The sequence below is a fragment of the Paramormyrops kingsleyae genome, chromosome 4 (genome assembly GCF_048594095.1).
Source record: "Paramormyrops kingsleyae isolate MSU_618 chromosome 4, PKINGS_0.4, whole genome shotgun sequence".
NCBI lineage: Eukaryota > Metazoa > Chordata > Actinopteri > Osteoglossiformes > Mormyridae > Paramormyrops > Paramormyrops kingsleyae.
The window spans coordinates 28,566,802-28,683,078 of record NC_132800.1 but is presented as its reverse complement, the minus strand read 5'-3'; the positions used below and the strand labels follow the sequence as shown (position 1 = coordinate 28,683,078).

The 116,277-nt window shown below is 48.7% G+C and overlaps 2 protein-coding genes and 1 long non-coding RNA gene across 3 annotated transcripts; 1 reads left to right on the top strand and 2 right to left on the bottom strand.

Annotated features, from left to right (window-relative positions):
- Positions 1–43,026: 43,026 nt before the first annotated feature.
- LOC111851387 (TGF-beta receptor type-1-like) lies at positions 43,027–75,402 on the bottom strand. The gene is made up of 9 exons (XM_072711033.1): positions 75,258–75,402; positions 56,845–57,090; positions 54,419–54,655; positions 53,925–54,155; positions 53,650–53,817; positions 53,114–53,270; positions 50,522–50,646; positions 50,303–50,433; positions 43,027–47,798 (listed from the first exon to the last, which is right to left on the bottom strand). The coding sequence occupies exons 1-9, from the start codon at positions 75,325–75,327 to the stop codon at positions 47,673–47,675; spliced, it is 1,491 nt and encodes a 496-aa protein (XP_072567134.1). The 5' UTR covers positions 75,328–75,402; the 3' UTR covers positions 43,027–47,672.
- Positions 75,403–75,485: 83 nt separating this feature from the next.
- Positions 75,486–78,600, top strand: LOC140588803 (uncharacterized). Its single transcript, XR_011990000.1, has 2 exons — positions 75,486–75,616; positions 77,662–78,600. It is a non-coding gene; the product is annotated as an uncharacterized lncRNA (long non-coding RNA).
- A 3,640-nt stretch (positions 78,601–82,240) lies between these two features.
- Positions 82,241–115,820, bottom strand: LOC111851388 (reversion-inducing cysteine-rich protein with Kazal motifs-like). Its single transcript, XM_072711034.1, has 21 exons — positions 115,359–115,820; positions 106,840–106,898; positions 103,193–103,267; positions 102,142–102,178; positions 101,695–101,780; positions 100,596–100,643; positions 100,290–100,323; positions 99,398–99,595; positions 98,892–99,156; positions 98,501–98,674; positions 96,583–96,795; positions 95,700–95,836; positions 94,574–94,714; positions 93,780–93,968; positions 92,456–92,578; positions 91,430–91,601; positions 90,219–90,414; positions 88,619–88,829; positions 86,312–86,385; positions 84,042–84,197; positions 82,241–82,721 (listed from the first exon to the last, which is right to left on the bottom strand). The coding sequence occupies exons 1-21, from the start codon at positions 115,426–115,428 to the stop codon at positions 82,506–82,508; spliced, it is 2,874 nt and encodes a 957-aa protein (XP_072567135.1). The 5' UTR covers positions 115,429–115,820; the 3' UTR covers positions 82,241–82,505.
- Positions 115,821–116,277: the final 457 nt, after the last annotated feature.

Here is a 116,277-nt window from a genome sequence, read left to right as displayed (position 1 = left end):
GGATCCCCAATCAGCTGTTGTCTTGCTGAGTGAATTTATAGCGACCATGAAGGCTTTATATACCTCAAAATGAGTGTCACACTAATACTGTTTAGACAACATAAAGCCATCATTCCCATAATGTAGCTGTTGTGAGATGCTGATTTCCAGCAACAGTATCTGGATACCATCTTACATTCCATAAGCCATGAAGATAACCCTGGGGTGTATGTCATCTCCCCTGTGGGGGGGGTGTAAGCCCTGCATGTCATCTCCCCTGTGGGGGGGTGTAAGCCCAGCATGTCATCTCCCCGGTGGGGGGGTGTAAGCCCTGCATGTCATCTCCCCCGTGGGGGGGTGTAAGCCCAGCGCGTCATCTCCCCTGTGGGGGGGTGTAAGCCCTGCATGTCATCTCCCCTGTGGGGGGGGGGGGGGTGTAAGCCCAGCGTGTCATCTCCCCTGTGGGGGGGTGTAAGCCCAGCATGTCATCTCCCCTGTGGGGGGGTGTAAGCCCTGCATGTCATCTCCCCGGTGGGGGGGTGTAAGCCCTGCATGTCATCTCCCCCGTGGGGGGGGTGTAAGCCCTGCATGTCATCTCCCCGGTGGGGGGGTGTAAGCCCAGCATGTCATCTCCCCCGTGGGGGGGTGTAAGCCCTGCATGTCATCTCCCCCGTGGGGGGGTGTAAGCCCTGCATGTCATCTCCCCCGTGGGGGGGGTGTAAGCCCAGCATGTCATCTCCCCCGTGGGGGGGGTGTAAGCCCTGCATGTCATCTCCCCTGTGGGGGGGTGTAAGCCCAGCATGTCATCTCCCCGGTGGGGGGGTGTAAGCCCTGCATGTCATCTCCCCCGTGGGGGGGTGTAAGCCCAGCGTGTCATCTCCCCTGTGGGGGGGTGTAAGCCCAGCATGTCATCTCCCCTGTGGGGGGGGGGGGGTGTAAGCCCTGCATGTCATCTCCCCTGTGGGGGGGGGGGGTGTAAGCCCTGCATGTCATCTCCCCCGTGGGGGGTGTAAGCCCTGCATGTCATCTCCCCTGTGGGGGGGGTTGTAAGCCCAGCATGTCATCTCCCCTGTGGGGGGGTGTAAGCCCAGCATGTCATCTCCCCCGTGGGGGGGTGTAAGCCCAGCATGTCATCTCCCCGGTGGGGGGGTGTAAGCCCTGCATGTCATCTCCCCCGTGGGGGGGTGTAAGCCCAGCGTGTCATCTCCCCCGTGGGGGGGTGTAAGCCCAGCATGTCATCTCCCCTGTGGGGGGGTGTAAGCCCAGCGTGTCATCTCCCCCGTGGGGGGGTGTAAGCCCAGCATGTCATCTCCCCCGTGGGGGGGTGTAAGCCCAGCGTGTCATCTCCCCCGTGGGGGGGTGTAAGCCCTGCATGTCATCTCCCCCGTGGGGGGGTGTAAGCCCAGCGTGTCATCTCCCCCGTGGGGGGGTGTAAGCCCAGCATGTCATCTCCCCTGTGGGGGGGTGTAAGCCCTGCATGTCATCTCCCCCGTGGGGGGGTGTAAGCCCAGCATGTCATCTCCCCGGTGGGGGGGTGTAAGCCCTGCATGTCATCTCCCCTGTGGGGGGGTGTAAGCCCAGCATGTCATCTCCCCGGTGGGGGGGTGTAAGCCCTGCATGTCATCTCCCCTGTGGGGGGGTGTAAGCCCAGCATGTCATCTCCCCGGTGGGGGGGTGTAAGCCCTGCATGTCATCTCCCCTATGGGGGGGGGGGGGGGGTGTAAGCCCAGCATGTCATCTCCCCTAGGGGGGGGGGGTGTAAGCCCTGCATGTCATCTCCCCCGTGGGGGGGTGTAAGCCCTGCATGTCATCTCCCCTATGGGGGGGTGTAAGCCCAGCATGTCATCTCCCCGGTGGGGGGGTGTAAGCCCTGCATGTCATCTCCCCTATGGGGGGGTGTAAGCCCAGCATGTCATCTCCTTGGTGGGGGGGTGTAAGCCCTGCATGTCATCTCCCCCGTGGGGGGGTGTAAGCCCAGCATGTCATCTCCCCTGTGGGGGGGGGGGGGGGTGTAAGCCCTGCATGTCATCTCCCCTGTGGGGGGGGGGGTGTAAGCCCAGCATGTCATCTCCCCCGTGGGGGGGTGTAAGCCCAGCATGTCATCTCCCCCGTGGGGGGGTGTAAGCCCAGCATGTCATCTCCCCTGTGGGGGGGGGGGGGGGTGTAAGCCCTGCATGTCATCTCCCCTGTGGGGGGGGGGGGTGTAAGCCCAGCATGTCATCTCCCCCGTGGGGGGGGTGTAAGCCCAGCATGTCATCTCCCCTGTGGGGGGGTGTAAGCCCAGCATTTCATCTCCCCTGTGGGGGGGTGTAAGCCCAGCATGTCATCTCCCCGGTGGGGGGGTGTAAGCCCTGCATGTCATCTCCCCTGTGGGGGGGGGGGGTGTAAGCCCCTTCTTCAGAGGGGTTTGGCAGTGGCTCTTTGTCCAGGACACTCATCCATTCCTATAAAAACATCCTTTTGAGTTTTCTTTTTTGGCTGCTAATACAGTCGACATTCCTGCACTTTGAAATATCGATTTCTTCCCTGAGCTCTGTGGGGCCAGGCAGCCAGAAGTAAGAGTGCAGTTAATCTGCTGGCTGCTATCTGGTAGGTCTCCCATGGTCAGCCCCGGCGTGCAGCTAATGGACGCCCCCTCCAGCTGCTCCAGCTGCTCCAGCTGCCCAGTTCCTCATATCGATTTCACCACTTGCTACATCTGTGATGCCTGCTGCAGCATTTTCGCTAGTGAAAATACCAGCTTTTTGGCGTGATGCACTTATGTATGTAGCAAGTAAATATGATTTGTGCTGCTCTGCTGGTGATAACCTAGTGATTGTATGAATCCATCTGTGCATCTTCCACAACCACTTATTCAGTACAGGGTTACAGCATAAACATCTGTCATTATACAGATAGTGCTTTTTATTGTATCTTCACAAGCAGTGTGGGGCTTTTTCCCAGTATTGTAAGGTTATTTTAGGTCCTAATTTCCAAACTCTATGTGCTGTTTTATGGATTGGACCATAAGCGACCAGGACAAAGCAGGACATGTAAGATCATTCTCCCACCTGTGGTTAGAAGCGGCGGGGGGGGGGGGCAGTTACAGGCTGTTCACCTCCACGTCGCGGTCTTTGCTATGCAGACTTGATCTTCATTGGGCCCTTGCTGCAGGGTTTGGGGCTTGTCAATGTTACCCCCCCCCCTCTCCGCTGCACAGGGAGCTCGTCGCGTTACCCCCCCCCCCCCCCTTCTGCTGCACGGGGAGCTCATCGCGTTACCCCCCCCCCCCCCTTCCGCTGCACGGGGAGCTCGTCGCGTTACCCCCCCCCCCCTTCCGCTGCACGGGGAGCTCGTCGCGTTACCCCTCCCTCTCCGCTCTCAGCCTGCACATGCATTCAGGCTGACTGACATAAGTTGCCCATACTTTATACGGGCGTGTGCGCCCTCTGCTGGTCATGCTGTAAACATGCCTTGTGCCCTGTGCTGTCTGGGTCAGGCTCCCGCCCCCCAGCCCCCCAGCCCCCCAGCCTGACAAGGATAGGAAACTGGAAGGATTGGTGATTTGCAGAAAACATTCTTTTCATATGATTTTTTTTTTTTTCTGTAAACAAGCCAATTTAAGTGAAGGGCTCCCCATCTCTGAAAGAGCATCATGATGCAAGTGATCAAAAACATCTCAAACAGAAAAATGCTGGGATGGGAAGAGGCTGAGGTAAACTATATTAAATAAGTAAATGCAGTTGTGTGAGAATAATGATGATCATATATGATAATGATTTATCATATATAAATATGAGATAAAATGGTCGAATTTCTGTTTGTATGCTCTCTGTGTAAAGCTGCAGTACTTTGACAGCTTGACAGTGAAGATGTTTGCCCCATCAGATGGTATTCCAAGTTAGAATTGAGCATTTATGACCAAAAGGCATCTGCAGGGATCTAGAGCTGTTTTTTGTTATTAACTCAGCATCGACGGTTATCTCACCGGTGAACTTTAATCACTGGGTTGTGAAAACACACTGTTGTCATGTGTCATTCCTCCTGGTGTTTTCTGCCTCTCATGGAGTCACTATGATCGACTTTGCTGACTAAGCAGCTGGAGGTAAACTGAACAAGTGGCCTGTGGTGATGGCAGTGCCGTTTTACCAAACCCGGCAGTCTGTGGTGAAGACAATGCCGTTTTACCAAACCCGGCGGTCTGTGGTGAAGACAATGCCGTTTTACCAAACCCGGCGGTCTGTGGAGATGGCAGTGCCGTTTTACCAAACCTGGCGGTCTGTGGAGATGGCAGTGCCTTTTTACCAAACCCGGCGGTCTGTGGTGAAGACAATGTCGTTTTACCAAACCCGGCGGTCTGTGGTGATGGCAGCGCCGTTTAACCAAACCCGGCGGTCTGTGGTGAAGGCAGCGCCGTTTAACCAAACCCAGGAGTAAACATCCAGCAGCTATTACCGTGCGCTGTGTCTCCAGATGCTCTTCATCGCTGAGCTGTCTTGTCAAAGGATGAGTCCAGCACTCTCACTCTTAAGCTGCTCGTTAAATATGAATCGTCTTCTGCTGGCTGAGAGCTTTGATGGCCTCTGATTTCTCAAGCTCTGCCACTTTCCCAGGAAATATTTGTTTGCTCCAGATGGGTTTGTTTCCCCCGTCAGGCCTCTGTATACCTGTCTATCCCTGGAAGTTGAATCTTCACCATCACTCTGGTGTGTTGGTGGCTCCTACGGTCGAGGCAGATGTTCTGTGTCTAACTGTAGATCTCCAGCCTCATCCTTATAGGATCACACAAATGAATTTGGAATTATTATTACAAAGAATGCAGCAAAAGACATTTTAATTAAAAATAACATCCATCCATCCATCTTCTGTACCCTCTGTTACTGAGCATGATCGCAGGGGTCCGGAGCTCATCCCAGAAGCTATGAATGCAAGGCGGCCAATAACCCAGGATACCCCAAGCCAGCGCTGTCCGAATAAACAGTTACAGGAAATTACCGATGCTGTTAAATAAATGCAGCAGATACGGCAAAATGCAAGGCAGTGAGCCGTGGAATCTGTCCTGGGGGGTTTGTGCCTGGAGGCTTTTTACAAAGCACAGGCAGCAGGGATTAACTAAAGCCGAAACAAAATGGGAAAGTGGCCCCCTTAAGAAAGACAAACCAAAGACAGTGCAGATGGGGGAACTGGACATGAAGATCCCCCCCCCAACAGAAAGAAAACACAGCAAACAATAGTATCGAGCGCTGAGGAGCAGCACAGCCCTTCTCCTCCAGATCCACTCGGCTGACTTTATAAAGCTGGTAACGAGGCAGTGAGACTGCGCCAAGTGAGCCGGCATGCACCTCCGCAGTCGCCGTGGTAACACAGCTCAAGCCTGGCCATTACGCTGTCAGGATAATGCAGGGTTAACGGCCAAGTCCTCTCAGAATGTGCTGAGACTGTGTATTAATGTCTGTGCGGGACACAATCATCTAATGGCACAAAACGACTGCCACTGTCATCATGATACCATTCAAATATGTGCCAGAATATGTGTTCTTACTGTGCAAGAATAAATGCAGGGCGATAACAGCCTCACCTTATTGCAAATTTTCTTTTAATCTTTCTGTTTGAATTAAGAACATTAAAGTGCTATTGCGGCGTGCCGCAATCAGCCTGCTCTGTAGCAATGCACTTCCTGAGGAAGGAAAGGACCTGCTGAGAGAGAAGCAAGAGAGGAACAGTTACAGGTCATCTCTCACTCTATAAATACGCAGAAAATCAGGCAGTTAAAATAAGTTCATGGGAAAGAGCTGATTGGTTGAGTTCACTAATCGACAGTAGCTGAGTGAGTCCACAGAAGCCTGAAAAAGCCATTGTTCAAAGTACAGATTTCACAGGTGGGATATAGATTTTAAAATAACAGATGTTTACAAATGGCTTGCTTTATTCCTGTCACAAAATGAAGTGGTTTTGATATTTTCATTATGTCCACACAGTGGTGTAGTCTACATTTTTGTAGTGGGTATACTGTGCTTAGAAAAAAAAAGTACACTGGTTCATGCAATGCAGTCAAGAATTTTATTTTATTTTTTGCATATTTAACTTTGCAAAAATTCTCAGATGCTTGTATTTGAACTGGATAAATGTACAACAACCATAACAGAGCTGCAGGAATTGTATTGAAAACATGGATACAGCATATATTCAAAACATGTTCAAATACTAAGACGTAAAGAAGTATATTAATTGTTCAAATACAGATTGAACCAAATGAGCCGGTTTATAAAAACAATCAAAAAGTGTCGCTTGTTTTCTCTTCATCTTCATCCGCTAGTTTCTGCGACGCCTCTCCGTGCTCTCTTCCTGAGTGAATTTCATATGTTCCCGCCCACACCGTTCCAGCCAATTACAAATGAGCCGCTGAATACCAGACCAATCGCAGAGCAGTGCGCTGTAGTGTAAGCTCATTGGCTCAGTCTTGGCAACAGGAGGAGAGGTGACGCAGCAGCAGAGAGCAGCGGAGAGAAGCAAAGGGGAGTTTCGCTTGTCCATGAATGCGAATGTAATGAACACACGCATGGATTGCCACGTAACATCGGCCACTTTTTAGTGGTTATACGGAAATTCTTAAGCCTTTCTAGTGGCCATACGGCGTATACCAGCGTATCACGTAGACTACACCACTGTGTCCACCCATCTTTGAACTGCGGCACAGGACAAACACAATCATACAGCCTCCCATTCACACATACTGGCAACAAAGTGAGCTCTGATTCTGCTTGTAAGTCATTAGTAATCCTTCACGAAAATGAAAACGCTCACGTTGCAGACTCCTCCAATATCGTTTCAGACAGTGGTCCTATGAAGATTGCTGTGGGATGTGCTGCAGTGTGCGAGCCCTCTCTATCCAGGCACCATCACAGGATGCCACCTTTCCACTGGCACTTTCCACTGGCACCATCACAGGACGCCACCTTTCCACTGGCACTTTCCACTGGTACCATCACAGGACACAGCCTTTCCACTGGCACCATCACGGGACGCCACCTTTCCACTGGCACCATCACAGGACGCCACCTTTCCACTGGCACCATCACAGGACGCCGCCTTTCCACTGGCACCATCACGGGACGCCACCTTTCCACTGGCACCATCACGGGACGCCACCTTTCCACTGGCACCATCATGGGACGCCACCTTTCCACTGGCACCATCATGGGACACAGCCTTTCCACTGGCACCATCACGGGACGCCACCTTTCCACTGGCACCATCACGGGACGCCACCTTTCCACTGGCACTTTCCACTGGTACCATCACGGGACACAGCCTTTCCACTGGCACCATCACGGGACGCCACCTTTCCACTGGCACTTTCCACTGGCACCATCACGGGACGCCACCTTTCCACTGGCACTTTCCACTGGTACCATCACGGGACACAGCCTTTCCACTGGCACCATCATAGGATGCCACCTTTCCACTGGCACCATCATGGGACGCCACCTTTCCACTGGCACTTTCCACTGGTACCATCACGGGACACAGCCTTTCCACTGGCACCATCACGGGACGCCACCTTTCCACTGGCACTTTCCACTGGTACCATCACGGGACACAGCCTTTCCACTGGCACCATCATGGGACGCCACCTTTCCACTGGCACTTTCCACTGGCACTTTTCCACTTTTGTCAGGATAGCAGAGGCTATTACAGCACCATCTTCATATGAACATCTCTGGGTTTGGAATGAGATGCTTTGTCCAGGCAGTGTACTCTCTTGGTATCCAAGTAGGACCCTTTTTGTCTATGGAACCACTTCATGGCTTGGCTACTTGTGCATTCAGAGACGCCTTTCTGCACAGTGCTGTCGTTCTGAACTGTTATTTGTGCACCTTTGGCCTTTCCATTAGCTGAAACAAGTCTGGCCGTTTCCCTGTGACCATCCTCATTAACAAGGTGTTCTGGCAACAGAACAGCCGCTGACTGCCTGCTTTTTGTTTATCACACTAAACTCTAGACTCTCTAGTACAGGACAGTCCCAGGAGGGCGTTTGTTTCTGAGGTGCTGCAGCTACTACAGCTGGCATCAGTATCTGCTACATTTAAAGCCGCTTAGATGAGGCGTCGCGTCAGCAGCACGGTAACTGAAACCCTACATCTACACAATTCAGTCTCTGTGTCAATGAGCACCAGCTTCAAAATGTGCAAACTCCACACCCGAAGCAGAAGTGAGGTGTGAACCTCCACCTCTGGGCGTCTCAGGGAGCAGAGCTGGCCGTCGAGCATCACAACGACCTTCTATGGCGGGGTCTCACGTCAAAACAAAGGCAGGCGAAGGCCTGGTGTGGAATGTAATGCCCTGGACGGGGTGACATATTACGGGGATCACCACTGACCATCCTGTCCGTGTAGCTGAGCAGATCAAGGCTGCCCGGGTTATGCTGTGACAGTAATCCATATCATTTCCGAAATATTCACCCACATCTGAAGAATTGAGCTTTAGGGCATCATGTTGTGAAATGACTGTTGTGTAATTCAATGATACTTGGTGAAATTTGTAATTATGGACAGTCCACATGGTTACCTACCAGCTAAGCCCAGTAACCTGGGGAACTAGGCGGCGACAGAAACCTGCACTGACAAGAGGAGCTCAGGTAGGAATCCAGTGCTGCTGACGCAACACCAGTGACCGCCGTCCACCTGCCCGAAAGAAGCGCGCAGGCAGAGCTCTGCCACCAGGGGGCGCTCTCTCTTCATGTCGAGTCACTAATAGCTCCATTTATTCACAAACCTAATAGGATATAATGGTCATAAAAAAATGGCTTGTTACATACAGCCTGCTCCAGTTTGGATTCTGTGGGACTGTTACTTGTGTGAAACATTATTACAAAAACAGATCTGTAGAAGCCAGCCCTAATCAGTTTCTTTAAAGATAGATATGGGTTTGTTCAGTAAATCTGCATTATGGAAAAACTCCTTAAATATGAGCACAGATTATCACTATTATCAGTACTGCATGTTTCACATAGATTATTATTAGTAGTGCATTCGCACAGATTATCACTATTATCAGTACTGCATGTTTCACATAGATTATTATTAGTAGTGCATTCGCACAGATTTGCCATTATCAGTGCTGCATTCTTCGTACAGATTATCATTATCAGTAGTGCATTCCTCACACATATAACTATTATCAGTAGTGCATTCCTCACACATATAACTATTATCAGTAGTGCATTCCTCACACATATAACTATTATCAGTAGTGCATTCTCGCACAGATTATTATCAGTGGTGCATTCTTCACAGATTATTAACAGTGGTGCATTCTTCACAGATTATTATCAGTGGTGCATTCTTCACAGATTATTAACAGTGGTGCATTCTTCACAGATTATTATCAGTGGTGCATTCTTCACAGATTATTAACAGTGGTGCATTCTTCACAGATTATTATCAGTGGTGCATTCTTCACAGATTATTAACAGTGGTGCATTCTTCACAGATTATTATCAGTGGTGCATTCTTCACAGATTATTAACAGTGGTGCATTCTTCACAGATTATTATCAGTGGTGCATTCTCGCACAGATTATTATCAGTGGTGCATTCTTCACAGATTATTAACAGTGGTGCATTCTTCACAGATTATTATCAGTGGTGCATTCTCGCACAGATTATTATCAGTGGTGCATTCTTCACAGATTATTAACAGTGGTGCATTCTTTGTACAGATTATCATTATCAGTAGTGCATTCCTCACACATATTATAATTATTATCAGTGGTGCATTCTTTGCACAGATTATCATCAGTAGTGCATTCTTTGCACAGATTATTATCAGTGGTGCATTCTTTGCACAGATTATTATCAGTGGTGCATTCTTTGCACAGATTATTATCAGTGGTGCATTCTTTGCACAGATTATAATTATTATCAGTGGTGGATTGTTTACACAGATTATCATTATTATCAGTGGTGCATTTGTCGCACAGTTATCATTATTGTCAGTATTGCATTCTTTGCACAGATTATCGATTGTGCATTCTTCACACAAATCAAAATTATTATCAGTAGTGCATTCTTCGCACAGATCATCATTATTACCAGTAGTGTTACATCTGTATATATGTATATCTCTCCATTTCCTGTATGAATTCCACCATCCAGCCAATCCAGTTCCAGGCTTTCCATCTCTCCCTCCAAATGTGCCAAAAGTGTACAAAGTGGTTTCATTGCCTTGTTTCCGTTTCCTGCCCGTCACCCACTAGGACTATGAAAGTCGTCTCGCAACCCTGTTTAACAGCTTTTGCAGTCTTTGTGTTTTTGTTCCTTTGCGATTCTTGTATGTGATTTTCTGTGTGTTACATTCTTGTTTTAGCTCTTAGTACAGATTATCCGTGGTGCATTCGTCACACAGATTATCATTATTATCAGTACTGCATTCTTCGCACACATTATTTTCAATAGTGCATTCTTCACACAGATTATCAGTTGTGCATTATCAGTTATTTCCATGGCCTGTCAATCACTATAATTCCCATCGCCATCGCCTTGTTTCTGCAGTATTGACTAGTTTGTATGTGTGTCGGTGTAGAAGACTGGGACGGCAGCAGGCCGCTCTGAACAGGCACGTGTTCCATGCTGCTGTCAGTGTGTGATCGATACCAGGCAGGCTGGAGCAGAAACCCATCTTGCCCTTGCAGCGGGATCAGCACATTTCTGCCGGCACGCTTGCCAGCCCTAATTGCTCCCCCCCCCCTCCGCCGCCACTACCCCCGGGGCCGAGGGGAAGCTGCCTTGACTGTGAACCCGAGCCAAAGTGCCAAACTAGGCTTGAGTTATAATCACACTTTGTCAGTCACATTTATCCCCAATTGCTTTAACTGCTATTTGTACAAATCTGTATAATTATATGGAAATGGGCACAATCCAGCTAAATCTCTGTGTTCCTGTTTCATTCATCTTTGTAGATGAAAGTGAATGGTGAGATTATTCAGGGGAGCAGAAACCTTATGGGGTACATGAGGATAATGTGAATGTTCCGGAATTTATGATTATTTGGACATTTTCTTTTACACACATTTGATTCCATAAAAGAAAGTATCGTAGTTTCTATGAGGATATACTCCGTATATGTACCGGTATGAGGGTGAGACAGAATGGTGGTCTAATGGCTAGGGAAGTGTGCTCCTCCTCAAAGGGTTGCTGGTTCAAATCCCTGACCAACAAAGTACCACTAAAATACCCTGACCAAGGTACTGCCCCTGGGTGCTGAAGTAGCTGCCCCCTGTTATGTGACATATGGGTTAAATGCAGAGGACATGTTTCACTGTGGTGTGTCAACAATGACAAGTAATCACTTTCAAATTAGTAACCTTAATGTAACTGTTCCCCATGATTCTGTGTTTAGTTTTTCTGCTCCTCATTCCACATGATGTCCTCGGGCTCGCTGCTGGTGATGTATCGGGGTGATGGTGTTTCAGGATGAGTGTGTGGCGAGGTGGCAGCTGACCACTGCTATCCTGTTCCAGGACTCCAGTTCCTGTTCCAGGACTCCAGTTCCTGTCCCAGGTCTCCCGTGCTACTCACAGGCAGCTGTGCTGAGGAACACGTTTTCCAGTGCGAATGCGTGCACCCCTCCCTGCTCAGTGAGGAGGCCGCCTTCAAGGTCTTATTTACTCAGCAGCTCACCGGCGTGTCTACTGAGTCTCTCACAACCAACCGCTTCTACTGAGTCTCTCACAACCAACCGCTCCCAGCACTCCTCACTTTATGACCAGTGGCACCCCTCAAGCGCACACTCCTGTTCTTGTGGCACACCCGGGCCGACAGTCCTGTTCCTGTGCGCACCCACCCCTGGTCTAGTGGCAAGCACAAGTGCGCATTCGTGTTCCTGTAGGTGCACACTCCTGTTCCTGTGGCACACCCGGGCCGACAGTCCTGTTCCTGTGGGCACCCACCCCTGGTCTAGTGGCAAGCACAAGTGCACATTCGTGTTCCTGTAGGTGCACACTCCTGTTCCTGTGGCTCTTTTTGGCTTCACACAATCTTGAAGAATCTTGCTATGAAGAAACATCTGCTAATAAGGGCCAGGCATGGGTGGGTGTGTTTCATCCGTAGCCGTCGTCCCATTGGTTGCCTTAACTGTAGCATCCAGTCATCAGTCCCTCAATGGTGGGAAAAGGACTGGATGACTGCAGAAGCAGAGGCACAGCGTCCCAGGAAAGACAAGCAGGTGAACAGTGAGGTATTGTGGCCCTGTCATGGCACGATGCCATCAGCTCTTATGGAAACAAGCAGATAACGTGTGAAGTGGTCATGGGACACTGATACCCCGTTTCCACCAGTGTGGTGTCAGAAGCGGGTCCACAGCCCTTAAGCTGCTATCTGAACATTTGGCCCTGATAGCAGGTCCCATGAATTAACAGGATGTCCGCATGCAAGCTGGCAGGAGAATCTGCAGCTCCGGCTGGGGGGGCAGTTGCCATAGCATCGCCAATTTAAGGACAAACGCTCGCAGTGCGTCCCCCTCCATTCCCATTTCCTGACCTTGTCACTCTGGGTCCACATCTGACATTGTTCGCCTCGGCAATCAGCTGGAAATAAGGCATAAATATTTAATGCAGTCCAGCAGTACAGCTGCATTTACACGATGGAGAGCTGCTGGAAATTGCTGTGTTCTTGCTGTGGACACTGCAGAGTCAACAAAGTGAACAAAGGCAGCAATGACAGCGGCGTATCTGAATGCGAGATTCACCACTGGACAGCAAATTCTCCTGTTTATGTGAAGCAGTGATGGACACATGCAGTGATGGTGACTAGAGCTGCACGTGAGCTGGAAGGATCATGGATGATGGACAGGGAGTGCGTCAGAGGTTCAGGACATAGCACATTCCTCCAGCTTCAGCGTCAGCAGGGATTCAAACGTGAGATCCTGTGTACATAACATGCACACGTTCGTTTCAGCATGCAGCTCATGGCGTTCAGTACAGAGCAGGTTTGCTGCATCGCAGGGTGTCTGGTTCCTCTTCAGAAGGTAGCATTTCCGTATGTCGGTCCTCTCCATCTATAATAGCCTCTTTAATGGCGCATGCAAGCTTTGTCATTCATACTATGAAATGATTTAGGGTTCTGACTTGCGCTCCAGTCCAAAAGCTCTGTGATGATTGGGAACATTGCCGTCTCTCTCTTTCACTTGACCCCCGACCTCAGACCTGCGACACTCCCACTATCGCCAGGACGAATGCTAAGCCGCGTGGCCACGCGACGATGTCACGCAGCGTGCTTTTCCCTGACAGTTCCAGATGTTTTCTCATTATGCTGCAGCCTTCGCCAAAGTGGATTTAACGAGGACAACATCAGGTTGATGTAACAACAGGTAACATTACGCAGTCAGGGAAGTCTCCGTGGAAAAAGCCGGAAGGATGGGAAACGAGGCCTCCTGTGGGGATGCGGGAGGACAAACTCCAAGGTGAATCCAAGGAAAAGGGGCTGCCAGCTAACTGGCACGCCGACCTTTGACAGCAGAAACAGCCTTCAAAAGTTTGGGTGCTGGAAACTAGGTCTTTTACATTCACTTTTCTCTGTAACTACTTGAAAGTGAAAAGAGCAGGATATTATAGAAAATAAAACAAATATAATAACGGAACTATTATCAAACTGAAATTGGTCTCTAAACCATAAATTCTTCAAAGCAGACATCCTAGTTAACTTCACGCTTGTGAAGTTGTTTCAGTTATCAACTTTAAGCAAAACAAAACAATTTCTCGTCTCCACAGCAGTCAGCCAGGGGGCTTCTGAACCACTTCATCCTTGACGAGGTCTATGGGTCTGAGATAGCTAAGGCAGTCTACAAAGCAGTCACACAGCCCATTACATGTCAGATTTCTAAGGCAGTCTACAAAGCAGTCACACAGCCCATTACGTCAGATTTCTAAGGCAGTCTACAAAGCAGTCACACAGCCCATTACATGTCAGATTTCTAAGGCAGTCTACAAAGCAGTCACACAGCCCATTACATGTCAGATTTCTAAGGCAGTCTACAAAGCAGTCACACAGCCCATTACATGTCAGATTTCTAAGGCAGTCTACAAAGCAGTCACACAGCCCATTACATGTCAGATTTCTAAGGCAGTCTACAAAGCAGTCACACAGCCCATTACATGTCAGATTTCTAAGGCAGTCTACAAAGCAGTCACACAGCCCATTACATGTCAGATTTCTAAGGCAGTCTACAAAGCAGTCACACAGCCCATTACATCAGATTTCTAAGGCAGTCTACAAAGCAGTCACACAGCCCATTACATGTCAGATTTCTAAGGCAGTCTACAAAGCAGTTACACAGCCCATTACGTCAGATTTCTAAGGCAGTCTACAAAGCAGTCACACAGCCCATTACATGTCAGATTTCTAAGGCAGTCTACAAAGCAGTCACACAGCCCATTACATGTCAGATTTCTAAGGCAGTCTACAAAGCAGTCACACAGCCCATTACATGTCAGATTTCTAAGGCAGTCTACAAAGCAGTCACACAGCCCATTACGTCAGATTTCTAAGGCAGTCTACAAAGCAGTCACACAGCCCATTACATGTCAGATTTCTAAGGCAGTCTACAAAGCAGTCACACAGCCCATTACATGTCAGATTTCTAAGGCAGTCTACAAAGCAGTCACACACACATTATGTCAGATTTCTCTGAAGTCTGATTTGATTTGCATTACTGGGTTATTAAATGTGGAGATAAATGCAGTGTGGCAGAAATGACTGCGAGGCCGGTCTGGCCTGGGCTGCTCCCGGCAAGGGCTCCGGAAATCACTACATGTGAATATGATGTCTTGAACATTGAAGGCAAATAACTGCAAATGACACAAGACGCTTCCCCACAAAGGCCCAGATTCTGCTCTTCACATCGACCAGAGACGGTTTCGAATGGCTAGAATGGAGAATCGCAAGCAGGGACCTGCCTCCGCTTTAAGAGCCGCTATCAGCGAGAGACAGCGGACGTGATGAAGCGATGCCTTTTCGCGGCTCCGTGCTCCAAGGCCAGGAGGACGACGACGAGACAGAGCAGGAGGACAAGTGAAGGCAGCGACTTTGATTACAGAGCGGACCTGTAGCGTCCAGGAGGGCATCTTCTCCTCCGGAGCTGTGCGGCTTGGTAGGAAACTCACTGTTGGGATTTTCCCCAACCAGAAAGGTGTTTTAACCCCACGTCTGAATTTGACAGATCCCAGGAAACTTTTAGAATACAAGAACCTCATTAGATAATCCACAAATGTAACCTGACACCAGTCATGCCCTGAAAGAACTCCCAGTAAGGCTAAGCTGGATAACGTGTTGAATTTAAGGTACCATAGTTTAAATGGACTTTGCTCACTTTCATTTAGCCCAGACCTTTTCCGTTAGCTGTGCCCACCGCTGATGGCTGTTTCACTAGCTGTTATTTTATCGCCTTTTGATGCTCTCATAGAGATAACGCCTTCATATGGTGATTAGCATTCATAACAAAGTTTCTGCATAATTCATAATGCAATAAGGAGTATCTTAAGGTCTTTAATACAAGCGCCAGCTCTGGACACCTGCAGGAACTGTAGAGTACAGGCAGTTCCCTTTTAGTTACGTCCTCTACATGTTTTTGCCCTTGTAGACTACATTTTGGTTATTAACATAAATGATGGTTTTGTCCTTAGACTTTTTTTGACTAAGCGTTTCATGACTTAAGTCCTCTACCTGGGACAGTGTAACAGAAGGTGACTTATGTCCAGAAAGTAGCAGGAAACCCTGGATTTGACAGGGCAGGTCATCTCCTAGTCTGGGCCATTTAATAGCCCCTGCTTAAAGCAAATTGTGAGCCTCTCCCATAACTCATGCACCCAGACTCGAATGCCCCCCTGAGGACATGCCGATATGTCTAAGGGTGCGAGCCCAACACAGGCTTTCTAATTAAGTTAAATGCCTATTAAAGTCAAAGCACTGATTTTCACAGGCATCTTTTTGGCAGTGATTTCACTCACGGTTCTGCTAATGATATCTCCCTCCCCCCCAGTGGTGCATGAGCTTCTCATCCACAACCTTCAGGCACCCTGCTCTGCCAAAAAGGTGGCCCCCTCTCTCCTGCCACCTCCAACACCCAGTCAACTTCCACGGACCAGACAAATGGAGTGAGCTCCCTCCCGTCTCTCTCGCTCCCCGCGCGCTCCCTCCCGTCTCTCTCGCTCCCCGCGCGCTCCCTCCCGTCTCTCTCGCTCCCCGCGCGCTCCCTCCTGTCTCTCTCACTCCCTCCCGTCTCTCTCGCTCCCCACGCGCTCCCTCCCGTCTCCCGCTCCCTCCCGTCTCTTGCGGCCCGCTCCCCGTGCGCTCCATCTTGTTTTTATTGGGTCAGTGGAGGTCCAAGAATGCCACACACACACACACACACACACACACACACACACACGCACACACAGGTTTGTAAGCATGACGACCGTAACCCCTACCCAGCAGTAACCTTAACCATAAGTAACCAAACAAAATATGAGACTTGATTTCATCGGTCCCCACAATGTAATATAAACACAATCCACACCCACGCACATATTTTTGTACTTGAAAAACGTTGCAAGTTTGTGAGCAAGACAATCAGTAATATAACTGTGGCTGATTTGCAAGGCCTTGGGCCGTCATGCACACTGGTGTCTGCATGTCAGTCAGCTCAGACGGAAATTACTTGCTTGTGAGCCCCGCTTTCTAAAGCACAATTGAAATTTTTTATCCTCAGTATGTTTCTAATTCTAAAAGGTAATAATGTAAAGGTGAAAGCAGGCATTTCAGCAAATGCAAATGTAATCAATGCGATAAATAGTAAATTGTACAGTTTTGTGAAAACAAGGACACTAGCAAGAGGCAAAATGTGAAAATACCTTGTGGATCATTTATGAAACAGGCAGGTCAGTCCATTAGCTTCTGTGTCTCTTAGAAGCAGCTTGTTCCAGCTTCCTCAAACAATGATGTGAGCAACCGGCAAGTTGGACTGGAAAATATTCTGTGGGAAGACAGAGATGCATCACAGAGGAGCAAGTCATTAAAATGGCCTTAAGTCATCAGGATTCACAGGCAACAGCAGGGCGAAGTTTTGAAAGAACAGAATTCTCTGGGAAAACGAGTCTATGGGGACAGGAAGCATATTTGAACCGGCAGTCTGATGCCATAACACACTGAGAGGAGCAAGAGCTGCCGGGTTCACAGAAAGCTAGAAGACTGCTGTCTTAGCTCATAACATTTAGAAATTATTTTGCTTTGTAAGGCTAGGAAGCTTGATCATAACTCTTTTGCAAATAATATACATCATTCTCATATTCATTATATTATTATATATATTATTCATTACATTATATTATTACGGTTTTGAGAAACCCAACAATGAATAGTCCCTTCCATACGCCCTCTGATTTAGAGGGGGAAAAATAGTATTTGTTCAAGAAATTGCATCATATTGATTGCAATACGACAAAGCGAAAGACTGTTCACCTGTCAAACTGTGTATTTGACTGAGACGAGTCCCATGTGGTCTGAAGCAGGGCTCATGTGTGACAATAAGGGCAATTCCAAGGAACAGCCAGCACAGCTGGTTCTGCTGGTCTCTGTATCCCTCTGATATCCATCTACAGCCAGAGAAAGCTCAGATCACCCTGGACCACCAGGAACTGCCCTGATCATCACAAGAAAACTGGCAATCCAAGCACTTTCTTGAAAAATCACCATTTATTCAAGAAAACTGTTAATTGTTTAATAGTATCCACATTCTGGATTTGGCATGAAACAAATAACAAAAAAAGAGAATTTACTTATTTTTATCTCATTCCCCAAGAAATCCTAAAATGCCCGGGGCAGTACGTCTAGCACAATCTAGAACCGCTTCAAGCAGATGATTCTACTCTTTGAAGACAGAACCCGTCTGTCATGAGTTGGAAGTGCCTGCAGTATAAATGTAACGCATTTAAACAGTCAGAAAGGGGTAAAATGACTCATTCACCTGTAACCACTGTGCTGCAATCAGCAAAGAAAGAAAATCAAAGAATTCTATGTGGAGGAGAGGGATCAGACTGTAGCCGGTCACAGGGCTACAGGTACATGCTCAGAGGCTGTGATGTTCCTGTAGAGGTGAGGGATCAGACTGTAGCCGGTCACAGGGCTACAGGTACATGCTCAGAGGCTGTGGTGTTCCTGTGGAGGTGAGGGATCAGACTGTAGCCGGTCACAGGGCTACAGGTACATGCTCAGAGGCTGTGATGTTCCTGTAGAGGTGAGGGATCAGACTGTAGCCGGTCACAGGGCTACAGGTACATGCTCAGAGGCTGTGATGTTCCTGTAGAGGTGAGGGATCAGACTGTAGCCGGTCACAGGGCTACAGGTACATGCTCAGAGGCTGTGATGTTCCTGTAGAGGTGAGGGATCAGACTGTAGCCGGTCACAGGGCTACAGGTACATGCTCAGAGGCTGTGATGTTCCTGTAGAGGTGAGGGATCAGACTGTAGCCGGTCACAGGGCTACAGGTACATGCTCAGAGGCTGTGATGTTCCTGTAGAGGTGAGGGATCAGACTGTAGCCGGTCACAGGGCTACAGGTACATGCTCAGAGGCTGTGGTGTTCCTGTGGAGGTGAGGGATCAGACTGTAGCCGGTCACAGGGCTACAGGTACATGCTCAGAGGCTGTGATGTTCCTGTAGAGGTGAGGGATCAGACTGTAGCCGGTCACAGGGCTACAGGTACATGCTCAGAGGCTGTGATGTTCCTGTAGAGGTGAGGGATCAGACTGTAGCCGGTCACAGGGCTACAGGTACATGCTCAGAGGCTGTGGTGTTCCTGTGGAGATGAGGGATCAGACTGTAGCCGGTCACAGGGCTACAGGTACATGCTCAGAGGCTGTGATGTTCCTGTAGAGGTGAGGGATCAGACTGTAGCCGGTCACAGGGCTACAGGTACATGCTCAGAGGCTGTGATGTTCCTGTAGAGGTGAGGGATCAGACTGTAGCCGGTCACAGGGCTACAGGTACATGCTCAGAGGCTGTGATGTTCCTGTAGAGGTGAGGGATCAGACTGTAGCCGGTCACAGGGCTACAGGTACATGCTCAGAGGCTGTGGTGTTCCTGTGGAGGTGAGGGATCAGACTGTAGCCGGTCACAGGGCTACAGGTACATGCTCAGAGGCTGTGGTGTTCCTGTAGAGGTGAGGGATCAGACTGTAGCCGGTCACAGGGCTACAGGTACATGCTCAGAGGCTGTGGTGTTCCTGTGGAGGTGAGGGATCAGACTGTAGCCGGTCACAGGGCTACAGGTACATGCTCAGAGGCTGTGATGTTCCTGTAGAGGTGAGGGATCAGACTGTAGCCGGTCACGGGGCTACAGGTACATGCTCAGAGGCTGTGGTGTTCCTGTGGAGATGAGGGATCAGACTGTAGCCGGTCACAGGGCTACAGGTACATGCTCAGAGGCTGTGGTGTTCCTGTGGAGATGAGGGATCAGACTGTAGCCGGTCACAGGGCTACAGGTACATGCTCAGAGGCTGTGGTGTTCCTGTGGAGGTGAGGGATCAGACTGTAGCCGGTCACGGGGCTACAGGTACATGCTCAGAGGCTGTGGTGTTCCTGTGGCCCTGTAGCCAGCCTCCCTAAGGATAGTCACTAGAAAAGCTGATCAAGGATTGCAGTGAAGCACTGTTAAAATGGTGGGGAACTGAGATTAAAGCTGACCCTCAGACACAAGGTGTTATCGTTACAACTTACGCCATCAGTCACAAACGCAGTGGTTTCCACAATTTGTTTCTGGTAACACTGCATTTGTAAATTTACATTCCATTTAAAGATTTTTAAACATCTCTTCCCAATTATGGAAAGCTGTTCTAAAGTATTTCATATCTCATTCCTATGGGACTGATATCGGATTGGAATTGAATCAGTTCGTTAGCTTGAGATTCAGAATGGAATCTCTGTCAACACCCTGCCCTGCTTTACGCCATGTGAGCATAAAATGGCACCATGTTCCTGGGCTACATTTTACACATTTTGAGACATTGGGCCAAGCAAATGAAACCACTAATCTGAGAATGTGCAATATGCCCTGCAAGGTCTGACTGATTTGACAGTGTTCACGGTGTGAATCAGCCTGATAGAGCTCTCACCCTGCTAGTTTGTCTTTTATTGTCAGCAGGGCTTTAACTCTGGGCCCATGACAGTTTAATGCCGGAATAGAACATGTCCAAAATCATACATGTTCCTCTATGTCAGAAGTATTTAGGCAAAGTTGCCATCAAGGCGGGAAGTGGACTGGTCACACAGTGTAACATAGGGCTGGGTAATGGGACAGATTCCCGGATTCGATTCCGATTCACAAGCTAATGATCGGATTCGATATCAGTCCGACCGGCAGGATGTTCCTGAAGCAGAGGAAGCAGAGGAGCTCTTTGCACACACCTCTCAGTCCCTTTCCATCATTACTCATTTCACATCTTTGTTTTAAACTGTGCGTTTTGTGGACTGGCCAGTATTACTTTACAGTGCCGGTCCTGATATCAGCTGCACCTTCCAAATTTATACCTGGACTATATACAATTTTACTTTATAAACTGTAACTTTGCTATTTTGGACTTCCTTTGCTGGCCCTAGGAGGATGAGTCCCCCCTTTCAATCTGGTTCCGCCCAAGGTTACATCCTACTAATGAGTTTCTCTTGCTACTGTCGCCTCTGGCTTGCTCACTGGGGGCTTTGGGCGGGGATAATGTAAAGCACTTTGAGACAATGTAATGTAAAAATATGCTATATAATTGAATTGAGTTTAATTGAATTGAAACGGAATTGAAACTGAACTGAGGGCCATTTACATTAGACATAGTAGATGACTTTTAATTGTTTGCTCCTCTATGATGCATCTCTACACAGAGTCCATAATTCGAGCCACATACAGATTCACAGGATCTTCAATGTTCCATTTTCTGCCATGTATAAGGTACCTTTTCCTAATATTTGAATCTATCTAGCTATCCTATCCTGCCAGTAGAAAAATTAATAAATAAATTCTGAAAACGACAACTGAAAATATAGATACGTGGCAGAATCCAGCAGCGAACAAGCTTTACTCCTGTGACAAGCCCGGACGCCATCCGCACGACACAGGATTCGGCGGCAGTGTGGTTAACGTCAAGCGGAAGACTTCAGAGGGGCATAATGACAGTGCTGGGAATGGAAGATGACAGATGTAGGTGAGAAGGCCAACTGGTGTGTAGGAAAGAAGGTAGAGTAGCGGTGATGCAGACGAGACACGTCCCAGAATCTAACAGCACACAGAGACAACAGCAAAGCTTTCACTGTCCCGAATCTGCCCCCCCCCCCCCCCGCTGAGATGAATAGTAGTTTATAAAAAGTATGGGGTGATGGTGACAGTACAATATGGAAAGCAAATGCCCTGCCACCAGTGAAATTATAAATTATATTATCATCCTGTCCAATTAAAAATCTCTCTCCCTGAAAAGGTTCCGAGCAGCAGCCTAAATGCCTCATATAATTTATACTTCTGGACTCGGCAAGACCTGCTTTAAGTAAGTATTCAATCTTTTAGGCGACGTTCTAGCAGAGTGTATAATGCTCTCCGCGGGCACTGTGACACACAGCTGCAAACAAAGAGGGCCCCCACTCTGCGGGCCACCCAGCCCAGGCATGGCGGGGGCCTCTGCGGCACACTGCAGAGCCAGGGCCTGCTTCCCTGATGACAGCCTCGACCCCCAATGACCGCCTCGGCCCCAATGACAGCCTCGCCCCCAATGACCGCCTCGCCCCCCAATGACCGCCTCGCCCCCAATGACCGCCTCGCCCCCCAGTGACCGCCTCGCCCCCCAATGACCGCCTCGCCCCCCAATGACCGCCTCGCCCCCCAGTGACCGCCTCGCCCCCCAGTGACCGCCTCGCCTCCAATGACCGCCTCGCCTCCAATGACCGCCTCGCCCCCAATGACCGCCTCGCCCCCAATGACCGCCTCGACCCCCAATGACCACCTCGCCCCCAATGACCGCCTCGCCCCCAATGACCAGCCCACATCACGGAGCCCCTGGTCACATTCAAAAACACATGTAGCCTGTTATGCCGATTCTAATGCAACAAGGTTACAGGCATCAGTCCTGAGATCCTAATAATCATGTGCTGTAAGTGACGTCCAGACAACACGGAGCTTCAAAGACTATAATTGGAACCACTGTTAATTGTTTTAGCCCATTCAGAACAGTCCTTTGCTGTGGACAGGGCAGGACTGGCATATAGCATACCAGACGTTTTTCCAGCAGGCTGATAGCTATGTGGGCTGCCACTAATAATCATGGAGGACCTCTTTGCCCCCTCCCTCTCCCCCAGTCCAGCCCCAGATGTGGACCTAGACCACGAGGTGGGTAAAAATGGAACCTGCCGTGAACTGGAGGGACAGTCCCCTTTCCAGGGAGAACGGTACCCGACTCGCAAAATACACCCAGCCAACACTACACAGCACCAACCTCAAACGCAGGTGTGATAGACCCATGCAGAAGGTAAGTATGAGCAATGGGACCACAAGTGCCAGGGACAGACGTCTGCGCAAGGCAGTAAACAGCCGACCACAAGTGCCAGGGACAGACGTCTGCGCAAGGCAGTAAACAGAGCCACCAATGGATGTGGAGAAGTTATGCGTTTTACCCAAATCAGATAAGCTCCTTATACGGCACTCAAAATGAATTCATATCAACATAATGTGACACACATATTTCTCTCTTATTGATAGATATGTCCATAAAATATGAAATGAATGTACTGTCAAACATACAAGTCCTACGTTCATGTACAATCCACATTAAATGTGCGTCATTAGTCATATACATCTTTTATTTATGTGAAAGATCTATTGAATTAATAGTTTGTCAAACGTAAAATGTATTTTTTATGAATGTTTTGTCAGTATACGTTTTTATGCATGATTCTTTGACTGACCTGAATTGAATCGTGGACAGGGGGTTCCAAACAACTAGACTGAGAATTTTGAAGAGGAAACATCCTTTTTCAGTTAATACATTTACTTTGTGGTTTGAGAACATAAACATGAGAAAATTCATGAGTCTGGTGTCCAGTGGTGTTTGGTGTCCAGTGGAGTCTGGTGTCCAGTGGTGTTTGGTGTCCAGTGGAGTCTGGTGTCCAGTGGAGTCTGGTGTCCAGACGCCCTGTACTCCAGTCTGCTGGTATTACTGCTCCTGAACTCATTTAAAGTGTGAACATCTTGCAGAGGATCTGGGCAAAGGCACCCTGGCACACAGATAGTAACAAGCCTTGCCCTGATGCCGGAGGCACCGCTCACATGATTTATCTTTGCTGGCAACAAATCAATGGCAGCGATTTATTTTACATTGTTATTGAGGAAGGAAAGTGTGCCAGTTATCCTGCAGCCCCCGCAGAGGCCACCAGGGGTCACTGTCGCTTGGACATTCTCGCCAGATGCCGGGTGGCCGCTGCTCCAAACAGCCACTTTCCCCACTGGAATGAAGCCCCTTTTCTTTTGTTTCCTGCAAGCAATCGATTTAATGATCTTCCTATGGGTATTTTAAGTCAGAATAGGGGAGCTAAATGTGTATAAAGAAGAACTGGGGCAAGATTATTTTTCATCCCTTTCGGTCCCTGCAGCAGTACGGCTTCCGGGGCTTGAAGGCGTGTACCTTGGCGGAGAGGAAGCATGCAGTGGCAGCAGCGATACCGCAGCTTCGACAGTGTGGTCGCTCTCCTCCAGTGAAGCTGTTCGCCACAGCTCTAGGTTACCAATGACACAAATCGCTGAGACCACCTCCCTTCCCCTCCCCAGGGACACCAGCTCATCTCCACGCCGTGGGATTCTGGCCATAAGCTAAAAATAATCCTTTTCAAAGCAACCTATTGTGTGTCTTTGGCTGAATCACGGCCCAGGATGCCATTATTCCAATACAGGAAATTAGCATCAAATCACATCTCTAGAGGTATGAGCCTACGCGCTCTCTCACGCCCGGCTCGTCACAGAGCAGCTGTTGCTCTTTTATTCAGTACAAATGGTTCCGGCAAGAAGCCGTTTGTGGTGAGTGACAGGGGGTAACTGTGCAGCAGAAGCCGTTTGTGGTGAGTGACAGGGGGTAACTGTGCAGCAGAAGCCGTTTGTGGTGAGTGACAGGGGGTAACTGTGCAGCAGAAGCCGTTTGTGGTGAGTGATAGGGGGTAACTGTGCAGCAGAAGCCGTTTGTGGTGAGTGACAGGGGGTAACTGTGCAGCAGAAGCCGTTTGTGGTGAGTGACAGGGGGTAACTGTGCAGCAGAAGCCGTTTGTGGTGAGTGACTGAGGGGTAACTGTGCAGCAGAAGCCGTTTGTGGTGAGTGACAGGAGGTAACTGTGCAGCAGAAGCCATTTGTGGTGAGTGACAGGAGGTAACTGTGCAGCAGAAGCCATTTGTGGTGAGGGACAGGAGGTAACTGTGCAGCAGAAGCCGTTTGTGGTGAGTGACAGGAGGTAACTGTGCAGCAGAAGCCGTTTGTGGTGAGTGACAGGAGGTAACTGTGCAGCAGAAGCCATTTGTGGTGAGGGACAGGAGGTAACTGTGCAGCAGAAGCCATTTGTGGTGAGGGACAGGAGGTAACTGTGCAGCAGAAGCCGTTTGTGGTGAGTGACAGGAGGTAACTGTGCAGCAGAAGCCATTTGTGGTGAGGGACAGGAGGTAACTGTGCAGCAGAAGCCATTTGTGGTGAGGGACAGGAGGTAACTGTGCAGCAGAAGCCATTTGTGGTGAGGGACAGGAGGTAACTGTGCAGCAGAAGCCGTTTGTGGTGAGTGACAGGAGGTAACTGTGCAGCAGAAGCCGTTTGTGGTGAGGGACAGGAGGTAACTGTGCAGCAGAAGCCGTTTGTGGTGAGTGACAGGAGGTAACTGTGCAGCAGAAGCCATTTGTGGTGAGTGACAGGAGGTAACTGTGCAGCAGAAGCCATTTGTGGTGAGGGACAGGAGGTAACTGTGCAGCCGAAGCCGTTTGTGGCAAGCAGTTAGTGGCCTCTGCGTCATGTTGTGTTTACATGGCTGTCATGTCTCATGGATCCAACACATTCATCCAGCTTCCCTCTTGTGAATCAGTGCTGCATTTGTGGTGTGGTTGTTTGTAAGGGAGAGCACAGGCATCATTTTATCAGATCGACATTGGAGTTATTTTATTAGGTTACTCGACTTAAGGTCAAAAGAGTCTTTGTTGCTGTCTTCAGCTATGTGATGCATGGGTCACACTCTGAGATGGGCTTTCAATCCCTTTGGTTATAGTTTAAAAAAAGTGATAGATAAATAAATATAAATACATAAGACACTTAAACACAACAAAAACATTGTTAGGCAAATGGGCAACGGTATTGAATGAAGGTGCAATGAGTAGATTTTGTTTTCTGTGTTATACTTAGTGAAGATTAGGTTCAGAATTTGGCACCAACACTAGCTGACCTCGCCAGTCTGTGCTGGAGAGGGAGACCACAGCTCCCTGGATGGCCATAGCAGACATGGGCTCCACCATCTCGTCCACTTTGGTCCTCAGCTGTAGACAGATGGGTGCAGCAATGCAGTGAGGTTCACTGGAAAGTTAGACTCCAGCACGACAATCACTGACATGCTGCTCACAAGCTACCTAAATCTGATTCATTCTTTCATTTTATCCAACCACTCACAAGCTAATCACTCGGGTGGCTCAGTCACACTTAATCACGCCCATAGACCAATTATGTTTGCCCGTTCAAAACCGGCTAATTGCTCAAAAGCTAAACACACCACGCTTAGCAATTAACAAGCCATTGACATTCTCCGTACTCATTGGCACAGTGTCGTTCCTTGGGGTCCACTGAGTCTAATTTGCTGAACGAACAGATTATTGAAAATGTCAAGTGAAGCAGAGGCTCCTTCAGCATCATCAGGAAAGGATATTGTCACAGCTGAGTGTAGATCTTCCCTTGCTGGCCTTGCGTATCATTGAAATATCATCGATAACAAAGCAACGTGAATCAGGGGCTACATCCTTCCCTCGAACATACTGAAGCGCGGAGGCACTGGCGGGCACTGCAGCAGGTTGGACTGATGCCAGCCTTGTAAATAGTCCTCCTTAGTCGCTTGTGTGCAGTGTAAATGTGCTGTGTTGCTATGTAACATACAGTGTTGAATAGTTATCATTGTACATAGTGGGTCGGTGTGTGTGCCCACCACATGTATTAGGAGTAAGCGGGCGACGGGCACAGTGGGCAGTGCAAGGGCACTGTCAGTGATAGTAGTACGGGTGCAATAAACACCACCAAGTGGTTAAGACCTGGAACTGTCTCTACCTGATCACTACAAGCTCGGCAACCTACCTTTACAATACATATGACTGCACACATCCTCTCGTGACCCTTCAGTGTGACTACTGGCCTCGTATTCCAGTGGGTTTCACTGTCACACTCAGTGAAACAAAGAGCCTTAAGAGCCTCAGATCATTTTCACTTACTGACCCCAGCACTTAGCGGCTGACCTGCATTCTTCTGAGACTTGCATCCCATAATACTCTAAAACATAATCATTAAATCATTAAGTCTCCTATTATACTTCGGTTTGTGTTTGGGCACTTGACTGCAAAGAACTGTGAGATGTGTCAAAAATTATGACTTACATGAGCTCACTGCTTTCAAACACCAGTATAGCTGTGGGTACCTGTACCCATCGAGCAACTGGGGGCATAACTGCCCAGTCAGGTTAAGGAGAGAGTCTCAGACCCTGAAGCTAAATGTAAGTACAGCGTGGCAGAGATTACAGCCCTGAACAAGGCTCCGCCTACCTGGCTCTAGTCATGACATCATTCTGTGATGTGTCACTTATTTAACGATGTCATTCGGTTCAAATTAAAAATATTTACTCCGTATCTCAATTGTCTTCAATTAAACTAAAAATCAGTCACCACTTAGGTAAAAAGGTATCACTGATCAAAACATGTTAGTACATCTAAAAATAACTGAAATGGAAGATGCAAAAAGCCTGATTAAAATACCTACCTTTTGAATTAAAATATCAAACAACATAAAATATGTAAAAGACCACATCACTGCTCATCCTGCCTGACTGTTCTGAACATTTTGTAATCACTCCATCATGGTGAAAACACTGATGAATGATGCACCGAAAAAGAAATCTAACGATGAACTCTCACACTGCCAGTGTAGGCAAACACACGGCCCAAAGCCAAGTCAGGTGCTGTACCTTCACGATGAACTCTCACACTGCCAGTGTAGGCAAACACACGGCCCAAAGCCAAGTCAGGTGCTGTACCTTCACGATGAACTCTCACACTGCCAGTGTAGGCAAACACACGGCCCAAAGCCAAGTCAGGTGCTGTACCTTCACGATGATCTCTCACACTGCCAGTGTAGGCAAACACACGGGCCAAAGCCAAGTCAGGTGCTGTACCTTCACGATGAACTCTCACACTGCCAGTGTAGGCAAACACACGGGCCAAAGCCAAGTCAGGTGCTGTACCTTCACGATGAACTCTCACACTGCCAGTGTAGGCAAACACACGGCCCAAAGCCAAGTCAGGTGCTGTACCTTCACGATGAACTCTCACACTGCCAGTGTAGGCAAACACACGGCCCAAAGCCAAGTCAGGTGCTGTACCTTCACGATGAACTCTCACACTGCCAGTGTAGGCAAACACACGGGCCAAAGCCGAGTCAGGTGCTGTACCTTCACGATGAACTCTCACACTGCCAGTGTAGGCAAACACACGGCCCAAAGCCGAGTCAGGTGCTGTACCTTCACGATGAACTCTCACACTGCCAGTGTAGGCAAACACACGGCCCAAAGCCGAGTCAGGTGCTGTACCTTCACGATGAACTCTCACACTGCCAGTGTAGGCAAACACACGGCCCAAAGCCGAGTCAGGTGCTGTACCTTCACGATGAACTCTCACACTGCCAGTGTAGGCAAACACACGGGCCAAAGCCGAGTCAGGTGCTGTACCTTCACGATGAACTCTCACACTGCCAGTGTAGGCAAACACACGGGCCAAAGCCGAGTCAGGTGCTGTACCTTCACGATGAACTCTCACACTGCCAGTGTAGGCAAACACACGGCCCAAAGCCGAGTCAGGTGCTGTACCTTCACATTGCATGTCAGCAAACAGTCAGGTCCACATTTTAATTGATTTAGCAGATGCACCATTGAGAAGATGGGGCCAGAAGGCGGGTCCAGAAGGTGAGTTCAGTAGGCAGGTCCAGTAGGCGGGACCAGAAGGTGAGTTCTGTAGGCGGGTCCAGTAGGCGGCACCAGAAGGTGAGTTCAGTAGGCGGGACCAGAAGGCGGGATCAGAAGGCGAGTTCAGTAGGCAGGTCCAGTAGGTGGGACCAGAAGGTGAGTTCAGTAGGCAGGTCCAGTAGGCGGGACCAGAAGGCGAGTTCAGTAGGCGGGTCCAGTAGGCAGGACCAGAAGGCGGGTCCAGTAGGCAGGTCCAGTAGGCGGGACCAGAAGGTGAGTTCACCCTAAGATAATAAAAATCACAAACAGGCGTAGAGACAGCCACTCTGCATGTTGTCAGAAATATGCCCAGGGAGCAAAGAACTCTTACAGCACTGGAAGAGTCTCGGAATGCGACAGAGACACTCTTACAGCACTGGAAGTGTCTCGGAATGCGACAGAGACACTCTTACAGCACTGGAAGAGTCTCGGAATGCGACAGACACACACGTGCACCTCCCACGGCTCACACAGACTGCGTGTGGCGCTCGCCTGTGAACACCACCCCCAGGCCTGGCCCTAGGGGGGGGGGTGGTAGCTTCCCTATTCTAGGCTGGATGCTCTGCTTTTCTTTGCTATTTCTCATAAGCGTCTTTGTTGGATCATGGTCTGTCTAACTTCTCCCCACAGAGCTACTCGCAGAGGGAGGTGGACACGAGGTGTCAAAGCCGCCACAGTCCTTCAGAAGGTTCCCAGTGGATGGGGGCTTTGTGTTGTTAGATTCTTTATACAAAACTTACTATAGAGATGTGAATATTAATAAAGTATGTTAAATAATACTTCTGAACAGATGACCTAAATAGAGCTGGGAGGAATGAAACCAACGCTTGTCTGCATCATCTCCCTGAAGGTGTTCACTACTGGCCCCGCTGCATTCTGGGACTGAGCACAAGCATAACAGCTGTCCATCATCTCCCTGAAGGTGCTCACCACTGGCCCCGCTGCATTCTGGGACTGAGCACAAGCATAACAGCTGTCCCCGCAAAGCTACATGGGAATTTTTGTAGCATTAGTTTTGCTGGAAGCATTGTGATACTGATAGCTTTGGTAGCACACTTATAAGCCAAATCCTGTTTAAGGGGATGTTCTCTGCCCCTCTGACACAGTCAGCATTGTAGTGTAGTGCACAGTAGTGCATTGTATTGTAGTGTAGTGTAGTGCACTTTAGTGCATTATACTGTAGTGTAGTGCAATGTATTGCAGTGTAGTGCTCTGTATTGTAGTGCATTGTATTGCAGTGCACTGCAGTACAGTTGTGTCTTCCATCCAGTACTTTAAGAAATGAGCTAGAGCTGATGTTATTTTGACTCAGGAGTTTCTTGGTAGTGGACGGCTAATCTGAGGCACAAGGCACGACGTTCAGTCTGCTCATTACCTGGGGTTTTAAAAGAGGAAATGCAGAGTACGTCCCACATGTCCGGATGGTACCCGGGGTGGGCACCATCTGAGCTGGAGTCCTGCTTCAATTCCATGGAGAGGTGACATCGGGGATGTGACTTACGAAGCGTAACATCGTGGGTGCAGCCTTCAATCTGCCACCTTATACAGGCCGGTGTGGAGAACTGACTGCTGATGGACTTTGACCTTGACAGTTTACTCCTGCTTTCAGCCAGCAAGCCCACTCTTTCTGTTTCAATAATGTCAGCATTAACATGAGGGGAGTTGGGCAGCCAGTTGACCTTGGACCCCCAGAGCGCCTTAGGATCCCTCGCTTGTGAAAGGCACTATGTAGAATTAAACTGAATTGAACGAGAGTGATGAGGGTAGCCATGATGAGGGTAGCCATGATGAGGGTAGCCATGATGAGGGTAGCCATGGTGAGGGTAGCCATGGTGAGGGTAGCCATGATGAGGGTAGCCATGGTGAGGGTAGCCATGGAGCGCCATAAATGTAAGATGGAGAGTTTTAAATTGAATGTGATGAAGTATAGAAAGCCAGGGTCATTTGGTCATATGCAGCTTACATTTGTTTAGCGAACCTTTAACTCTAATTGAATGTCTGCCCAGAGCTGTACACAGTCACAGGCACGACTGCAACCCAAACCTCAGAGCCGCCACTGGACATAAAGCTCTCCTGGTGCACAGCCCCGCCCGTTACTCAGATCACACTATTTTATTCTTGAATGCCTGCTGTATGTATGAAATGTGCTATACAACATGCTGTCTGATCTTCCCCTGCTTAGCCCGCTAGTCCTGCCAGTGCCACACTGATGTCAGCATACCGAGTCAAATAAGATCATTGGAATTACGTACAAACTTACTTTAGTCCTGTCATGTTATCGTTCCTCAATCCTGATTCTTGTTTTGCACACCAATAGACTGATTGCTGCCCGCGTGCCGCAGTGCGCCGGCTACGACGTGTACACTGCCGTGCACGGACAGTGATGTGCGTGCCGCAGTGTATCAGCTACAACGTGTACACTGCCATGCACAGACAGTGATGTGCACGCCGCGGTGTACCAGCTACGACGTGTGCAGTGCTGTGCACAGACAGTGATGTGCGTGCCGCAGTGTACCAGCTACGACGTGTACACTGCCATGCACGGACAGTAATGGGTGCATAATGGTGTACGAACACGGACCACATGGTGTGTGTCTTGCCTTGTAATCTGGGTTAAACTGCATTTCTTTGACATTGCAGATTAGAAGGAAATCAGTTCTTTGCCTGTTATTATCAATATAAATGAACACATTGCCAAATATCGGAGCTTGTTAAACTGGAATGTAAGATTTTACTGGGGCACAGCAGACCATTATTGTGGCACGTGTCCCAGTTAAATGGGGTCTAGCAGCGCCCACGCTAAACCTGCCCCTCCTTGGAATAACCTGGTCTGTTTTTGACGTGTTCCTCCCAGTTGAGATTCTACATTCTCTGTGCTCTGCTGCTCTCTTTGTGTCCTCTCCTGCTTCCCTTACGTGCCGCTCGCTTGTCGCCTGGGACCTGTCCCATCTGCGGTGTGCTGTAGACCACATCAGAAAGGCCCCGCGGCACCTGAACAGCCACAAGGTGACCTTCCCACATGGAGACGCCGACCCACTTCTGTAGGGGCCCCAGTGCCCCACAGCCTCAGGAACTCGGTGAAGTCTCCAGAGGGTCTCCCCAGAGGGATCTCCCCCTAAAGGGGTCTCCCCAGAGGGATCTCCCCCTAAAGGGGTTTCCTCAGAGGGATTTCCCCAGAGGGATCTCCCCCTAAAGGGGTCTCCCCATGGCTGCCATCATCACTTATTGCCACTGCCATCTCTGTCTGCAGTCCTGCTGAAGATCTCAACGGTTCTACTGCTGAACACTCCTTCTGCAACCCAACTGTTGATCACTCCATTTTCCTGTCCTGTGTAAACATTTGTTAAATGGAAGTCATACCCCACGTTAGATCTGGGATTTCACTTTGATTTGTGCTGGGTGGGCTTCCACGAATAACCACGTTAGGCCTGCAGTTGCCTGGTTAGTAAGCAGTTTAATGTTAACAGTATTCGGGGCAATTTCCTAAATCTGGTCGATAGTAGGGACTCCATCCCCCTTCTGCCAGGAAGGAGATGGATGAAGCTCTGCAGACAGCACCCCCTGCTGTTCGTCTGAGTGACAGGTCGAGCACAGATGGGGAGTTTTTCTGTGCTGGGCCACCTTTCAGTAAACAAACAAGTCATTGAGTTATATAACTTCTGTGGAGTTATATATAACATGATTAGTATGACTGTATATGTTTCCACAGGGATACGAGCAGTTTTCGCCAAATGGGAAATGTTGATATTTCTTATGCAATAAGTATGGGACCCTGGGCTTTGTTAAGCTGCCAGTTCAGGCGGTCCGGACGTCTGCAGGTTTGCAGTGCTGAGTTTGAGTTGAGTTTCTATTCCATGTTTTTTTTTAACAAGCCACTGGAGATGATGCAGGGCAGGCCTGAGGAATTACCCTTCCCTCCTGCACATGCTCACTGTGGCCTCAGGCTTACTCACTAGGGCTTTGGGCTGGGAGGCAACGTAATGCGTGATACAAATAAAACTGGAGTGAATCAAATCACCCCACCGCCTTTATCTGACTTACTGACCAGTATCGATTAGCTATGGCTTCCTTGACAGGGTGTCACAGCGACTGTGCTTCTGCCAGGGGAAGGGGGGGGGGTGCAGGATTGCAGGATTCATTTTTAAAGGGGGGTTGGAGATGGTGGACAAGGCAACACCTGGTAGTGGCCTTGGTCTGGGGCATATTGGGAAGTCCCACCCAGCTGCAGACACGCCCCCCTATGCTGCAGTCTGCACACCTGGATATACAGACTGCTGTGTTCAGAGCACAGGGCATAACTGTGAAGGTCACTGATTCATAAGGTCCCCCTGAGAAATGTACTGAGCCTGAACTGTAGCTGGACGATTCCTAGCTGTGTATCACCTAGACAAACACAGACGGAGCTGCAAATTCACAGCAAGGCAGGTTTTGTCCGTGCACCTGCCTCTCAGTCTCTGGCACTCATTTGCTTTCCTGTCCAAGGGCCAAGGGTAAGGAAAAAATAGCTTTTTTTAAGGAACGGTAAGGTTTGCTATTTTAGATAGTGTTTATACTTTGACATTTTGGCATTATATATATCATACAAAATGCACTTTGGGCATATTCCTGTAAGCATTAATGAAAAGTGTTCCTCTTCAAAGACGGTCATGTCCTGTTGGATGATGATTAGATCTGTATGCGGTGTTTCGGTTCCGTGCCGTTATCGCAGTGCGGCCAGCTTCCTGGGGAGGGTTCTCCGCATCACATGGCGTACAGGCTCCTGTCGAAATTCCAGGCGCAGCCGCTGCCGTCACTGGAGATGAATGAGCTGGAATCATGACTAAATGACCAAATCCTTCTCCTCCATTACTCAGCTGGGGTGATTTAGATGTGTTTCCATCGACACTGACAGGAGAGTGACAGAGTTTGCCAGCGCAGCCGCTTTCCTCTTCCTTCATGCTGCCGCTAAGATGACTTTAGGGGGGCTTGTCAAATAATTTAGGATGCAAATACATACATTGTCTATTTACTGCCTATACCTGTGGATACCAGTTGGACAGACTGCAAAAAAAAGCACCCAGTAGCCAGAAATCAGGCAGCCTGCATTGGTGGTTCAATGTACCGTCGATATGCGCAGCCAGAAATCAGGCTGCCTGCATTGGTGGTTCAATGTACCGTCGATATGCGCAGCCAGAAATCAGGCTGCCTGCATTGGTGGTTTGATGTGCTGCTGATATGCGCAGCCAGAAATCAGGCTGCCTGCATTGGTGGTTTGATGTGCTGCTGATATGCGCAGCCAGAAATCAGGCTGCCTGCATTGGTGGTCTGATGTGCTGCTGGTATGCGCAGGTAACGGTGACTCAGGCTGCCTGCATTGGTGGTCTGATGTGCTGCTGGTATGCGCAGGTAACGGTGACTCAGGCTGCCTGCATTAAGTACAGGAGACAGCTGAAGAAGCTGCCACCTGCTGACAAGCATGGAGGCTATTTACCATCATTGGAGTCCCACTCCTGCTGGCCCGGCCCCTCCCCGTCTGCGGCAGGGACTGGTGCCAGGTGTGCGCATCTGCTCACCACTGGAACGCACTGCCAGAGTGCGCCCTTCATAAATCTGCCCAGCTTCTATGACAGCATGGAGCTCTGCGTGGGTGAGCTGCTGTGTGTTTGATGGTTCTTGTGAGAGCAGAGAGGTCACTTTGATTGCTGGGCTCCTTATCTGATAGATCTGAGTCATGCTGTGTTTTGGTTCGGATGTCCACACTGACCTCCACATGCTCTCCCACATTCTTTCTAGATTGGATCATTTGTTGTTTTTCAGTGTCGGTACCAGATATGCTTGTTCTGTGCTTCATTCCAGCTCCCTGCATCTTCGTTATTTGTGATACAGACTTGAATGCTACCAGCTGCGGTTCATGATTCTTTTTCTCCAGACTTTCTGGAAATTAGGAATGATATGGACTCTTTTTCTGGCAGAATGGAGATTTCCGGCAGGAACGCTAAGTCTTTCATCCCCTTGAAGCTCCTCACCACACATTGTTCGCATTAAAGCACAATCACAAAGCAGATTCTGCTCCTGTTGTGCTCCTTTCTTGTATTTTCCTGATCTGATACATGCATAACTGACAGATGAGAATTGGATCAGATCTATTATAACTTTTATTCCAGTGTAATTTTTGAGGCTGTACTTTTAATTTCAGATGCTATTTTTGTCATCTGACGGCCCACTGGTTGGCGTGACGGGAACCGGCAACCTGGGATGTTCAGACCGATGATGGCGTCCCCAGTGAGGTGGGGGGGGGGGGGGCTGTCAGCCGGGCCCTGGGAGGTGAACGCGGACCTGACACGCACCAAGGGGGGGTTCAGGAAGCAGGCTCACACTGATCCGCTTCCCAGACTGAGGTGAAGCTGACTCAGGAAGCCAGCAGAAGGCTTGGGGCTGACCCCCGCCCCCCTCGAGTGTCACCCTGCCAGAGGACCTGCCTCCCCCCGGAATTCACAGCTCATAGTGACACCCCTCCCCCACCAACAGCCTGCCCCAGCACTTCCCCACACCTTGTAATTAAAGCACACAAGCACCCCCCAGGGGGGGGGACTAATGCCTGTGTGTGGTGAGCTCAGGCCCCCCCATCCTGCCACGGCCTCTTCACTTACGTGCTTCTTAATATCTGCCTCAGTAACCATCTTCCCTTCAGTAAAGGAAAGCAGTGCAGGAATGTTACATTTTGTTTGGTTTGTAGAACAAACACCACTTAAGATCAGAACAGACTTTGTGCAGCTTCAGTGCATAAGGGATTCAGTGTATAAGGGATTCAGTGTTAGTCCACACTGTATTACAGCAGACTACAGTTTGGGCTTGGAATAAATCAAAGGAATTACTTACCTATACTTATGTCTCAGTATCTTATGCCTAACAGAAAGCTGGCAATGACTTCAGAGCACTAAATAATTCACTATATTTGTAACCCTATCAGCCATCTTAATAGCAGGGCGGTGTTGCTGCGGTTGTCATATTTCAGCTGAATGCAGGAATCTCAGAAGTTGGGTTACATACTTACTATTTGAAATGTTGCTTCTTAATGTTGCATACTCAACCAACTATAACACATCATAATTTATTCTTTTTATTGGTCCATACGACTCCTATATTTTACAGAGGAGTTTGCAGAATAGCTGACTAACCTGGTTATTTGTGGAGATAAAGCTGGGCTGAGGAACTGACCACATCTGGAGGTTCTGCTGGGCTGGGGTAGCAACACCATGAGGACATCTTCAGTGTTGCCAGGCTCCCCTCTTACCCCGAGGCAGTGGTGGAAGCTTCTGGAGCATCAGAGCACTGGCTCACTGCGGCGGCTGGAAAGGCCAAAGGGCTATCTGAAAACTGTCCTGAGATGGGATTCAAACCAGCACCTTTCTGAACACCAGTATAGATTCCTAACCTGCAGGGTCACACATTGCAGCCGCAGGTTTGTGGTATGTTCAGATTAGAAACCGCAATCTTGAGGCTATGAGTCTGTCAGCAGTACAGATATGGGGGGGGGGGGGATAATGTGCTTAACGGCAAAAGTACTAATATCACACTTATTTCATAGTTTAAAAATAGAATCACAGAAACAAACAGGAAGCCTGTACAAAATTATCATGTCAGTGTTTGAAATACCTGTTAGTGAATTCCTTTACATAAAGTTCTTTTTACCCATGGTTGAGATCCATAAATCTGCAAAACACATATAGATATTTTCAGTTAATTTCCAACAGGATCTGAGTTTGAGAAGAAAAAAGTAGCACTTAACTTACCTGTGGAAGGAGGGTACGCTTGATGGGGTTAGTGTCTGTCGGCAGATACGGGGGGGGGACTGTCTGTCGGCAGATACGCGGAGGGGGTGGGGGCTCACTTCAATAGCCATTGCCTCTTCTGACCGCACTTCACAGCCATCAGGCGGCTGTTAAAGCTTCATTTACCCTGGTCTGTTCAGAGCTTTCAGTACAACAGTGCTGGTCACCTAAATACTGCAGAAAGGCTGCTAATATACAGCAAAATGTGGAGCCACAGAGGGTTTATAGGATCGGCATGAATTTGAAGTCAGACCTCAGAGCTGAATTATTTAATGGTGATGCTGTTATTAAACCCACTTAAAGTAACTCATTCTAGTAACACTGTACTTGAGGGGACACAAATGATACAGCATCATACTATTACTTATTAATTAACCACAAATTAAGTATTAGTTACAAACTGTCATGTTTGTTCATCATTAATGAATCTCGAGCAATTACAATATGTTACTATACCTGTTAATTCTGTAAACCTTTGTGAACTACTAAAAGAACAAGTATCGAATAACAAGTGAAATACTGGTCTGATGTTTGTTCATTATTAATGAATCGTGACGCATCTTTCACCCGACTATATTTGTTCATGATTTGTACTTTGATCAGTAGTACCTGAGTTTTTACTATTTGTGTCCACTCAAACAAAATGTTACCGTAATTTTTAAAAGAATGCGAAACCATAACTACTAATAGTACTATAATGCCGATATACTTATGTCACTTTCGTGTTATGAAACCTACAACGCAATTGTTAAATATGATGCTGCCCATGTGCAGAAATATTATTCACTACACGAACTGTCAAACTGAATCGCCATTTTCCAAACTGGCGTAGGCCTATATTGTGAAGTAGAACTGCAGGTGGCACAGAAAGTGGGCTTTTGTGTGGCTTTTGTTTGCTGTTTCGTTCGACTGGACAGGATTCATTTTAGGCTTAACTTTGCAGCGCCTCATCAGAACCACAGACAGCGCCTGTACAAAACTAGTCAATACCAACCGTACAGACACCGAGAAATTAAAATAGAAATGGCAATGTTTTAAAGTGACTATCATTCTGCCATCGCGTCTCCCAACTGAGAAATTTAAGCAAGAGTTAATATCATATTTGTTAAATTGTTTGTTAGTTAAATTGGTAAACATGCCTGTATTTTGGGCATTTTCACAGTAATCTCTCCACAGCGGCTATAACTAACTGTCTGCCCCTTCCGCAGCGGGTTTTAAGACGCACAGAAGCCGAAACCGTCAGCAAAGCCTTTATAGCTGAGATGCTGCAGCGTCTAACGTAAGTCAGCGGCTGTGACCCCAAGCAGAAAGCACGTGTGTTACGGTGCGAAGAGTTTCAACAGACTGTATACTAAAACACCAGCTATTAAACTATTCAGGCTAATGGTGACGTTTTCTCGCTTTATTTAAAGGCTAATGCTCATACCCCTGCATTTGCGTGAAGCAGTTACGCTACAATCTGCGTTCAGACTATCATCCATTAGAAGATTCGATCGTTTTTCTTCTTTTTAACATATAGTCTCATTGAGCTGCGACTACTATTCTCAGGAGATATTTCGCTACCACTTTACAATGAGGCTCCCTTTCGTCACTTGTAAATGGCAGTAACTCATTAATAAAAAGAAAACTGTGGTATAACTGTAAATTATTATTAGACAATTTTTTAACAAAAGTGTTACAACCTAATTACTAACCAGATTATAAACCATTCATAAACTCTTTATCTGGGTAGCCTTATTGTGAAGTGGCACCGATATTTCATCTTCCAGTTCACCCCCTGGATAGCATGAGATCTGAACGGTAGCCTAAGAGCTGGGGGATTGTGAAATAATGACGTGTGAGACCCTCTCATATTATCAGCTGTGACAAAGTCGAAATAAACAGTTTTACGGGGAGTAAATAAGACTGCGTAAAACTAACATTGTGACATAAAATCGAGATAACCGTATAGGAAAAATGCATCTACTGCTGGGCTGTCACGCATAAACAACATCTAATAAATCATCTTATTCAAAACTGCCAAGCTGTCAGTTCATTCAGACGTGAGTCGATTTCATCTTCAAAATGTACTGCAGAGTAGTTGTCATGACCTGCTCGTACGATCCTTCCGTGTGCCACGCCTCCCTCGTTACCTCGTGTCAATTCCTGATTGTATTCAGCTGTTTCGTGTTATTTCTGAGTAGTCCTGTTATTTAAGTCCGCGTTCAAGTCTGTTTCCCCAGTTCCGTCATTGAAGTCCTTTCCGTGGTTTACCTTGTCTGCCTGTTTGTCCTGAATAAGCCCCGTTTCCTGCGTCTTGGCTGCCTCATCCTGACTCCTTGCTGGCTCGCCCAACACTCGGATGTGACAGTAGTAGTCCTATTTAGCGGCCTAAAGAAAACATAATTTCTAAAATATAAAACAAGTTACATTAAAGGAGTGCTTTAATCCGAAAGGACTGTCCGCAATTCTACTATGAACGATAAAATACTGATACGATGAACATTTCCACACACTGTGCAGAGCTTTAGTTTTTGACAACGCGGATGTTGTTGCATCATGCAAACTTTCCATCAGGTAGCTTCAGAGGCACGTGGCCCCTCCCTCCCCCAGATCACGGCCCCCTCACCCCTGGCTCATCTCATCATCTGCAGGTACAGCACGAAGCAGGTGTTTCAGAGCAGGTGTTTCCTGGCAGCAGATGGGCGTCAGCGGAGGAGCTCTGTCGGGAAACGGGAGCGAGCGCTGAGTCACCTCCTCCTCACCTTGAGCGTGAATGAGCCTCTGGTCAGGGGCAGGGCTGCAGAACAGCAGGACATGAGGGCCAGCGGCAGCCGTACAGCCCAGTGGCTAACGCTAAACAATCCATCCAAAATATATTACAATAAATGCTGTGGTATTGCAAAAATGCAATTCTAACAAAGGCATCATTCTTGATCAATATTTCAGCTTTGTTATTGCCATCAGTTAGATGTGTACAGCTGGTGAGCTTTTGCTTTCGACACCCAAATAACGAAGACGGCAAAAGAATGCACTGCATGCTGAGCCTCGTTGCTAACTCACCCGCAGTGGAGAAGCGGGAAACGCAGCCAGGAGCAAAACCTGCAGACAGGCAACAGGGAGCAGCTGGCGCAGGACCAGGACACGGCCCATGCTCCGGAGAGCCACTCGGGACGCGTGAACTCGCCCTGGTACCATTACCCTTCCGTAATGAAACACATTTTTCACCTGTCAAGGATTAAAGCACCCATTATAACAGAAAAATCAGCGGAAGCCTTGAGATCATCTTCGGGCAAATTCAATGTGTGTATTGCCCTACTGCCCCCCTCCGCGGGACCCATCCCTGGGGTCTCTTCAGCGTAATGCCCAAGTGCACTGATACATGCGGAATTTGAGGGGCAGGTGCTGGAAAAGAATTTAATTTTTCATGATTTGGGGGGGGGGGGGGATTTTGCATGATTGTGAAGGGCACTTGGAACATCAAGGAGGGGAAGCTCTTTTTTTCAAGTAAAGAATCATTCAGGCAACAGGGGCTTTGCAAAGGATTTGGGTGGCGGAGACCAGCGTGGACATTAGAGGAGCTGTGAAATTACAGCTTCTTGCCCGAAAACCCAAACAACCCTATTCTATCTGCTTTTGGCTCCCCCCTAATCAGCATTGGCCTCGGCCAAAGCCGCTGCTGAGTTAACAACTCCCCCAGAAGAACAAGGCAGTGAGACTCTCTTGCATTCCTCTCCCCCAATCCCAAGGACACCTGGACACACACACACACACACACACACACATACGTACAGATATGCACTCACCACACCCTCCCCCCATCCCATGCATTCACCGCTTCATAGCCTCAGCGTGAACAGGCGGGTCTGTGACCAGCCGCTATGCCTGCAGGAACGGACGGCTGTTTGTCTATGCTGGCCTACCTCCACCTCCCCATTCCCCTCCCCTGTTGCAAGTCACAACTTTTTATGTTGTAAGGTGTAGTGCCCATGTGCTTATGTTGCTGAGGTGATTTTTCTGTTCCTACATTGTCCTCCCTACTGGAGTAAAGTCTGGGGGCTGTTTTTATTCTCCTCCTCTCTCCTCATGTAATTCTGTTTTCTCTGTTCTTCCTATATCCCCCGTCTTCCTGACCTGTCTACGCCTTATAATGTGACGATTGATGGCCAGTTTTTCTCTGGTACTAGTGACTAGTGACATGATGTATTGCAACAGCAATAAAGGGTTTCATCATCATCATCATGATGGATATCCAAAAAATGTTGCTTAGGGTTAAATTAAATGTATAAATAAATTAATATTCATTTAGCTGTGCCATGGGGTTAGAAAGCCACCAGCACGGCCGTCAACTGTAGAGATTCCCGCTGCGGCTCTGAGAACAGAGCCAGAGGCGACAGCATGACCGGGAGGATCTCTCAGGGAAGAGCGATAACGCTGATCTACAGCAGGTCCCGCCCGCTTAGTCTGCCCGAGCGAAGCTCATTTCTAAGAGGCAGCATGAAGATTGAGCGACGGCTAGGAAAGGTGATGTTTTATTTACCGCCGGTGAGCAGAATCGCGGCGCACTTTCCTCTCAGGGCTGCCGCCTGGCGTGACCCTGGCAAAGCGTGTTAATTACCCTCCTGGGATACCCTCGCAAAACAAACAAGTGTCAGGTGCAGATTTCATTTCTGGATCGCGGCCCTGCAGAACAGACGCGTCCTACGGCGCCTCCAAGAGGCCAGCGACGCGGGAAGCCACTCGCGTGATGTAACAGGGCTGCAAGTCCCCAAGCGGGGAAGGAACAATGAACTATAAATAGGTATGACTGGAGAAGGCAGCGGCCGATCAGCACCAGCAGGGTCGGCACCAGCGGCTCCAGATACGCAGGCCTCCGTCACACGGCCACACGCTCTCTAGGGCTTCTAGCCGAACTGCATTCGCACTGAGGTCTTACCACTCCAGTCCACATGCGGCCATACTGGTCTTCTCTCTCGAATGTCATTGGTGGAGAAAAGCCTCAGTTTCACAGCCACAGTACAGCGTAGGAGCAGATATTTGCATGAAGAGCTGACTGCTGTTTGTTCTCTTGTTCTTTGATGATAGAATTAGTGTGAACAGTTTTGTTTATGCTAGAGCAGCAGGGAACAGGGATGGTATGGAAGCAGGCATACTGACAGCACATCAGAGACTCCGAAGGGCGGTAACGGCAGAGGGGTCAGCAGGGACTCTCCCAAGGGCGGTAACGGCAGAGGGGTCGGCAGGGACTCTATGAAGGGCGGTAACGGCAGAGGGGTCGGCAGGGACTCTATGAAGGGCGGTAACGGCAGAGGGGTCGGCAGGGACTCTCCGAAGGGCGATAACGGCAGAGGGGTCGGCAGGGACTCTATGAAGGGCGGTAACGGCAGAGGGGTCGGCAGGGACTCTATGAAGGGCGGTAACGGCAGAGGGGTCGGCAGGGACTGGAGATGTGTGCATGTTTATACACAACGAGGAACAAATACCAAGTAGCAGAGGAAATTACATGAAGAATCACACAACACTCTCTCTTAGTGCAGGGGAAACAGCCGAGAAGCCAAAGCCACCTTTCAGGGTGCTGCTTAGGCACTGGACTATGCAGTGCTGTGGATTAACACAAATGAGCAACTGCGCAGTGCATCTCAATCTGAGCCTTTACCTTGCGAAATGCTAGAAAAAAAAAAAGTAAATGTAAAATGACATACCTGTAACACCAAGGCAGAGTACGGACCACTGCACTGCATATTCAACCACTGGTTTGTCCTCTAAAGATCTATGAGCTATCAGCACACTGTACACTGTCTGAGTAACCTGCATACTTAAATAATATATTAAAAATGGCGGGACACGGCGTCAAAATCTGTTGTCAAGGTCTTCCTATTGAAGGCTAACTTACAGTGTCGTATGTTGAAAATGCTATTTGTATGTTGCACCTGATCTGGAATAAACAAAGGATGTGTAGAAGGCCATATTGTCATGGAAATCTCTAAATTAGAGGAAGGGAATAATAATTGTTTACCGTTTATTTAAAAGATAAAAACACTTTCAGCATGGATAATGCAAAGCATTTTGAGAAAATGTAATGTGAAAATGCGCTAAAATGAAGATAAAGAAGATAGACTTCTTTGATACTACAATTCGGCCTGCCACTTGGCTTTAAGCTAATCACAATTTGACGACAGGAAGATTTAGCTTGATTATATACATATAAACTGTCATTTGTTCGCGGCAAGATCTATAGATGAGTCACTGCCAAATCGCGCACAACAGCACCCTCTCTCGGCAAACAATACCACACATCCTTACACAATCCCCCGCCTTATTACGAACATCTGGAGTATGACTCCAGCAGATATACACACAAAGAGCAATAACAGATAGCGAGAAGTCAGGGTACAATTCTGAGTGGGGGTTTAAAAGCAAAGCTCAGATACGAATGTGCAATGAGCCTTTTACAAAACGAATGAAAAATCCCGGATGATCCTTATATTGTACGTGGCAATTAGAAAGAATCTGAAATCTCGCCACATAGCAGCAAGTGTTTTATTTGAGTCTGTTGGTCGCACTGATAATACGCACCTTGTTTGCAAGTGTATCCCGACTGTGGGAACACAGCCGTAGCAGCGATACACGCTGTCTCTCTCTCTCTCTCTGTCTGTCACTCACTCACTCACTCACTCAACAGAAACCTATATTGATTCTCCATCAACCAAAGCCCCAGCACCGATTCCGGCGGAGTCAGGATGCGCGATACCACAACGCCGCGGCATCGGGAACCGGGAACACGATCGGTACCGAAACGGAAATGCGCTTCTGGCTCACAGCTGGACGCCTGATGCACATGCAGGCAGCCGTGGGAAACGCGCCGGGCAAAGAGCCCCAAAGAAAGAAACGCTCACAGCGATCACAGACGCCCAAATCCAGCGTCTTCATCTTAATTTACGGCGAACGGACAGACATGCCCAGGTTAGTCTGCGACGGCTAACCTGACAAAGACACAAACTGCAAAATAAGGAAACATCCTTTTATTCACGTAACTGGACTATGTTAGAACTTAACATAAGCGTCAACTTTCCTATGTTGATTGTTCAACCTTTTTGTACATCCTACAAAAAGTTAAAAGGTAAAACGTTTAGAAATGGAGACCGATCAGGTCTGTAGCAGGGATCAGTTCGGTGCGCCGCCCACCTGATCATCAAATCCAAAATAAAATATAGACACTGTACAAGGCATTTTTAATGCACTGTTCTGGGGAAGAAAAAAATAGAACAGCTTTCGCCATTCTTTACACATCACAATTATGAAGAGAAAAAAACAAAAACAAATATAGACGGATGAAAAGAGTAATGTAATTACTTGCTACAATATGGGCACAATACAAACACAATACATTGTGAGTACCACTGACAGAATATGCATCTTCAACCGAATATTTCATAGAAACAAAATAGCAAACTGGGAGGTAAAATAAAGACATTCTGTACACAGAGGTAAGAACACATTGGTCTTTAAGAGAGGAGGTATGTTTCTCATTTTTCTTCAAACTATGCATCTCTCTCCTTTAACAATTTCAGTTTTTAAGTACATTTTCATTTCATAAAATATTTAGAAAAAAAAAAGTTAATGCAAACGTTGGAAATCAATCACATGCAGTGTTATCATTCCTGGTGAAAAAAGATCCATTAAAATAATTAAAATAGTTAAACTCAGGCACTAAAAATGTAATAAAGCTTTTCCTCTATCGGTGCACAATGGTCTCACTGCTGCAGCCACACAGAGTTAGCAAATAAGCACCATAGCTGGCGTAAAGCAAACTGTGCCCTAGTGAGCCTGGGCACATGGAGAGTGGGGATACACAGGCTGCTGACTGGAGGCTCCGCAGGCCTAACCTCACAACCCCAGGACACGGGGAAGGTGGGGATACACAGGCCTCTCGCACTGGCCGCTGACTGGAGGCTCCGCAGGCCTAACCGCACAACCCCAGGACACGGGGAAGGTGGGGATACACAGGCTGCTGACTGGAGGCTCCGCAGGCCTAACCGCACAACCCCAGGACACGGGGAAGGTGGGGATACACAGGCTGCTGACTGGAGGCTCCGCAGGCCTAACCTCACAACCCCAGGACACGGGGAAGGTGGGGATACACAGGCTGCTGACTGGAGGCTCCGCAGGCCTAACCTCACAACCCCAGGACACGGGGAAGGTGGGGATACACAGGCTGCTGACTGGAGGCTCCGCAGGCCTAACCGCACAACCCCAGGACACAGGGAAGGTGGGGATACACAGGCCTCTCGCACTGGCCGCTGACTGGAGGCTCCGCAGGCCTAACCGCACAACCCCAGGACACGGGGAAGGTGGGGATACACAGGCCTCTCGCACTGGCCTCTCGCACAGGCTGCTGACTGGAGGCTCCGCAGGCCTAACCTCACAACCCCAGGACACGGGGAAGGTGGGGATACACAGGCTGCTGACTGGAGGCTCCGCAGGCCTAACCGCACAACCCCAGAACATGGGGAAGGTGGTGATACAGAGGCCTTCACACACCTGGCCGTCATGGCAATCTTGATTGAATTAACTGAATTGTTTTAAGGGACAAGTTTAATGAAATTATGCCATAAATGAAATTTCTCTTTCTGCTGTCATTCAGCTAAGAATAAAAGATCTTCATGCCACGTACAATAAAATGGAAAGGCTGCTTGACTTCAGACTATATTAGCACTTACAGCCTTGCATGTTGCCAGGGCTATAACCATGGGAGATCTTCAGCTAATTTCTTCATATAGTTCATTTCAAAGCATCAGTGTTAATCGATATTATGCAATTACGTCACAATTTAGAGGTAAGTGCAGGATAACATCATCTGAGAAGGACGCGGGTCCTCGTCAGGTATGAGTGTGGAGCCAGATGACGAGGCTGCCCGATTACCCACGGGGGAGAGCACAGAATGAGCCGGCTTCACAAGCCATCAATCTGATTCTTTAACACAGATAAGGGAAAAAGGGGGGGGGGGGGGGGGGGGCTGAACATGCCCTTGAGCAGGAAGCGGAGGAGCAACAGTGCAGATTGCGAAGTCTTGGATGCTGTGGCCGTGGATACCTGGGAGTGAGCGAGGGGCACCGGGCCACGTGTACCCCAAACCGGGGGGGCGCCTACCCCAAACCGGGGGGCATCTACCCTTCAGCTCACTTTCCATTGATTTGGAAAAGAAAAGGCTGCTGGTGATTTTACACTAATGCATTGTACAACAAAATGACCAGGTCACGATGACCGTGTCACCATAACACCATCAAAATGACCAGGTCACGATGACCGTGTCACCATAACACCAACAAAATGACCAGGTCACGATGACCGTGTCACCATAACACCAACAAAATGACCAGGTCACGATGACCGTGTCACCATAACACCAACAAAATGACCAGGTCACGATGACCGTGTCACCATAACACCAACAAAATGACCAGGTCACGATGACCGTGTCACCATAACACCAACAAAATGCTTTGTCCCAGAGAATGTGTCCTACTTTGCTACTGGCTTTCTCTCTGCAATCCTGCCATTTTTATTCCCATTGTTCATGGTGTATTTTTATAGCAGCAATGCCTAATTCCATTTCCTTTGCGTACTTCCTACAGATTCCCGTTGAAATGCCAAATGCTGTCAAGATGTGCAGTTTGAACTGCTCTGATACACACAAGTTCCTATGCACAACTTCTCTTTAAATGTACATGAACAATTTACAGTATTAACATTTAATAGGATACAATCACATACTGTTTGCATGGCACATTATATTCCTAGGGCAAGTTGTTTTTGGTCAAAACAGGACAAACCGGCGCCCATTTTGGGTCAGAGTTATGGGCTGGTGAGAGGTACTGGCATGTGTTGTGCTTTACACCCAGAGGTGAACCTGCATCTCACAGTTTTGTGCCCCTCCTATCCAATCTCAGAGGGCGCCGCCCCCTCCCATTTCGAGAATGACCCGCCACAGGGCTGTAGGGAAGACTGCTGCAGCACTGGGTCAGACCGCTGGGCGGAAAGCGCCTCACACCTCAGTCTGCACCACACCACATTACCACACACGCCAGCTGCAACGGGCTCGCGGAAAACTGCACTTATTGCTATGGAGACCAGGAGCAGAACAGAGTCATGATTAAAAGAAATTAGCATTGTCCAAGTCACATACATGACACAAACACGTAGTCTGAGTAAATACATATATATGTTTGAATACAACATTATATAGAAATAAATTATTTTGCAAAACAATCAAAATGACAAATCTTCCACTGCACCTATCAGCATACAAGTTGTGTGGTAATATGGAGATGTATTGAACAGGATTCACTGCATCTGGCCAAAACCTGCTCTTTACCTTTCGATAATGATTAACTAGATCAAACCAATATTGGTCCCGTAAGACATGCTCAGATTCACTGTGAAGCAGTCCCTTTGTAACAGCAATTTTGAAATGTACATTCTTATAGAAAAATTGCCACAAAATGCTGACAAACCTATGGCTTAGTAAAATGTCCACTTGCTATATTTGAATAAAACCTGCCAGGCCATGGATACACACGTGTGCGGAGACAGACGGTGTGAAAGAGAGGAAGGAGAGAGCGCAGAGTGTGTGAGGAGGGAGAAGGAGTTAATGCTTCCCTGTGTGTGTGCGCAGGCACTGTGTGTGTGTGTGTATGAACGTGTACGAACAGAAGAGATCAGGACCCTGAAGTGTCCCGGGCAGCTGTCTGGGGCTGCGGTTTGTGGCCCCGTCCTGCTCCCAGCCACCCGACCCCCGGGGTCTCCCGTGACCGACACGAGCGTGTGTGCAGGCCCCTCGCACTGATAGGCTACAGCCGGACGGGACCCATTCACAGCGGTGGCACTTTCTGGTAACACCTGGTTTGGAAGGCATGGTCGTACTGAGACTGCAGTAACTATATATATATAAATATACCGGCGTATATGCGTGCATATGTACGTGTACGTGTGTGAGTGTGTGTCCACATGGATGTGTACATGCGTGACAGACAGGCATGTATACATGACATGCACGCACACACACACACACACACATACTGTATAATATTGCATATGTCATAGCATGTTTGCCAAGACTGAATGAGGTCATGTCCAGTTTTGTATGAAAAAACAATTGTAAGAAATAGTCATCTGTTAAATTAACAAGAAAGAGGGGGAGTGACTAAATATGGACCCCCCCTCTCTCCCAGGCAGAGACAGGAAGGAGAAATGCTTATTCAGGGTACCTGATAATAAAGAGATTTAAAACAACATCATCTGGTTCATTTCATTCGTAGGTAATACAGCTCTGAGCTTCTGTCTGAGCTTCCCCCCCCCCCCAAATCCCTCCGATGTTACGAGCAGGCCTTTCCTGCTTCTCCATCTCCCAGTTTGACTGGGCTGCCCTGTGTATGTTCATCGGGGGGGTGGGGGGCCGGGTGGCGTCTCAGCGCGGAGTTCAACAGGGCACTATGGTCCTATGCAGACCCAGCAGGGGGCGCTGTGGGATGCGACCTGCTGTCACCTCGGCGAGGTAGAACTAGCATCCTCTCAGGCGTGAAATGACAGGGAGAAGGGGGCGGCGCTGGGACTGAAGGAAGGGAAAGACAGCAGGCTGTGGGGGGGGGCGGCTCTACATCTTGATGCCCTCCTGCTGGCTGAGCTGGGACAGCGACTTCTTGATGCGCAGGGCGGTGAGGCGGGCAGCTCCGCTGGCATACCAGCACTCCCTCATGATCTTGGCCATAACGCGCAGGGCCTGGGGGGCACAGGACACGCAATCACACTCACACATACACCAACCTGCGGCGCCGTGCACAGGGCCTGGGGGGCACAGGACACGCAATCACACTCACACATACACCAACCTGCGGCGCCGTGCACAGGGCCTGGGGGGCACAGGACACGCAATCACACTCACACATACACCAACCAGCGGCGCCGTGCACAGGGCCTGGGGGGCACAGGACACGCAATCACACTCACACATACACCAACCAGCGGCGCCGTGCACAGGGCCTGGGGGGCACAGGACACGCAATCACACTCACACATAGACCAACCAGCGGAGCCGTGCACAGGGCCTGGGGGGCACAGGACACGCAATCACACTCACACATACACCAACCAGCGGCGCCGTGCACAGGGCCTGGGGGGCACAGGACACGCAATCACACTCACACATACACCAACCAGCGGCGCCGTGCACAGGGCCTGGGGGGCACAGGACACGCAATCACACTCACACATACACCAACCAGCGGCGCCGTGCACAGGGCCTGGGGGGCACAGGACACGCAATCACACTCACACATAGACCAACCAGCGGAGCCGTGCACAGGGCCTGGGGGGCACAGGACACGCAATCACACTCACACATACACCAACCAGCGGCGCCGTGCACAGGGCCTGGGGGGCACAGGACACGCAATCACACTCACACATACACCAACCTGCGGCGCCGTGCACAGGGCCTGGGGGGCACAGGACACGCAATCACACTCACACATACACCAACCAGCGGCGCCGTGCACAGGGCCTGGGGGGCACAGGACACGCAATCACACTCACACATAGACCAACCAGCGGCGCCACACCTTAAGACAATGTACAATACACTCTACATCAGCATTTTCCAAGCTGGTCCTTGGGGACCCACAGACATTTTTGCTCCCTCGCAGCTCCAGTAGGGTAGACCACCTGACAGGGGGAGGGAGCAAAAATGTCTGTGGGTCCCCCAGAGAACAGAGTTGGGAAATGCTGCCCTACATAGCAAACGGAGGCTAAAACATCTTAAATGTTATCATCTTAATTCAAATTATTACTAAAATAAAAATTCAAGCATCGATAAGTGAAAAAAGCAAATGTAGCAACCGTCACTAAACAAAAGGCGGCTGATCAAAGCCGGAATGCGAGTGCAGCAGCCGGCCTTAGAGAGCGGGAGAGCGGTTCGGACGTGTAGCTGGTGTTTCATCCCGCTAGTGACAGAGCAGCAGCCGGCCTAAGAGAGCGGGAGAGCGGTTCGGACGTGTAGCTGGTGTTTTATCCCGCTAGTGACAGAGCAGCAGCCGGCCTAAGAGAGCGGGAGAGCGGTTCGGACGTGTAGCTGGTGTTTTATCCCGCTAGTGACAGAGCAGCAGCCGGCCTAAGAGAGCGGGAGAGCGGTTCGGACGTGTAGCTGGTGTTTTATCCCGCTAGTGACAGAGCAGCAGCCGGCCTAAGAGAGCGGGAGAGCGGTTCGGACGTGTAGCTGGTGTTTTATCTCGCTAGTGACAGAGCAGCAGCATCAGAGCGACAAGACGAGACACGCAAAAATCCTGAACGGCCCAGCGGCGGCACGCGGTAAGCAGAAGCGGCTCTCGGATCCAGGCAGAGCCGCTCCCTGCTCCGCTCTCCGGCTGGGGGGCGTCTGGCCCAGATGGGCGGTCGGGGGGAGCCAGCGAGTGACTGATTCGTCCAGGGGATCCGGACGGATGGGCCAGCACTCAGGCGGCCAGCCTGACTCTCAGCTCTGTGTCTGTGCATCTTAAAGCATGACGGGATTTGCACAGACTGATACATTTCAATGTCCCCGTCCCTCAATGAAACACCAAAGTCAGCAGCTCTGACAAAATCTCCGTGAGCAGCGACGCCCCCGCAGGCCTGGCATAGCAACTGCAGTGCAAGTTACTCTCTCTGATTGTTCCCCCGTATCGAATTAAGCGTTGAGTCCATTCGATTCGGTGATTTTCCACAGCAGTTTCCACAAGAGATACACAGAGAGGGGTGAAACGGGGGGGACAGACCGCATCCTCTTAACACTCAGGTCTTCAGAGTCATCAAACAGTGCTTGTGCTTAAGCAGACAGGCTGCTATTGTAATCTCACAGTGGAAGATTAGATTATGGAGTTTTATGTCCGCAAATTAGCTCTAATGTCGTCGCTGATTCCACAGGATAATGGGCTGTCGATAAGAGGAGGTGGGTGAGCCTGGGGCACGTGTTCCGGGGCCCGGCCGGCTCGGCTCCTGGGGCCCGCGGCCGTGGCACTGCTCTTTAGGAGGCGGCGGGGCGCTGCTCATTAGGGGGCGCCGGGGCGTTGCTCTTTCAGGGACGCCGGGGCGCTGCTCTCCAGGGGGCGCTGCTCTTTAGGGGGCGGCGGGGCGCTGCTCTTTAGGGGGCGGCGGGGCGCTGCTCTTTAGGGGGCGCCGGGGCGCTGCTCTCCAGGGGGCGGCGGGGCACTGCTCTTTAGGGGGCGCCGGGGCGCTGACGGGCAGGACACTCACCTCACAGCTCTGCCACCTGTTGGGGATGTTGGGCCGCAGCTTCTGGTCACAGACCACCTTCCTCATTTCCTCCACCGAGGGGTCCGACTGCACCAGGTCGTAGTAGGGCAGCTGGTAGTCTTCGTGAATGCCTGAGAATCGGGCGGAAGACGTTCGTGAAAAAGCAGAGAGGCCGACGCAGCGATAACGAAGAGCGGAGGGCGAGGAGGAGGCGGGCACCTCCGATGGAGCAGCGGCGGGCGATCTCCCAGAACACCAGGCCCATGGCGTAGATGTCGGCTCTCTTGAACGACTCGAAGTGCTTCATGTTGATAGAGTCATCCAGGACCTCGGGGGCCATGTACCTGTGAACACACGGCAGCGCTCTCGGGATTCATCTTCTTTCCAGTCTAATATCATCAACCTCATCATCATCATCATCGATAGCAACATCATCATCATCGACAGTCACTTGTATCGTTTACCACGTGAAAGGCGTGTTTTTCCAAAGCAAGCCTGGAGTTCTGAACCAATTAAGTAACTGCAGCAAAGAGCAAAACCACGGTAACCAGCTGTGTTTGGCCTTTCCCACCTTTTCGCTGTCATCTGCTTCATTATTTTCCCATAATGAGCATCTCTGACTAAGTAAAAATGTGTCTTATGCCTCCTGTATGGGGGCTGAGAGCGTGAGCCATAACCCCTTAATATCTAAAGGCTGACTAAAGCCGACCCCGTGGGCCCATGCAGGTGGCCGATTGTCGCCAGCGTTTATACTCGTCAGCTGCCGTCTGAGCCGCTCCACAATCACAGCCCCAGAGCGACAGGCCACACACAGGTTTGGATGTTGCATGTACTGACTTCCCAACCCGCAACATTCAATTGTTCAATCACTTAAGTGAAACAGCAAAAAAACAAAAGCATCCATTTGTCGAGTCCTGCTTATATTTGTGCTGCTCTAAACTCCCGAATTTAAAACAAAATACTTTGTGTGACATTACATTAGACAGCCAATCACCATCGACTTCAGATGATTATTTGCTTGCAGATGCTGTGATTTACTGTTTCGGTATCAGAATTTGACACTGAAAGAATATCAATTTTTCGATCCTCGATCGGATTGGAGCATTTCAGTCGGTACCACAAAAGTAGGGAAGTTGGGTACCCAGCCCTGTCCGTAAGTCAGGTGATCTCAACCCGGGGACTGTCTGTATAGCGACACAAGGAGCAGCTAGTTAGGCCAAGACACTCAAGAGCAGCCAACAGCAGACAGTGAGCTGGTGGGGCGCTGAGGCGGGTTACGTGGGAGCCTAATAAATGCTTAAAACCTACTGAGAAAACGACTTTCAGCACTTCTGGGCTGAGGCAATATTTGTCAACACAGCTGAGTTGGAAAGTAAAAAGGAAACGGTTACTGCAGACCAACAGGCAGCAGAAACAAGGGATCTCAGAAGGAAGCTGAAGTCTCAGACAGCAGGTGTAGATCTTATTCTAAAGATAAGCAAGCAGCAACACTGCTTATTTCACTGACTGTCAGTCAAACCGGCTGCTGCACCACAACCCTCTGTGTAGGGCGCCTACCATCCATTTCATACATCTCAATATCATACAAAACTCTGCTAAAATTCCATGGAGCTCGTGTGCTCAAGGTTGTACCGGGATTTGGTCCAGTTGAACTTACTTGGACAACATTAAATTTAAATTAAGTTGTGGGTCTCCACTGCTTAATATTGTATTATGATCAGAAAAAGATTCAAAATGTACAATGGTTCACTGTGAAACAAAAACATACAAGGGCTCACAAGTCTAGGTTAATAATGAACATACTAAAGAGTTACAAGCACTGCAGAAAGCTAAATATTCATGTGATGGGATTACATCATACTGTCTTAAGACAGACAGGGTTCTAAATAGAAAAAGTGAGTCAAAGGTTTAGTGCATTTCGCATCATACAATTAATCAACTGATCGATCACGGCAGTGGGGGGGAGGTGCTTAATTACAATCACAGGGATGAATTGGTCCATCCTGTTCTACGGGACCCCATGGGAGTGATTATTTGGGCTGTTCATCCTCGAGCTCTCAGCTTGAGGCAAATTTCACAGGAGCAAAATCAAAGTCGCAAAGTGAACAACTCGCATATCTCTTGTGCAGTTCTTTAGCACCATCTTTAAAGCACGCACACACGCACGCACGGTGCTAAAAGGACATGGACAGTATCATCCATCTGCCACAGAGGCCAATGGATCCTTTGTTGTGTACAGAGAGCAAAAGTTCGACCAAATCAATGCTGCATATCAGACTGGGACAAGCAGCCGGAGACGAGTCAGCAGCCTGGGATTAAGCAACTACCTTATCTGTGTGAACATCAAGGTCACATGACACAGCGGAGCTGCGGAAGCAGGAGGCGCGGGGCGGGGCGACGGCCGGTTTCACCCGCTCCCCTTACCGCGCGGGGCGGGACGACGGCCGGTTCCACCCGCTCCCCTTACCGCGCGGGGCGGGGCGACGGCCGGTTTCACCCGCTCCCCTTACCGCGCGGGGCGGGACGACGGCCGGTTCCACCCGCTCCCCTTACCGCGCGGGGCGGGACGACGGCCGGTTCCACCCGCTCCCCTTACCGCGCGGGGCGGGACGACGGCCGGTTCCACCCGCTCCCCTTACCGCGCGGGGCGGGACGACGGCCGGCTTCACCCGCTCCCCTTACCGCGCGGGGCGGGACGACGGCCGGTTCCACCCGCTCCCCTTACCGCGCGGGGCGGGACGACGGCCGGCTTCACCCGCTCCCCTTACCGCGCGGGGCGGGACGACGGCCGGTTCCACCCGCTCCCCTCACCTCTTGGTGCCCACCCGGTGGTTGGGCGCGATGTCGATGGTGTCTGTGGCAGAGTCGTGCCGCACGGCCAGGCCCAGGTCCGCGATGCAGCAGGTGCCGTTTTTCTTCACCAGGATGTTCTTGGATTTCAGATCACGGTGGGCGATGGCGGGTTTGCCTGCGGGGAGAGGACGCAGTGCACGGGCAGGGTGTGAATCGGTAAGCCAGAAAAATAAATAAATCATGCTGCATCAAACTTGCAAGCTTTCTGTGTTGGAGGCCAGGCAACTGGAACGCAGCAGTAATACTTAAAGACTCAAAATGCCCATGATAAAGAGCGGGTTAGAGGCACTGAACACTGGCCGGAGCACCGGGACTGAACACAGGCCTCAATCTCAGACCTGAGCACGCAGGGTCAGTGCAGCCTGGGAGGAAGCCTTCAGTTAATTAATGAGGCACCTCTGCACGTGTGTGTGTGTGTGTGTGTGTGTGTGTGTGTGTGCGTGTGTGCGTCAGCTAGCCTGTGCGTGGCGGTGGGGTCTCTCTGGCCCCCTCACCTTGCGTCCCCACAATCTCCATGTGCAGGTGTGCCAGACCGCTGGCGGTGGACAGGGACAGCTTGATCATGCCCTCCACGGTGACTGTGTACCGGTTCAGGTAGTCAAACAGGGAGCCGTGCTCATGGTAGTCAGAGACCAGCCACAGCTGGGTCCACGTGCCGTTATCTGGGGGGTTCAAGCACAGGGGGGGGGGTTGAGGCTCTGCTAGATCCGTGAGCATCAGAGCGTGGATGACGTCATCACGCCGGCCAGGCCACACGCAGGGCTCTCACCTTTGTTGTCGGCGGCGATGAAGCCCAGGATGTTCTCGTGTCGCAGCATGACGGTCTGGTAGATCTCGGCCTCCCGGAACCAGGAGCGCTCCTCTCGCGAGGAGAAGATCTTAACGGCCACCTCCTCCCCCCTCCAGCGGCCGCGCCACACCTCCCCAAACCTGCCCTTGCCGATACTCTCCTGCAGGATGATGGTTCTTGCGATGGTTCTCTGCACCAGGAGGGGTAAGCCTGTAGGAAGACAATCATATGTGATACTCCCATGTCATGTGGCACGAGGTCACGTGATCCCCATGTGACCAAGGCTCAAACGACTCATTGATAGGCCCACAACACAAAAGCTGACTGCAAACTTGCAGGAGAGGTGTAAGCCTACAGTTCTCTAACGTACAGATGAAGGAGGGGGACGGGGGGGCAAACATGCCGAAAGCCACCATAAGCCATGACAGGGAACATCTGTAATGCGGACACTGCCGAGCCCAGGAGAGACGCACCAGAGCCAGAGCCGGACGTGGTCATGTCGTAGATGAGGTCTTTGAGGGTGGTGCCATCGGCCAGGAAGGGGTGGTCCATGGACGGGTCCTCCTCACTGGGCACGCGCTGGTGGATGCCGGAGCGGCTGTGGCAGATGTAGAAGACCAGGACCAGCACGAAGCAGAGCACACAGACCGGTCCCGCAATGACCGCCGCCAGTCCCACGGGACCCAGGGGGGAGGCTCGAGGGGGGGGATCTGGCCATGCAAAGACAGGGAAGCGCAGCAGTGAGTGAAACAATTTACCCCATTATATTTGCTAAAAAACATAAATACCATACACTGAATTTTCTCTCTCTCTCTCTTTTACCTAGTATACCTGGAAAGGAATTATTCTTAACCTAAATTTACTTACTTATTTTTTACCTTTTCGTCTATTTATTTTTCTTCTAAAGCCAATATATAGAAAGGGACGCTAAGGACCCTAAAAGAGGCATTTAGACGGCTGCTGAATCTGACAGTGCGTAAGCAAATGAACCAGATACAGACACACCCAGACGGCTGCTGTACAAATCTCCGCCCATCCATCCTTTTTCCCAAACTGCTTGTTCCATTCAGGGTTTTGCTGGTTGTTGTTCCTCCTGTGAAATTTGCCTCAAGCTGAAAGTTCGAGGATGAACGGCCCAAATTGTAATTATGGGGCACCAGCCCAACGCAATGACACACCAGTCACTCACACACACACACCTACGGGCAATTTGGCAACTCCAGTTAACACCTCAGCATGTTTCTGGACTGTGGGGGGGGGGGCACCCGAGTACCAGGAAGAAACCCCACAAGAATATGGGGAGGACATGCAAACTGCACACACATGGAACCCGGGCAGAGACTTGAACCCAGGTCCCAGGGGTAGGAGGTGACTGCTAACCACTGCCCATGATGACATCTCCACATTTTACACGACAGGGACAGCAGAGGCCTGTCACAGACTGGTAAGGCTGAGGAACACACATCAGCCAGGATCAGCTGGAGCAGCGCCCGTCCCAACAGGCAGCCGGAGCAGCGCCCGTCCCAACAGGCAGCCGGAGCAGCGCCCGTCCCAACAGGCAGCCGGAGCAGCGCCCGTCCCAACAGGCAGCCGGAGCAGCGCCCGTCCCAACAAGGAGGCAGACGGGTGAAAATGGCCGCTACCCTCCTGACGGGCGGCATATTAGTGTATGCTGTACAAGAACACGCCGCGGCGGCAGTGGGCGTCCCGCTGTGCCGAGCGAAGCCGCCTGTCACTGACAACACATGTACACTACCTCTGGCACAGACTGTCCATTCGGAGACGCTCCAGTCAGAGATTTGCCCGCAGGAAGGTTCCCCTCACCACGCTGCACTGGACGCCCGCGGGGGCCTGCCACCTTCATATGTTGGCAGGCCTGCTTATAGAGTCAGGTTCCCCTCACTACGCTGCACTGGACGCCCATGGGGGCCTGCCACCTTCATATGCTGGCAGGCCTGCTTATAGAGTCAGGTTCCCCTCACCACGCTGCACTGGATGCCCGCGGGGGCCTGCCACCTTCATATGCTGGCAGGCCTGCTTATAGAGTCAGGTTCCCCTCACTACGCTGCACTGGACGCCAACTGGGGCCCGCCCCAATCATGGGCTGGCAGGCCTGCTTATAGAGTCAGGTTCCCCTCACTACGCTGCACTGGACGCCCACGGGGGCCCGCCACCATAATGGGCTGGCAGGCCTGCTTATAGAGTCAGGTTCCCCTCACTACGCTGCACTGGACGCCCGCGGGGGCCCGCCACCATCATATGCTGGCAGGCCTGCTTATAGAGTCTGATCGCAGGGCTCGGAAAAGTCCCCAACTGGACATAAAGCAGATTTTGAGCTGGTCATGTCATTATAATGTATTTCAAAAGTGGGCATGTTTAATAATATATAACAATAATAATTTCACTAAAAAGAATGACCTGCAAACTCCAGTAACTACCCCTGCCAGTGACCAAGGCCAATCCTGCATATGTAGCTATAATGCTAAGCAGTCACATCCCTTGGCATGCCAACTATGTGAAAAGCAGAGGAATTCGCTTAACAAGCAGTGCAAATGGCTAATTAACCTAGTAACCTAAGCACCTGTGCCCAGAGCTCAGTACAGCCAAAACTCAGTCTTCAGTGGGATTTTCCACTTAGTACGGGACGGGACGGGACGGCACTCGGGCACAGAATACAGCAGTTAAAGAAGCCAGATTTGCGTGAAGAAGCAGGTCTTCAGTCTGCTCCAGCACAGAGATTGAAAACACAAATATTACCCATAAGGCTGTGCCCCAGGGCAGGCTGAATCCAGCCCTCATCAGGCAAGGCCGTGCTCTCAGGGACTGGCGCTTGGTCTTGCCTAAAGACGCCCGGCCCTCCCATCCAACCGCGGCCCGATGGAGGGGCTTGGGGACTCACCTGTCACATTTAAATCGTAGTCCTTGTTGCACATGTGGGTGTAGCAGCACTTGGGGTGGACGCTAGTGTCCCCTTTGATGGAGTCGGCACAGACGAACGGCCGCTCCTGAGGAATCAGGTCTTTCTTAGCGACGCAAAGCTTCTCCTCCACTTTAATCTTGTTCCCAGACTTCAAGACAGTGACGAGGCAGACGCCGTCCGTAGAGCATGTGAAGTTACTGCAGTGCTGGCAATAACACTCTAAGGCTAAAAAAAAGAGGGGGGGGGGGGGTTGAGAAGGCAAGTTAGCTGTGATTACAGTGTTGTTTATTCCATTTAAGGTCTTACAAAACAAGCTTTCTGTCGGGACTCGGGGACTCAATGTCAGAAAGGCACCAGAAACAGCTTTTGCAATCATGGCGGCTGAGGCACCACTATCCTTTTGCTCAGGGAACGGGGCAGCGAGGCAGGGAAACCGAAGAGGGAGCTCAGAGGGCCCGGCGGCCTGGGCCAGCCTGCATGCGCGGCCTATTCAGCGGCATGACGGTCTCCCCACGGCTGAGTGGCATGACGGCAGCGTGACGCCCCAGTCACACGCGCCAAACCACAGGCAGCCAGTGAGTCAACTAGGTCTAGACACAATCTTATGTTTTTAATTCGGACGCAGGAAAACGTCCGCATTTTTTATTTTCGGAACAGCCTTTACATCGCAGGAGTTCTGGAAAGCATGGAAATCGCCCTTTGGTCACCGTGGGAACGGGAGCCCAGCTCAAAGTAAATCTTTCATGTGTCTGTATGAGGGATCTTCACATCTTTCGATTGGCTGATAAATTCCTGCACCTTAATGCTGTTTTAGGCAGAAAACCCACCCATAAACTGCCTGTATGTCTTTAAACATTTACAATTTGGAAAAAAAAGCCCTCTAACAGGAGAAAAAGCTGGGAAGTGATGCTTCCTACATTAAAACTTACTAACAGTCCCAAGCTAGCAGTGGTAGGTTTTGCAAATCAGCCTACGGCCGTATGTAGCCATATACAGTAAAGAGAAATTCATTTTGCTTTGAGATTAATGTGCAGTGGTTACACGTGTGAGGTGAAACCGCAAGAACCAACATCGGATATAGATTCTGCCCAGAACAACCAACAAAACTCCACATCTACTTGATCTTAAAGTCCCTGCCTTTCTTAAATTAAACATAAAAATCTGTTATTGCTTAACAGCTGGTGATTTGCAGTTATTTCCTTATTAAGTTATAAGACTAAGTTATTAGGTAGCTCGATCAGATCATACAAAGGCACTGTTTAAGTACCATTTAAAACTGCTGTCTATTAAATTTTTGACCACGTAATAAATTCTTAGCTCCGTAATATCGGTACTGGTACCAAACATGAATTATTGATAAAAAGATAAGGCTTGATATCCAAGGCAGGAGACATGAGTGACACCATTTGAAGTGCATAAAGCATAAGAATAGGAAGCAGGCAAACAGGGACGGCCGGCTGTAGCGGTGCACTGGGTAGCTGTGCAAGGCTGCGGGGCCAAAGCCTAACCTAGGGGGGGGCAATGCTGCCTCCCCCCCAGCCTGTTTAATACCTTGAAAAAATTAGTAATTTCCACTGCATAAGAAGTTTTTCCCCCAGAGCCAGCCGGCGAGGTCCCTACTCCGCACAGCAGACAGACGGCCAAGCTCAGCCCATGTTGACCAGCTACGGATGATTACTACTTCTGCTCAGCTAAAGATGGAGCTACGCTACGTGAATCTGCCACGGTCACACTCACAGAGAGGACGCGCTCACAGAGAGGACGCGCTCACAGAGCGCTGTGAGAAGCGGAACCGGCAAGGAGACAGCGGCTCTGCGGCTGGAGGTTCAGGCCTGCGGCCTCTCGGCCATCGGAAGGGGAAGAGAACAGCGATTCCCCGTGGGAAATCCCAGTGGAGAAGTTTCATCTTCGCCTACCCAATTTTGCTCTCCATGAGACACAGGGACACATATACAATTGAGAGCAAAGCTTGGGGATGACAGCAGAGGGTTATCCAGCGTGCGGCACCCCAGCAGCAGGGGCTTAAGGGCCTCACTCAAGGGCCCGCGGACATGCAGCTGAAAGGTCGCCGATTCCAGCCTGGATTGCAGGCACCACAGCTCAGCCCACTGAGCCACACGGCGCCCCCGGCTTAACGCCTCCAGCTGGCAGGGGGGGGGAAGACATAGCTACCTCCTCCATCACCGATCAGCCCTGACCTCAGGACGAGACCCCCCCCCCGATCCTCAGTGATAACTCGTTTCCCTCCATCTGATCGAAAAAACAGACCCGCCATGAATTCAGCAGAGTGCCTTCAGGCTAAACGCATTACAAACCTCTGGAATGACAGCTTCTGGGGGGGGGGGGGCACGTTACAGTAACAAAAACAATCGAAAATCATCCCCCCCCCCCCCAACACTGACGTCTCAAAGGCATTTTCAGGGTTTTTGTGATAGAGCAGTGGAATATCAATAAGAAAAATACAGGCCAGCAGGAACAAAAGTAATTAATAATTTTCATTCCCCCCAGGGCACTATGGGGTAGAATAACATTAACAATAGACTCTGACTTTACTTTCATTGTTATAATTTAAACATGAAGTATCAGTTTAACTTAAAGTACACATCCCAAAATCTCCAAATCTAATTCTGTGTAATGTATCCCATTATGTAATACAGGGAGCCCAGGCAGCCGGTTCATTCAAAGTGAGTTTATAAGCTACTATGAGTGGCTATTCATCCTTATTGCCTCTATATCCTAAAGAGACAAAAAGAGATCATTCAAAAGAAACACCAAACAGATGTAGTATTAAATGCAACATTCGCCTCATGTGCAGTTATGAGCATTTAAGATCAAGATGTCAAAGGCTGAGAGGCTGGGGGACACCATGGATGTCAGATTTTAACGCCTAATGGCGATTCTAAAACTGCTTTTCAGGGGATGAAAAATAAATCATAGTATGTCATGAGCACCAGAGACGGGCCGATCCACATTCTATCCGATTCCGATACACATCTGCCGATACACATCTGCCGATACTGATACAGATTCCGATACGAGTTTTTTAACTTTAATATTTTCATATAAAAACGTTAATATTTTAAAGAAAACTAGTAAATACAAATGTAAAAATATCTATATTTTACAAACATAATGTACTGTACCACCTCATTTGTACATCTTGTTTTAAGTGTTTGTGAGGCATTTGCAGTTCGATCTGAATACCTTCCAAGCGAGGACACGCAAGTGGCAAATGCTTAAAATGCCCCACAATGTTTCTCTCACTGGCAACAGCATCACTTGCACTTCACTGCGATCGCAGCCCCTCGTGTATCACAAACTGTAGTGAGTGCGCAGAACAGCCCGAGCTTGCGACTCCCAAGTCATCCATTGCCTTTTTTCCATATTATTCGTGTTGCGTGCAGCCTGTTTAGAGGGAATTTCCACTAAACGTCGCTTCCACCTCTCAAAACTCTGCAGCTCGCTGTGCTACTAGTCATTGTTAAAAGCATAAAATACTTCCAGACAGTCACCATCTGATGTTCTTACGCTCCTCATACTGCACAGGGTATGCGCATGACCTCACTGCAGGCAGTGTTAGCGTTCAGCTTGAATTCTGCAAAACACATATCAAAATGGGACATAGCTGTCCTGCGATTGACTGTACAAATCGATTTCACAAGAAATAGGAACTCTCTTTTTACCAACTGCCGAAGACTAAATAAGGAAGTATCGGATGTGCATCGGTCACATATGTCCGATTCCTGATCTGTCCAACAGGTCTGGACCGTTGCAGATACCGATCTAAATATTAGATTATAATGTAGTTATAATGTAGAATCTCATATATTGGGAAGGAAAGGGACCCGAGCACGGGGAGTGAGGGCTTAAACGCACAGTGGGACGACTCCACTGTTTACAGGGCCAAAGGATGGAGGTGAAACAGGGCATTGACCCCTTTATCCGAAAGGGAAGATAAGAGTTTAAAGTGGCCAAAACCAGAACAAAATAGCACAACTGCCCACAGTGAAACAGAGGGCCTGTTCATATGCTCTTTCCCTGCTCCATCTCCTGCTCGGCGACCCAGATCTGACCAGCCGAGCCTGGAAACACGCTGGCGTGTGGAGCCCATGAGAGTGGGCAGCTCAGGAAACGTGCGCTATGCAGCGCAGGGAGGCCAGCCCAGCTGCTGGTTAACACGCGTGGCCTCGGTTTAATGGATCCCTCTTACAAGGGCACCCACAAAAACACTGAGTGCCACTACAGCAGCAGGGGGGGGGGGGGGGGGGGGGGAGGAGCTAAAGGGGGCCGGTCCTGCTAGGATTCACGCATAATAATCCACGTCCTCTCCCAGTGGCAGGGGGAGGAGCTAAAGGGGGCCGGTCCTGCTAGGATTCACGCATAATAATCCACGTCCTCTCCCAGTGGCAGGGGGAGGAGCTAAAGGGGGCCGGTCCTGCTAGGATTCACGCATAATAATCCACGTCCTCTCCCAGTGGCAGGGGGAGGAGCTAAAGGGGGCCGGTCCTGCTAGGATTCACGCATAATAATCCACGTCCTCTCCCAGTGGCAGGGGGAGGAGCTAAAGGGGGCCGGTCCTGCTAGGATTCACGCATAATAATCCACGTCCTCTCCCAGTGGCAGGGGGAGGAGCTAAAGGGGGCCGGTCCTGCTAGGATTCACGCATAATAATCCACGTCCTCTCCCAGTGGCAGGGGGAGGAGCTAAAGGGGGCCGGTCCTGCTAGGATTCACGCATAATAATCCACGTCCTCTCCCAGTGGCAGGGGGAGGAGCTAAAGGGGGCCGGTCCTGCTAGGATTCACGCATAATAATCCACGTCCTCTCCCAGTGGCAGGCATGCCAGCGCTGGGGCCAACATGTGCCATCAAGGCAGCAGCAAATGGCAAAACAGAAAGTCCCCGAAGTTCAGAGTTCAGAACTTAACCAAAGTAAATTAAGACACCTGCTGGCTGCTATAGCATTTAATTTTTATTTATTTTAATCATAGCCTTTACGTCCTATGTTGTTTAATGTCTTTTTAGGGAAGTGGTCCTTCTACCACTAAATACAAAATGATGAGAGTGTGTGTGTGTTTTAGTTAAATGCAATAAACAAATATCAAAATACAAGCCATCTTTTGGAAGAGGTGTAAACAATGGACAGGAAAAGCTAACACCTGTAAGGGCTGGAACATAATCAGGGCGGAAGTATGCAGGCACTGCACATCGTACATCTCAGCAGGTCCTTGACAACCACACTACACTCATTAATGAATCTGCTGAACACACCAGCCAATTTCATTTTATACACTGGAAATCAACCTCATACTGATGCTTATGCTGTTTGAATGCAGCTGTCTGGTTTTACTTAATAGGATCTAAACTTTTCACTAGGACTGTTAAAGAAGAGGAATCTGAATAAGTGAACCAGTACAAAGTGCATATGACTCACTTATTCAGACTCACCTCGTCATTCATACCCTGTTTTCTTCCCTACAAAGACATTAAACAACATTGACTGAACGAAAGTAAAGGGTATTTGCAATAGATGGCATCTAATGTATTCAATATTACCGTTTACACCGTTTCATTGCTGGTATTCTGTGATCACGTATTACATCCTTCAACGGCCTGCTCAGCTGATTACAGCAAGGCCTATCCAATGGCTCGAAATGTCCTTCAGGATCAACAAAATAACTCTTTGAAATAACTTGCCATCATTCAAAGAAGCCATGTTCTCAAATCACAACTGCGTTACTGCAACCAACACATTCAGTCAATAAAAACAATGCAGTTTTTAAAAGTGTAAATGATAAAATTCAGCACACAAACACCCCAGACCAGGCCAGTTAAATTTTTAGCTCAAAGAAAAACATAAAAGCATGAAGAAAACAAAACATACAAATAATTCACTTTTTGAAAAGCAGAACATTACATCTTTGGAGAACAACTGATCGGGGAGTTGGATTTAATTATGAGTTAAAAATGTATTGCAGGCCATTTATAACAGTCTAAGGCACATAAAATTCAACCTGCTTTTTTTTTTTTTTAATGTAGAATATAAGGCTGAACTGACGGGTACATCATAAATCTTTGTTTCTTTGCTTTGTAAGTGACCTAAGCCTCCTTCTCCAACAAGAGCAATAATCGCCTGTCAGACACCTTCACTGAGTTACTTGTCAATATCAGTAATTGACAATGACCATCCTCAACTCACAAAAACCTATTACACAGATAATGCCATTAAAAAGACAATTATCTGCCAATAAAACAATTCACTGCAAAACAGTCCCCTCGTCCTCCAGTGCTTAGGGAGAACTTTTCGTCCCACTCCAGGATGTTGTGAAAACCCACAAAAAAACGACACACATTTACCAAACACTTTCCTGGAAACTTCTCCAAAGGGGAAAGGAAAAAAAAGTAGAATTTAGGAGATGCACTGATGAATCGGTAAGGGACAGGAGTAGACTGATTTCCAACGTGCTTGGCCTGGACCCCCTTTAACCCCCTGTGCTATAAAGTCCGTACAGTATGAAGGTAGATTAAGATCAGGCTTTTTCATAACTTACTAGCGATGCAAGTATTGTATGTGCATAACATGCAATGTTGGCATTAATATTAACCTGCACCTATTATTTGGGAGAGTATAGTACACTTCAGTCTTATTTGGAGGTTTGTAAACTGAACTTTATTTTAAAGATGAGTTTAAAAAAAAAAAATCAAAAAGAGAAAAAGGTCAATGTTCTGTTCTCGTTAACTGAGGAAAAAAAAATGAAAAAATGATATATGTAACGGGCATTTGTTTTGTTATTTAAATATTTAAACCTGCTCTTGTTTGGTAAAGTAAAATATGTCATAAAGTAAGGTGTACAACAGCTCATTTTGGGTTACCCTTTTCCAGTCACAGAGAATTTGAGACTTAAGCGAGAGAAAATCCTGAAACTTAGTGCAGTTTGGGGAAAAATGTAAAGTTTTGCAATATCTTTTATTATGAAAATAAAATTTTGCATTGAAGGGAAAACTGATATTTGTTTCTATATGCTGTTCTTAGAAGGAAAATTGGAATTGGCCAGTCACACACACACACACACATACACGCACACACACACACACACACGAAATAAAGACAGACATTTGCAATCGGTGCATCTCTACTGGGATTCTTGGGGCTGTTACTGAAGCAAACCACAATTCAGATTTCAGATGTTCGATAGTAACAGGATTTCAAATGGCCCTGCTTGCGACCTCCAGAGAGGTAACTGAATTACCAGGCATTCAACAGTGCGCGTGGCTCTGCAGCTAGATGGCAGAGAAGGAAGGTCCTGTCCTGCAGGTACTGCACGGGGGCTAAGCGAGACAGCCCCTCCGCACCCATCAGCGCTTCCCAAGAGACACCACACACCCTTCTGTGGTATTTCAGTATTCTGCACGTGCTCAAAGACAAATGCGCAGTTTGAGACGTACGGTGATGCCAGAATGTGGACCTGCAAACTGTCAAAATGCCAGCTGTTGCAAAGACAGAAAGAAAACAAGACAAAAGATAAAATTCTCCTTTGGCAAAACCATGATCATAACAGACAGATAAGCATGAAGAAATCATCAAAAACGCTAGACTGCATAGGATTGAGAGACCATTCACACTACAGACAAAGGTGAGTCATCGTTAGGGGAGGAGTGACAGAGGACAAAGGCTGCAGGTTCGACACCGGACGTGCCAGATCTAGGCACAGGAGACATATATAATGCCAGTTAAGAAATGACTAAAGCCCAGACTGCTAAACAACACATGCCTGCAGTGCAACGTTAACACCTGTGAATTAGCTACTGACCACGGGTGCAAATGGCAAGGCAGGGGACATAAAAGGTGCATTAAAAGGGAATGTGGAAAAGCCTCTGCGGTGAAAAGGTAACGCTGGCAGCGCCGCAGACGGTGGCTGCACGGTGCATCTCCGTGCCGCAGACTAGTTCCCAATGGTGGTAACGGAGGAGAGCGACGAGTCTCCGTGAATGGGCTGAAATGGGCCCATCCGAGCAATCAATTTGCCGGAGCCCCTCGGTGGCTCGTGCAGCTCCCTGTAGTACACTTACCGATCATCTCGGCGAGTGCACCGAGTGCAGAGGCGGCGAGCATTTGCATAACCATGAGTAGTGAGGGAGAGACGCAGAGAAGACGTGCCAGAAACCCCCAGAAACCAAGGGCTCAAATCAAAGTAATTACTTAAGTAAGTAGGCGGCAGCCTGAAATCTATTCCCCTAAATTTTGCCGCTCTAGAGTGAGCCATGTGTCAATGGAGCGCGGTAAGTGTGGGGAATGCAGCACGTCTTCCTGAAATGGGGCCTGCGATTGCACTCTCTGCACATCTTCTGCTGCGTTTTTATTCCCCGAATTCCGGGCCACAGCTACAAGCCAAGGTCCTTCATCTGCCCTGGTGTCTGCGCAGCGCAGCTGCAAGCGAGACATAACCTAATCTGACACGACAGCCGCGTTTCAGTGGACACAGCAAAAACCTAATGTCTGGGCCCATCAGCCCCTGAACGCGCATCCAGAACAGCCTTCCGCTGGGCAAATCGTCAGGCCTTTTCCGTAAGAAAAGCCAGAATTACAGATAAAGAGCCAAGAAAGAGGATCAGCGTTTCCATACAGGAGCTGTAATGGTATATCATGGCATCATGTTATATAACGCTATAGAAAGCATCGCTGTTACACCACATTTAAGGGGAGGAAGACTAATCTCAAGTTAGACTAAGACTGCACCATTTTTAATATCAGAGATGTGAGAGGCTTGGACAATGAGTAAATTAATAAATTCAGTTCCAGAATCCGCTGGTAGGTGTCCATTAAGAGACGAAATTAACAGCCAATACAATGAGGCGTTTAAACTTTAAGCCGATGCATGTTCACATCTCCATCTGCAGTCGGAATTCTGCATATGAATGCCAGCGTCGATTGGGTCATTTCCTGGATATAGAGACAGACAGTGGGTGACGGGCTTCCAGGTAAACAGACACAGCACAGAGGAGCAACGCCACAGAGAAAAGCTGCCCGGGCCGCGTCGGGCCGCGGTGCCGCTGGAGCGAGCGAGAGAGAGAGAGAGAGCGAGAGAGAGAGCTGCTCTGCCGCAGGAGCTGCCGTACGATGATGGGAGGCCGGCTGATCGATCTGGGCGCCTGTTCCGCCCATCGAGGGCAGCTGCCCACCTGGTCTCCGTCCAAGGGGAGCATTTACACCTGCAGAAAACAGGTCCCGTGTTCGGAAACATTTAAACCTGGGATGGGGCGTTTGCCATGTCATGCTCAGCTTACTTGTATGTTCTGTGAAAAATGAATGCATTGTGTAACTGAAATTACTGAACATCGAAAGAGCAACATCGTTAGCCGGATGAGGCCAGAGGTTCACGCTGCATCAGCTGTCGCTCGTAGCTCTAACACACCCCTTCCCCACACACACACACACACACACACACACACACACACACACACACAGGAGGCAGATTAGCTGAAGGGCCACAGACCCTAAAGCACATCCATCCTGACTGATTGCAGGATCGCGTGTGTGCCTCACTCTGTGTGGGGGAGGGGTCTGCTTGTGAGCCCCTAGCCAACGTGCAGCCCTTAACTCCTTATTTGCCACAAGGCTGTACGGCTGAATTAATTATTGCCGTCTCCTGGCAACCACAATCCCTGCACCCCTGCGGGCTGCCTGCGTCGATACCTTATTGCAGCATATGGGGGGGGGGGGTGTACCCAGGTGTCACGACACGCAGCACGCCCTGCACGCTGACATGTGCCACCTTCATGTGGACACTGACGCATTTGCACACAAAAGCATCCGCCTGTCCTTGCCGTTCCTGAAGCAGGTCTGGCAGTAGATGAGGCTCTTTGCCATCAGATGTCCACAGGAACTGCTCTGGTGGTGACCTTCCTCCCTGCCGGCCAGATGCCCGAATATGCCTCTTAATCAGGCTGATGGCACAGACACAAAAAGCAATAGCGTAACCGAAGCCCCTTTTAAAAACCTGCTTTACAAAATAAGTGAATACACAGAAAATGAGTTTCTAGGTAGAAAGCCCATTCATCCGCGCTCACTTCTTCGCTCAGCGCATTTCATTTAAATATGGTTGGGACAGGCAGCTGAAATCTCAACATACAGACATGTTTTCAGTTCCTCAAAATTCAACCAGTGGACACTCCAAAGAGACCACACATGCACACACCCTCACACACACATAATCCCAAAGACGAGGCCTGGCTATGAAGCAGCGCCACAGACACGCCTTACATAAGACACACCCTTCTTTCATTTGAGCCGACCACAGCTTCGGGGAAGGGGGGGGATTCCCAGTTTCCCAGACAGCTCATGGTACACAACATAGATTCCTGCTATCTGGTCGGCGACTTCCTCATCAAGCCTCCCTGTGACTCACGTTTCCCGTCTCCATCTGCAAGCGATTACATCGCCGGGGCGCAACATCAACATAACGTCCCCAAAGAGCCAAGAGTGCAGGACACACCCAAAAATAAGACTAATCCTGACTGGTCAGCCCGGCGTGGCCCTCCCTGCACATCTGAAACCTGACTGGTCAGTCCGGTGTGGCCCTCCCTGCACATCTGAAACCTGACTGGTCAGTCCGGCGTGGCCCTCCCTGCACATCTGAAACCTGACTGGTCAGCCCGGCGTGGCCCTCCCTGCACATCTGAAACCTGACTGGTCAGCCCGACGTGGCCCTCCCTGCACATCTGAAACCTGACTGGTCAGCCCGACGTGGCCCTCCCTGCACATCAGCAGCGGGGTCAGATCTGAAAGACCACGGCCGCATCCACGAAAGCCCTGCCAAACAGGGTGACATTTCCAAAGCGACACACCACAGCAGATATGTACAAAAGAAAGGTAACCTGCTAAACACAGAATGCCGATTGCCAAGCCGCGGCCTCGGTGCTATGGTCTGCAGCCTTGAGACATTACAGAGCGGGCCACCAGCCCGCTCCAGAGAGGGTGCAGCCGCTGCTTACCACTGGCATGGCTCCTCTCACACTGCCAACAGCAGCAAACATACCAGCACAAAAACACTCACTGCAGGGCAGATTGTCTACCCGAGGAGCCGCCCACCTTGCAGGCGAACGGAGTATGTGTGCGTATGGCACCATTTCACAGAGAACTGGGAGCACAAATGCTGCCCCTCTGGCCCAAGAGCTCAGACCACCTGACCAAGCTACAAAAAAATAAATAAATGGAGGGGTCCAGAAAGAGCATTCTGCATCTGGGGCCTATATGACACTACAGTGTGACGGAACATCATCTGCTGGGGTTAGGATAACCGGCTGTGTGACATGGTAAGGCACTGATTAACAATGTCTAGACATAACAGTGCGAGACACATAGGGGTGTGTCTCGGGGTGTGTCTCAGGGTGGGTGGGTGGGGGGGCAGCCAGGGGAAATGTTAAGCTGGTCTTAATTTTTTTAGTTACCAATGAAAAACCGCTATAACAAAAGAGCTTTTTCTTAATTCTGGAATAGCTTTTCATTATTTTTAAGTGATTCAGATGTGCAGAATTACATTTTTGGAATAAAAACCATACTTCCCGTATATAAACATTTACTGTAAAACTCTCTGGAAATGAGAATTTTTCACAATTACTCATATTCCAGTCATAGAAATCCCAGATGAAAAAAAAACCACACTTTACATACCCACCCTAACTGATAACTGGAATTTATATTGGTCAGCACTGCATGTTAAAACATGAGCTTCAGAACTTCATTTCCCTGCTTTATACCGTCCAGTTAAGTCAGAAGCACTAGCAGCATTCAGTTTCATGTCGGGATCTTTCTCCTGCTCTGTGCTAATGCAGCCAACTTGGTATCTGTACCATACAACACATAATGTTACCACCTGACTACATGTGCTTATGTGTAAGCTATGCATGGAGAATGTTAGTACACATCAATTCACTGATCCATTTCTTTAAGGGCTAGGATAAGAGAAAGAGAAACTCTTTTGATGTGCATTTAGTAACTAATAGGCCCAAGAGAAGCCATTAATTAACAAAGCAATCCTCTCATAGCCAAGCCAGCAACATCTAAACAGAGGCCATGCCGAAGCGACTGGGGTTTGAGGACCTGGGCGTGGCCCAGCTGGCGCTCCATGTTCTCCTCTTTGGCAGAAGTTTGCACAAGGAGCACTTGAAAGATTCCGAGAACCCAGACTTCAGGTGGTCCGAAAGCACGTCCCGGTTAAACGCCAGACTCACAAAGTCAGTGTGCAAATCATCTGAGCACTGAAAACACACCAGCAGCAGACGTCGCTGTGCTCTCTGCCAGTGACCTTCTCTCTGAAGTCACCGCTGAGACCGCACAGCTTACAGCAGACCCCCTGCCCGCAGCAATAACGCTGCACTGGACAGGGGGCACCACACGTGCCTGTGCACACCAAGGAAACTGCGGCAAGCACATATGTAAGTTTCACACTCCAGTCACAGCTCGGATGTGACCAGTCTCTCAACGGAACTGAATATGTGACCTAATTCTACACTTTCTATGTCCACCTACTGCCAAAAAGTAGTAAAGGATATTTCGTCAAATTTTAGTGCACATTAACAATGCATTATTTTCATTTTTTAAAATGTGGGAAATTCACTTTGTAGGGTCTAGTCCATGTCATTCATCAGGTTAAAATGATCAATAAACTGAAGAATTTACAGCTATAATGACCCAGGGAACCACAAAGCTGCGCCTGAAAACAGCACATGCGGGAGGGACCATACAGCAAGAGGCAGGCAAACAGGACGAGGTACCGGTGGCACTTTGCTTAAGGGCCCTTACTTTAACAGCCCTGGAGGGGGGGCAGGGGCAGTAACCCTCTGAGCTGAAGCCACACTTATTCATCAAGAGAAAATGAGGCATTATCAGGACATTTGGCGTAAGTGGCAAAGCGGTTCTGCCCATCTCCAGCTAGAAGTTATCAGAAACAGACTGGGAGTCGGAAACGAGACCGGTGCTATTTTGCAATATGACACAGTGTCTGGAGAGGGACCTGCGAACAAGCGATCTCAGGCACGCAGCAAGTTCAGCCTGTCCTTCATGTGGTGCATGTCGTATTTGAGCCGTCAATTAGGCGAGACTGCACTTAAACTGTCCCCCAGAAGAACCAGCCAACTTAATCCGCTAATTATCTTGCCTAAATAGCGTTGCAGAACTGCAACACACACTTTAGGAAGCCTTAAATACAACATGATGGCTTAAAAGGTCCAATTATATAGAACACAATTTCAATTTCAAATGTGTGCGCAACAGTTCAACGAACACAAAAAAATAAAGAAAAACAGAAATAAATTTCTTGCAGAGTCAATTCAGGACATTTCACAACATTTAAAAACTACTTTGAGAAAAGCAGGCTGCAGCCATGCTTAATGAACAAACAAATGACAAAACATTTTCATTCTTGTCAGTAATAATTAGTTTAACACCAGAGACAGTCACTGAGCTTAGTGCTGCAATGACGGTGAAGCAATGTTTCTGCTGGGATATCTGAATGAATGCCTCGTGCAGCAAAGGTGCACAGCCACACCTTTCAGTGGTGACAGAAGTAGAATCCTATTCACCAAAACCTTAAAGAAAATGCACTGGACAGGAGAAGTACAAAGTGGAAGTATTACGGGAAAATCCAGTGACACGCACACGTCAATGACAAAAACAAAATAACTCACTGAAATTACAAAACTGCAGCACGTTTGAGCTAATCCTTGCTTCTGGGTTGAGCATCCTTTACATCATCCGAGTTATTGCAACTGCCGCTGAAGTCAAGCAGAAAATATAGAGTAACTCCACGGAGACCCTGCGCCTTTAGCCAAAACAGAATGCCTGCCTACACACGTTTCCCCGTTACCTTCTGCACATCGCTACGGCTTTCACCTTGACAGACCATTAAGAAACAATTAATTGCTTTAGTGTTTAGAAGGGAGGGGGAATAAAAATAACCATCACACTTATGTCTCTATTATTAATCAGATTATAAACCAAATGTTTCCTTTTACATTCTGGAATTTGAGGGTTCAGAGTCACAGTACTCAAATTCTGTCAAAATTCAATTGACATTCAGTACACCCACACAATTAAGGTACCACTGGAAAACAATGACATATATGTGAAATCACACACTTAAGCAAAAGGGGAATCAGACAGAATATACTGGAACAGGTTCCCAAGTCCTTTGTTCCAGGCTCAGTGTATGGATAAGCACAGGTATTGGCACTGCATCACTGCCCATCTCCCTCCCAGATAATGAAAATTACAGGTGACTGGACCTGCTGATTTGCATAAGGTAAGAAATACCTAAAATGCTATAAGAAAAATGTTCAGGCAAATACCCCGAATATCATGATAAGTCGGCTCAACGAAAGCAGGGGCAGCATCACACATCATCCTCTATGAAATGTTTTTTTTTTGTTAATATTGTTAGCATCTTTGGGTTTTGAAAAGCACTGCACAAATCTAATTAATTAATAATAATAATAATAATAATAATAATAATAATAATAATAATAATATACAGACAAACAACATAGGCGGATGACAGACAGTCTCTCAAGACATCCTTTTTGATGTCACAAAGAAAGTGTTTTGTTAAACTACACAGGTAGGAATCAAAATTGGCAATAGTACTGATCCCCTTCAACAGAACTGCAGAGTAACTTACTGAAGCAAGAGAAGCGCATTTAAAATAACACTGTCCACGGGACCAAGGAGTTGACTTACTCTGCATTAGAATGCCAAAGACGTGTGATCTAAAGGAATTTAATTATGGTGTGATTGTTGGTGGCAGCATCTCAGAAATGGCAACCCTCCTGAGATTCCGGTACCAATGTCTATAAATGTATAGACAATGGTACAATAAAGAAACATCCAGGCAGGGGCAGGGCTGTTGTTAATACTTTGTTAATGAAATGGCCCAGAGGAGAATGGCCAGACTCGGCTAATAGGAAAGCCGAAAGCGCAAAAATAACAGTGCAATAAAACAGTGGTGTACAGTGGTCTGAATACTGACATACAAATTCTCTGGGAACAAATGGCGATCCCACATTATACTATGTAGGGATACCTAATAAAATGGCCTGACTACTTCCTGTAGGTACATGGCAGGTCAGTCTTTGGGTCCCAATCCTCAGTAACTGCTAAAGCAGTGACTTCCAACTCCAAAAACATCCACCTGCTGGAAAATACAGTCTGATTGCATTCCAGGTACTTAATTGTATAGCAGGTTTGACTATTTGTTGCTTATGCAAGAAAATCAGTCTTCAGTGTGCTCGGCCTGGACTAGAGACCGGCTGGTCAGTCTCATTATTTCTGATACTGAACCGGTCCGTTTTATGCATGCACCACAGGTCACACGCACAGTGGTGCAGGCAATAACCTCACAGCTGCCTGCACACTAACAGCCACACGATAAAATGTCATTAGCAAGCAAGTTCTTCATTGTGAGTGAAGACGACACAAAGACTGCAATCTGTAATACAAGTAAAGCCACAGTAAACCGTGGGGGTGAAGCATCAGAAGGTAAACTTTAAAATGATTATTAAACATATGCTACATAATCTTGAAAAGGAATAATCATCAAAATTGCAAAGCTAACCAAGGTGTTTTCCAACGAGTGTAAAAACGTTTCAGTGAAACTTTAACCCCCTGCGCTATAATGTCCGTACAGTATGAAGGTAGATTAAGATCAGGCTTTTTCATAACTTACTAGCGATGTAAGTATTGTATGTGCATAACATGCAATGTTGGTATTAATATCAACCTGCACCTATTATTTGGGAGAGTATATTAGACTTCACTTTTTTTGGAGGATTGCAAGCTGTGGACTTTAACACGAGTAAAAAAGAAGAAGAAAAAGGTCAAGCATCGTGTTCTGGTTAATTTAAACAAACTGGAAAATGATATACCGGTAAGTAACTGGCATTTGTTTTATTTAAATCTGTTGCACCGGCTCTTGTTTGGTAAAGTAAAATGTGTCAGATAAAGTAGGGTGTACAACAGCTCATTTTGGGTTAATTGTTATTTGTACCCTTTTCCAGTCACAGAGAATTTGAGACTTAAGCGAGAGAAAATCCTGAAATTTAGTGCAGTTTGAGGGAAATTGTAAAGTTTAGCAATATCTTTTACTATGAAAATAAAATTTCACATTGAAGGAAAAACTGATTTTTGTTTCTATATGCTGTCAATTATAGTTCTTAGAAAGAAAATCGGAATTGGCTGGTCACACCTGCAAACAGAAAAAAACAGAAATCGGAAACAGCCAAGAAAACGCATCATAATGGCAAAAATGCTGAAAAATTCAATTGTTGACAGCGAATGTGGTATTTTTTTGTCAGTGGGAAGATGCACAGGGCAGTGAATTACATGAGGATGTTGGTGAAACAAGTGTTTGCAAAATTTCTAGCTCCTGTAAAAGGCAACAGCACATATATAAACACACACTGGACATTCAACATGGGTTAAGTCAGAGAAAGTTCATATTCTGGTCGAGAGAATGCAACCGTTCACTTACGAAGTGAAAATGTAACCTAAATGTCACACCTGTGTGAGGAACTGAACCGAAAGATTTCCACAATGTAACAATACCCATGTATGCACAGGTAATGTTTGCATTTCAGAAGCGCGGACCGTTATGTTTTATTTATCGGTTCTCGGTGATCCTGTGGGGAAAATCCCGCAGGGAAACGATGTACGCGTGTCTGTGCATACTAAAGCACACAAAGATGGGAACGAGAACGAGCTGTTCACTGCTCCATCCATCAAAACAGCGGAAAAGGCGCGCATCCCAGCTGTTTGGTAGAGAGACGCGGGATTGCACGGCACAGTATCTGAATTCCATCGCGTCATGATGCCGATGCGATCCGACTCGCTTAAGGAACTACTAACGCAACAAGAACGATACTTTGACATACTACTTTACACTGTTATTTATACATAACGGGATATATATTCTTTCCTTTCACTATATAAAAACCAGCGTGGTGATAACGTGGGCACTCGCATGGTGCAACTGTCTGCACCCAGAGAGGCTGTATTGAAATGTCAACATAGCAGAACAAACTGCCATATGCCCCGCGATCATGTGCCCGTGCAATTCAAAACTGTGAAGGTGTAACACGAGTGAGAATTAAACATATGGAGCTGGTCATCAGAGCGTCCTTTCCTCGCCAGCCCGGCCACAGCGTGCCAGCCGCGGGGAGCAAACGGACGGGGAACGCTGCGACCAGCAATAATCACGGGCGGTACGAGATGGGCGTGTGACGGTCCGGAGGCAAACCCAGCGCTTTCCGAACGGCTCTGACCCAGTAAGACCACCATCCCAAGTTGCTTTAAAACGGTTTGGTAGTATAAAATTTAAACAGTAATAAAATGACCGTCTCGATGCTCACTGTGTGATGCCAATACACTACCGATCTCGTCCTTCAACAAGTATCCGAGAAGACAAAGGCGCTGCCTGCAGGAAAACAGCCCGCTTCACTCACCGCACATCTATCCATCCGTCTGTTCTCCGTGTTGAAAACTAGAAATCAATGTAAGGTTATACAAACTGACATGGCGAGGTAACTACATATCCATCTAAACTGGACACACACATGCGTTTGACAATAGGCGACGCGCGAGCCAGGTTAACATGCTGAAATGTCATCTGGAAACTGAAGGCAAACGATTCGCTCTCAATAGCGACTATCGATGTCAGACATTTGTATCACTGTTGGACTGTTTGTATAGTTAGTGGCACAGACGTCCCCTGCACCACGGCACGGGCAAGCAAACAAACAAACAAACAAACACACACACACACACACACACACACACACGGCAGCGCTACACACAAACAGGCCGCTGACCGTACGGGCTCACACTCAGCCCCACTCCCGCTGTAACACCCTCCGTCCGCCGCGGCCACGTCCTAACTATACGCCCGGTGGCCGTCCGAGCGCCGGCTGCGGTTCGGTTCGTCCCAGTCACGCAGGAAAGCCGCGGGGCAACTTGGCAGAGCGCGGCTGCGGCGGGGCTCCGCTCGTCGTGGCGGGGGCGACCAGGCACCGCTGGGCTGGAAACCAGTTAGGCGACTTTGGAGCTGGCTCTAATCTCGGACCGGCCGCGCCAAAGCCTAATTAAGCTGTAGTGACTTTCCGTTTTCCCCCTCCCTATCGCTGTCGTTTTCTCCTCCTTAGGAGGAGCTCGCAAGTCACACAACAATAACGATTCCTGACGGCGCGGCTCGCTCTCTGACCTGCGCCATCTTTGAAAACAGTCTTTAGGCAGCGAGTCTTGAAAACAGCAACGTAAAAAGAGGGGGGGGAGCCCTAGACTCAAAACCAAACTTTAAAAACCGATTCAAAGTGCAAAAGCATTAACGGTGCCTGGCCGCATGCCTACCTTCGGCTTGTCGTAATCCCGTCCCCGAAAGCAGGACTAATGACACCAGACAAACGAAAAGTGCGTCCATCGCAGCTCTAAGTTACTCCAGACTCGCGAGCCAGCAGGCTGCCTCTCTAAAAGAACTTCTCCAGTCTTCGCTCGAGGAAAAAAACAAACATCTGATTGGCTGGCGCCGCTGTCACGCCACGCCCAGCTCGCGCGAAACGGCCTCCTCGCTCCCGGCGCTCCACAAACGCCTGTCACGAGCGCCGGTCCGGGCTGCGGCGGCTGCGATCGAGCAGCATGCCAGTGGGAAATGCCAAGATTAATACGTCGGAAGACAGGGGCAGCTGCCAATGTCACGGACATCTTGCTTTGTATGTGAGCCAAACTCTAATCATATGCGGTTACTTTGCAAGTGCATTCAGTTTCGGGAAACACATGCGCAGGCAGACTGACAGTGTCTCAGTCGTTTGTTTTGTATCTTAATTACTTACTGATTGGTTATTTGGTTTATTATAGTAAGAGTTTCCGCTTATGTAAATCAAGTTTATGAAGGTAAAGACGCGGGTTCCTTACTATTGTATATAATATTAATAGTTTTTGTAACATTGACGGTATTAGTAATATTTGATCACGATTTAAATTTTGCATGTGGATTTGTGTCTAGTATTATTTTCTATAATCCAGCGGTGCTATTCTTTCGCAATAACAAATTTCAAAATCACGTCTCAAGCATGCGCAATCTTCACAATCTATAGCCGAAACGTAAACAATGGCAGAAATGCGGGCATAACAATCCACCATGTCTACATCTCTGAAAATCATTTGTGACATTTAACAGTGTGTCGAGCGATTTTTTTTTTAATACAAATGCATATTTACAGTCTATTAATAAGTAAGGAAATCACTAGCGTCAGGTTTTTCCAACACAAATTTACCTATCAAGTGATAGCAAATAAAATAAGAAAAAGCTGAAAAACAGACTAGAAATCGGAGGGGGAAAACTTCGCTTTATATGTATTTATTTTTTCACCATGGCGTCTTAAAATATAAAAGACAGAAAAAAAACATAAAACATAAGGAGCATCTTGTCAAATAAAATCTATAGTACAAAAGAACTGAAATTTGCTACATCCACGAAATCTTTAAAACATTGGTGATATAGTGGGAATCGTTTAATTAGCCTATACAAAACCAAAACTCTCAAGACTAATGTCTATAGATGAACTCACGTGGGAAGTTTATTTTAGTGTAGTATAGGCTTAATATAATGCATATTTAAAAGCGTATATTAGGTTAACAATTAATTTATTTGTAATGATACCGTAAAAGCAAATGATGGTTAGTGAAAGATCAAATGAGTAAGTGCCGCAGGGGAATGTGCGCGTGCCGCGCGCAGCCCTTCGAAGCCGGCTATCAGATTACCGTAAACCACGTTTTGTTTGGGTTTGCTCGTCGCTCTCGCAAAAGCATTATTAGCATACATTTTCTATTGATGTTTTGAAATACAGCTCCTGAACCAATTAAAGACCATTTTAAAATAGTGTTTATAGGAGCTTATAAAGCGTGAATACAATGCCTGGGTGATTTATGAGCCTCCCTTCACTCTATGAATAATTAAACATGTTTTGTAAATTGCTTTCTTCACCTACACAAATAACTGAACGGTATCTGTGTAACATACGCTTAAAAATGTATTTCGTTTACATCTTCTTTGTCGACTGACCTTAAAGTTCAATAACCCAGAGGACGAAAAATTAGCTAATTTTTATATTTGACATAATAACCACTCTCTACAGCTATATACTGGGTTAGACAAGCATGTTTATTTCACCCTTACATTTTTTATTGCTAGTAATAAATAGAAAAAAAACATGCAGCGGTGTATTCCCATTAAGTCTAATATTTTTTGGCAAGAAATTCAACATTTATGCAATCTATTACTTCCTTTAAAAGCTGGTTACAAACACAATATTTGACATAATTTGATGGAGATACTAACATAAATACATCCGCCTGTTTATGGCTTCAGGCCTGAACTTCAGTTGCGTGGCGTGACACCAGCTGTTAAATTAAGATAAAATCTTGAAGGAAGAAGGTGAAGATAAAAGAATTTGCTTCTAACCAAAATATAAATATATAACAGTTATGACACAGAAAAACTAATGCAAAATGTACCACAATCCTGAACTAAATCCAGGAAATATAAAAGAGTAGCTTGTCATGTCTAAACAGAAGTAGTGAATATAGATGAAAGTATAGCTGTTAAGAATTAAGATGTCATTTGTGTGTAAAGTTACGAGATCTGTCAGCATGAACTGTACAGGTGGGATATGGGGGCATTAAGAGGGGATCATGAAAGCACATGGCCGGACACTTTTATTCCTGCGCCCTTACTGGACATCGCCACTTCCCACAGGTCCACACCAGCACACGCTTGCCCAGTCTGTGGGCGGAGACGGATGCCTGGCCATTGTCTGGTCCCAGTCTGGAAGTCTGCTGCTCTTACCGCCGGTTCTGTACTCGCTGCAGGAAAGCGTCCCCAAAGAGAGAATCGGCGTGGAATGCTGAGTTCAGGGTTTTGCAACGCTGTTTGATTGTCAAATGAACTGTGCCCCCAACCCCCCCCCCCCCTGAAAACAGGCAGGCGGGCACTGGTGGGGGCTTGGCTGGCTGCTCTATCTGCCACCCGCTTCGGCTTTGTGTCACTGTGTCTGAATCTGTTTCACTCTGGGACCTGGTCCCTGCAGGAGAAGGGGGGAGCGAAAGCTGGGCAGGGCGCCTGAGAAGGTCTTTGTCTCTAATACCTCAAGATGTGTGATTCGATTTCATTTTATCGAACGATATGCCGCTTTCTCCACAGTGCTTTCCATTAATGAATGGAATAATTATCTCCAAAGAGCCAAATTAACTTGTCGCCACACAAGACAGGTGTCAAGAAAAACATGAAACACGAGAGCTGTGAGAGGGAATCTCTTCACCTTTCACTGGATTAAAAAAATCTGCCATTTGTTTAATGTTTAACTTACCAATACAGAAATTCTATCAGTAAAAATGGATATGTATATACACAAGTTTAAATGTATACATACACGCACAGACAGCAGTTTACTCTGCGTGAATTAACTTGAAACATGAAGACTTTGGGAAAGATTAGTGAATTGCATGTGGTACGGGGTTATAGAACCAAACAAACGGGGTTATAGAACCAAACATGATTAATCTTAGATGGCACCAAATATTTGTAAAGTTTCTCTGCCTGTAAAGTTTCATTTATGGCTTTTGGTTGCTTTGTTTTTGAGGAATATTACAAGATGCTGCATTTCACTGTTAATTATATGAACATAGAACTACATTCCTCATCATCATTTTCTGTCATTCAGCATGTAACACAAATTGTGTTTTTTTTGTCCTTTAAGATCTTTCCAAGCCCCCCTTTTAAAATGGACCCGTTGTTGTACCATGTGACAGCAAAACTGTTCTTGTTGTACCATGTGACAGCAAAACTGTTCTTGATGTTCCTGACGTGCATCACGTCTTGCTGCTATTTTTAGCATGTCATCAGAACCTGTCACATCAGAACCTTATCCCGGTAAGCACCGGAAGCCTTTTATGCCAGGATGCTCCGGCACCGAGCGAGGAACCAGCTGCGGCCACAGTGCATCCAGGGGTGCATGTGAAAAACACAGTCCGTGATTCCGTGGGTCATGTGTCAAACGACAGCCTTAACGGCTAGTACACGCTAACACGCTAAACCGAATGCTACTGCTCTGAGCCAGGCAGGTCGTCTCGAATACGAGTCTGTTTCGTTAACAGTAAATCATCTGAAAGCTGCAGCTACCAACACAGTCATGCTTTATGTTGTGGTAAAATATTCTGTGTCATAAGTGGCAGTTTGTCCTGGACAGAAACTGGGACACACCAGTCTACGATCAAGGGGAGTGGAAGCTCTGATTATCCCCTGGGGAACACAAGCGCTAGGGACAGTTGTGAGCAGGAGTGAAAGGCAGGAGTGAGAGGCAGGGGTGAGAGAAAGTGGTGAGCGGTAGGAGTGAGTGGCAGGAGTGAGAGGCAGGGGCCCGGCCAGGCCCGTCCGTACTCACGGCAGCAGATGCAGAGGGGCCAGATGGTGCGAGAAAGGACTCTGAAGGTACCTGCCCAGACATCTGGTGAGGCTCCATTAACACCTGAATAGAAGACGACCTTAATGGGCTCCCAGAGCCGTCCGTGTAATGATCTACAGACACCCCAATCAGAGAAGACATCCAGCCCCTATGACCGTTTGACATTCCTGATTGAAACATCAATAAAGCACGAAATAAACCTGCACGCAATGTCAAACTGTACAGGCCATTATCCAGCTGTTATACAGTGAGCTGGTAACCATTGCAGCTGCTATACAGTGAGCTGGTAACCATCACGGCTGATACTAGACACCACACGCAGCAAATTCAGCAGTTACATTTCTTGTAAGGGCAAAGCAGACTAGTTATTTTATTAGGGGAAGATACGGGTCGGTTATTTTACAGGTAGAAAATAAGGTGTCGGATATCAAAGATAGAGAGAAAGAAGCTTTGTTCAGAAATGAAATCTTATTTTTAAAAAATGTACGCTGTTTCACTGTAACAGTGCTGCTTGTTACGTTTTAATTGTAAGGTGGCTTTGTTGTGTATGTTGGCGTGCATTGTATCGCCGTGTCTGTTGGCGCGCATTGTATCGCCGTGTCTGTTGTCGCGCATTGTATCGCCGTGTCTGTTGGCGCGCATTGTATCGCCGTGTCTGTTGGCGCGCATTGTATCGGCGTGTCTGTTGGCGCGCATTGTATCGGCGTGTCTGTTGGCGCGCATTGTATCGCCGTGTCTGTTGGCGCGCATTGTATCGCCGTGTCTGTTGGCGTGCATAGCTTGCCACGACAGCTCCCGCCTTTCAGCAGCCCAGGCCGGTCAGTGACGGCCCGTTGCGAAGACGCCGGCCTTCTCCCCACGCTCGTCTATTTCCAGGACAAACAGCTGGTTACGCTACAGGCTAGCGTAGCGCCATTCCGCTATTCTGGGAAACACAGCGGGACCCAGCCTCGTCAGCGGCGCACTCGCGGCTCTCCGACTCGTGGGCGATTAAGTATGCGGTGCTGTAAGCACTACATGCCGTGCCGTCCTGGGGACCGGCTGTGTTTACTGTGTCTCTCACCCAGGTACACAGAGCGACCTGCAACCAGAATTAACAGGAAGGCCATGTGGCAGCAAACACACCTTTGAATATCATCTTTCATGTTGCTTTTGCTGTAAGAGAATACCGTGTGTACTGTCCTTCCTTCATGCTGCTACTCTGGTCTGCATACTTAAGCTGGTCTGGTTATCAGAATGATGCAATAAGCTTGTCTGGTTATCAGAATGATGCAATAAGCTGGTCTGGTTATCAAAATGATGCAATACGCTGCTGCCCCAGACACTAAGCTGCAGTTTCTAGCGGGCCGCCGGGGGGGGCACACAGACTGGGGCAGAGCTGAAAGCGTATTCCTGAGTATGACCCGCAGAAGCGGCCCAACAAAACATGTTACAAAGGGAGCTTGCAAATGATAGGCCAGAATGCCATCCCTTAAAGCCAATCAGACACCCACAAGCAACTCTTGTGTCTCATTTCTTCAACGCTGCTTATGATCAAAGATAAAAGCGGGAAAGAATGATGGGGAGGAAAAATAATCACTGGAACAGTCCATGCTTCTGATGAGGCAGCATGCAGCAAAAATGCGCAGTAAAAACACTGTAAAAATCACACCATGCATGGCTGACCCAGTTCTTCAGTTCACTGGGTGAAACTTTGTTTTCCATCAGCAGGCCACCGGGACTCGCTCACACACGAGCGCGGCTCACTGGCTCCCCTCTCATCCTATCAGGTTCACCACAGCCCCCGGGAGAAAGCTCTGTTTATCGCAGCGGGGAAATCGATATTGCAAAAGAAAAAAAACAAAAAACGACCGCAGTCAATGAATTATGCAGGGGAGAGAAAGGCGAGACGTTCTCACTCTCCAGGTGTGTATCAAAGCCTTAAGAACCACAGCACCACACGCTTGTCCTTTTGACACTTGTAATTTAAAAATTTATAAAATATGCATTTTCTTGGCATTTTAAGAAATTACAAACGCTTGCATTTGTACTAAATCACAACGAAAATACACTGTGGTTTATGCATAAGTGCCTACATTTGCTTTTACTACATGTTTTGTAGAGAAAATAAAGAAAAATATCAAATGCAACAAAAGACAAAAACATGACAGTGACGAATTAAAAACACAAGGCATTCTGCGGAGGCCCTGGAAGTGGCAGAGGTGACGGTATCAGACACGGGAAGGACGTTAAAGACGTTAAATCTGCTGCTGTCCGAGCCTCCCTTCATTAGCCACAGACTTGGGCAGAACACTGGACTCAGTGGCGCCCCCTAGCACAATAATACTGAGACACTGGAAACACTTCTTGTGACAGGGGAAGCAAAGGCACTCAGGAGCGAAGCCCACTGACTTACATTCTGAGATAAAACACTTTGTAAATATCATCAGGCAAGAGTAATTACATTACGGTTGGCACGGCGATCTCGCTCCCTTAGCTGACGGCCAGGAGAGCCCAACCCTGATTCGGCCAACACAGAAACAGAAAGATTCCCTCAAACATTAAAATTACTGTATTACATTATATAAGAATTGTATTTATACTGTGATATAATGTCCAAAGGACCCATGAGGCAGCATTGCCCACGAGCATCGATTGTCATAATCATTAGCATGGCTATTGTTCTTCATTCTTTGAGAACAAGATTATTTATTTACGCAGCGGTACGCAAGTCATCCCTTTTTCCCACGCTAGCTTACAGAAGGCAGCGCGGCTACTTCTCCGCGTTGATCTTGCTGCTGCCACAATTTTGGACGCATGCAGCGTGGATCTGCAAGCTAAAAATGCAGAGGCCTTAGAGGGCAGGGGCACTGGCAGGTCTGGGGGGGGGGGGGGGGGGGGCACTGACAGGACTGGGGGGGCACGCCAGCCAGCCCGGTGTCACAGCAGATGTGCACCCAGGAGTCTGAGCCACCTGGCCTAACTGCTGAGCCGTCACACCCTCAGCAGAAAGATCCACGGCGCCCCCTCAGTCTTCCTCACAGCCTGGAGGGACGGAGTGTGATTGTCAGGATATTCCCATGGTGCAGTTCACGGAGCGCTGCTGTGCTGAGGCTCTGATACTGGCCGGCGGGTGGGTAGCGGGGGGGGGCAGAGGCAGCTAGGGGGCCCACAGAGTGAGCAGGAGAGCCAGGAGTGCACAGAGAAGCAGCTGGATGGGTGGGGGGCCAGGGGTGGGGTGCGATGCCTGGCTGATGGCGGAGACCTTGACCTCGGACATGACGAAGGCGGAGAGGGGCACGCGGGACACCAGCGTGGGGCTGCCAAAGTTGATGAGCGAGTCAATCTTCTCTGCCTCCTTGTTACACGCCTCGATCTGCGGCAGGACGACACACAGGCACGGGGGGGGGGGATTGGGCGAGAACAAAACATTTCAGTGTAAGGTTGACGCTTTCAAGGGTGAATAGCCGAGTACTGGTGTCAGGAATCGAGGCAACAGCGAGGTTACGAAAGGAGAGCTGGGCTACAACTTACAAGTGAAAATGAAAATGAATGTCCGCTCTGAGTTTAAGGGCCTTGCTTTTTTCATGACGAGAGCAACTTTCGGAGATGGGGTGAGGCGTTTATACACGCGTGGATTGTTTTGCCCTGAGTCACCTCCATCTCTGTGCCCACCTCATCTCGATGCCAGCAGATATTATGGGCCCGATCGTCTCCGTATCCCGACCTGCGCCTAACCCGTCCCAGACTGTCAAGAGGCTCATGGGATTCCAGTGCTCCGTGTTGATAACTGCGTGTCCCGACCGTGTGCCTGTGCATGTGTGGGGGTGAGTGCGAAGCTGGCCAGAGGGAGATGTACGATGACTGGACGTTGGTATGATATGAGGTCTAGCAGGACATGAGATGCTCCCCCGAATGTAGCCTCTATCTGCAGGAATAAACACAGATACTGCCAGGTGGCACAGTAACATTACTCAGACATAAACAAACTGTGGGTTTATACTGAAATGTTCATAACTTGGACGCAGAACAATCCTGGACCCCTTTCTTTGGGTTCTTGTTTGACAGTACCAGAATCTGGATCGGAACATCGTACTCCACCATGAAACGTACCAAACAGGAAGGTCTTGGGGCCAGGCAAGCTAGTCAATGTGTGTTCTGAGACGTTCAAACGGAAAGCGTGGAAAATGAGCATCAAGCTCTACTGTGCTACCAATAAAAGCAGGGCTGGTGAGGAACAAGATTTCACCAGAAACGCAGCACTGTGGTGCATCAGTATGGCAGTGCATGTGTGCGGGAACAGCACCACTGCAGGGCAGCAGGGAGATTCAGTGGTTAGGATGGTCATCACCAAGGCTGTGGGTTTGAATCCTACCGTGGCTCTGTGTGTATAGGTCCAGTTTCCTCAAGCAGTCCAAAAAACTGGTTTAGGAGAAGTGGTGTCTCCTGGGCTGCCTGTAGTGTATTATAATACACTGCATTGCCTACAGTGTATTGCAGGTGTGAGGACACTGCACTGGAATCTCGTCCATGGTGACTCCTGTATTGCCTGCAGTGTATTGCAGGTGTGAGGACACTGCACTGGAATCTTGTCAAGGGTGACTCCTGCACTGTCTGTAGTGTATTATAGGTGTGAGGACACTGCCCTGGATTCCCGTCCAGGGTCTCTCCTGCTCTAACTGTAGTGCTACTGTACCTGCAGAGACGTGGGCTGGTAGTCCACAGGCACAATCAGTACCACGATGGCCGAGTCGATGCTCAGGTAGCCGAAGATGTCGCACTGGGGCACAGAGACGTGCAGTCGCAGGATGCGCAGCACGTCATGCAATGTCATGGGCCGGTTGCGATTCAACTGAAAGGCAGAGACGGCGTCAGCATCATGGCCACACTGGTGCGACCACCTGCCCGCCCTCTTGAACACTAAGTCCATGTTATGCAGAGGGAAGGGCATGTCTAAAGAACCACTGCATTTGGACACTTACCCTGACAACCAGCAATGGCCAAATGTGCACAGACAGCAAACGGCCATGTATGAATACCTGACCTCAACGGATGTGAGACCCACAGTCAGTCTCAGCAAACGGCACGGACATCGATTTTGTGGAATCCATTCGTTTTGTTTTTTTAGCACGAACTAGAAACCGCAGAGTCATTCAAGGCCATCTCAGGTAAGCTGGTAGCTAAACAGCCAATGTAAACAGAACTTATCGAAGCGGCAATCCCAGCCAAGGGACATGCAGGCTACGTACTCGAGTGCTGCGGGGAAATCTACGCAAAGCCCTTAACGTGGATCACTTTAACGTCACAAAATGACAGAAGGTCCTTCAGTTATCCTGCTAATGCTTCTAAAAACAGCAAGCGGATGGAAAAATGTCAGTAAAGAGACATTTGATAATTTTCTAATGGATTTATTAATTTATTAATGAATTTATAGACAGGTTTATGAGCAAATAGTGTAAAACAAATTAAGGGCTGAGAATACCGCCAACAGCAACATGCTTTGATGATGATGATTTTATATGTAAGCCCTGCCTTAATTCTTTGTGACACAGATTCAGCAAGGCGCCTGAAACATTCCTCAGAGGCTTTGGTCCATGTTAACATGACAGCGTCACTAGTCACTGCAGATTTGCCAGCTGCACCTTCGTGATGCGAATCTCCCGTTCCACCACATCCCATTGGTGCTCTGCTGGACTGAGATCAGGTGACTGTGGAGGCCATTTGAGTGCAGTGAACTCAGTGTCATGTACAAAAAAACCAGCCTGAGATGCAGTGAGCTTTGTGTCATAGCGCACCATCCTGCTGGAAGCTGAGTACACTGTGGTCATGAAGGGATGTCCCCACAAAAGTTACTTAAGGTTAAGGTTAGAGCTGCGTAGGCGTTAAGGGTGTCATAATTAGGAGTTTTCACCATAGAAATAAATGGAGAGTCCCCACTAAGATTTGAGTACAGACATGCTTGTGTGTGTGTGTATAAAATGTATTAGTGCTGTCAACGGTAAATGAATTACTGCTCGTGATTCATTTGGAAACCTTAACATATTGTGCTTTTAATTCAAATGAACCCTCTGGAGTCGGTGATACTCCCCGCAGGATAAAATGGAAATCTCACCAAACTCGTTCATACACAGAAAAAAAACAAACCCTGAACAGTCTACTTTTCAAATATATATATAGGTTGAAACTAAATATGTTTTTAAAACTTTGTAAGGAGAATAAAAAGAACAATGCCAGTGATCGACTGGAGTGTCTGAGTCTGGAAGCAGCTCTGATCGGCCAACCATTTGCCCCGCGGGTGATACTTCATATGAAAACCGTACGATAATCCCACATTCGTTACTGGGTCAAGAATACTCATGGAAACTTCCACAAACAAGAGCATATGCTTGGATTTTGTTTACACTGACCGGGGAGCTGCAACCTTTTATTCTGTCATGTGAGAGTGTTTCACACCTGCGAATTCGGGTGAGCACTAACTTTGTAAATTACTCTAGTTTTGATCAATACTGTAAAATCTTGTCTTTATAAATATACCCAAACTGTTGTTCCTACCTTCGTGGGACTTTTCACAGAATCATTTTAACTTACTACATTTCTCAAAATGCATGTTGCAAAAAAACTTAAAATAGTTTGGATTGTAACCACTCATATATTTGTTTTATCGTCCAAAAAATGTAAGCAAATAGCCCACCACCATTTTAAACTTGTGAAAATCATGATTAATCACAGCCTAACTGGATATATTTTTTAAATCAACTGACACCACTAAAAATATATATATATATATTATATATACATACACACACATACAATCATACATACATAGATACACACACACAGAGTAGAAAATGGACTATGCAGTTAGACACAGCGATTGTGATGCAGCAGTCATGTAATTATGGATGAGTATCTCTCCGCCCCCAACCCCTCAACCCCCCAGATCAGTGTGATGGAATGCAGTCTTACCTTAGGAAAAACATTCATTTGCTCTTTATTCCACAGGATCTGCAACATCCCAGCACACAGAGGGCAGCAGGCTCCTGTGGAGATGAACAGCGCAGTGAGCTCCACCAGGGGGCGCAGGTGCTCTGCCACACCACACCCCAACCCAGCCATAGGCCGGGATTCCTGTGGTGGCAGTGAGCTCCACCAGGGGGCGCAGGTGCTCTGTCACACCACACCCCAACCCAGCCATAGGCCGGAATTCCTGTGGTTGCAGTGAGCTCCACCAGGGGGCGCAGGTGCTCTGCCACACCACACCCCAACCCAGCCATAGGCCGGGATTCCTGTGGTGGCAGTGAGCTCCACCAGGGGGCGCAGGTGCTCTGTCACACCACACCCCAACCCAGCCATAGGCCGGAATTCCTGTGGTTGCAGTGAGCTCCACCAGGGGGCGCAGGTGCTCTGCCACACCACACCCCAACCCAGCCATAGGCCGGAATTCCTGTGGTTGCAGTAAGCTCCACCAGGGGGCGCAGGTGCTCTGCCACACCACACCCCAACCCAGCCATAGGCCGGAATTCCTGTGGTTTTTTGCCTATACGCATGTGCTGAGCGCTTTTTGTTGTTTGTGATGCAAATGACTCGTGCTAAAACATATCAGTGTGCATGTGCAAACTGTTGGAGGACAGATGCGTTCACATTACAGGTCACTTGTAATTATGGATGTGAACCATAAAGATAGGAAGATCCAATCTGAGCAAACAATTGGAACTGGACAATGAGGCTTGTAATGTGAATGTAGCTAATGTTATCTGGCTGGATTGCGTAAACCAGAAGTCACACTGGACCAACTATGAGACAAAGACAAACAGGGAACATCCTCAGTCAGTCCAGACCGAAACCTTTCATGAAGCTGCTCTCTCTAAATTATCTGCTTGCTTTCATTTTCCAGTTTGGGTAAAGTAATAAATAACAAGGGGGCCTCGACGAATGCATCCCATAATGTCATTTGAATAGCATCCGGTTAATATCTCTAATTAATTAAGAGCTCAACAAGACAAAAGCAAGCGCAGAGGGGCAGAGTTAGCGAACTGCGAGCTGGCAGCGCACAACCTGTATAACATGACTTACAGCACCACCTGCTGGCCACATGCAGTACAGATTAACATTAATAGCATTACACCCTGATGACAAATGTTCACCAGCTGGTGGATTCTGGTCCACATCAGGATCGAAACACACTGGAGCTTCTGCCAGGTGGCAGCTGCTGCCCCTTCCTTTGGGCCGGCACCCCAGTTTTCAGTAAAGTAACTAATTATATAAATCACAATTAGCCAGCCTAGTTAATAATTAATTTTCATAAGAGTTCCCCTGACTTAAAGCATGTGAAGTATAATCTCCCAAGCTCAGAGTACTGTGTAGGCCACCCCTCCATTAATGATGGTTTGTTCCACTTTAGCCCCGCCTCCCTATCCTTTCCTAACGTTAAAACATTAATCTACATTTATGTAAACATGGTTTACCTCGATGAACAACATACGAATGAGTAAATTATGTAGTTCTTCTGCATCCTCCATAGGGCTGAACAATATCTAAGAAAATAAAGTGTGATATTTACATTTAAAAGTATTGGGATAGCTGATAATATTGAGCCGAGTTAAGTGTGTGTGTGTGTATGTGTATGTATGTATGTATGTATGCATGTCTGTGTGTATGTATCCATGCATGCATGTATGTTTGCGTGTATGTATGCATGTATATATGCATGTCTGTGTGTATATATATCTGTGTGTATGTTTGTATGTCTGTATGTATGCATGTCTGTATGTATGTCTGTATCCATGTCTGTGTGAGACAGCACACGGCCACAGAGACAGCACACGGCCACAGAGACAGCACACGGCCACAGAGACAGCACACGGCCACAGAGACAGCACACGGCCACAGAGACAGCATACGGCCACAGAGACAGCATACGGCCAGCTACCATGGGGTTGGGCGCTCAGAATTACACTCATGGAATAAATTACTGTCATTATATTCAATAAAACTCCAGTATAAATTCTAATAAAGATCTAATAGATCATACATATATACCTTGAAATGCACTTGAAAGAATTATTTTATGCTGCAAACTCTTATAATTTTCAAGTCAGCCTCTTGCCACCCCAAGCAAAATTTTCAAAAGTAAATTGGACCTCAGCCTTGCGGTGCTGATGGGATTTGCCCCCTCCTTTCCCAGCTGGGACCCCCTCCTGCGGACCATCATTACCAGTGTGCTGTGTGCTGCCCAAGGCTGCCTGTGGTGCGTGAGCCCCCCCCCCCACTGACCTGGCGGCGTGACGGGCTGACACCCTCTGCTAGACAGGGGCGGGCAAAGAACAGCGTCGCAGCCAGACTCGCCGCTGTACTCGGACACGGTGCCCACGGCGTGGCACGGCCCGGCGTAGTCCACGGCCACGCGGTTCGAGTAGGCCTCACACACCGTGCCGTAGGTCTCGCCATTATGTCCGCACACTGGCCTGCGGTTCCTGCAAGCATCCTGTGGGGGGGCGGTGACACAAAGGCATGGGTCAGCAGGCCTCACGCAGCCCCCTCTGCCGCATGCAGGCTGCAGCCTGCAGGAAATGCATGCATTTAATCAATTTAATTACATCGAGTCTATTTTCATATAGCGCCTTTCACAACAGAGTTGTCCCAAGGGGCATCACATGGGTGTCTTGTTATACAGCATCAGGCAAAAGGGAACACGGCAATGAAAGTCAGAAAGCCAGATGATAACGGAGGAGAGCAACCGAAAACCTCTGGGGGTCAGAGGTCAACTGGCTGCAAACCCACCCCCCCCCCCCCCCGACATGCTAACATTACAGAAAGAGTGGGTGTGTTTCCTAAAAGCATCGTGATGGAGACGGTCCTGTCAAGCCAGAGTCCATCAATGAGTCGATTCTCCATGCAGGCCTGTGCAGGGCGGCACAGCCAAGTCTGCACACACTCGTTTATAGGAAAACAAACATGCACACAGGTGAAAAGATAAGGCTGCTGTCTGTTACCTAAGGGGGGGGGGGGGCGTCCGCAGGCTGTGAACAGCGGGAGATGCGGAGCTGGAGGAGGAAGAGGCGGGGGGGGGGGGGGGGGGGGGGGGCGACAGAGGCCAGGGGTACACTGGTGCCCCCAGAGGGGTCCCTCAGTCCCCGGGGCCAAACAGAGGAAGGGGACAGAGAGCAAGGGCAGAGTGGGGAGAGAGAGACAGGTGGGAGGGAGGGAGAAAGGGACGAGGACTGGCTGGGAAAACAGAGGGAGAGAGGGAGGGAAGGACAGGGAAAGAAAGAAAAACAGATGGAGTCAGAGGCAAGAAACGGAGCAGAGTCAAGCAGAGGTGGAGCAGACTGACTGGCTGTAGCTGTCGCACACTCCTGCAGGCTGACAGGCCAACAGGTGCTGTGCCTTCATGCACGTAAACATGCATGACTGGGCGGCGGCCTGTCAGGCAGCAGCTGCATCGACCTGCTGTCTGTGGTCGCAAATGTCAGCGGGGCTGAGAATCTCCCAGGTGCTAAAGCCACTAACCTCCTGGCCTGCGTGTAGCTGGGGGAACACGAAGAACCTGCACGAAGGATGCTAACCCTCAGGCGTGCGTGTAGCTGGGGGAACACGAAGAACCTGCACGAAGGATGCTAACCCTCAGGCGAGCGTGTAGCTGGGGGAACACGAAGAACCTGCACGAAGGATGCTAACCCTCAGGCGAGCGTGTAGCTGGGGGGTAATGTGAAGAACCTGCACTAAGGACCCTAACCCTCAGGTGTGTGTGCAAGGCGAACGGCAGCGTTCCTGTCAGGGAGTATCATGTAAAGCAGCCTGTGTTTACACAGGAGGGACAAGAAGCACAAGGGAGCCCATTGTGACTTTCACCAACGCCCCCTGTAGGTCCTACCTGGCAGGGGCCCATGTAGGACAGTGTCTTTCCTCTTTGGTAGAGCAGGCAGAGGTTGGGGTGCTCTGTGTTGGTGCTGTCACACACTGGGTCCAGCTGGTTCTTGTCACAGCTGAGGGAACGAGCCTGGCACTCATACTGCCTGCAGGGGAAGCTACTGGTGCTACTGAGGCAGACCTTGCGGCTCGGCGTACACCTGCGGGCGGGGAATGGTGTTAGGGTTAGGGTTAGGCAGACAGACAGGCAGGCAGACAGACAGACAGGCAGATGGAGAGACAGGTAGGCAAACAGACTGACCTTAACCATAATTAAGAAAACAAAATACAAGACTTTTGGCATTTTTAGTTTTTTGATTGCAGTCATGGATGTAACATATACATAAAACACACACACACACACACACACACACACACGCACACTGTGAGAACACACAGATCAGCTCAGACTAATTCAGTGCAGGAAGCCATGGCTACAGACAAGCACAGTGACCACACTGCATGGCTAAAGAGAGGCATAGTGACCACACTGCAAAGCTATAGACAGGCACAGTGACCACACTGCATGGCTATAGACAGACACGGTCACCACACTGCATGGCTATAGACAGAAACGGTCACCACACTGCATAGCTATAGACAGTCACAGTCACAATACTGCATGGCTATAGACAGGCATGGTCACCACACTGCATAGCTATAGACAGTCACAGTCACCACACTGCATGGCTATAGACAGGCACGGTCACCACACTGCATAGCTATAGACAGGCACAGTGACCACACTGCATGGCTATAGACAGGCATGGTCATCACACTGCATAGCTATAGACAGTCACAGTCACCACACTGCATGGCTATAGACAGGCATGGTTACAATACTGCCATTTTCCCACAGTGGCCGAAGCTTGACAGTGTCAGCCATCACTAACCACCTATCAATGGAAAAAAGTGAGTCAAAACCAGCTCCTACTGAACCATAAATGCTGGTTCCTGGCCAAAAACCGTAACTCCTTGACCATGTTCTGGAAACACTGATGGTTTATGGATGCCATCTGGGAGACAGCCCGCTCGAACCCAAGTCACTCATGACTATGGTGTCACGGGGTACCACAGTTTGCCAGCATATACCCACAGGAAAAGGCTGAAGCGTGTGGCAGACCCCGTCAGCTTCCTGCTGCCCTGCTAACCCCCAATGCCCACACGCCCCGTCACCTTTGGTTCTTGGGGCAGGGATTAGGCATGCACGGGTCCCTGCTCCTGCAGGTGCCGAAGCTGAAGTGCTGGTCCTGCATGCCCATGCAGCGTGCCACACAGGCGCTGGGGTAGGTTCGCCCGTTTTGGGCACACACCGGTACAAACTGGTCTGGGCAGCTGCAGGGAAGACCTGTGGGCAGGAGACGCATGTTCAACATGGACCCCGGGAGCGATGACAGGAAAGGGCACAGGTTCAGAGAGAGCGCCTGTTCTCCGACGACCCAGCGCAGCCACCTGCTGCTAAGGCAGACGTTAGCATAAATAAGGCCTAGATGCATATTAAACAGATGTTAGGGAATCAGTGCTACTTATTAAACAGAAGTTCACACAGAGAGAACATTGTAATTCAGAGACACAGAAGTTAAATGTAATTATTTAGCAGATGGTTTTATCCAAACTGACAAAGAACTGAGAGAGAGAAAGATCAGCCAGGCCCTGGAGCAAGTGTGGCGGTGATGGTGCAGCAAACCGGCCGACCTGGAGATGCGATCTGGACATCTACTGTGGATCTTAACCCACAAAGCCACACTCTGCCTCACTGTTAGTACACACCAAACCTTGAACTTCACATCAACAGAAGTTACTACAGACCGAACCCTGGGCTTCACATCAACAGAAGTTACTACAGACCGAACCCTGAGCTTCACATCAACAGAAGTTACTACAGACCGAACCCTGGGCTTCACATCAACAGAAGTTACTACAGACCGAACCCTGGGCTTCACATCAACAGAAGTTACTACAGACCGAACCCTGAGCTTCACATCAACAGAAGTTACTACAGACCGAACCCTGAGCTTCACATCAACAGAAGTTACTACAGACCGAACCCTGGGCTTCACATCAACAGAAGTTACTACAGACCGAACCCTGGGCTTCACATCAACAGAAGTTACTACAGACCGAACCCTGGGCTTCACATCAACAGAAGTTACTACAGACCGAACCCTGGGCTTCACATCAACAGAAGTTACTACTCCTCACCAGTGAAGCGCTGCCGGTCCTCCTCCGAGCTCAGCGAGCTCAGGCACTGGCGTGTGGAGCAGATGGGCGTCCCAGCAAAGCAGGAGCACAGGTGGCAGTCCACCTTGAAGACGGAGCCATGACCTGTGGAGCAGAGAGAGCCACGTCCTGTTCAGCAGCCAATCTGTGGCCCCAGGAACTTAAAATCCCCGAGGCTCAATCAACATCTCATTTATAATGTATAAAATAACAGAAATGCTAAAACAAGACAGCTAATTTACCCTGAATGCTCATATCAAAGCCATAGTTTAACGCAGGATGCTGGTTACACACAAACATAAAGTTCTGCATGGGAAGTGATCTGGGCTTATATGAGGTTGGCTCTTATAAAGACGCTAGCAGAGGCCTTGTGCTATAATGTAAGCACTAGGTGGCGTCATTACAGTAGGTGGATGAATTTCATTGGAAACAATTTCTGCAGTCTGAATTTCCTGGTGCTCACAAACATTCACACAAACACACACACACATGCACACACACTCTTTCACACACACATGCACACGCTCTCTCTCTCTCTCACACACACACACACACACACACACACACACACACACACACACACGCACACACACACACACACACACAAAGTGGGGGTTCTGGCTGCTGAATCCTTTCCAGGTACAGAAGTGACACACATTTCTGCTGAACCGCAAACACACCCTTGGTCAGAAAATGTTGAGGTGTGCCTGATGTACTTCCTGCTTAAACAGTAAAGATGCACAGCACCCTTATAAACACGGCGACCCCCCCCCCCCCCCCCACATCAGTGGGAATGCTATCCGGCCACAAAGGTCACTACAGTTCATCAGGGGGGCACAAAGGGCCTCGCTGAGGGCTTTTCCGAGGGCTGCAAGGCTGGCTTTGTGCTCAGGGCCTGGGGAACAAGCGACCCCATTGTGCCGCACGCCGGCCCTCCACAGTGGTGGGGGGGCGGCATACCTGCCCCTCGCTTTCCAAGGCTGCCCGATCTATGAGCACGGCACCTACCCCCACCCAGGCCATCAGCGCCGTGAGCTATTACTAGGTGCTGGAATCCCCGAGCTTGTTAATGATGATGAAACGTTTCCATGGTGACCGCATCTATCACATGACAGTGGATGTCCCAGGATAGGCCCACATGATGTACCACTGAGAGAAGCTTAACCTTAATCTTTGTAATAGACCTGCAGCCAGAATCACAAAGAGCAAAATGTTGAAAGAAGAGAGAGAGCATGTCAGGTCACTGGAGGAGCCCAGTGATGGAATGTGCCATTCTCTGCTGTGACGGGGGGTGACAATGGCCTACTTTGCCTCTGGCCTCCCACGATGCAGGTCTTGGAGATATCCACACAGGGCATGTCGGCGCAGTTCTCCAGCCGGCCGCTCTGGCCACAGGAGCAAACCTCGTAGCAGCCGGCCTGACCGCTCGGCACCGGGACCTGGATCAGGGAGTCCATGTGCACCAGGAGCTCTGAAGCCTCACCCAGCTTGCAGCCTGCATCACGCATGCATACACATACACACACACACACACACATACACAGGACCACAGACACACACATACATGGAAAAGCACACAGAGATGCACACATTCAGAGACACCTTATACACAGAATGTAAATGAAATCTAAGTGAAATAAACATTCTGTCATCACCCTGGCGCCTCTTTCCACGCAGCTACGCTTAGGGCTGCAGCAGCATGTGCATGTGTCACCAGCTCATGTCGAACATCAGAAGCTGTAAATCAGCCAGTATGTGTGGCTCTGCGGGTTAAGCCTCTACACCCGTAACAGTCACACTGCCCGTGAGCGAGGCCATTCCGGGGCAGCGACCCCGCTCTCTGGCCCTTCCGGGGCGCCGACCCCGCGCTCTGGCCCTTCCGGGGCGCCGACCCCGCGCTCTGCCCCAAGCTTCTCTCAATCACCTGCATGTGTGTGTGTGTGTGTCTCAAAAGTGACCAAGATGGAATATGTGAAAATAAAGAATGTCTATGTATCTGTACTTGTACAACTGGCAGATAAAGTACCACTTACTTTGAAACAAATGCACATTCTTCATGGATAAATACAATAAGGAAAGCAGCAGGGGGCGCTACAGTACCTGGCATACAGAAGTAGGGCAGACAGTCTTGGCCTGGCTGGCAGCCCTTCCTGTTGACCTCACACAGCTGGTTGCTGGGACAGGGGTTTGGATTGCAGGGGTGAATCACTTCCTGTGTGATGTCGCCCAGAGCACTGGGGGCTGCAAAAGTTACGGGGCTCAGAGCATAGTCCTGGAATAGCGCTGCGGCGAGAGCCCCCACTATCTGACACTTCCTGTTCGCTGTCATTCACAGCAGAAGAGCAGAGCAGGTACCCAGACAGACACGCTTCTCAGACGATCAGACAGCAGGCATGTAAAGCGCGGGCCTTTGTGTGTGCGCCGCGTGAGCTTGCTGGTTACCGCCGGACCGCGTACCTGCAGCAGGCGGCCCTGAGCGTGCCGCTGACCTCACGGCAGATGGCGATCCTCCACGCCAGCGGGGGCGTTACCAGTTATTTCATCAGGCAATTAGTGTGAACAACAACACACAGCCGTCTGCTCAGCCGATACACCTCCTGTATACACCTCCTGTATAAACCTCCTGTATACACCTCCTGTATACACCTCCTGTATACACCTCCTGTATAAACCTCCTGTATACACCTCCTGTATACACCTCCTGTATACACTTCTCGTACCCTCCTGTGTACACCCTTGAGTATATACTTCCTGCATGCACTTCCTGTGTATTTCTCCTATAGACACCTTTTGCATATACTTCCTGCACACATTTACTGCACATATCGCCTCTATACACACTTCTTGACTATAATTACTGTACACATCTCCTGTACATACTTCCTGCATATACTTCATCTACACACTTCCCATATACATACTTCATGTATATACTACCTGCACACATTTCCTGTTTATACTACCTGCACACATCTCCTGTTTATACTACCTGCACACATCTCCTGTTTATACTACCTGCACACATCTCCTGTTTATACTACCTGCACACATCTCCTGTTTATACTACCTGCACACATCTCCTGTTTATACTACCTGCACACATCTCCTGTTTATACTACCTGCACACATTTCCTGTTTATACTACCTGCACACATTTCCTGTTTATACTACCTGCACACATTTCCTGTTTATACTACCTGCACACATTTCCTGTTTATAGACTCACTAAGGTATCTCTCCAGTGGGATGCAACGCTCCGGGTCGTCAGTAGGGGACAGCGTATCGCAGATGCTCTCTGGAGTCTGGCCCTCACGGAACCTGCTGTGGTCTCCACACTGGGTGAGGATCTCCACACAGTCAGACCTTCAGGAACAGGGTGGGGGGAGGGACAGGGGTAGTTTCAGCATGGGGGGGAGCTGCTTATTCTGGCACATGTGACTTTTACACTCCTGATGTTTCACTGGGTTCGCGGCCCAGACACAACTTCAGAAAGCCGACATAAATGAAGTGAAAACGCTGGAGCAGAGCCCGTGTGCCGGCAGACTGGAAACGCTGGCGTCAGCGGAGGGGAGGGGTAAATGCATTTCCCACACTCAGTGTCGTGTTTTCCCAGGTGACCTGGCATAAGCCAGTGTTCCCCAAAGCCGCCTTCCATTTCTTTTATATCCTGAGTTGGCTCAGCAAACACAAGAAAAGAGCCTTACCTGAGTCTCCCCCCCCCCCCACAGGGTAGTCACCGGGGTACAGCACGGCATCTGTTTGCATTCAAGCACATAATGTCATCTTCCCTCTCACCACCTCTAAGCTATCGAGCAGCGATGATGTTAAACTTTCAAGGAGACTGAAATCTAAAGATTATCTGCTGTGTACTGGTCGGCCCATCTATCCTGACCTGCCCGTCAGAGGGTGCAGTGTACTGGTTGGCCTGTCTCTCCTGACCTGCCCGTCAGAGGGTGCAGTGTACTGGTTGGCCTGTTTCTCCCGATCTGTCCATCTGAGTGCGCAGTGTACTGGCTGGGCTGTCTCTCCCGACTCGTCCGTCTACGTGTGCAGTGTACTGGTTGGCCTGTTTCTCCCGACCCACCCGCCTGTGTTCTGGCAGCCCCCACCTGCAGATGACACTGCCGCGGGACTTGCTGTAACAGGGCTTGATCTGCAGCGAGCAGGCCACTGCTTTCCACATGTCTGGCTGGCACTTGGAGATGTCCCGCACCGGGATGCTCATGTGCGGCATCTGGATGCTGCCCTTCTCCCACAGCTTGATGTCGTTCATGGCACCCTGATCCGCCTGCGTGTTGCAGCTGCGGAACAGCTCCGTCGGCCTGTGAGAGCAAGTGTGAGAGAAGCTCAGGAGTGGATGGCAAGGCAGGCTCAGGACACAGACATTTACTTAATGTGAGAGGAGCTTAGGTGTGGATGGCAAGGCAGGCTCAGGACACAGACATTTACTTATTTAGAAGGGCTTTTATCAAGTCAGCCGGTCCCTGGAGCCATAGGGGTTAAGGGCCCTGCTCAATGGGGACATCACTCAGCCGATCCTGGGATTTAAACCGGCGGCCTTAGCATCACAGGCACAGCATCCTAACCAACTGAACCACACCCCCAAAATAACAATAACCGGATCCCTTCCTCAGCAACCAAACCTGAGGACATTGTGTCCAGCACCCTGCTCCCCCTAAAGGGCATGGGACTGGCTGGTGGGAGGGTGGGGGGACATTCAAAGCAGAGGTAACACCAGATCTGTGAGGTAAACCTTATCCATGAGTGTGGATTTGGTGGGGAGCACAGGTGGGAGGAACACTGAGCTGTGACGTGCCTGAGAAAGCATCATGTGAGGTGGCCCCCCCTCCTCAAGCCGGCCATGTTTATGCGAGTCATGATCTATGCTAATAAGATAGAACAACTACCCACAATTACGACGAAACAAATACACAGAGACTCCAGGTGAAAGCATCCGCCATAATTCCTGCTAAAGCTTTGATTGAGCCACTTTCATAAAATTCCCAACGTAACTGGTAAGAAGCCATTTCCAGGTCCCAGTGCATATTTTGCAACTTTACATTCCATTCTTTTTATTTGCCCAATAACATTTGAAAAACAAAATGCGTCGGGTACGAAAGAGCGCCACCCTGGTGGCCAGAGGTGGCGCTGGTGCAAATGCCTTCAAAGAGGTGAGACTGGTCACCAGCACTATGTCACATTTCACATATTTAGCAGACGCTTTTATTCAAAGTGACGTACAATTGAGAAGCAGGTGCAGCCAGGCCCAGGACCAGCTGAAGTGAAAGGCCTTGTACAAGGGCCCAGTGGTGAAATCTTATACCGACCAGGGGATTTGAACCGGCAGCCTTCTGATGATGGGCACAGCATCTTAGCCTGCTGAGCTGCTCACCACAAACCTGGTATCTATCTGTAAGAACACTCCTAAACTCCAGGAAACACAAGCATGCCCCAGTCCATCCCACACGCCATGGTCATTTCTGACACACCTCCTAAGGTCCTTCAAAGGAAATTCCAAAGCATTGTTTGTCTGTCTGACCTCAGCAGGAAGCCTGGGAACGGTGAGGTCATTGCAAACTGGGGACTGTCACAGTGCACTTAGACAAATAAACGTCAGCCTGTTCCCCTCCACAGGCCGTCTGTGGAAGCACGACTGATATCAAGCTAACGGTTAATTACTCAGTCTAAGAGATTCATGGGATAAAATCATGTTAAAGAGCTAGACAGAAAAGTGTGTTCATTTAAACAAAGACAAGCAATGAGAAATGTCAAGCACTGTAACACTACTACAAGCAGAAAAAGGTGTTGTTGAAGCTGGAGCACTAACTGAATGGATGACAGACTATCCTGCAGTTGAAGCTGGTGCAGCAGCAGTATGTCTGACAGACCAGCCTGTTGTTGAAGCTGGTGCAGTAGCAGTATGTCTGGCAGACCAGCCTGTTGTTGAAGCTGGTGCAGTAGCCGTATGTCTGGCAGACCGGCCTGTTGTTGAAGCTGGTGCAGTAACAGTATGTATGGGAGACTGGCCTGTTGTTGAAGTTGGTGCAGTAGCTGAGGTCCTTGCAGCCCAGCTGGCATGGCTCCCGGACGTCGGCCAGGCAGCTGACCAGCTCGGCCTCCACAGGGTTATACTCGCACAGCTGGTCAAACTCCTGCAAGGTCTGCGTACCCCAGTTGGTGCTGCTGTGGTGACACATATCCCTGATAGGAGACAGGTGCCATGCATCAGTGGGACAGCAATTAGACAAGAGACAACACAGGGATACCAACAGTAAGGATATACTTCTCATACACCCGGGCGTGTATATTCCCATATACCCCGTGGCAATAGCCCCAGGGCTCTCATGCTGCCACCTCTGAGGGGAAGCTGCATTTCAAGTTGACATGATTAAATGTCCTCAGGTTCGGTCGCACTAACCTGCACACTGAGGTGTTGGCTTTGGAGCAGCAGTGCAACTTAGCGCAGTCCATTTTGGCAGTGGGGGAGGTGTCAGGATGGCTGGGCTGGGGGGCGTGCGCGTTTCCCAGGAAGCATTGCCAGAGCGGGTCCTGCGGCAGCGGCTGGCGGTCGCACTCGGCGATCAGCTCGTCGATGATCTCCTGCTCGGTGGTGCGGGTGCGCAGGATGTGGCGGCAGGCGCTCTGGCAGTGCGAGTCCTCGGCGCGGTCGCAGCAGTACAAGCCTGGGGAGGGGGGTTACAAGGGAGCGGGTTACGAGGGAGCGGGTTACGAGGGAGCGGGTTACGAGGGAGCGGGTTACGAGGGAGCGGGTTACAAGGGAGCGGTCAGGGCAGTCAACCGCTCTCTCCTCCGTGCCAGTGCAGTAGGCAAGCTGCCCAGCTACAAAGACATCTCTTACAGGTCAGTAGACAGTAGTCACCGTTGGCTCATGGGTGACGGTGGGCGGGAGAGGCTGGCACTCACTGTCCACGGGGCTCCTGATTGGGTACGACTTGGTGTAGTTGCCCACACAGCTGATCAGCTGGGGACTGACGCTCTGGCAGTAGTCGAGGATGGCGTTGATCTGGGAGCCACTGGGGGACGAGTCTGTGCGGAAGATGGCTTGGCAGTACTCCCTGCAGTTAGTGTGTCGCCCGGCGTAGCTGCAACACACCGAGCCCACTGGTGCGAGACACACACGTCCGCACACACGCAGGCACACACACACACACAGACACACACACAGACAGATACGTCAGGCGAAGTTTTTAAAAGCTCCATAGTCCCACCCTCTGTGGATTTCAAAGAGACACTTTTCTTCTGCAACTCTGAGTTTAATATAAGATGATGATGCTATCCAGGCTTTTCTCTCCACAGCATACTCTCCCAAATCACATCAAAGATTTCTGTGCATCTCTGGACGCAATTCACTAAATGAGCAGAATGGCTGCCGTATAGCTAGACCGGCAGGGGAAGGGGAACCTTCACCCTCACTGGCCCTCTTTTGGTGGAAGAAGCAAACGTCTGCCATGCCAGGTCTATAAACAAGCATTTCATTCAGTGCTGAGCTTCGTAACAGATGAGCCCATTTCTCAGCAAGCCAGGGGTCATGACCCCGCCCTGGAGGCACGCACACAGCTCATTGGACACGGCAGAGGCTTGTTTCCACTGCTCCAAGGGGGGGGGGGGCAGGCACATTGAAGTGGAGAACTTCAGCTCATAATGTGACCCAATTCAATTACAACAGATCTATCCAGAACGATTCCAGCAGAAACATATTCATTATGCATTTTTGCCCTTAAGAAATTCTGGATGTATAAAAAATGTAATTGTGGCAAGTACAATATATTCACGGTATGTGAAATACACAACTTACTCTCATTCTTGGTGATACAGTTGTAAAGTGGTTTCTGTAAACAAAAATAATATGAACTGCTTGAAGACAGAGAACTGCAGTGGCATTTTCTGGAATTCAATATGTATAAAATCTCTTTTCATTTCAAGTGAACATCAGCTAAACAGCACATAAAACATTGAAATTCCTGATATGATAAACATTCTGCTTAGAACAGCAAATACTCTGTGGCTGTGAAAGCTGGAGTGCTGGTCTGCTGGGTGGATTTCGGCTGAGGTTTAAGGGCGACTTTGCCGTCAGAGAAGACGACGTGACGCGGACACCTACCTCGGAATCCTTCTTGCACACTTTGGTGATGTCATTCCTGGATGATGCCTGCAAGTCAAAATGGTTGTGAACTTCACTCGGCAAAAAAACAAACAAACTCAAAACTCATTACTCTGCTAACCGACCAGAGAAGAGCCTGTAATCACACAATGGAGACAATCAGTGCTGCACAGAAGTTCTACACCATCGAACAGAATGTTTAGAAATATATATCTAGGTAGTAAGTGTGTATTTGCTCAGAAAAAACACAATTCAACATTACAATATTCGCAAATGAATAGTAAAACAATTGAAATATCATAAGAACATAAGAAAAACATAAGAATTTCTTCAACAGGAAAACAGATGTCTTGTTGGATGGAGAAATGAACACCAAGTCAGCTCCCAAACCTCTCCTCAAGCCATTCCAAGCATTTGCCAAATATTCTTTTAATATCACCTTTGACTGATAAATGTTTAAACAGTAGTGTATTGTATGCTGTAATAATCAGAATATAGGAAATCAGCCCCAATATACATGACTTTTACATATCTTTACATACTTTTTACATACTGTAAATACAGGCAGTCATTTTTATTTGTCTGGAATAAAGAAAAGGTCTAAAGGAAACTCCAACTGGAAAACTTTGTTTTAATTTGCACAACTCTTACATATTATAGGAAATTATAAAAATCATCCTCCAGGTGAAGTCATGCTCTGCCTTTTCGCTGACACCTTGTACTATGACAGGCCGGAACAAGACTGAGACTGACACTGAGACTGAGACTGAGACTGAGGAAGGGTGATGCGAGATGAGATGCTTGATGCTGAGATGCCGGGCTGCCGTTTCCACGACCAAAGTTCTCGTACAGCTTGGTTGACTCAGCAAATTTTTGGGTAAATTGGATGGATACAGGAAACATTGGAGTAAGTTATGGAGAGATTTCACAATGGCCAAGCTGACACACACTGACAGTTTTGTAAAAACTATCTTGAAGACCATTTAAACATAATTTTGTCGTCTTAAATTTCTGCACAGTACTGTATATTTGTTTTAACTTCCATATTTAATACGCATGGCATTTCAGTGAGGAAATGCACTCCTGCAGGATCTCTCACCAGCTTGCAGTTCTGACGGCACTCGGCAGAAATGGCCAGCTCACAGCATCCGAGACCCACCCATCCGTCAGTTTTTTTGGACGCCCCTGAAAACGGTACCACGCTAACTTGAGAAAAAACAATAGGGAACATTGGAGAGGTCCAAAATTTCCTTCCTCAAAAACTGAATCACCCTGTTGTGGCTTAATGGCCAACCAAATTTTTTACTTCAGGCTTAAATGGACTTTCTTGTTCACGTCTGGAAACCATTAAGCATTCACTGGTTTCTATCATTTCTTTTTCCAAAACAAACCATACAACATGAACAAAATTATACCTGCATAGTACGTATTACATGCGGTCAAATGGGAAATACGCAACAGCCAGATTAAATCTCTCTTCCCTAAAAGCTACCTCGCCCGCGCGGGGCACACGTACGGCTATCTCATCGGCTAATTTATGCTTTACCTGGTAATGAAGCATTGATGCAGTTCCAAAGCTCATTCTGTGAGACACAAAAAGGACAACAATAAAAATGGCTTAATTTAAAAAGACACACACAGTCAGAGGAAGTGTACATGGCTCGAAAGCATCATTGGAGTCTGAGCAGTCACGTGACACAAGTCATCCAACGGGGTTTCACGGGGCTTTTTATGTCTCCTTGGCAATTGTAAGATCACAAATAACCTCACAGATACATACATCTGACCAATAATATTTGCCATGTTACTGTCCAGTGAAACTCTGTTTGCCAGGAAAAAAATATGAAACAAAGAACTAATTAAATAAATCTGCCTTGAAACCTTGCTAAAGATTACCATGGGAGCTAATTATTAGTTATTTACTGCTTCAGCTGAAGTGATTGATTTTGTGTTATATGTGTTACATGAATGATTTAACATGTGCAATACTGCACTGGCAGCAGTACCTACTAAGTTATGTAAAACTATCTCTCGGACCTGAACTTGAGCATTATGCTGTTAGCAGTGCCAACTTCCCTTTTGACGAAAAATGACTAATATGAAAGATCTGATTACTGCTTGTGATTCATGTTCATAGCTTCTAGCAGTCGGCAGCCCAAAGGTCCATGGGGGAAACAGAACATTAAACATCAGCTTTGTACGTGGAACCCAAGGAAAACAAGAAGTCAGAAATGAAAGACAAACATCTAAGAAACACAGAGATGAAAACAGATAAATTAACTGCGTGTGTGACTAAGAGAAGACGCTTGTGCTGTTCCTTAAGCCAGACCCAGCATAGCCTGCGAAACGTCAAGGAATCCGGACTGGGCGGGTTTGAGACGGTGCCAAAGCTGGCAACAAGAATCAGCTGCCGTTCCATCTCTATGAAAGGGGAACTGAGTCACAAAGCAAATGTTTAATCACAAAAAACTGCAAGATGCTTCAATTAGAGAGCAGTAAATTATTACGTTGCATCCAAGTCACTAAGACGTACATCAAGGTTTGGAATAAGCGGAAAAACAGAGACGGAGTAGAAGTTCCAGACAGACGGAGCTCACCATAGATTCTGGGCAGTAGTCTGGCAGTCGCTGGAGCATGTGTTTCAGCCGGGACTCACTCTTTATGGTGGAGAGCTGCAGAAAGACAGGCCTCATGTCAAAGGGGCTGCATGTGTGCATCACACACGCGCACACAGGCGTGTTCTCACAGTCGCAGGCGGCAGGATCAGGGAGGAAGCCCCACACGCTCTCGGACGCTCTCGGACGCTCCTCCTGCACACAGCCCGGCTGGTTGTTTAAACTCTGCATCACAGAGACACTCCTCAGGATTCCTGCACCGGAGCTGAGGTCCTACTGTGAAGCTCTGACCCCCTTTATGTAAACAGGGCTCACGGCGGGGTCGTGGGGGGGCTGGGGGGGGGGGGGGGGGCATGGCAAGCACAGCGCGTATCCCACCACGCAACAGAAAGCGATCCCTCCCCAGCCAAAAAAAGCCATGTTTTCAGTTTGGGCAGGACAAACAGGGTGTGAGATTCATCTACAGGGACTTCCAAATCCCCAAGCAATAAAAGGCGAGATTAACGACTTCCCCTGTAACACAGAAGGATGACAATGACACTGCACAGTGTTGCGTAACACTGGTGAAACGTGGGAAAGGTTCAGTGTTAAAATCCCTGCCGTAACCTGCACACCATCAGAACCATTGGCGTCACTGACAAAAACATCCCCAAAAACAGGGTCTCACACCAAATACCAGCCTGATGTGGTCAGGTACCCGGTGCCTGATAGCCAGCAAGCTCTCTGGGGGAACATTCACTCTGAGACTGGCTGTAATGAAACGTGAAATGCATTTTACATTTACAGGACACTAGGAATTCCATTCCATTCCAAAATATTTCCTGTCCAACATGCCTCTGATTGGTCTGCAACACCAATGAGTCCCAAAGCGGGGACTTCAGCAAGCATATATACACAACAATGACAAGGTCATATCTGTGACGGGGACACAGAGAGTACACCTGAAATGTCATATCTGTGACGGGGACACAGAGAATACACCTGAAATGTCATATCTGTGACGGGGACACAGAGAATACGCCTGAAATGTCATATCTGTGACAAGGACCTTGAATCCACAAAACACAAGTGAAACACCCAAGATATGAGATTGTTTTTGGGTGCATCTAATAAAAATATCAGAGTAACTACGCGAGTAAGACCATCAAGGTTAAAAAAAATAAAGCGATCCTCAAAACATGTGATTTCTTGGAAGTCTCTCTAAGGAATCTGCAAGGCATTACAGAGGCAGGACTCCAGTATGAGGACTAATGACCAACCCTGGCTAAACAAACACACACACACACACACAGACAGACAGACAGACAGACACACACACAGACAGACAGACAGACAGACACACACACACACAGACAGACAGACAGACAGACAGACAGACAGACAGACAGACAGACAGACAGACACACACACACACGTAGGGTAAACATATCCTTATGGGGACCGCTCATTCATTTCAATGGGAAAAATGCTAACGCTAACTATGACAACCTTAACCCCCACCCTGCCCTAACCATAACCATAAGTAACCTAACAAAATACAAGAGTTTTTGCATTTTTAGTTTTTTCATAGCAGTCACCGATTTTTATAAAATAGAGTTTTCCCTTATGGGGACCAGGAAACTGGTCCCCATAAGGGAAAAAAACAGATATTTATCACGGTATGGGGACATTATGTCCCCATAAGGATAGGTAAACCCGCTCACACACACACACACACACACACACACACACAGACAGACAGACAGACACACACACACGCGCACACACACAGACACACACACACACACAGACAGACACACACACACACACACACACAGACACACACACACACACACACACAGACACACAGACACACACACACAGACAGACACACAGACACACACAGACACACACACACAGACACACACACGTGATGAATAGCTGTGCCCACAGCAGCAGAGGCCTTTCTCAGAGATGCCATCATCCATGATGCGATGTTCCTGAAAACCGGACACCTCTCTGAGGCAGGACTCCGATAGTAACTCCATGAGGACCTAGGGGGCGCTGTTTCCAACACTCAATACAGGCAGGTGCACGAAGCAGAAAAGCAAAGGGGGGCGGGGCTTTTTCATTCACATGGGGTGGTGGGGGGGGTCAGTGGAATGCCATGGGTACGAAACCTTCTCTAACAAAAATGGCCTTTCATGTCCCCAACGTGAGAGAGAGAGAAAGACACACAGTGGAACGGGTGAAGTAGGTCTGGAGGGATGTGAGGGAGGGGGGTTACGGATGAGAGCCCCCCCCCCAGCCCCATCCACGAACGGGGGTCTCCTTTTCATCTCTGGACATCAAAAGAAGTAAAAGTTTTCTCTCTCGATTAGCGGGCATTTAGCACAGGGGCTGAGGCTGAAGGGCCAAGGACCGGCGTTCACCTCGGGCCTCGCCAGGCTCCAGGGGCACATTCAGTCCCTTTTCTTCCTCTTTCTTCTCTCCCTCAATGGTTCTAAAGGCTTCAGGAATGTTCTAACTAGTGTGTCATCGCTGAATATGACGCAGTCGAACACCCGCTTCGGCACCGCAGCGAGCTCCCACACACCGCAGTGAGCTCCCACACACCGCAGTGAGCTCCCACGCATCGCGGCGAGCTCCCACGCACCACACTGAGCTCCCACGCACCGCGGCGAGCTCCCACGCACCGCGGCGAGCTCCCACGCATCGCAGTGAGCTCCCACGGATCGCGGCGAGCTCCCACACACTGCGGCGAGCTCCCCCACACTGCGGCGAGCTCCCCCGCACCGCAGTGAGCTCCCACACATCGCAGTGCCTCTTTACGTTCTTTATTTTTATTACAGGCTGTCTGCGCCTCAAACTGGCCGTGCCTCAGAAGTCGCCAGTGCTGATCTCAGGTTCCGTTCACTTAAGGGATAATGAACTTGGCTATACAGTGATCCTTCGGTTCTGCTCTCGTTCCCCAAACAAATGGAGCGAATTGAATTGCTAATATTTAGACATACTGCACAGTTGTACAAAAATGACGAACAAATTATTGCTTTGTGGTAAGTGACTGCTATTTCATGCAGTTTGGACAAGTCCTGCCAGCAGTGCATAGTACAAAAAGCCGCTTCTGGCTGGAGCGGCACTGCCTCGTGCAGAAGGCAAAACCCGTTATTCGGGGGCTCACTGCGGCTTCAAATAAAGCTGAAAAAACCTGAACCGTGAGCGGAAAGAGGAACAGGATCCCATGGAGTTGAAGCCCACAAGTTTGAGTATTTCCTATTAGGGGACTGGGCTGACGGTGCTCTATTCCAACAAATTGCCCAAAGTTTCCACAAACGTCTGCTCTCAGACACTCCCACAGGCTTTCAAGGCCAGACAAACAAATTTCCTCTGCAAAGATCTGACTCATTCCACAGTGAAGTGGGGGGCTTTTTGAAGCTCTTGAGAGAGGCACCAGAGAGCGATGATCAGGAACACCCCAATACCATCTTGGATAATCTTCTGACAATCTTCCGCAATGATCTCACACCAGGATCCCTCACTCTGACCCAAACACAGGGCACACCCACTTCCAGCTCTAATCAATATCAGTGACCCCCCCACCCACATCCACTCAGGGTGTTTCTCAGGAGGAGATTCCGATGATGCCGTACCTGATCACACGCTTCCCTACATGGCGAGAACTCCGCAGCATGGTCGCAACACGAGGAATCTGTCGGGAGAAAAGAGGAGGAGGAAAACAGGCATTTAAGCGTTAACTCATCTTAGACAGAGCAGATCCATGTTCAGATAACACCTTCAAAAGAAACCATGGCAAACCAGGCCAGGTCGAAATAATGTCTCAGAATAAATTAGGCCTAATATTATTAGGCCAGAAACATTAGACACTGGTCATCTACAATGATGAGATCTTATCACATGCAAACAGACAGACACTCATTATCGGAAGGCTTTTGTAAGTTAGGACGCTAGTGTTAAGGCTGATGCACACTTGACACACACATGTTTGTATCCAGATCTTTGTGGGGACTTGCCATACTTTTTTTCTTTGGGAAAAACTATAATCCAACAATGACAACCTTACCCCCTACCCAGTCCTAACCTTAACCACAAGTAACCAAAGAAAATACAAGACTTTTTGGCATTTTTAGTTTTTTATTAAATTAAATTTCCTCTTGTGCGAACTGAAAAAATGTCCCCACAACGTCAAAATAAGCGTTTTTTTATCACATGGGAAAACCTGGTCTCAAAATAATAATATTAATCACAAAAGCAAACACACACACACACACACACAAACACACACCTTCTGTTACCGGGTTTATCAGCCATTGTCTCGGACAGACACACATATCTTGTAAATATCCATGTCAGACCCCCCTGGCCAAAGGTCTCCTTCGGGTTGCAGCTCAAACATTCAGGCAGCATTTAAACAAACTTCTCTGCCCATCTGCCCTCATACTGCAGCCTGTTTCTGACACACAATGTAAGTTATCACTGTGATGTCACCCAGTACATCATGTCATTTACTGATTTCTTGCAGAGAAATCCCGGCACATCACGTCACGGCCCCGCACATCACAGCACGGCCCGGCACGGCACGGCACGGCACATCACGTCACGGCCCCGCACATCACAGCACGGCCCGGCACATCACGGCACGGCCCCGCACATCACGGCACGGCCCCGCACGGCCTGGCACATCACGTCACGGCCCCGCACATCACAGCACGGCCCCGCACATCACGGCATGGCACGCAGCGCCAGTGGCGCAACAAATCCACCAGGAATGACACCAGCATCACCAAACCAACCTGAAAGTGACCCCCTGCGTGGATTCACATGCTGGGGGGGAACGATGGCGGCACTGTACAGGAGCAGCAAAGACACGCAAAGACACACACACACACACACACATACAGACACACACATATGTGCGCACACACACACACACACACGCAAATCTGGAGCAGAAGGCTATGGTGGGGGGGGCGCCCAGCGGCCTGGTCTTGCCCCCTGCCTCGCTGGAATGCCCTCTTCACCATCCTGTAGCTCAGCGCCGGTCAGACATGCCCCTCGATTCCCTGCCAGACATGCCCCTCGATTCCCTGCCAGACATGCCCCTCGATTCCCTGCCAGACATGCGCCTCGATTCCCCTCTGTCAGTGTCTCCCTATTTCTAATAGGCAAAAAATAAAAAAGGGCCCAAAAGCTCCATCAAAGGCATTCCCTGCGCCCCCCCTCCCCACCCCCACCCTCCAAACAAACTGCTACAGATGGCCTCCCAGGAGCTCACCCCCACCCCCCAAGCCCTGTGCATCCACATCCTTCTGAAACAGCACACTGTCAGGCGCGCAGAGCCCGGCGAGGAGACCACGCGTACAGGAGCTGACAAAGCAGCGCTCTAACGTCCACGTCTCTGGCGGGAGTTTGCGTGGCTTCAGAGTGTGTGTGTCTGCGGTCCTGGGGGACAGATACAGTGACACGGGATGGGACAAACAGGCAAACCCCCCCCCCCCAGATGGGCACACTGCTCTCTACACACGTCTGCAATTGGAACACAGACCAACCGGAGGGGTCTTTCTGCCTTCCATTCTCCGCATTCCACTGCAGACATTTAGCCGCTGCGTGACGCAGCCGTAGCAGCCAGCAGGAGCACAGAGAGTGTAGCAGCTTCCTTTTGCCGCTGCGTGACGCAGCCGTAGCAGCCAGCAGGAGCACAGAGAGTGTAGCAGCTTCCTTTTGCCGCTGCGTGACGCAGCCGTAGCAGCCAGCAGGAGCACAGAGAGTGTAGCAGCTTCCTTTTGCCGCTGCGTGACGCAGCCGTAGCAGCCAGCAGGAGCACAGAGAGTGTAGCAGCTTCCTTTTGCCGCTGCGTGACGCAGCCGTAGCAGCCAGCAGGAGCACAGAGAGTGTAGCAGCTTCCTTTTGCCGCTGCGTGACGCAGCCGTAGCAGCCAGCAGGAGCACAGAGAGTGTAGCACCATGATGTACGTCTTACGGTCCCAGGAGCAAATGGTCCTTGCTGAAAAGTTCAACAGTAAAATCACTCTGCCAACACTGGGATTCAAACTGGTGACCCCCCGAACACAGGTATAGGTTCGCAGCCCACTGAGCCGCACCCTTTGCAGGGAAGCTGGCCTTCACAGGCTTCTCACCAAACTACTGACCGTTACACAGATAAACAGGGCAGGGATTTACAGGCAAGGACTCCCCTGACCGCATGCTTTTGTCCTGGAAGGAAGCCACAGGCCCCAGAGGAAACCCTGACAAAAATAAGGAAGAGGCACAAGCTCAGGGCCAGTGGCGGGACGCGAACCCAAAACCCTGCAGGGGTGAGGGAGCACTGCTCCCCGCTGAGCCAGCTCTGCCTGCTGTAAATGCCCTTTAAACATTCCTACCAATACTGTACAGTGTGTAGACCTTCCAGTGCCATGCTTGAGGAATATGCTCTCTGGCGCCCCCTATGATTATCAGAGCCTCATGGCCTGACAGATGGGATTGGAAGGTTATGTAGCAGACCCCAGGCTGAGCCCAGGAGTCTGCAACTTGCACACAGATGTGAGGCACTGTTAGTGTGGGGGGGGGGGGGGGGGGGGTATGGGGGGGCTAGGAATAGGCAGGTGAGACGTTTAAGGGTGGGAGGGGCAGGCATTAAATAGAATTAGGGTGTTCACGTCAAATCCACACCATCATGGGAGGTCCCAGGATAAGATTTGAAGGTAAACTTTGAAAATGGCCAGGAGGCAGGGGTGGCCAATGGGACCATGGGAAACAAAGGCAGGGGTGGCCAATGGGACCATGGGAAACGGAGGCAGGGGTGGCCAATGGGACCATGGGAAACGGAGGCAGGGGTGGCCAATGGGACCATGGGAAATGGAGGCAGGGAAAGATTACGGTGACAAGCAGTCAGTTTCAAGAAAATGGCCAGGATTAGTCAACTAGTCCTAGAATTGTAAAACAGAAAATACTAATAATCACTGCACAGGGCTGTGATTATCAGAGTCTCACCGTTGTCCTGTATTGATCCTTAGCAGGCCTGCATTCCCACACAGCTCTTGGTGGTGTAACACAAACAGCTGAGGGTAATCTGACTCCCAGGGATTGGGTGGGGGGCCCCTCTTTGAAGCTGTGTCTGGCCAGCATCAGAACAGCAGAGGATGTCCAAAGACTCAGCTGTAGCCCACAGACATGCCCCCCTACCCCCACACTAGCACCCACCCATGCCTGGGGTGCGAACACATGTGTGCCAACATGCCAATTTTTCAAAATAATGAAAAACACCAGCCGCTTCCCTGAATCCTTTGTGGGCCCCTCAACACAGATTCTTTTAGAGCAATTGTTGATATTAAGATTTCTGGAGGACAGACCTTTATCACAAGGAACTGTGAAGTTATATTGACTGATGACCTACCATTGAAGACACCCAGGTCAAGTCCTCAGCACATTTTCTGCAAGCCCAATAACCATGACCCATTGCAGGGTCCCACACCTAGGAAGGAATAACACTTTGGACCTCGGTATTTTAAAGATCCTTTCTACGGCCCCAACTGGTATAACCTCCTGCCCACCTCCCTGCAGAAAGAAATCACTGCTTTTCCGAAACAGCCACAGATGTATCTGAGACGGAATGGAAACAGAAAGCTGCCCCCACCGTTCACCAGTGATTCAGAGTGATTCACCACTGAGGAGAGAGTGCTCAGTTTATGTGGCGGAGGTGAGGGTCACTCTGGCGGAGGTGAGGGTCACTCTGACGGAGGGGAGGGTCACTCTGACGGAGGGGAGGGTCACTCTGGCGGAGGGGAGGGTCACTGATGAAAGTGAGGGTCACTCTGACGGAGGGGAGGGGTCACTCTGATGAAAGTGAGGGTCACTCTGACGGAGGGGAGGGGTCACTCTGACGGAGGGGAGGGGTCACTCTGACGGAGGGGAGGGGTCACTCTGACGGAGGGGAGGGGTCACTCTGATGAAAGTGAGGGTCACTCTGACGGAGGGGAGGGGTCACTCTGACGGAGGGGAGGGGTCACTCTGATGAAAGTGAGGGTCACTCTGACGGAGGGGAGGGGTCACTCTGACGGAGGGGAGGGGTCACTCTGACGGAGGGGAGGGGTCACTCTGTGAACCCTTCTCTCAATGCACAGATCCAAGCAGCTCATGAGCTATTCTTGCTGCATTTGCAGATTCACTCAGACCCACCTTCTTAGGCTGTAATTATTGTGGTAATAATCACTGCTAATTGGCTGCAGATTTCATTCTGCATTCTCACACCAAAGACCTACTTTAGATCCACCTTTCTCCACGAAACAGCATTTTCCTGAATATAAATGACTAAGCCAACAGGTAGGACCAGTTTCCTGGTCCCCATAATGGAAAACTCAATTTAATAAAAATCTGTGACTGCAATGAAACAACTAGAAATGTAAAAACTCTAGTATTTTGCTTGGTTACTTATGGTTATGGTTAGGATTGGGTGGGGGTTAAGGTTGTCATAGTTAGCGTTAGCATTTTTCCCATTGAAATGAATGAGCGGTCCCCATAAGGATATGTTTACCCTACGTGTGTGTCTGTGCGTGTGTGTGTGTGTGCGTGCGTGTCTGTGCGTGCGTGCGTGTGTGTGTGCGTGTCTGTGCGTGTCTCTGTGTGTGTGCGTGCGCACAAATTTGAGTGTGTTGACTGCCTGTCCTCATTATGGCAATAGAAAATGTTTTCAAGGGTGACATGGGCTGAAAAATGTCTTCCAGAAGGCTGGAGAGACATCAGGATTGACAAGCGCGGGTTCACAGGGGGTGTCACATCTCTGCAGCGTAGCTGTAGTACCACACACAAATAAAAAAAAACATATTTCCTAAGGATCATGCAAAAGACTAGCCTCAGAATTGTAGCCTCTCTCTGGGACGTTGATGGTACAATCAAATGACAATGAGAGTTTTCCATCTGTCCTGTTCCCCTGAGCGTTTCCTGGTTTATATTTCCTGACAAAATGGCTACACATTTGCCGTACGATTACTGCAGTGCTGGTTTCAGCATAAATGTAAATGCTGGAGTCTTTCCCTTCATCTCCTAGGAAGTAATACAATTCAAAGCAGGGCCAAATCAATCATTTCCTGGCTACAGAGTCGAGCTGCCAGCAGAATGAAAGAGGGACGTGTCTCTCACAATTTTCTTTTCCCCAAAAGTATTTCTTAGTGGCAAGCCCATGCCCCTTAGAGGGAACTTAATGTCTGCAGATCAGAGTTCACTTCCTGTAATTGAGATGGTCTTGCATGGTCACATTTAAAGCTAACATGACCAGTGGATATAAGGAGGCCAGCAAATTTAAGGAGAAGATCTCTGGTTTTAGATTTTCTTTGGTTTCATTTGGACTGAAATGGTCTGACGGCAATGACTGCAGACTGACTGACAGTCACAGACGGAGAAAGGCGTCCAGCACCTACACCGGCCACTTGCTGAGAAAGACCCGGAGAACTGATGGACAAAGTTTGAAGAACATGATGTGTAGAGAAAATTCTATGGTTAACTAGTGCATTGATGTGTCTATAGTCTAACCCAGTGTTTCCCAATCCATCCTCAGGGACCTGCAGACAGTCCACATTTCGGGGCATACAAGTTGGCACACCATTTTAGTGAAAACATCATTTAAAAATAATGTAAATATAAAAAATGGGATAAATAGTTACAAATGCATTATTTTTCACATTCTGTCTCTTGTCTAACAAAATTAACCTTGCACAGGATTTTCACAAGCCCTGGCTCTGTGTTACTTCTCAAAATATTTACTTTCTTAGAATTCACGTCCAAAATGTTCTGCGCTACACAGCACTTACAGAGCGGAGGTACTGCACTCCGATTCCTGTGTTTGTTTGTTCTGTTCATGCCTGTGCACAATGAAAATGCGCTCTGATTAGAGAAGCCTCCATTCACCTCCCTGCTGGTTATCGCGGCACTTCCTGAGACGCACGCAAACGCACACCTGCGATTACAATCTGTCAGGATCCTCCTTCATTGTTACAAACCACATTCTGCAAACACACGTCAAAAATTTTATAAATCAAAATCAGAGGCAATTCAAAAGAACTAGACGTTTATAGTTAGTATATAGCAAACATTTTTTTCATAGACTGATACAATATAACCTGATGCAATCTGACAGATTCCTGAATTGCCTTTTCCATCCTAGATTATCCCTATTTATATTTTAAAACATAAATAAATAAAATAGAAAGGTTTCACTGCACATTCACTTTACATGAACACACATTGTCACTATTAAGGTACAATGTACTAGCGCAGAGTGCGTGGCTTTGCCTTTAGTCTTTCACAGAATATCCCAGGGAAATTACATCACACGTGTTAAACATACTGTAGTGAGCCGGAGGCGGTAAAGGCAGCGAATCGTGGCCTAATGGCCTTGATATAAATAGCCCAGAATACTTACTCTGATGTCGGGACGTAAGACCGTAAAGCATGCAGCGCCCAGACCTACTGTGGTCACTTTGTACTCTCTCAGTATAACAGAAAACTACCATTAAACATCACCATTAAAGCATCTCCCATTCCGTGCAATAAAAAGACAGAATGGATAGAATCTAAATAGGCCAAGTTTAAAAATAACTTTTAATAACCGACGATTGTTGTTATTAATATTATAATAAATGTTAAAAAAAATAAGAGGCAGAAACTAACAATGGCGTTTCTTTGAAAAGAGGCTCCACTCTTCATTGCCCCTTTCTCTTACAGGGACTCGATTGGTTACAGATGTTCTTGTCTGGGCGGCTGTTTCTCGGCATAAGGGAGAACAGGGGCCGGGGTTTTACCTACGCACGAAGAAACGGGGGGATCACCCGTCCCGACGGAGACAGACAAGCAGCTACAGCACGCGTCGCCTGGGTTTTATTAAAGCGGCAACGACTGAATGTGCGCGACACTGCGGTGCTTCACCGGCGCTTATTACGCTCCGGTCCAGGGGCGGCATGGAGATCAGGGGCCGGGGTTTCTGATTACGCTCCGGTTCAGCGGCGGCGAGGCCGGTTTGTCCCACGCTTTGCGCGGTGACACTCCGGGGCAGCGTTTACCACGGAAAGCCACATCCTGAGCACATGTGCAGGGAAACGGGACTTCAGAGGACCGCTAAGCACAATCCAGATGCTAATCTATAGACCCACCCCGTTTCTGTCACACCCATGTTACCATTTTAAGATTTTATTTTTTTAATGTCCGAAACTCAAAGGATACATGATTCTAGACACTAAGTAAATGAAAGATGTAGTCAAACATTTCATGGTTATTAAAAGCAAGTATCGTCGCCGCTCCTGTAATACGTCTATACCACCGTGATCCCAAAACACATAGCCTAATTAAGATCATTTGTCGTATTGAGTCGGATAGCAGGGGAAAAAACATTAATACATCCTAATCCTGAAACGTATTCTAATGTTAGTTACTGATTAGGCCTATGTATTTAATTCTTAAACGAGAGTTATCGCGACTTTGTGCGTAACTATAACAGAGGTGGAACAGGAAATGCCAGAAATGCCTAAATTGGGGGAAAACCCGAAATATTTCGATCGTTATTAACGGTTGAGCGTGAGGCAAAATAACTATCAGCATCGTTCACAGTGGCAGATTAACTGTCACAGCTTCGTCTGGCAGCCCATTTTAATTTATTTGTCATTGATCAGTTCTTTGTTGAACAAAAAGCCAACGATAAAATTAGAAAAAAATCTGTTTAAGAAATCATACATTAATCTTACACGAGTTCCTTCTGCAAACCAACTTTCTTGCATCCGACTCTGAAACACCTAGTTGTACTGTCAAAGATCTAAAGTGATGCAATGTACCAAAAAAACGCTACAATCAGTTGCAGATGCTTATTAGTATTTTCCCATTTTTATAACTGGTGTATATTGCAGCAGCGCTGATTTTATGCGTTTGTTTACCTTTCTTAGTCACTAACTGTACAGCGGCAAATGCCAGACTGCAGCAAAGAGTCACTTAGCAAAGTAGTTCGATCCGCGACTGTTAGCGAAAACGCAAACTTTAAACATCAAAACAGTTAAAAAAAAAAAAAAACAGAGCGGAAAACCTTAAAACAATCTGAGAAAAGGCCCGGCGAAGACTAGATCCCTTTCGAAAAGAAAGGCGTATTTAATTTAAAGCAGAATGAGCAGCCTTACCCTGTGCACGGAGGATATCGTAGATGTTGAACGCGAGGAAAAAGAAGATCATCTCCAAACAGACGAACATCTTACTGAAATCCCGAAGTACATCGTGAAGGAGAACATAAAGGGGAGTCTGCGGCACTGACAAGCTCCATGGGTCGCGCTCCGGGGCTTCGCTCCCAGCTCTGTAGCGGTTCGCAGGCCGGAGCGGGGAGATGGAGAAGCGGCCTCCGCTGGCGGCGCCGACTGAGCATGTGCGGGAGGGGAGCGCTCAGCCTGGGCCGCCTGAAAGCGCCTGCACTTTATTATAAGGCGAGGAGCGTTTAGCGCACTGATAACTGTCTGTAAGAAAACTAACAGGGGGAAAAGCCACGGCGTTAGTCCCTGGCAAAGCACGTATCCCTTCCTGTCACTTTAAATCCGCGGTTCTCAAACTTCTTGATCTAAGGTCCGCATCAGAATTTTTTTTTTCAGAGCCGTGGGCGTCGCTAGGTCCGATCCCCCCGGGAACTTTAACCCTGATGCCAATCTTCCTTCACAAAAAAGTCCAGCCCCAAACTTGACTTAGCCCCCGGTCTTTTCAACAGCTAGAAACTCCCCTGCTTCAGAGTCAGAGGTCTGGAATAATTTTCAACAACAAAACAGCATTTATTGAACGTCAATGAATTAACAATAACCTTCGATATAGACGTCGATATATAATAAAAACGGGAACTTCTTAACACTCACTGATCGTTCCGACGTTTGTAAAATAAATTATTCCCTCACGTTCTGTCAGGGTGGGTTGTTATGACGAGTGACGTGTGCGAAATCTGGGGGCTCTACATTGTGTTTTCGTACTTCAGCCCACGGTGAGCCTTGTCACCTTTACCATATTGATTCATTAAATGCATTATCTTTTAGATATGCTCACTGCATCGTCTGGGTATTTACT

Excerpts from the sequence above, each read along its gene's own strand:
- LOC111851387 (XM_072711033.1), bottom strand. The coding sequence starts at position 75,327 with ATGGACGCACTTTTCGTTTGTCTGGTGTCATTAGTCCTGCTTTCGGGG. Across the intron at positions 54,156-54,418 it reads CACGTCCGGCTCTGGCTCTG|GCTTACCCCTCCTGGTGCAG; the intron begins GTGCGTCTCTCC and ends GTCTTCCTACAG. Across the intron at positions 50,434-50,521 it reads CCGCCGCTGCTCCATCGGAG|GCATTCACGAAGACTACCAG; the intron begins GTGCCCGCCTCC and ends CCCGATTCTCAG.
- LOC111851388 (XM_072711034.1), bottom strand. The coding sequence starts at position 115,428 with ATGTTCGTCTGTTTGGAGATGATCTTCTTTTTCCTCGCGTTCAACATC. Across the intron at positions 100,324-100,595 it reads TGTGCAAGAAGGATTCCGAG|AAACCACTTTACAACTGTAT; the intron begins GTAGGTGTCCGC and ends TTTTGTTTACAG. Across the intron at positions 88,830-90,218 it reads CCTACATGGGCCCCTGCCAG|GATGCTTGCAGGAACCGCAG; the intron begins GTAGGACCTACA and ends GCCCCCCCACAG.